Source organism: Anopheles cruzii, chromosome 3 (genome assembly GCF_943734635.1).
Source record: "Anopheles cruzii chromosome 3, idAnoCruzAS_RS32_06, whole genome shotgun sequence".
NCBI lineage: Eukaryota > Metazoa > Arthropoda > Insecta > Diptera > Culicidae > Anopheles > Anopheles cruzii.
In genome coordinates this window covers 51206721-51349719 of record NC_069145.1, presented here as the reverse complement: position 1 = coordinate 51349719, position 142999 = coordinate 51206721, and the positions used below count along the sequence as shown (strand labels likewise).

The window sequence follows — 142999 nt, the reverse complement described above, 5'->3', positions numbered from 1 at the left end:
AAGTTTACTTTGAGTTGAAGTGGAATGGATTAATAAATTAAATTCATATAAACCTAAATAAAAACATATTATAGAATTTGGATTTAATGAAGTAGAGTCAAAGTAAGTCAAATCAGATGCTTATTACAAAATCTTAAAATCTTAGTAGAATATCCCTCTGTAGGGAATTTCTAATTTTACCATAAAAATCTCTGATTCGACTTAAACTAGACCTTACTGGTATCGATCTCAATAGGCTAGTCTCTTTAAAAAAAAAATAGTTAAGATAATAAGTTTATTACATTTATTATCACTATATTATAAACCTATATAAACCTAAATTAAAACATATTAAATGATTTGGATTTGATGAAGTGGAGGCAGAGTAGGTCAAATCAGATATTTTTGTTTTGTTTTTAAATTCACCACAAAATATCTGATTCGTATTAAACTAGACCCCACTGGAATCGATCCAAATAGACTATTAAGATAGAAATAAGTTAGATAGATAGTAGTAGTTAGCCTAGTATATAAAAGAGATGAATGTTAGGCCATTACGGCTCAAAGTTTCTATAATTCATTAAACAAACAAACATTCAAAGCATGGTGTTAACAACACATGGCAATTTACATCATACACACATTGCGTACCTGGACACTGCTCTCCTGCAGGGTGCTGTCCGACACGTCACTTTCAGGTATGACGACCAATTCCGATTCAGTATCGTCTCCATCGAAACTGGCATCAGGATGTTTGCGCGGGCCTTTGGATCCTTTCATACGCGACGATCGGCTGCGCGAGGTATCATCGCCACCGTACAGGCCAAGAGTTGCGGGCTGCAGGGGACTGTGCGGAGGGCTGTCATTCAAGCGCCTGTCGTCGAGCTCCGAAGTGGCACCGAGGGATGGCTGACTTTGATTGCGCAACCGGGTCGCCGAATAGTCCATTATAATGGTTGTTGGTATACGGCGACACTTGTGGAACTGCGCGTCGAGCGAGTTAATAACAAGTCGAATCATGTTCTGCACTTGGTCCGTCATCGACGCCTGCTTGTATTGGTATTTGTACAGTATGACCAGCAGCGCCATCAACCAGTTCCGACGCACGTGAGGCTCCAGATACCATATGGAGAAGTTGTACGTCGCCACACTGTGGTGATTTTCGGTCCCGGGTCCCAGCTGCAGGAAAGCACTGTTCGCCTGATTCGGTGCGTACAGCAACAGCTGGATGACTGTCGGCAGGAGCATCCAGCCCATTTGATGGTTTTGGTCCAGCACCTGCGGCAGATTGGCCATAAATGCATTGAAAACAGACGAGCTGCGAAGCCGGTTCGGGGCACAGTGAAAGAACTTCTCCCCTTGATTGTAACCTAGCAGCAAATACAGGTGTCGGAGCACAATCGACTGAATTTTAAACAGTGGTTTCTCATCCGTAGGATAAGCCTACGGAACCATGGTGAACGGTCCAGAAGTACCCAGAAGGAAGAGCGTAGAATGAGAAACGGGTAAGTAAAGAGCGCAAAAAAGGGTACGAAATAATGTGAAAGGCTTGAGAAAAAGGACGATGTACGGTGGACGAGAGATGCGAACGCCGCCGCCGCTTACCAGATCCGGTCGCGACATGAACTGCATCAGAAGAAAGATGAGCAGGTGGATGGTTTCCCTGTCTGCCTCTTCCAAATCGATCACGCGGTACAGGCTACCCATATGAAAATCATCGTTTTGGCCACTGATCGAATGAACGTGTCCATCTACAACCAAAGTACGACGAGATATACGAAAATTGAGATGTAGAGAGCGATACATTGATACAAAGAGAGAGAGAGAGACAGAGAAAAGGAAAGATAGAAAGAGAGATCAAAGGAAACAGCACAGGAGACAGCATGAAAAAAGGGGAAAACACATTTCGTTTATCTCCACTTCCGGCATTAAAAAACAGAGCGACACACACACACGGTAAGCGGCAGGTTATGTGCCGTGTCTGCTCACTTACCCAAACCAAATCGAGAGCTCTTTCGCTTCAGTATCGGCGCAGACACTTGTCGATTGTAGACCTTTTCTTTCTCTGAAACAGAACACAAATTATATACATATAGACACTCATTACGTCGATCAGAAGCTTAACTATTGCGGAGCTTGCGGAAACTAGAGGAACGGAACAGACCGCAGGACGCTCACATGTTTCATAGGATACGTACCAACTTTCGACTCCTGGCGTGGTATGATTGTGGCTGGAGCAGACATTGTACGCTTGTATGGCCACTTTGCGCCGAAAGATGCGCTCAACGTCTTCGACATACTTCCGCTCGTGTCTGATTGGCTTAATGCTTCCCGGGCTTTGTTGATCTTAGTTGACAGGATCTCACTGCCGTTTTCACTATTACGCAGATCGCGTAGATAAGAAATGTCGCCGGCACGCTCCAGATTGATTTGGGCTTCGACAAACAGTGTGTCAAAGCGGTTGAGGAAAAAGTCCCAAGTCAGAACCTTACGATCAGAGAGTGAATTGTGTAGCTGATAGATTGACTGCAATACCACCGGTCGGTCGATGATGAATTTATCAAACTGGCTCTCCAGGCAGTAAAGAAGTGCCTGAATAGCATAGTCGTGGATCGTGCCAAGGTAAAGGGTAGCACGCTGCGCCACGTGCACATTTAAATCATCACAAGCCGCGACCAGATGGCAGAAGGCAGTTGCCAGCGATGTTTGAAGGCTCACTTCCGCCCGGAGCGGCGTGGTGTCCATGAAGCGCGTGATTACTGTACAAAACATCAACACGCAAAAAATTATTTATTATATTGAGTATATAGTCACTGCGGGAAACTCAAATTTTACGTACCCGTTACACGTTCTACAGCTTCGAACCGAACTCTCCAATCGGCATCTTGAAACGCTTCTTGCACTACTTTCCAAAACACATCAGATCCCAGGGGCAGTGTGCAGGCATGAAGCAGTATTGGTACTGTGGCCTGGCAAATGTGTGATTGCGCTGCGGTGCAAAGTTTCCATAAACTGCAAAATTACACAAAAAATAACACAATAACCCTTCAAATGACGTACACCAATTTTTCAATGAATAGCAGCTCATCCAGCGCTTCGCGGGCATTACATTCATTTTTACAAGCAACTTAAAAACAGACGCGGATTGGTGATAAATACAAAATCAAACAGCAATCTCTAAAAATCCAAATTTAAACATTTTTCCAATAAACTATAAAAAAGAACCAAAAGTCACTAAAAATTGTGTTTTCGAGACCCTTCTTAAACAGAAAAAAAATTTGCACTTACTTTTTGATAAGCATGTTTTCCTGACACCAGATGAAGAAACCACGGTTATCTCGAGCTGCCTTCACAAATGCATCGCCATGCAGAACCATGACATTCAAACACTGCAACACATAGTAAAGGATGTCTGCTTTGTCAATGTTGGGAATTTCTTTCAGTAGCTGATAGATAAATTGCAATGACTGGGGCAGTGTATCGATCGAAAACTTAAACTTTCCCACTGATGTGTGCCAAAACTCTTCATTGGCTTCGAACGGGTGAGAATTTTCGAAATTTTCCGAGTCCAATCCATCTGCTTCGGAACTGCTTTCGCCGATAACGGTCGGTTTTGCAATCTGAACAGTCGCGGTGGCTATTTAACAAATTAAAAAATATACGATGTATTCATAATGTATCAATCTTATGTAATGTTCTTAATCAATATAAAGTATTTTATTTAAAAAGAATTGTATTTAAAAATTGTACATCAAATGCATTGCATTGCGGAATTGTAACAACAAACAAATGCAAAACAGTGAACAGAAAAACCGTTACCCGGTAAATGAAAAAATGTTATGCTTTCGTCATTTCAATGCTAAACAAAACATGGTTTAATAAGTGTAATCGAAAATCACAGTTGAAAAGGAAGTGAAAATACTTACCAACATCCGCGTCTGATAACGTGACAGATCGTGCCACGGCCGGTACTACTCTCTCCGAAGGCATGATGGCAGCCAAATCCAGTTGCTCTGAAACAGTTTCCACTGTAGCAGTCATGATCTGTAATGATTGATTATTATGATATTACGATGTGCGGAATGTGATGCGAGAGTCAGCGTCTTTATTATGTGACTTTACATACTCAGCAAACATCAAGTAAGGACATATTGTGTTCAAAATAGGCACTTATTTATTTCCGTTCTAAGACGTAGTTCTTAGAATAGCGTTTAGACCGTTGTTTTAAAACAATGGTCCAATTCAATGAACTTCGTACATCAAAAAGTAATCCGTAACATTTATGATGTTAATGTGAGTTGGAAGGGTAAAACCAAATCAATTAGAATATTGAAACGTACAGTAAGTAAATTAAAGTAAATGTACAAAAACAAAAAATATAAAATAACGTAATATTAATAATATATAATAATAGAAAAATGACTGAATTTCTAAACAAAACGTATTATGCTCTAGTGGAAGAATTATAAATCAAATCTTAGTTGCAAAAAGAGTATTCATTCAATCCGTTTGTAGTAGATAATAAAACCATAATTTGATTGGCGACACTTAAACACACCAACATTAATTCAGATAGGAGCACGAATCAGCACACACGCGAGGACGAAGAAAAATCAGCTCACACACACAGTAATCAAATAGACAGTCAAGTACATAAAGAAAAATTTGCAAAAATCGATCAAAAACTAATCCGAACATAAAGGATTAAGGATTAGTATGTGAAATGTTTTTAAGTTTCCTCAAACTGGGAAAACTGAAAAAAGTAATATTTGCAAGTCGTTGGATGATATGCATACAAAAAGAATCTTTTCACAGAACAGAATAGAATCAGAAGTAGAAGAAGTCGTATACAATCACAACCAGAATCGTACTCATAGTTTAATATTTGTAAGACAGATTCGAAAGTAAGAAGTAAACTGCATAACTGAAAGAAAGAAAGTAAACTGCATACTGAAAATTTACCAAATTATTAATCAATCAATTAGGAAATAATCAATTATTCAAAATGTTTTCTACATTTGAATCATCCCTTTCCCTTTCAATACGAATCTTAGAGAAGGCTTTCAAACGTCTTTATATAGGACTGCGTAAGTTTTGTGTACAATACTCACGAATTGTTTTTCAAAGTTACTTGTGTTTCTTTTAACATTTACTTAGGTGTGTGTGTAGAACTTAAAAACCTCGCATTATGTAAGTAATAAAGGGTACCTAGGTTTGATGTGTCCTTAGGTTTGAAATACATTAAAAGGTAGAAAGACAATTAATATTATACATACAGAACAAACATGCGGCATATGTACACCAACTAATACACCACCAACCGAGTGAGGTTCCGGTTGTGGAACTGCTACCGGCACTGGACCTAAGGAAGAAAGTAGTAGTTATGCATGCATCACAAGAGTTATAATTTGGAATAATTGAGAAAGGTAAAGAGTAAGAGCAATGGAAAGCAGGAAGACAACAAACACAGAGAAAGAGAGAAAAATAAAGAAATAATGAGATTAATACAAACAGAGAGAAATAAAGAGGGATAGAGGAAGAAAAGGAGATAGAGAGAGAGAGAGAAAGAGAGAGATAGAGGAAGAAATAGAAAGAGAAAAAAAGAGAAAGAGAGAGAGAAAGAGAGAGAGAGAGAGAGAGAGAGAGAAAAAGAGAGAGAGAGAGAGAGAGAATAATATTAGAAGTGATCTTATTGAATGATTTTGTTTTCATGTCCTGCAAGAAATTGTGTGCGCGATAAGCAAATGTAGCAGAATTTCACTTTGATTAGCATTATAATGATAATAACGGATTCGTAGGCTGATTTACATGCATCTTTTGGTATATAACTACGGAAAAAACGTGGCAACAAAGTAACATTCATATTTTCATTCATGTTAATTGCGTCGCTCTTGGTTTGTGATAGGACGAAGAAAATAACAATTTTCAAATAATGAAAACGTACATACATTATGAATTAACGAGTTTGCCTCACTCATACCATTGATTTAAAATCTCCAACATAAAAAAAAACATATAATATAAATATAATAAACAATAAAAAAAAAAGATAATTATCCTTGCCATTGCCTATGGTTTATGGTTTAGTTGAAAGTGGATAGATTACACACATATCCACGATTGAAACGTACACCATATTCACGATACAATGTTCGATGATAAACTGAGTGAGTGTGCAACTTAGAGCTAAATGATGAAAATAATTTTAAAAAATCTGTATGATTTTGTATGACTCTTATGCAGAAATAATGCAATAATTGTTTAACGAACTAACGGTTCACAACTTCAATTACTACTCAAAATGCTCAACATTACAAAAAGCCTGAATTTACTGGGTTTACTGCTTCCTACATTCTTTAGATGAAATACAAATAAAATCATCTGTTAAACAAAATAATCACAAATCGCACTTGCACAATATTTATGATATAATTGTTGTAGATTCAAACACGCTCATTAAAACATTTTATTTTAGTGAAGCGTTAACATTTTAGTAAAACATATATAAAAGAAGTACAACCTTTTTTGACTTAACCTACATAAATAAAAATGCATACGTAAATGCTAGACGATAGAAAACATTCACCTGCCATGATTATGACTTTTCCGGCATCGTCAAGAATAGAAGGCATGACTTATATTTTTCGTTTTTTGTTTGTTTTTTTTTTGTATTGGTATTGAAGTATATTGTTCGGTTGAATGATTTTCCGTTTTTTTTGTTTTAATGTTCTCAGAGGGTGATGATTTGTTGTTTTTGTTTTTGTTTATTGGTATAAGGTATCGTATATTATTGTGTTACAGTTGTGCAGATGTATAATAAAATGAAAAGAGACACATATACACATACATTAGGAATGAGTGAACGATACGCGAATTATTTAATCTGAATGGAAAAACTCGAACACAAATCATCACGACGATCGTATGCCACCCTGTGTTTTGGCATAGTCTAGATTAGGAAACTTCAATAAAAGTCTTCTCTATGCTATGAAGCACAATGGATTTCAGGAAACGAGCAGAGCATGGAAACGTCGCCAAATGCTGAAAGCAGCAATTATCCTGCGAAAGTGTTTTGATGCTCAAGGTGCTTACTTTGAAGACTGTTAAAGTTTTCTACTGATAGCTCCTGTAATGCTTTTTGTGGATCTCGTTCCACTTCTTATGAGGCAAATCAGTTTTTCTCTTTTGCCGATGCACTTCCACTGTCAAGCAAGAGCAAAAGTGCAAAAGTTTCATTACAATAGTAACAAATAAGAACACTCCAACAAGTCTAACAAATAGAAATACAAGACATTTTATCATTTCGCGCGATAACAAAAATAATATGAACAAGTTTATATACTTTGACATCGTAATTGGAATGTTGTCATTATTTTTTTCATAAAATGTTTCAAAAGAAACGGCACCAGGGCAAATTTTGAAGATTCATGTGTTATCATGTTATCATGCGCAGAATTGTATTGTTACCTCATATCATATCGAGTGATTAATTGAAGTTAATCACTTCCCATGTCAACATTCTTACACCAACAGTCTGACTAGCTAGAAAACGCTAGCTCTTAGTTGTGAAAAAAAAAATATTACAATATAGCAACTGCAGATTGCGGAATACATTTCAATTCTACGCCAATGCTTTAAATTTCCCTTAATAAATCCCGTTAACACTTTCTTCATCAACTATCATTATCAATTGAACGGTTTGGACAATGTTATGCAATTAAAAAATCAAATCTTCGTTGGAGTAGAAATAAAGTATGAAGTCTTCGCTGAAAACCAAGAAAACCTATACTAAAAATGTAACGGTAAACGGAAAACAATCATCTTGGTTCGATGTGGTGCTTACCTAATGGTCCAAGCGGTATGTGTAGCGGTGCCATAGAAAGCGATATATCGCGCTCGTTAGGTTTCACTTCCTTCTCGAGCTCCGGCGGGCTTTTTCGAGTTTTCTCATCGTCCATGGTGGTTTGCAGTGGCGGCTAGATTTTGGTTACGAAAATTATCACTTTTATTCTGCATGGCAACTTTCGTGTTCTTGCTTACATCTGGTGGGTTCACAGGATAGATCGGAGCCAAATACTGCACTAACTTGGTTGACAGCTGGTGCCACATTACAGATGTTTCGCAATACGCACAATCCTGCCACGAAGAAATCAAAATAACTGCCCGGTAACCATACCTTCTCCGCCATCTCTTTTGCATACCATCTGTCGGCAATAATGGTTGCCCATTCCGACGTTGGCTGCTGTCACCATACACTTCAGAAGGCGGCACACATTCTCGGCGACGGTTGTGTAAATGCCCGAATGCATCTCTATTTCTTGTAGTTCCATCTGAGAAAGAATTAAGGGAAACGCATGGCTTATTAAACTTGAGCAAATTCCCGTGTTTTAGAGCCCTAGTCATTGCTCATGCCGACCACACATACCTGGCGTAATAGAATGTCTAACATAAGCACGCAACAGGTGAGATTGTGTTCAGCATCAGAGGAAAATTCCATGCACTTGCTGATCGGAACTTCGTCGTCTGACATGGCTGAAGTGTTGCCAGACTCATCCTCAACAACTGGTGCTAAGCCCGAGAACGTAATAGAGTGATATTTGTTAGGTCCAAAATTATGGTACTAGTGGACCGTCCGATTCTCGAACAAAACCAATACTTACATATGGAGCTCCTTCTTGGTGGTTGCAGATCTCGCTCCTTGGAAAGTTTCAACCCAGCGGTAAGAATTTCACTGTTAGCTCCCGTACCACCAGTACCAGTTCCTCCGTTCCCAACATTTAATCCCGATCGAGTGACATCTTTGGCTTTGTTGATTTCGGCCTGAACCCCGTGTTTCATGATTCGCACTCCGTCGCCGAACATTGCGAACAGTTGGGGAAGAGGAATGACGATTTCCAGCTTTGTCAAATTTTGTAACCAATAAAGCGCCTGTTGCTGCACTTTGGCAGTCGTTTTCTCGAAGCGTATTGCCACGAAGTTATACATCGATTTGGCGTCCAAACCGAGCGGCGACATTTCTGCGTCTAGAATTTTGTTCAGCACAATCTTCAACTCGGACAACTCTTTCTCGGGTACGTCGTTTGTAATGGCTTCCATCCAGTGGGGCATCACGGTGTCCCATATTTCTTGCGTAATAATTTCGTACGGTATCAAGCATATCAGGCGCTGCAGACCCTCCTTCAAGTGCGACGTGCGCGACGCCAACGAATCCCAGTGCCCACCAACGCGCGAATATTCGGGCGGATGCGGTAACAGACAATCAATGAACTCCTTGTAGTGGCTAATGCGGACTTCCTTCAGCCAGCTACAGATGTGATCCTGCTTCAATTTCTCCAACGTACTCTCGGTTTGCCCGTCGTACGAGTATGCGGTCACGTGAAACCAGTGGAACAGCATCGACAGCAACCGGCCCAGAATCTCGACAGGTGTGTCGACAGTTGGTGTGCACCGTCCGACCAGCAACCAGATGCCGTACCGCCCCAATAACTGTCGCTCTTCGAGTGTGAGTAAGTCCACCGACACTTCGCCGGCGTTGGTTACGTTTGATTTCGGGTCTTGAGGGGCCATATCCTTGCGAAAGTCCACATTCAAGGGCTTCGCTTCGCGAAGTAGACTGATTACTGATTCCACCAGATACGTTTGCATTTCAGCATCCATCATCATCATCGGCGGCAGGCTGCGATGTACGATGTGATCGATGCCACGGCGGCTGTTGTGACGGTTACCATGGCATTGCATGCAGTATCGTATCGGATGATTGCCGTTGTAACTGGCACATTCAGTCGAAAAGCATATAGAAACCGCCGACTTTTCGTGGGAACGACAGTTCTAGGGAAGAGGCAAGGTTGAATACGAGTGATATAACTGAAAACATGCATGCGGTGATGGCATCTCAGGCTATAACCGCTACAAGTGAGATTCGAAGATAAACCTGTTCCTATGAACAATAAACACTGCCCCATGAAACGTAACTATGAGGTCATTATTTGAACAATCAAGTTGTACAAATAAAGATGCGAATAGGAAACAAATTATGGTATGTCCTAATGAAAAAAAATTAACAGCAGCATTAACATTATAAAAATTAATGATAAATGAAGCAGTTTTCAATCACCATAGCCCAATCATCTCGTGAGTAAAGTTAATTGATTGATTAAAATGTTCATGGTTCCTTTCTCTTCCGAAGTAAAACCGGTGACAGTAGTTCCGGAAGGGGCCGGATGGAGAACCAAGTGAGGGGTTTAGTGGTTAGGACCTCGGCAGCGAGGGTGAGTCCCAAACGCGTGCATAAATGCATTCTCTTACTTGCAAAAATATATATAAAAAAAAAAAATTGTTCCTTTCAAATTTCTCAAATAATCAAATCGCGTCATAAACAAGGCCTGGTCCGTTCTTGTGAAATTTAAAAAAAACGTAGCGTAAGTTTGCGGAATCTGCGTATTACGTACCTTGTTCTCACAAACCATCGAAACCTGTTGCATAGGGTGCAGAATGTCGCCAAACATTAGATTTCGATGGTCGCGATGGATCTCGTTGGCGCACTCGATGCAAAGGTAGAGTGGAGGGGGTGCATCCGATGCATATAGTATGCTGATACAATGATCGTAACACACCTTCACTGCCTCCGCGTTTCCAGCATTCGGACATGATTCACGTTGGCATACGAACGGCACCAGATCATTGGTGAACTTACACAGCAAACCCTTGCGATCGAACAGGTTTGGATCGAAGGCTGGCCAGTAGTAGAACAGGAGTTTGGCGGCTGAGGCGCGCGACAACGAGGTGCCGTAGGAAATATTGCACAGCATGTCCTTAGCGACGTTGTGCTTCAGGCGCATCAGGCACTCCAACAGCTGGCAATGATGTGCCGGATTGGTCGAATACTGGAACACCAGCATAATGACGGCCGAGACTGACTGACACGCATGACATTCGTGATCGTCGTCACTTTGCCGTGCTTCACGTGGCCGGGAAGATGCAGAGAGAAAATAATAGATCTTTTATGATCTTTTCATATACAATACACAATAATATACTTGTATACAGCGGACTTAGTAGATTTCGATAGATGTGGCAACGGAAACATTAAACGCGTAACTAAATTCTAATCGATCAATAAGCAACTTATAAATTAAAAGCGAACGAAAAGCTTGTCGTTTATTCTATTGTACATGCGAATGTTTCCCAAAACATTTTGCTGCTCGTTGATGCACGACGAAACGAAATGAAATTGTTACAGCAAAACCTACATTTTACTATCGTCTTCCTATAAAACCCAAATGTACTTGTTTCAGTACCAGCCTTTACTTTTTTTGCAAAACACTTCCTTTGTTTTTGTTGTTTCAAGTTAACCTAGAGAATGGCCGAAAGTACCTCGCTTACCAACTTTTTCAGATTGTTCGTGTTTGTTTCAATTGTTGACTGTTTCCGCAGTGTGATAACAACCTAACAGTGACACTGCGCTCAGCGGAAACAACTTCCTTTTCTCAAGAATGTTCATACAAAAAACTTCTTACAACATGTCGCAAGTAAAAATGCTGACCAAACGACCCGGCAAGCTGGTAAAATAAATTACTTACATATGCATGTAAAAAAGCATTTAAAAATACGAACAAAACTAAGATAATAAAGCTTCTCGTATAAAACAAAAATGATAAAAAACGAAAAAGCTTGGAAACTGTTTCATTAAGAACTTCCGAAATACAAACAACAGGCGAGTGGCACACGAGTTACTTACTGATTGTGAACGGTAGAATATAATAGCAAAGATAGTTTATGATCTCCTGGTGAAGTGAAGCTGGTAGAACAGAAATACTTGATGCCGTCAAATAGGGTAAGTTGTCGATGAGATCACGGTCGAGAAAGGGTAGTATGCAACCTAAACATTGCAGAAACGCTTTGCCAAACAGATTAAGTCCGGACTGGATGTTGGACGCAACGTCGAGCAGCATCGTGAGTGCATTGTACAGATTTTGGTACTCAAGATTCGGATAGCTCGACATACGCACTTGATCCAGTGACGGATCTTTAATCATTTCTAATGGAGAACATGGCACGTCTTTCAGCAAAGCTAATATGAAAAATGAAACAATATCGCCAGTGGTGCCCAATTAGTTCACGTCGTTGTTAAACAATTCATTGATATATTGTTAGATCGATTTAATTGTAAATGTGCTTATACACTTGATACACGAAAGTTTCCAATGTTCGGATGGTGCTAGTTTTAATTGCCATTATTCCTGTCGCTGCTAAATAAATACATTATGCAAGTTGGAACGGATAACCACGAAAAACAAATTAGTAAACGTTTTACTATCGAACATCTTAACATGAAGACATTTAAGAAGTTTTAGGAAACGCTTTTAGAAATGTAACCTGGCACACAGTTATTACGATTGGCTTTTTTTTATTGTAGTCCATCTTATTTATTTTATTGTTTCTTTTCCTAGGTTAATGGATCACGAGTGAGAAAATGTTTCCTTAATTATCTTGAAAAAGTTTCAATTTCCGGACAAAAAAGTATTTTATGATAATTAAAAATTTATTTGAAGAACAAGTCAAGTGTTCAACACTGGCCATAGAGGGAAGAAATGTCTTATAATGTTTTGTAGTTTCTACACATAAAGTATTTAACTACTCCAAACAATCGAACATCGTAGAGACGCGATATTGAAATATTGCAAATAAAACAAGTATTCTCTTGGAATTCATTCAATGCAATTTATGTATTTTTTGAATATTGTAAAGTGTAAAAAATAGATGAATGTAACTAAACCTAAATACTTACTTAAAAGAGTTTGTGAAAAGTATTTTATAGTGTTGGCTACATCCGATCCAGTTGGAGCCGGTATTTGGTTGCTCAGAAGGCGCACGTGATACTCGTGTAGACAGCGCAGCTTAGCTTGAACTTGAATTTTGATAACAACAAGCAACGCCAAAACAAACGACATTAAACAGTAGCTATTATTTGCTGATGCACTCACTGGAAAGCTACTTTTCGGGCGGGTTTTCTCATAATTTTTTCTCCTTCACCCACACTCACGTTGTTTTCCAAAACTCTCATCCACCCACGCACACACACATTCACTCTCAAATTTTCTCATCCAGCTGAATTCGCATTCCCATACACCACCGATATACTAAACTGAGGCCAAGCGAAAGAGTAGAGACTTTCCAACATTTCCTCACTGTTCTTTCCGTATACTCACAAGCAGCTCCTCGTGTGCCCATATTGATTAGTTGAATTCTGAAACTGCCCGTCATTTAGATGAACTTTATGCGATTTTCACTGGAGTAGTTTTTTGGATCATGTGTACGTTATGCGCTAATCAGCATCAGCAGCAGCAACTTTGCAACAACATCACCACTTAACGTCGCATTAACGCCATAATCTAAAGTGAATTTTTCGTTCTATCATGAAGATTTGGATAGTAATACTCTACACTCAACTAAAAACACACATTTTCTCGTCTAAAAATAGCTAATACACCACTCTTCCTAAGACGTCTTCATGTTACGCAAGAGGAATCCGGTTTCCTTCTGGCTCCAATGAAATTGCTTTATTTTTTTCCGCTTTGATTTGTTTTTACACTATGCTCCCGACCTCGTTGGTAGTTGAAGATATACTGAACAAATCGTTACTTTAGCAACCAACATTCCATCTGTTGGTTGAGTACCCCTTCCAATCGGGCATGCGTAGTGCTTAGCACTGGAAGAGATCGGCTCGCAATCGACTACACTGAAATGCTCTCCACAGCACGGTCAACGCGGTGCAGTTTTCAATTATGTTATCAACTGGAAGAAGCGAGAAGGTTGTAGCGAGATGTAACAGGTTGTTGCATTCGGGAAATGATACTATGGATGTGGATTTATGTTTAATAATATATCACAATTGTAGAATCTCGTGCTGGTGAATAGTGACACTCCCCACACACGCCGGTAAACTGGCGAAAGAGGCGCTGCGGAGCCTGGCGAGCTGGAAGCGCTTCCCGCGGAAGTCTACAGCTTGATTCTTGCCGTTATCAGCAGTTCTATTATTTTTATAATTTAAAATAGCACGTAAAGGTGCACAGAAAATTTAAACAGAAACTGTTTATTCGTGCTGTAATGTGTTCGTTGTTTCATCGACTAATACGGTAATAACGGTATGGTAATGTTCCTGCCATCGATTTAAGACAGTAGAGCAGCAGACTATCTCTGAAAAAAAAAATCGACTAAATTTCGATGCATACAGATCATCTGTCGAAGTTTGAGCAGTCGATAAAAACATGTAATTGTTTAAAAATATAATTATTGCAAATTTAAACATTTAAGTGCTCCACCGATACTAAATCGTCTTTTTAATGATGGTGCATGGTCGCATGGTGACCATTTGATCAACGATAAACTTACCATCTGGGAATCGTTCCGGATAGTTAGCAACTATCTCACCAACGAATGGTATTAGTTGGTCTTGCAGAACGAGGAAGATCTTGTAGGGGGTTCTGCACCATTACATCGCTGTAGGTGCCACACACTAGCCCTTTTACTTTTGGGCACACTTTTTGTGTAAAGGGCGGATGATGCCGACATTCAAATCATAACGTTATTCGCTGTCCCATACTCTACTTATGAATTCCTATCGAATCACTGTGCCAAGCCGTCAATGAGAAAAAGAGAGAGAGAGAGAGAGAGATCTGGGACGATATTGCCCTTCTATAAGTTCTGGCATTGAAAAAAATCGTCCTCTCACGCAAATTTGGTCCGTTCAATCACCAGGTTCTCTACAGGTGCGAAATTGATCAAACCCCGTAAACCACGGATTGATCATCGTTTGTAAGACCCCCAAATTTATTTTTTGATCACATTTGAGGCAGCTCTCAAATTGTTGTTGTAGGATGGCATAGAAATGATCCTTTTCTTCTTCGGGTTTATTCACACTAGTGCCGAAACGTAGGCTTATCTTGGAGAATTTGTTCTTCTGATCGCGTACGCTTCATACACGAGTTTTTTTTTCCGGTTGAGCCTAGTTCCATAGTAATAATCGTGGTCCGTTTTCGTTGCTTAGGTCGCTGGTCGCTATTCCGGATGCCTTGATGTTCTCTACCACTTTCACTAACATGGCATAGTTGGGGAACCCGTATACCAAAGCTTGGATAGTCGAAAAATATGAAACCGCTCTGCAAGGCTTGAACGTGTTTAAGAGAAGATTGTAGCTGGTTGCATGAATCTTTTTTAGGTTATGCAAATGGGACACGTTGCAATAGCAAGAGGATCGTTTGACAACGGATGAAATATTAGTCTTGAGACTAATAGCAGGGAACCATTAGAGGATAGCCGGAGAAACATCAGACATATTTGTGACATTGAATGGATTGGAAACAGGATGACCACGAACTTTCAAATGGTTTGTTCCTGGAAAGGAGTCGGGGAAAAAATAGTACGAAAGGCTGGTGTGCAGAACGGCTTCATCATAATGTTTCTTATGTTGTGCGACATTAACATGATTGGAGCCTGGCCTAGAATTATTGGAATGACAAGCCTAGAGTACGAACAGACCCCGCAACCACTAGATACAAAACAAAGATGTCGGACGACAGGTGTTGGAGGGCTAGCAGCGAGGTTTGAAATAGTGCAACTAATCCAACACCACACCAATATGTCGTCGTAAAGAAGAAAAACATTTGGAACAATGGTAAAACAATATGTTTCATTTATCGGATTATGTTTTTACGTTTATTACTTTCAATAGGTTCTTAAAGTGCAATACAAGTAAGAATCAAATATCGCACAATCATATCCGTACGACTCACTTCTTCACATTTTAGTATAATGGTTTTCAAATTTCTCTGCGTTCATATACATTCTCCATACTAACTTACACTGTACAATTTCCGAAAAAAAAAAACTCAATTTTACTTACTATTTTGGCTTTTTTCTTGTGTTATTTACCTCTTATATACCTCTTATCATAAGTTTTTTTATAGATCTCTCGGCTTTCGGCAAAACACGATGCACACACAACATATAAAATACCTGTTGCCAAATATCTGCCCATTGCCGTTGTCGCCCAAAATGTTTGTTGATCAACAATAACATCAAAAGTATTGATGAAAATCAAGTTTGAGATATTTTTGCGATCTTGACACAGGCTCGTTTGTTTCTGCTGTAGCAGCATAGGTTCGTTTGCTGCTGTTTTAAATGTTCAATTTAACCAATGCATTTCTTAAAACAACCACATACATCCAACTTTTACTATAGCTACTTGTGTTTATGCATGTACATGTACCGAAACGGAGTTTATATAGTTTGTATAGGATATGTGTGAAAAGTCATTCACTCTATGTTATTATGCTCCCTTATACTAGTGTAATAAGCCTTAGAAAAACTGTCACTATTATAAATTTAATAATATTATCAAAAGTAACATTTATCATTGTTACATGTTTACAATAATGTTTACCAAAACGTTTTTTTCCATTCAGTCATTTCGTTCTCTCAGAATTATGTCTATCGTTAGATCGTTAGCTGGTTTTTTTATTTGTTATGATGATGACGAGTTATGATTCTAGTGGAATCAAGTAGTATTAATAGCATTGTGTCGACTCGTATGATTATTGCATGTGTAATATTAGTTTATTCTGTTAGATTTCTCCAAATGCAACTGACTTAGGGGATGCGGTCTTAAGTTTTGCTCAATTAATTTTTTTCTTATCATTTTCACGAAATTAGGAAATTTGGCTCACTCAGCTTAACGTCTTCTTGGTTCTCACGTTGAAGTGATGATATCCTGTTGCGAGTATCCTAATGTGCGAAAATTATCCTGTCTATGTGGCTCATTACGATCAGAATAAAAAATGGTTTCGCTTTGCATCCTAACGAAACTTGCTGCGCTAATGGAGTATCACATTTTTATCAACCAGATCACGCTTTCATCATTCGATAATATTTTTCTGATAATTTAGCTTAAAAAATATCAGTAATAGATAATTTTGGCTGACTGTTGAACTACAAAACCAGTTGAACAGACTGACTAACAGAAACCATTAGTATGATACATTCGGGCAAACAATTCGATTTCGTTTCAAAATGCGATAGATTTTAACAACATTGAAGTATTTTAGTGTGTGACAGAGTTTTCCTTTTCATTTTTAAGTCACCTCCACACCTTGCACTCCTTCAACAATTGTATACTTTATTCTTGTGTTAGGTAAGAGTTTAAAAATGTTGGCAATAAATTACTAAAAGTTTTGACAAGAGTCTAAGCCCATTCGTGTGACAAGTTTTGTTACATATATCCTTTTTTTACCTTAGAAGAACGGACTAAGCCGAACCTAAGTCGCAAAAGGATATAAGTCTACGATTTGTTGTATGAATTGAATGTTGAATTTATTGGCCTTCTGACGATGCTATTGTTCGATCTACGCTACATCGTAGTCTTCGCTGTATTGTAGAAATCAAGAAGCATTTTATGTATGTGATGATGTCATCTGAGCACGATGTTCTACCAATTAGACGATATGCTGGTTTTCTGATTCCACTGTAGTGTACGCCCGACAGTACCGCTCAAATGAATGCTATTCCAACCAGGTAAAACCATACACATTTTGAGCCATACCATATTTAGCAGGCTGTTCAAATAATTTGAACAAATCAGCATTTGATCGTACCGGCATCAGAAGTAAGACTAACCGAACAATAAGTTTATTCGAAACAGCTTCTACCTTATGGTGTTCTTTTTCTTGTACTGTGGTTTCGTCCTTATTTAACGTTCGCAGCACATAAGTTGTCAGTCGGGTAGCGTATGCTCTGCAGTATGCTTTGAAGCCTTTTTGACACGTTTCGCTATCTTTGCTTAAACATGTTGGCAAACGTGGAAAGATGGTGCATTTTGCAAACAAAACAAGCAATATGCTGATGCAATGTGTCAATAGCGTATCTACTTTGAGTTAGGGGACAGAGCAAAAAAAATGTGCTTCCCAGACACACTTCTGGTAATTTTGTATTGTAAATTAGAAATCATGAGTAATGAACAGATGAAGGTGCATGACGATCTGTAATACTACTGAAATGTTTACTTCAGTCATTTTCGAGCAAAAAGTTCTCAAAAGATACACAAAGATGCAGGTGCAGTAGACAGAGCGCAGATCTGTAGATATGTGTAGAAAGATACTTAAAAACAAGCCGGACTTTAAATGACACGAAATCATAAACTCATCGCATCAACCAACCATCGCCACAAAGCTTCATCATGAAGTCAACCGATTTCAACTAATCAGGAAGCAGCGTACAATCAAGCAAGTCACAGGTTTTTTGATTGGGGTTTGACCCAAACTTAGTGTATTCCTTTAAAATAAAGAGAGAGATGATGCTACAACGTATGACTACCACTTAAGGGTCGCACGTAACTGTGCAGACTTTATAAAAATAGTCCCCGTGCTCCGATGACAACGAAAGAGCTAATTGTCATGTATTTTGGTTTCGTCTATCGAGCTTTCTTGCTCAGACTAATTACACCAAATGTTGTTGGTAACTAGTGATTAAAATGCGTCCTTTGTTCACTACAATAAAACAACAGTTCTAGATATGTTTCCATTACATTTAAGCAGCTTGTAGTAGATGAATCCGAGCTGAGCCACCAACATTTTATTACTGCCATGAATAATTTTTGGCCGTTGAAGTTGAGGTGTTGTCGCGTGTTACCCTACGATGTGTGTAAGGTGTGTCTATAGTCTGGGTTTTATTGTATATCACGATCTCATTTGCATTGAACCTTTTTTTTTAATTATATGTCAGCGATTAGATGCAAACATCAGTTCGAAGTTAGCCTGCAAAATGCAAGGAAAAACACTCCTCCAAAAAAGTGGGTGAAAGAATGTGAAAAAATAGTTTATGCATTTTAAATTCAGAATGTATGCTGATTTTTTACGGTTGACATTTTCCATTAAAAAGATGGCTGGCAAAGCGTTTCAAATATTCGTGTACACCTAATATCTTATAATTGAATACACAATATTGCAGGAACAATCTACAAATACTGACACTGACAGTTTTCAGAATTGTATTTTGCGCTCCTTTTTTATATTGCATACAAACTTTAGGGCACATCACAAAATACTATACGGGAATGATGCTACACAAAGCAAATTTTATTTAAAATTTCAATTCCTGTTGTCATTCAGACATACGAAAATGCGGGGTAGTATTTTTATTAATTGGTAAGAGAATTTGAAATCGATTTAGCACAATTCTAATCAGATATAACAAGCTGCTCGTTTGATCATTTTTTTCTATTATCGGATGATTTTAATCAACTAATTAGCAAAATATACAAAACACCGCCGAACGTACGTGAATTGTTGTGGACTTTTTGCGTATTCGATGCAAAATAGAGTAACATAAGTATTCTAACAGTTTTTAAATATAAAATTGTATGGTAGTTCTCTATACGTTTATACATAACTCATATTACATGGCAAATCATGAGATGAGAATCGTCACCCATCCTACCAAAAGCGATATCCGATCCGATGCAAAAGCGAACCGCTGCTGTACATGTCGCGCATTTGTTGAAGAAAGGCCGAATAGCCATATCTGTTTGCAAATCTCTATCAAACGACCACAATAATGCAGTAGTTCGTTAAATAGTATCACTAAATAATAATAAATAACACCATTCGTAAAATGCATGGTGGCGTTACTGCTGATGAATTTGCAGCATTAAGTATTCTACTGGCCAGTATTATAATCTCTATTATGCACTCCTAGGTTCCGCTCAAACAGGAATCGAAAATCGAAAAATAAAGTTGCGATATGCTCGGTGGCAGGGTGCCCCAAACGGCAATATATCACCTATTCTAATAAAATGAAGAATTTCGAGGGCTGTTATAAAATAAAAAGAATCTAATTTAAACTGATAAATTGACCAACATAATTTACTGTGCTCCGACAAAAAGTCCGACAAAAGTTCCAAGAAGAGTAAGAAAAGATTGATGGATTGAGGTAAAGAAAATTTTCGCAACATTCAATCGCGCATGGTGTTCCAGCGTTATGGGAAAGCAAAGGTAAAATTTCACGCATATTAAAGGTATAAAAGAATATCTTGATATGGAAAATCAAGAGTTGATCGAAAACATTCACTATCTGAATAGTCGCAGCAGGCCATTTGGTTACGGGGGCATGGTGATCAAAGCTCCAGGGGGCATATGATCCCATCCTAAAGCATATTCAACTTAACTATAGCTCCCAACAGCAGCATCAAAGGAAGCCAAAACCAAAAACCTACAAATTAATGCTGTCACGGTACACCATTCTAACGACTACAGCTAAAAACGGAAAAGAAACGAGGACTCAAATGTGAGGGGGACTGCAAGGCCCCACGATCGAATGACTACCGGCCACAACAGGGGTATTCCACCGCGTTGGACACAGACGGCTCTCCACAGATAAAACTGATATTCGTTTATCAAATACCTCTTTCGCGCCACAGCTACCCACACCGGCTTGAAGTGGGCTTGAAACTGCACCCGAAGCACCTGCGCAGGACGCTGTGGTCGACAGCTTCGCTGCAACGGTGCCGCCGCCGGCTGCCGTGGAAGCATTCGACGATCCCTGCGACTGAGCAGCGAGTAGCATGCCGTGGTTACTGTGATGATGCTGCTGCAACAAGGAGGGATCCGTATTGAGCTGCTTCTGCGATTTGGCACGTTGTAAAGTAGGTAATGCCGACGCGATCAGCGATGGATCCTCGGCGCTCAAGTATAGCAATGTGCTACTGTTTGCTGCACCGCTTACGCCGGTCCCGACAAGGCAGCTGTCATCCATGGTATTGCTGAGAAGCAACGAAGGTGATCCAATACTGCCACCACCAACGCTACCAACGCTACCAACAACCGCTGTGTTGGTGGATGCGGGACCCGTCCCTAGCGACGAAACGGTGCTGGCGGCTGCGGAAGGCATATTGTTTATGCTCTTATCCCAAGTGTTTTTGATCATATGGTGCGAGCTGTCGAAGCTGGAAAGCGTGTTACTGCTGTTTCGCTTCTGACTTGCTGACACCGCATGCTGTGTCAAGTTATGGTTATGAAAAGATGTATACTGTTGCTGTTGCTGCTGCTGTTGTTGTTGCTGTTGCTGCTGTTGTGAGTGCTGCTGCTGTTGCTGTTGCTGATGGTGATGCGTTTGGTGGGATTGCGAAGGTGACTGCAGCGACTGCTGTTGCTGCTGCTGCAGCAACAAATGTTGCTGATGATGGTGGTGATGTGTGGTAGACATGTTGTGCGATGCATTCTGTTCGTTCTGTTTGCGTGCTTCCGCGTCATCCTTTTCCTGCTCGCGTTGTCGCTTACGCTTGAAGCAAATCACGAACGCAGTTGCAATAAACGCCGTCAGCGGTGTCGCGATGGAAAGCATGGCAATCATTATGATCTGACCGTTGCTCAACCCGTCCACGGTCCGGCTACCGCCTGCCACGATAGTGTCGCTGCCACGGCGCAGCTGCTGTAGTGAATGCTGATGATGATCATGCTGGACCAGCGTATCTGCCGGGCTGCTGCTGCCACTTAAACCGCTGACGGCTCGCTGTGCCGCACCACCGCTGGATGGTTCCGATTCGCACGTTGTGCCACGGAAACCACCAGCACAAACACACTGAAAATTGTTCACCCGGTTGATGCACGTGCCGCCATTTCGACACGGTGCCGAGCTACACTCATCCACATCGGCACTGCAATCTTTGCCCGCGAATCCGGGGCGACACTGGCATCGGTAGTCGTTGTTGAGATTCGTGCACATTCCTCCGTTGGCGCACGGTTTCGTAAGGCACAGATCAACTCGCTCTTCGCAGTGCGTCCCGATGAACCCCGGAACACACTGACACTTGAACTGATTGTCCGCATCGAGGCACGTGCCTCCGTTCAAACACGGATTGCCAACGCATTCGTCCACGTTCTCCTCACACCGATCGCCGACGAAACCATCTGGGCAGAGGCACATCAGCGACCTTCCACCACTGTCACTTCCACCACCATCATTCAACTCCAGCAGAATCGAGACTTGTGCCGGTGTTGACGCCAGGCCGGCCACGTGGCAGGTGCCTCCGTTCTCGCAGAAACTCGAATGGCACTCACCGGATTTAATCTCACAAGCTGTCCCACTGTAGCCCGACGGACAATCGCATCGAAAGCTGGTGGCGGCTCCAGCAGCAGCAGCGCTCCCTGCAGCGCTCCCCGTTGCCGGCGTTCCGAGTTCCGACGCGGTGTCGATGCAGGTTCCATGATGGCACGGCTTTTCAGCACATGTCACCGTTTCTCGTTCGCAGTGCGGTCCGCCCCAACCGGTCACACACATACAGCGATACTTTCGATCACTCGCGACGAAACCTACCGATCCACTTTCGTCGCTTGCCGCCGCCGGTAGGCAGGTGGCACCGTGCAGGCACGGCTGGTCGCTGCAGCTCGTCATGTTCGACTCGCAATCTGTGCCGGTGAATCCTGGGCGGCATTGGCACGTGTAGGAACCTTGACCGGTGTTGAAACAGGTGCCTCCGTTCTGGCACGGCCTGTGATTGGTGCAGAAGTTCAAGTCCTGGTTGCAGAACAGGCCGCCCCAACCTTCCTTGCAGATGCACTCCCAGGGTTTCTTGCACGTTCCGTACACACAGCCCGGATAGGGTTCGCACTCATCGCACAGCGGTCCCTTCCATCCGGATTGGCATCTGGCGGCAGGAGGAGCACGGGAAATGTGGAAAGGAAGAGAGAAAAAAAGCGAACGCACTATTAGAACATAGACCTCCGAAAACGCTAACACCGTGGAGCCAATGTACGGAGCAGTAAGCAGGGGTTAAAGCTACGCTAGGAGCAGCGTCGGAATACACGCGAGACGGGACATACACGTACATCGGCGCCTAAGGGGTAACTTAACCCATACATACATGCATTCGTTCGGTTTACTGCAATGCCCATGAAGACAGCCAGGAGTGCATCGTGCTACGAAGAGAAAGATCATTTCGTTTCATTAGCTGTGTAGTATTTTGAGGATTGAGTTATTTTCGCCAATTATTTGCTATGAAGTGCAAGCCGATATTTACTACAAATAAAATAATTTTTAAAATGAAAAATATATGTATATGCTTTCCATTAAAATGGTACTGATTTGTTCATTCCAACAAAGCCTTTAGTGCTGTTTAAGAGATTTAACGATATTGCTTTATTTAGAATATTTTTCGAAGACATTTGTTTTAAAATGATTTCAATAAACACAAGTTAAGACTTTATATTAATTTGACCGTTATCATTAAACATGTATTACGTTAAAGTGGCTAGTTGACCCACCACAAAAAGTGTTACCCACGTTATCTACGTATATAAGTATGTATACACACAGGTTAATAACTTACCAAAGGTACAGTATTCACCCTGCCAACCGGACAGGCACACACGCTCACCGTTCGGTGAGCAGGTGTAATGACCAAATTGATCGTCTCGCTTGCGGCACAAATTGGCACAGCCTGCACCGTAATAATTCGGATCGCAGGTCACCCGGAACGCGTACCGTATCATCGTGTGCGATGAATTGTAACTGTCTTCCATCCAGTCCGTCGAAACATCCAGTATCCGTTGAATGGAGAGCCGGGAAATAAGTGTGCCTGACGAATGAGAACATCATAATCAGTACCGAGTAGCGCGGAGAGCGTGGGCATAATTTTGCATAGTCAGAGTGAGCTAGAGGCACAGGAAAACGGTAGGAGGAGTGATTGCCAATTAATAGGATTCTATTAATTCTAAGTGATTTTTCACAAACTGGCGAGAGCGCGGATTACTTTAACTGTTTCATTTCTTATTCAGAAGTCGAACACTGGTACGCGTGGAACGTTGCTCTATTTAGTCACTAATCCAATTCACACTCACCGGGCGATCGGGTTGTGGTTTCGTTTGTGTCATGCCATGCTTCTATGATGAGTGTAAAATAGCCCTGTGAAAAAAAAGAATCAACAAACGCTTAATAAATGTGAAGTGCACGCAGAACGAATCGTTGTTAACATTGCAGCTTAATTCTGCACGAAATATACTCGCAAAAAACCGCAACACGGAGCATGTTTCTTTTTGTGGCTTGTTAGCATACTTGATTTTAAAGTCAGGTTGGTAAGTTTAGCTTCAGCTTACGAAACGAAAGCTTACGAAATTTGTCATCGCCAGTAAACGAAGTTCTGTAACAAACTTTGCTACAGCTACTTCCAAACTTGGGTGAGGTGGCTGGCTGCCTTTCTTTAAAAGTTGTGTGGCGAACGGGTGGATTCTTTCAGCATGTTTTTTAGCAAGCAATCAGCGGTACAACATGTACATGGTCTAATCTAGTATTGCTTTGCATTGCTTTTCTAGCTTGGTTTTTCATCATTGAGGTACGTTTCTTTGGAGGTGCACGCTTGGATTGTTTTAAACAATTCATCCTAAAAATAGATGCTATGTTTCGTTTTATTTTAAATGTTTCTGAATAGCAAACTAGCTACAACTTTTCTATCGTTATAAGCAAAAGCATTAGGTGGTAATTAAAATTACCCCCGTTTATAGAGTAGTCGATAACGCTCGTCGTTGTCACATAAATGGCCGTGGGTTCGATTCCCGAAAAGACCTCATTGTTACAGAAAGCAACAGAAGATTAAAGCCCCGTTTACACGTAGCGATATATCGCAGCAATGCCTTGTATCCATTATTCGTAGCGATATATCGCAGCCAAGGTGGAGCGTCTACACGCCACGATGTATTCGTTGCGATTTGCAATCGCAGATCTCAGTGTCATGGAAACAGCCATGGAAGAAACACTGTGTTTGTCTGCCTTTTGATTGTGTGTTTCGGTTACAAAGCAAAAAATAGAACGTACCAAGAGTACTAATCGGTCACGGTGGTCAAGGGAATGGCTTTTAAAGCGAAGCCATTATTCTCACGTTAAACTTTTGCTTTAAAAACATTCAAAACAACATGTCAAACCGCCATCAACACACGCACACATGTATATCCACCGTCAGCACACGCACACATGTATGGAGATTGGACCGAAATTGATGCTCGGCGCATTCAATTTTTTTGATCTGCCAATCTGGTCGTATACAAGCAATTTGTTCCTTTTTTGCTGTCTACACGTAGCGATATATCGTGGCAATTGGTTTCATACAAGGCATTGCTGCGATATATCGCTACGTGTAAACGGGGCTTAACATTCACTCTTAAGAAGTACATATAAATTATCACGGCAGAGCGCCACAGAAGAAGTAATTTTTATTAATAACTTCATTATGAATAATCATTTACAATACGAGGTAGTGAACTGTGTTTCAGAATTATATGTTCAGAATATGCTAGTTTTAACAATAATTTACCTATCGCCATCTTCACTCATTGCGTAAATTTGGTTGACACCTTTAACCGTCATCACTGTTTTTCGCCAATAGACGATTTTGTCATCCCAATGATGTATTTGCGAAGAATTCTGCTTCACTATTTAATTCTGGTTTGAACGACAGAACAAAACAGAATCGCTATGTTTCAGCAAATCCAAGCAAAAACGCTAATTAGGGCCCGACCATCCTCAAACTGAATATTTATGCATTTTTTCGGAGCAGCTGTTTATCCGTTACAAAGTACTGATCAAACATCAGTCGATCAGCGCACATTGATAATTGCAAATCATTGATACGTTTAGACTAAGCTAAGCGAAGGAATAGGCCACAGCAGTATATGACAAGATACCCAAATCTTGAAGGTGGTCAAATTTTGTAACCGACACTTTATTTACCGGACCTGCCGCCATCGGATTTCTTCCTTTTGGGGACCATGGCGTCTACCCTGACTAAGAGCCCCGAACATGAACCGATGCGAAATACCGAATCGAACTCTGTTGGTTAGGCTAAATCTAGCTCACAGCAATCCTAAAATGGTCTGAAAAATAAAAGCAAATAACTTCATACGATGCCAATTATAAATGGTCAAATTATTGAGTTTTGTACCTTTGAAAATAGTTTCAAGATGTAGTTTTATTTCGATCTCAAACATAAGAACGTTTGAGAAGCATAGAATGCGTGCAATACCGAGCAGCTGGTAGCAACAGCAGCAGAAAACCAAGAAAAAAAAGACAAATAGCATGATAACGGAACACCCGCTTTTTGGTTGAACAAATATTCAACCCTCCTCCGTCAAGCATGAACAGTTGAGAGGAACCAGCAGAAACCCTTGGAGAACATGAATCGAAGCACGCTGTGCATATTGGAAGGGATTGGAAAGGAAGGTAACAAAAAAAAATATCATCAAAATATCAAAACCATCACAGACATCATTCCTCTACGAATTGTTTGGGTAATATTGGGCAGCCTAAAAAGAAATCCATTATTTTTGCGTGTACTTCAAAACTTTTTTGAAGATACTTCCAAATGTACCATTTGCGTCAAATATGCGCCGTTTTGTAGGAAAATTTGTTCCCTTTTTAAAGGTAACTTAAGAACGCCTCTATCATAAAAGTGTTGGTCGTTAGTAGCCCAAAACTCCAGCATTTTTTGTTCACTATCCTTTCTTGATCTCACGTTTTCATCATTCAGGAAATTTTGTAATGCGCGAAAAACGTGTCAATCGCTTGGTGCAAGGACCGGACTTTACGGTGGATGCATCAAAACTTCTCAGCCAAGCTCCCGGACTTTCTGGCGAGTCACTATAGACGTTTGTGACATTTCGTTGTCCTGATGGAACACAACACCTCTTCCGTTTGTCGATTCTGGTCATTTCTGGTCTAGCTTCGACCGGTGCAGTTGTTGACAGTAGCGATCTGAATTTAGTGTTTGGCCACACGGAAGTGACTTATAATAAACGATTCTTTTCAAGTCCCACCATACACCCAGTAGAACCTTCCTGGCCGTTAGTCATTGTTTGGCCACCGTTTGAGCTGCTTTTTTGTTAAGATACTGTCATGTTCAAATTGGCGTCTAAACATCTGGCAAAAGATTTCAACATAAAACAAAACAAGTTTGGGTCTGTAACATACAGTGGATGGCGAAATTAACCTTAGTTCAAAAACACAAAAGATTTTTGGAAATACGACGATGACAAATTTGCTTTAGTCATTAAAAAACCAATCAAAAACATAAAATAAGATGTGTAAATGTTAGTTTTGGTGTATTTAGAGATGATTGATACAAGAGAAAAATTTTGGTCAAACATATTTGGAACAAGTCAAATTTCTCTTCGGCGAAAATAACCTTAGTATCCGCAATGCATACCATTCCGCCTAGACAATGTTGCGAAACATCCTCGTTTTGTTATGTGGCCTTTTGTACAGTCCTCAGGTATTATTTTGGTATAGATAGGTTTGATTAATTTAGCTAATTCTGTTAAATTGAGTGGGATTTTTACGTACACTCCAAAGTTAATGAATAACCACATGTTTTCAGTGGTTGATTGGTCTGGACAAAGATGTTAATACCCTAAAACTTTGATATTATCATCCACGAGATATTGCATTATTGCTTCTGGCTTGTAGATTGTGGTGCGGTGAAATCTTCACCAATAAGACATGTTCCTTCTTGACTGATTTATTTTTCGTCGAGTTTTGACCAGCTTTCGAGTCACCATGACCAGGAAAGGTCACCAACTTGTAGATTTCATGTAAATAATACATCCCTGCAACATAATGCCGTTGTAATTGGGGTGAAAAACTGAAAACTTCAGGCTTCCAACTTAAACTAAGGTTGTTTTCGCCGTGTTCAAATTGACCTATGGCCACAACTGGCCGCACCAGTCTGCTAGATTACATCTAAATGTAATTTTATCGCCCACATTTTAGTCTTAGAACCTCAATCTAATATTCAAAGTCTCAAAAGATATTCAAATAGAAGATGTACTCATATTTTCACATATTATTCAAATGTTTAGTAGCTAAACTTCTTTTCGCCATCCACCGTACGTTTGAGGAGGTTTGCACATATCGAGTTTTGTGTCTGAAAATGAGGACGTGCGGAGATTTTGTCGTGACGAACAAAGAGCGTAGAACACCTCCGAAAAAGTTCGAATCATATTTTTTATAAAAACTTTTGAAATACTACGTTCAAAAGTTACCTACCGGGAAAGATCGGGAAATGGGTTCCACATGAACTCAACGAAAGGCAGCAGGAAAACCGAAAAATCACATTTGAAATGCTCACCGCCAGGCACAAGTCTTGGATAAGTCCAAAAGAACCATCAACATTGGTTGCACGGCCAAATCGCAAAGGTTGGAAAACAATGCTCTGTGTTTCTTCTTCATTTTACCCGGCAACAACCGCCGAGCGGTCTTGGCCTACATCAAAGAACCCTTCCAACGCTCGCGGTCGGGCGCCTTCGTCCACCGCATTTCAAACGGGGCCTACCATGCCCTGTCTGTCCTTCTGGACGGCCTAAGAAGACTTTACGGGCTAGTTCTTCGTCCGCCATTCTCATGACATGACTTGCCCACCGGAGCCTGGCGAGGCGCACACTCTGCACGACAGTGAGGTCGACGTATATTGCGTACAACTCGCTGCTGTAGCGGGTTCTCAATTGTCCCTCCACACATACGGGCCCAAATATCAATCTGTTTCGTCAGTTTCAGGACTCTATCTAGTCCATGTCTCAGATGCGTATGTTAGTACCGGGATTATGCAGGTTCTGTACAACCCTAGTTTCGACCGTCGCAACACGACATGTGAGCGAAATAGTTTCCTCAGACTGTAGAATGACCTGTTGGCTGCTAGCACCCTAGCACGGATCTCCTCAGTTATGTCATTGTTGGTGCTAACCCTCGACCCTAGATATGTGAAGCTCGAGACGACTTTGAACTTTCGGTCATCTACCTGTGTCTGCGTTATTTCTTCTTGCTTTCTGTAACATATTTTTTTACCGGGCGGAGGGTTGGTGGCCCCGCGCCAAACCCCTGTTACGCTGAAGAACCATTGTGACGGTATTATTCAAGGTCCTTACACGACCCTTAGGAAACCACGTGGCCGGAGTCCCGCGATTCTTTTAAACTCAGCCACAATCACCATCCACCCGGAGTTGGAGGGTCCGTATACCCAAATATTCGGAAAATCGTGCCGGGATCGGGATCGTGCCCCATTACAGAACCCCATGATCCATTCTCTATGTTCGGCGGAATGGTAACAGCACCAACAGCATTTGATCTATTTCAAGAAAGCTTTGGAACGGCTACAATACCCCAAAATGCAACCCAAAGCGAACACCAAATTTTTTTTCAGTTACAATGAATAAAGTAAAGTTTACCATTCGAATGCAATCAACGAACTAACGTGTCTTTTTTAACATTCCAGTTTTATACCTATTCATCTGTACTTCAATAGATCTTAAAATAATAGAACGCATGAGAAAGTTGTTTTCGAAGAGGATTCTGCGACACAGTCGCGCGAAACAAACTTGTTGATGTAAAAATTGCATTGAAGATACATTGAATTAAAAATTATAATGAACTTGAATTCATATGTCAAATAACAGTGAAACGGTGCAGTGTTGCAAAATTGCACGACATTTGCTACATAATAATACTAACATTAAACACCATTTTATGCATTTAAAATATTTTGTAATATTCTTGAGAAACAGGCAAAGACCGATACCCGTCGATCTATACTATCCGACTCTCGCACTACGTCCTCGTGCGGTACAACACGAGAGACAGCTGTAGACTGACCCTGACCATGCGTCTCGTGTTTCGACCTATCGATTGACAGTGACGCGCGAAAACCTGAATAGCAGATGTTGCCCACAAAGTAAAAAGCAGATTGGTCTTCTGCAGTTGGCTTGTGGTTTGCTGCTGGCGGGTCGTTTTCGGCTTGGCGTTGTTTTTGGAACGGCGTTCTTTCTCCCTGTCTTTTGGTCCGCCTAAACCGACCGTTTTTTTTTTTTTGGTGGATGTAGCTTATGATTGTGAGTTTTAAGAGCGTTTATTTATACGCATGACCATTTACCATCCGACCGACATTGTGCTGCCCATATGCTAGCTTGTTTGGTTGAAGATTATTTCAGTGTTATAACTCTAATAGAGATTTATAAAGCACTATGCATGAAACATAGTACATGAAATGAAACACTTGGAAAAAATTGATTTTGACTGTCAGGACGCAGTACATATGAAACAAAACAGTTGGTACTTTATCTGCAGGCACTTGATTCTATCAATATGAAAATAACATAAAATAGTATAAATATGATAACAACAAATTATGTTTAACCCAATAACTTTCAAGGCATTTTCTGTTTAACAAAAAAGGTTACTTACCGGCCATCCAAACTCGAAGGGAAACCGTAATGGATTGGCGAAGCCGTCTGCCGTGCCGGTGATGGCTGAGAAGTTGAGGGAGGTTCCCTCGAGGACCGGGGTAATAACATCACCGAAGGTGCATGGCGAGGTCGTATCGATGGTCGCTTGGTAGTGTTTTAGGCAAGCTCGAAACCGTGTTTTGCATGTACCGATGCACCGTCCGGACACATCCGCTTTCCCGGAACAGCACTTTTCATTGTGATCGATGCTCTTCTCATTCTGAAAGTAGCGCAACTCCAGCTCGAATAGCCCCGAACCAGCAACCTGTGCGTAAAAAGAAGGTACAAAGAGAACGGTAAATGAAATGCATTAAAAGTCGACGTCGCAAAAAAGAACAACTTCAACATATTTCGTTCGCACAGTGCTTATAGCTGTTAGTCAGTTAGTAGTGCAGCCAAATAACGCAGCTCCTCACTGAAATTACTTCCAATGATATACGATCATATTACAATCTCGATATTTTTTCTGCGTTAGATGCGTAATAGCAAGAATAATGCCATCTATTGCAATAACGGGATGAATAAATGCAAAGTCCGAATACTATGGATGTTTTTTGGCAAGTTTTGCTCCACTTGTATGGCTTGATTGTTGATGATTGATCAAAAGATGATTCCTCCACAGGATAACACCAGAAAATGAAAATATGATGCATTTCCTCAATTTCGAGTGTTCATATGATACACAGGCCGTCCCAAATTCAATTGTAAAACCATTTGAGCGGATCAACTTGTCAACACGATTCCAAAGTTGGTGTTTCAAACTAAAAGCAAGCGTGTTTGTTTACACCCTGAAATGTTTATGTAGTTTATCAATGGTTCCAGACTCTTTTCTGTTTTTAGCATACGATATTCTAAAATTGTTGGACTGCAAATCTAAACGAAAATCAGACCCACATATTGAAGGCATATTAAGTGAATGTGAATTCTAGCTAGCGTTCGTGTAAAAGGCATTCGTATTACGCAGTAGTAACATTTGGGCATATTTGGATAAATTGATTATTTATGTTTCAAGTTTTCGCATCTTAAAACTAATTTGGCTTAACATGGCTTTAAAAAAGTTAATTCTTGATTGATTGGGTTTCCATCAGCAACACATTGTTTCATTTTAAGAAAAGCCGTTTCATCGTCCAGGATGTTTTTTTCTGGACGATGAAAACCATAGAGAAAACGGATGATGAATTCAATTCATGATGAACGAAAAGGAAATAATGATGAGGCAAATCATCAAAACAACCCTATTTAAGGAAATATTCCAATTTAAAATATTTTTCCGAACGGTTGAACATTTCAAAATTGAACGATTTGAATTTAGATAAAATTTGAACAATATTTTTTATATTTAAAAATACGTGAAATGGGTCCATTGCGCAAAGAACAGAGCATATTTAGCAAAATATTTACTTATTTTATGTGCCATCGCATTGAATGTGCTTTCGAAACCTGTCGCAGGAAAATGATTTCTTTTTCTATTCACCATACCACACACGCTCCAAAGGTTTCGAAAGATTAATGCGCAGATGGTGCAAAAATCACCACAATAAAAAATCATTAGCTTGAAAAAGTGTAAGATGAAACAAGTACCAACAGCAGCAGCATACAGCATCCGGTATAAAACAAACAACCGGAAAAGAGGGTGGAGTAAAAAACAGGAAGAAGGACATCAAATTGAGGAAACATAACACACAAAAAACAGAGAAGACCACACATGTAACGTTTGGCCTCATGGATACTACAATAGGATCGGAGGCTGCTAAAGGCCATTAGCCTTATATTAATTTTTCAAAATAAGATATTTAATATAATAAAGACGATATTTTTTACTCTGTTTACTCTTTACTACTACTTGAAAGGAACCATCTCCTTAGCATTTTATACCTATACTAGCGGTTTGTTATGCTTTTCCTTTATTATGTATATAATACACGAGCAATGCTGAGTAAACTATATTCAAGATCAAGTCTTATTCAATTAGAATTATATTATTTTCAATCAGGTAGATTCAAATACCGTTATGAAAACGTCGTAAACAAAATGTATATCAGAAAACAAAAACGTAAATTCATATTCAAATATTCATACTCAAAAGTAACCAAAAATCCTATTACAACAGTCATCTCTACTAATACGTAGATAATATTAAGCTAATTAAATTTTGTCAATCGAACACAGTGACAATGATTTAAAATGTCAAAGTTTAATGATTTAAAAAATGGCGTAATTATCTGAAGAAATTCGTCAAGTGATGGTTTTTACCATACACGATGCAAAATCGAAAAATTTGTGACAGTTTATGTTGTTGAGATTATTGAGAATTTGCATCGTTATCACGCAGCAGGCCATGGGTTCGATTCCCGATCCCGGCGTGACATGGGGATTGACCAACAACTCCGCCTGTAAAAACACACCGTTACAGAAAGCAACCGAGATTAACTTTGCCTCTGGTGAAGAAGACGAAGTACGACTAATGAATAAACAATAGATTTGACGGCCATAAAAACTATGTAGCGACCTCGTCATAAGGATATCAAATAGTCGAGCAGCACCATCGAGCAGCACGGTCGAGCAGCACGGTCGAGCAGCTTCGTCGAGCAGCGTTAAAAAATAATATCAAGTATTCATCGACCGTGCATTCTCCGTGCAATCGATGATTATTCAAAGGAGTTTATTGGTGACTCTCAACGAATCCGGACATACAATTTTTTATCTCCCGATCACAAATATAAATATTAGGAAATTACAAGATTTCTACAACTATATTGTTATCGCTCGCTATAGCATCGAGCGCTATACAGCAAAATGATAGAAGTGATTTTGACCAATCACGAGCCAAACAGACCGATTCGATCCCGGATTTGACCGGGATTTGAAGCACAATTTTCTTGTATTTCCCAAAACGCCTAAAAATGCAAGAAAATTGTTGATTTATTTCTCTCAGAACAGTCGAATATTGGCATTTTACGACAGGTTTAAGCGTCTTAACTACTACCGCACAATCGATTGATGGCGTAGTGTTTTCTTTGACTACATGACTGGGCGTTAAACGAATACGAAACGAATACACACCTGATTCATCCGGTTCGTTTTTTACTTTGGTCAAACCGCCACTCAATGATAAATTCGGCTTCATCCGTTCCTCTAAGATTGAAAAAGGAAATCACATACCCTTAGGGGATGCAGAAAATCACGAACAGCCGACCAAGGGTTCACTATTATAGCAGCCTTCACAGGACCTACAACGGATTCCTTTTCTGTGCAAATTTTCTTGGGCGATCGTCAGAGCAACACACGTGTGTTGAGGAATACGAACGTGTGTGTTGGAAAGCAAAGCTAACTGCACCTGACTATGAAAATGATATCTAGTTTCTCATAGGCACGTTGCATTGCTCGTGACGGAATCTGCAAGTCACACATGCAACTTCCATTCACCAACCTCCAGAAGTCTCTCATTTACATAGACGATCAAACAACATCGTTAATGAAGTTCCATCCATGCCACCTAGGAACAATGCGTGTGTACTCTATAGATTCAGTACATAAAATAACCAGAAAAAATAGTTTATTTAAAAATCAATAGAAGCGCTCTATCTGAATACCCAGGGCAGAGATTCGAGTGCTAGAATCCGTCACAAGATTAACGATCAAGAAGCTTTTGTTGAAATTTACTCATCCCCCCTCATCACGGACACACATGGATAATGTAGATGCATCCCGCGATTAGCGTTGTAAAAATCACACACCACATAGAGGCGGATATATAATGCTTAGGTAAACAAGTTGTCTGATGGGTTAAGGTTCAGCGTGATGAACTTGCTAGCTTCGTTTGAGTCCAGCAGCAGCAGAAAGGAAGAAGAATTGGAAAAGATTGCTTCTTCAGTAGCTAAAAGGTGGCCGGCGTTTCATCCCTCCAGAGCCCTGGGATCTTTGTTCAGCATTTTAATCACCTCTCGCTAGAAGTGTAAATACACCAAATGGGATAAAAACAGGAACAACAATAATATCATCACAGGACGGGACGGAAAAAGGCCGAAACAAGAATACAAAAAATTACAACTAACCGTTGATTCTCTTCGACTTCCTCTGAGCGTTTCGCGCCCGGCGTACCTCAGAACTACGAAAACCCACCCACGAATCGATCATCTCTTTCGTTTCTCTTCCCATTCGCTCCCTCTCCCACGTTTCCAGGCATTGGCATTGATTTTAGTTTGATGAATTTACCGATCAAATTTACCGGTGCAACGTAGGTTAGTTAACAAATCTCTTCATTGAAATGGTACGTAGACGGCGTCGCTGGAGGTTGGGGGGTGCGAGCCGCGGTGCGCAATGATGGGAATTCCATGTCCAACCAAAAGCATCACACCTTCCGCGCTCTTTACCCATCATCATCATCTCTCTCTTACACACACACACACATACTCTCACACACTCGCAGAGCATGGCCTCATGGCCATGCTGCGTGGAAGAGAACGCGGCGACGAAACCCTTGCTTCAGTGTTTTCCTTTTTATTTTGAATACAATTTTGAACGCTTGTTTCACGCTTTTTGCTGTAGCAAAGGCAGCGTGAACAACGACGACCAAACGGAGTCAAAGTGGCCAGCAGAACTTTTCACATGTCCAGTCCAGTCCTCCCGCGAATCCCGCGGTCGATGGCGAACAACCTCAGAGGAAATGCCGAAGTCTGTACATTCTCCCCTGACGCGCGCTGCTGCTCCACTCCTATTTGATGCGGCTGATCATAGGCTGATGGGGGCCACACCAACACAAACACTGTATTGTGATTGATCTTTTGTTTGATTATGTTCTCCTTCATCACGCACTGCCTACCGGCTGACCAGATGACCACTGTCTGTAAGGTACGGGAGAGAACGAGAGGGGCAGGAAGATACCATCTCTTTCAATACAATCAATTTTGACGATCGTAATCGCCATCAACGATTAACAGCGGGTCTCTTCGCACACGTTTGGTCTAAAAGAAGCAAACCATCTTAATAGAAATCTTGTTCGATCCGAGAAGAAAAGGATCAATAGAATATTTCAACGAACAAAACCAAAAGCAATTATCGACAAACAAACGACGCTTAAGCCGATAAGTATCAATCCTGGATGTTGTCAATACCGATCGATGACACCAGCTGAAGACGAAGAATTGAATAACCTAATAACTATTTTGCGACTTTGAATTTACTTTTAAAATTGATAGGACCCCGATTAATCTTTGCATCAGATTTATTGAACATTGCATCTCCGCATAATCATATCGCAATCAGTGGATCGAATGCTTCATCGAATGTTTATCTGTCAAGATGTCAAAATCACATCTAAGAGTTTCGTTTATAAAAAGAGCTCAGTGCTTTTTCCAAAAATCCGGACCTATCGACTATCTATCTGGCGTCGTTATTGCCTTATTGCATTCAACGACAATGTCTGTACCTTGCAACGGTTTTCAGTGCGTAAGCACAATGTACTCAGTTACAGTTTTGTACTCAAGTTTCCAGAGCAGTCAGTGCAATTTGGGTTCGAACTAACGTATCTCGCATTTCTATTACCGAATTAATCGGGGCAGCGCAGATGGATGTTTCTCGGACGAGCCACCGAAAAGAGTTATGATAATACTGAATGTTCCTTGAATCCAGTCTCTGCTCAACCGCACAATCGACGCACCCGCTTTCTGCGAATTAAAACGTTGTTGGTCACAAACTTAGTCGTAGGTAATTTATTTTGCTGTTTATTTTGCTCTTTAAAAAAAAACACAAACACAACATAAAGACATGTATACCACGGCTCAAAACTTTAAATGTTTTTACCTAATTCGTATGGCACATATTTCTTGAACATCGTAATTCCGTTCCACCGACGAATGTTACATTTTTCACCACAACCCTTTGCAACTCTTTCGCATACAAACCGATTAATCAGTGCAACATCGGTAACAGGCCGCGGCACAGGTTCACGACATTGTGCTACGTTATTGATCGTCCAAAGAACCATTCATCAGAAAAATCCAACTTTTTTCATACATTGATTCCTTTTCAGGGAGAATGAATAGATTTAATCCGTTTTCTTATAGAATTGAGTCGACCCGTGTGCTAAATGAACCAATTGATTGAGCAAAAACTAAGGAAACTGGAAAGGATATATTTGGAACGGAAAGAGAAATTTAATTTTAAAAAATCTCAGCTTTCTTCCTTAAACCTTGTATGAGGCATTTAAAATCTAGACATAGAAATCCCAATGCTAAGGTGAAGACATACACAGTATGTCTCTTACCAGGCTTTTCAATAAATGTAGAGCGTCAATAAAAGAGGGCTAAACTTTAATTTTTGTTAAATTGATACACTCTTCATATGAACGCATGAGAAGTTTCATTTAATCTCTTACTTCATTCTTTGTTTACAAGCCATTTAGTATCGACATGTCGCAGTATTTTGGAACAATTAAGTTTTTATTTTTAGAAGATTCAAAAGCAAAAGAAATTTTTGACCAAATGTTGAAAGAACGAATATACACACATCATCTTCAATTAATGCAGTGAAAAGATGGGTTGCTGAATTTAAAAGCCGGTTGTGCCACGTCAAGGACATCCAAAAACAGTAGCAACACCTGAAATCGAAGGAAAATCACAGGATATCGTATAGGAAAATCATCGAGTGGCCGAAAAAGATTTAATATAAGTCCTAGGCATCTCATTGGGCAGTGTAAACAATTGATTAATGGATTTCAGAAAGCTGTGTGCACAATAATGGGTGACGCTAACAGTGGAACAAAAACACATTCGAATGCAACTTTCTCGAAAACATTTAGAGCGTTTTAGAAAGGATAAAATGGACTTTGTGCGTCGACTCATCACTATGGATGAGACTTGGACCTATCACCATGATCTTGAGTCAAAGCAAGAGGCTAAAGATTGCTGTGAACCTGGTTCTTTGGCTCCGAATGGCCAGAAATCGACCAAGAAGGTGAGAAGCATCAGTTATACGGGATGCGAAAGGAATTTTGTTTGCGGATTGCTTCCAAACTAACAAAACAGTAAGTTCTGATTATTATTGTGACCGTTTGGACAAACTAAAGGACAAAATTCGTGAAAATAGACCCAGCTTGCAGAAGAAAAAATCTCTTTTCTTCAGGACAATGCAGCGTGTCACAAGAACATTTTGCCAATGACAAACATCAATGAATTAAGTTCGAATTGTTGGAGCATCCAACGTGGATCACCAGTTTTGGCCTCTGGCGACTTCCATTTGTTTTTAAGCGTCAGACTTTCAGAAAAACCATGTGTGGAAAGCGTTTTCCATCAAATGATGAGGTCATAACAGCTGTGGAAGCGTATTTTGCAGCCCTTTCAGATTCTCGCTTCAGGGATGGAATTCTAAAATTGGAATCTCATTGGAACAAGTGATGTTCAGGAAGACCAGTGTAATAAAGTGTATTGCAAATCATAAAATTGTGTTTTTCTTATCTAAGCTAAAAACTTATTGAAAAACCCAGGAGATAACGAGCCGCATAACATAAATGCGCATAGCTTTGTAATCTGTCATCCAATTTGCATGAAATGGAATGTATTTGAAAGAGGAATAACGTACCTATGTTACTAATTAATGGATATGGTTGTATTTAATATTTTTTAAATAATAAATACGGCGTTATTCAAAAGATATCATTATCCAAAGTCATTACTCAAATACCCAGCGTGTCCGCTGTATTTCATGAGTCATTCAAGCGGAAGTAAGAGTTCTGTTTGATTGGAAACTGAATCGGTCAATCCTATTTCATTTTCCTATAATTCTAATACTGTTTTCTTGTTTCATTTGCTTTATTCTTATTATTCTGGCGGCGGCTCGTTATCGTCCTAGTAAGAAACGGAACAGGACAAACCCTTTTTTTTGTTTAATTGGTTAGTAACTGGCCATGGATGACATTAAACATCCCCATCGACGGAAATTCCATCGACACCTTTCCCCGTTTGGCCGGTACGGACAGTAATAGTATTCACACACCTCCCCCTGCTACAACGTGCCATCTGCGCTATTATTTACCATTTCACTCATCCACACGCACCCAACCACCCCCACAGGCGATTTTACGTTTCATCCACCTCTTGCCGTTCCGTCCCGTCCTGCTGTTCTCCTCCAATTCGTGGTTGCTCAATGCCGCCGCCGTCCTTCCAAATTGTTTTAACGCTTTTTTCGTCGCTCGAAACTTGTCCATGATGCGCTTATTCGCTCATTTTCTCTCCAGGTTCTTTTATATATTTTAATAATAAAATCATTCCCTCCCTTTTCCGTTTCGCTGGGCGTTGTGGTATCACCATCCCGCTTGCAAGCGACGTGTTCCGCCGTAGAGCTGTTATTCTTGCGTTGCTTCTTCTCAGCCGGCGTGCTTGGGTCAGTTTCCTGGTTTGATCGTTCGTTCGTTCATTCTGTTCAGTAGGTCTCTTCTTCGGCCGTATATTCGAACCGTGGGAAACAACTCATCCACTTCGTCTACGCTATCCAATTCCACGCCGGCCGAGGAGCTAACACACAAACTCACACAGCAATAAATCCCCCGGTCCGTCCGTCCGTCCGTCCGTCCGCGGTATCTTCTTATTTGCGTTTCCTTTCCGCCATACATATAACAGAATCAACCGGTCTCTCTGTCTCGCCTTCCTGAACTCGCTCTCTACCTCTCTTTACATATTTTTCTTCGTTACACACTGTAGACTCACATTCGCCTCGCTTCTGCATTCGTATGCTCCCGCGTTCGACATCCCTTTCTGCCTTCGCACGCAAGCCATGCTCGTGTTTTGCACACATATTCAAGTTGCCATTCTACCTGTTGGGGCACCAACACACACTGTACGTGTCCACCCATCGTTGCTGTGCAACATTTTTTCGATGACTAAAAGGAACAAAAAAAAAGGTTATTCCAACGCGATCGATCTCCATTGCAACACATGTCGTCTACACTTTTCTCCTCTATTCTCCTTTTTCTGTAGTCAGTGCAGTTGTGCTTCTGTCAGTATTTTCTTAATTTGCGAATATTGGTGTGTGTTTGATACAATTTATACTGCCGCACGATAAAAAGGGTTTCTTTCAGCTTATTTTACTTAGCGGATTTACGGAGCATCGGAATTATTTTGTGTGTTTCACTTTCCTACGGTACTGCAAATCCGCTGCCCACAGAACACTAAACAGTCAACTAATAAGACAACAAAACCGGCAACATTTTCGTAACGTAGACGAAGCAACGAGCACGGTGCAGCACGATCTCTGACTCACTTCTGACAACAAAATACATCCTACTGACCTTCGATGGGCAGAAAAAAAAATTGACTAATTTGCAGTGCAAGTGTGTTATGGAGCATCTCCCATACACACGGTAAAGGCTTGACAAATGTCAAAATCTGCTGCACTTAGTAAACAAACGTTAAGCTTTGTGTTAATGTGCCGAGAGGGTCAATTTTGTAACCTTTACTTCTGGCTTTCTCCTACTTCTAAACATTTTATTCTGTCTTGTATTCCACCACCTAATGTTTAAAAGCACTTAGCCCAGCATTTCTTATCATTCGCCTTTTTTTTTTTTTGTTAATACAGAGTATACTAGGCTGTTCAATAAGTTTTGTGCCTCGACACCAGAGAGCGCTGCTACGAGTCTAATTTTTTTTGCCATATTGGTACACTCTTCAAATGAACGTATGTAAAGTTTCATTTCAATCGGACACTTACTTTTTTTTACACGCCATTTAGTATCGACGTGTCACATTACTTTTTTACAGCTGTTATGACGTCATCATTTGATGAAAAACCCTTTCCGCGCACGATTTTTTTTTGGTTTGAAAACAGATGGAAGTCGTTAGGAGCCAAATCTAGTGAATACGGTGGATACTCCAACAATTCGGACTTTAATTCATGGATTTTTACCATTTTCAAAATGCTCTTGTGACAGGGTGCATTGCCCTAATGAAAGAGGATGTTTTTCTTCTGCCAACCGGGTTATTTTTCACGAATTTTCTCTTCCAGTTGGTCTAAAATCTTACAAAAATAATAAAAAATTTTTGTTTTATCAATTTGCAAGTAATTCGCTAACAAAATTCCATTCGAATCGCACAAAACTGATTCTAACATCTTTTTAGGCAATTTCTTGACGAACTCGTTTCGGAACTGAAGAAAAAGGTTCACACCACTCCTTAACCTCTTGTTTTGATTCAGGATCATAGTGATAGACCCAAGTCTCATCCACAGTGATGATTCAATGCACTAAATCCATTTTATCCTATCGAAAACGCTTTAAATGTTGTCAAGAAAGATGCATTCGAATGCGTTTGTTGCAAATGCGGCACCCATTTTGCAAACAGCTTTCTCAAACTCAAAACTTCAGTCAAAATATTGGTTATACTGTTCAATGAGTTGGCTAGGTCTTGTACTTTATTTCTATCAGTGATTGGACGATTTTCGAAAACGATATCCTGTATTTGTTCTACGATTTCCGATGTTGTGTCTGTTTTTTGACGTTTTTGACATGGATCGTCTTGAAGGCTACTACGACCATGTTTAAACTCAGAAACCCCCTCTTAACCCCCTAATTAAAGGTGAAGAGTCCTTATACACTTTCAACATTCGTTCATAATTTTCCTTTGCCTTTAAACCTTTCAAAAATAAAAATTAAATCACTGCACGATACTTGATTTTTTCCATTGAAAAAAATACTGTGACACGTCGATACTAAATGGCTTGTAAAAAAAGAAGTAAGTCACCGATTGAAATGAAACTTCACATACGTTCATTTGAAGAGTTTGTTTGTTTGTTTGTTTATTGGTGAGCCAAGAGTGTACCAAAATAACAAAAAAAAATTAGACTTGTAGCAGCGCCCTCTGGTATCGAAGCGCAAAACTTATTGAACAGCCTAGTATGTGCAGCATAAGTTCCAGCATACGAAAAAACTGTGAAGACAATGCTGCACCGACAAAAGGGCACCATATGCACCAGGAAAAGACCGGCTTGCTGCAGTCATTAACTAGGCACATGGCAAAGGTGGACCAAACCAAATGTAAAATATACGTTCTAAGCAGTCTTACGACAGCCGGTGAAAAGCTGTACATACGAAACAACATTAATTCGTCCTCGTTCTGTTCTTTTCCTTCTCCGCTGTTCCGCGGAGGGAGCGAGAGAGTGCGAAAACACAAACGCAATCGCACCAGATCGGTTAATTAAAAGTTAAAAAACGTCCAGCCATTTACTTATCAGACTAAATAGCAAGCGGCGAACCTATGGCCCAGAGTTGGTTTCAATCCTGGCGGATGCAGCAGCAGCTCGTGCAGCACACATTCGCACGTACACACACATTTGCCGCTAAGGAGCTAAGGGTGAAATCACATTGAACGAGCTTCAACGAAACATCGAATCGGCTTGACATGCGGTGGTGTGCGTGTGCGTGTTTGACTTTCGAAAAGGTACACAGGAAGGTATGGAACGCGCGCGCTCTCTTAGTGCACACAGAAGGTTCGTCTCGAACAAGGAATAAAGCAAAAACCGAATTGCGGACGAGGGAAAGAAAAATAAAATGAAAAGCATTCGGTTATAACGAAAAAAAAAACACGTTTACCAGCGAATGTGCCATCAACCTACACGCACACTCTGAACCCGGCGCCGCGTACGGTACGCACGCACACTGAAGCACCAAAGACCAGGTGGCTTCGTCCAGTCGTTTGCCGCAAATGGGAACGCAGCGAAAAGCACTTTACTTTAGCTCTATACAGAAGAATGCTTGGAATAATAAAAAAGACAAAGTGAAACCTCGATGGTAAAGACCGAAATAAAGGCAAATATTTTTATATGTCCAAATGTTTGTACATAGAAAAGAGCCAAAAAAATGTGTCAACTTATTTAAGTTAATATCTGCACCGTTCTTTCGAAACTTCCACGGGCAAACGCATTATCAAATTTGATTAACCTATGCGCGGGAGAGAGGATAACTTACCTTTAGCAACAGAAAGTTCGACGACAGGTATACGTAGGCTAAGATATGAATCCAAATCATTGTCTGATGTGAATTCAACGGCAGCAAATCTCGAATTTAAAATTTCGGTCCAACGTCAACCTTGTTGCAGCTCCTTCAGTAGGCCGGTTTAGAAGATAGTCAGCAAGCAAGCCGAAGCTGAATCAAGGCAAAATAGTGTCAGCCGGACTGCCGGATATTGCCTCCCTTCTTCGTTAGCGCCGCTCCATGAGCATGGGACCCTTTCGCACGTGCACGTTTAGCGGTCTTTCTTCGGCAAGTCTTGTTGAGATCCAAGCAAGGGGTTGAGCGGGTATTCCTCCGAAAAATGCCCCCTTCTCGGTTCGGGCGGGCTGGGAAGAGCCGTTTTCTTCCGTACCGTCACACTCCAACACGCCAATCGACGAAAGATTATTTGTGTCGTTTGCTTTAATGCTTCTTCGCAGTTTTCTACACTACCACATTTGTGCACCTCCATACGCCACAAATACCGAAATGAATGTAAAAAATGAGCACGTTTTTCTGCGGCCGCACTTGCTTTTTCTTTCCTTTCCACTTTTCCCTATGGTTGAGCGCTTCTGCTTCGGTTGCCACGCATCATTTCGGGTAGCCGCCGCCGCCTGCCGTTTTCTTTCGCCTTTGCGCTCCGTTTTCGGTGAAACAACACACACAATATAATACAATGGGCCGCCGCGCACACGCTGGTAAGTTTCACCGCAAAATTTCTCACAAAAATTTCATGATTTTGCCACGGCCGGAAACACGGAGGACGTCGGGAGGCGAGGAGGAGCGGGTGTGCGCCAGCGACTCAAGATGCGCCCGATGCGATGCGAGGTAAAAGGGGTGGCCCGAAGCAGTTATCCTGTTGAGCTGATAGAACCGAACCATGAACCATGTGATCGCGAGAAAGGTAGCATTTGCCGTTCCCTTCTCTTTGGCACACCGCGGAACACCGTTTACAGCAATTATCATGTGAACGCATATATGCACTTACGAAAGCCCCGCGAAGAGGCACCGGGATCACTCACTCGCTCTATCTCTATCACTCATTCGCCGCACGAGATCACCAAGCAACAGCGTTCACTCACTATACAATGACACAGGCAAGGCACCAATGATTTTCTTTTTTATCCGTCGAGATGCATCTCGTTAGCAGGGGTCGTTGCCGAAAAGAGCCTACGAAAGTGCGTTACTTGTTGGTGTATGTGTGTGTGCAAGCGGAGCTCTTTACCTGCGGTGGACGGCGCAGACAACGCCAACTACCATCATTCCGGAGCGCTGATGTTTAAAACGCTTATTCGGCGCTTGGCCGATGCAGTAATTACGGCAGGGAGAGCGAGTACACTAAGATAGTAGTTTGCCATGGGAAGTAGCTACACAGTACCACGACGTACACTATACAATCCCCATGGAAACCTTCGTGAGGAATGCGGCAACGTGCACTTTGTCATCGAAGCGTAGAGGTGACGCGAACGATTCGAATTACCGATGGGTAAATTGCAGAATTAGGACTTTTCTTGGCTCCACTGAACCTTGATGATCAGCCGGTCCGCACGAGTTGTTTTTGGCCGCGCAAATCTCCGGTGCACATGATATTCACCAATCGGGTTTTGTACTTTACACAAGTTGATGAACCGTTGTTTCCATGTCGTTATTTAATTTTTGACTTTTGGGTCACATCCCGCGTACTTGACTGGCCACAAAAGGAAGCGCGATGTATTTTCCACGCACGCAGCGAAAATACGCGTCCTCTCGTTATAAAATTAGTTATACACGAACCCGAGATCATTCACTTTACAAGGACCTTGCACAGTTTGGCGGGTTTAGGAAGGACAAATTCACTTCACAACCCTACCGGAGCAATACGGAATCCCAGGGCCTGCAAAAAAAACCGCGAACTTTTCGGAACTTTTCCGCGACTTTCCTTGACGATTTTTTTAAAAATAATAATCATATTTTTCTCGGTACTTTCTGACCAGCTTCATTTTTACTGAAAACCTGACTTTGGAACCTTACCTTTCTTAACCGAAACTGACCAACTTGTCTCTTTTCTCTCTGTATTTCTCTATTCTCTTATTTTTCTGCGCGCTCTCTGGTTTTTCGACCCGAAATCTTAACGTGACTTACGAACGGGAAAGAGATAGCTGACGCTAGAGCGAGATAGTCGATGTTTTCTCTTTTTGTCTCTCTCGGTTCTCTGTGCTCTCTCTGTTTTTTCTATGTAACTTACGAACGGAAAAGGGATAGCAGCGGGCAGCTGTCTCGCTTTCTCCGCGATTTTCGAACGAAACTTTGGTGAGTTTCTATAATCGTGGAGTGGTGAATGTGGTGAATTTTGTGAAACCACAAATATTAAAAATTCAAAAGAATCATCGCAAAAGAAGTGTGAAGTCATGATGAAATCAATTCAGGATTACAATGTCATTTGTTAAATATTAAATAGTAAATATTAAACATCTTCTAACTAACGCTGCGAATTTCTTTAGAGTTACAAATGTCGAAATTCGAATTCGAAATCAAAATCAAAATCACTGTTTTGAATTGACGGTTTCATCATCATCTATACGACGATGAAAAATTACTTTATTCAATCAAAAATCCACAACACAATGATTAAAAATTAAAAAGAATTTTAAAAAAATAACACAAAAATTCAGTAACTGTTCAGTAACTAAACTTCTTTTTGCCGCTTATCATTATTATTATTTATTATTAGAAATTCAATTGGATAGTTGGTGGCTTCATTTTCATTTTTACACAGTCAATAGATTTGAATAAATGCATTGTTCCAATGATCTTATTCTGAATTTATTTGTTTAGGTAATCTTAGCCGCCAAAATTGCTCGCTCACTGAATCATTAATTATGTTTTAAGTTGGAAATGATGTTTGGAAATATTTTGTTGATAAGTTCGTCTTTCGATGAGACAAAGTTACAAAAATTCTGAGGAAATGAAATCAGTCCGCTTGATTCGTCGACAGGTACTCCACCATTACCGATAATCAGCAATTGCCCAGAGAAATCTTCAGATTAAGCAGCAGATTAAACAATGCAATTCTAATGTTTGTTGTCAGCTGAAGTTAATTCACATAGCGCCATAGATTCGATTGTTTGAGGCAAGTGATCACGATAATGTGTAGGGTTGTTTTCAACCAATTAGGAAGCAAAATTATGTGATAAGTAGGAATCTACGCCTACTAAAAGGTTTAAAAAACCCTTTCTCCACTATTTTGAAAATATATTATGATTGACAATTAACTTCTTACTCAAAATCATTCTACCAATAATAACAACAAAACCAACGTACCAAACGGTCTAAATTTGAACTTAAGTATGAACTACAAGTTAGAACTGTTTCGGCTCGGCCGGGCTCGGTTGCTCTGTGGAAATTCAAACGTTCAAACGCCTGCAATGCCGCAATGCGCACAACACCATTTCCAAATTGCAAAAAATTTCAGATTGCGAATTTGATTTCCAAATTGCAACAACATTCATTTTTTTTAATTTTGATCGGATTTTTTAAAGGTGTTTCAAAAGCCAGATTCATTCAGAATTCATATTAATTATGAAATTAATATTAATAACTAGCTGATCCCGGCGCGCGTTGCCACGCCTAATTTCGTCCTCATTTCTCGATTATCCGACGTTCCAAAGGAATTCCTGGTGACGTATTTGTTCAGTTTCCCTTTCCGCCTCCCGTTACTCTGTTCCAAATGATAGGGCTTCCCGGTGATGTATCCGATTGGCTTTCCTTCCCGTTTCCCGTTGGATACATGGCGAAACTCGCACCAGCTAAATTTGACTCAAATTGTTTGAACACTTTTCGAATTTTGCTGCAATTTACCCTCATTTTGTATGGGAGCCACCATTTGGAAAGTGGCGAGGGGTTCAACAAGAAGAGAATAAGTTCATTTCGTCAGTAGCCCCTTGATCTTGGAATTACTGGCAGTGTTTGGCGGAAATTTCCAGACAGTAAAATCATTGCGCCTCCAAAACATCTGGCAACATGCACGAGAGGGACAATTGCTTGCTGTTGGGCGCTCTGATTGTCTCGTCTTAGTATATGAAGAAAAAACATTGTGACGCGATCGGATTATAAAAAGTATCCTTTGTTACCCCCTTGGATCTAAGCTACCTCCGCACCAATTTTCAGCCAAATCGGTTCAGCCGTTCTTGAGTTATCAATAATGAGAAAATAACGCGGTACTCTTTTATATATATAGATTATTATTAATTAATGAATATGAATAATATGTAATAATAAGTAGAAATTTATATGTGATTTCAAACTTCGTTTTCTGGACAACGTTTGCTGCGGAAACGTTTGCTGCGGAATGCTCTCGGAGCTCAGGTTGGTGTGTTGGAGCTCGCGTGACGATGAACAGAACTGGCCAATATCAGATGTCCGGCGCTCAGATCGAAGCTATCGAGAAAACTTCACGAGAGATTGTAGCTTTGTTTTGAATTGTTCAAGCTTAAAATTCGTGTCAAACTCCTTAGTTATTGCCTCGTGAAGTATGTCGATGGCATCGTTGTATTTAGATAAGAGGATGTTCTTTGATTTGGTTTTTTTCTCCCACACACAAGAATGAAGGAATGTTTTCGAAAATAGGCAGTAGACAACCGAACGGAACATCTGGTCGCCGGTTTGCTTCAAACGATACGCCTTCCGAACTTTCTTATTTGTGCTTTCGTGCAAATACAGTCGAATTCGGCGTATCGTTTGAGCTTTGTTGGTTTTGGCAAGATCGTCCAACAACATCAGTTGATCGAGGTTTGGTACCGGCAACACGAGTTCCTCGGTTGCCTGAGGAATTTCGGATGCGTTGTAGGAGTGGAGTGGAGAAGCAGGGCAGGAGGAGGAGGAGGAGGAGGGCAGGAGTGGAGGAGTGGAGGGCAGAATTTTCAATAATTGTTCCGAAAGCGTCCGGACTTGCTCTTCCAGTTTTGCAAGCCGAGCTTTCGGAACACAAATCATTTCTGCCTCGGGATGGGAATGGGTTCCAACCCCTACTTCTTCTCCTTCCGTAACCTGAGGGGGAGAATACGAGGTAGGATGGGAATGGGTTCCAACCCCTTCTTCTCCCTCCGTCACCTGAGGGGGAGAATAAGGGGTAGGATGGGAATGGGTTCCAACCCCTACTTCTTCTCCCTCCGTCACCTGAGGGGAAGAATAAGGGGTAGCGTGGGAGGTTCCATTCTCTTCTACTAAATACTCCTTCACGCAATACTCTCCTTCTTTCAAAAGAGGGGTGTCCATGTCGTCGTCTGATGCTGCCGTGTTATGTTGCGTCTTGGAAAATTAAATATAATTAATATTATTAAGTATATTAATATTAAAAATAAAACAATAAAATCAGAAAATTAATATCTACCTGGGGCGGCAAACGGTTGGGCCAGTTTGAAAATCGTGAGAAAGCAGCACTGTACGGTGCGTAGCGGTGCTCTTTGAGGCTGCGCATAGTCTAATTGAAAGAGATAATAATTAATAAAATTTCAATCGTCCTCAATCAATTACCTTACCTTCGTTCTTTTAGTTAAATTTGTTCTGTGCCTATTTTCTGCACGGACTCTGGCAAACTGCTCTCTTGTCTTTTTCCTTTTCTCCCTTAAGGGGACCGACGGATTTTGGCATTTCGGAGCATAATTCTTATAAAAATCTTCAAAAGATTTTTGGCTTCTGATAAATTCCGGGACTATTCTTAATGTATGTAAAATCCGTCTACATGAAAGAACACTCTTCTTCATTCCTTCAGATATTCGCTGCCAAGCTTCCTTCCAAGCATTGTATTCTTCGTCTTCATTTTTACCTTTACCCTTACCCTGCATATTTAGTAGAGCTGCTTCATTTGCAAACAGCAACTTCAGATATTCGGTTCGATCCTTCGTTCGGTTACCAAGCCGATTCACTTCCATTTTTACCAAAGTTTTACCAAAGTTTTACCAAAGTTTTACCAAAGCCGTTTCCAAAGCGCTTCCAAACACAATGTTGACGTTTCACAATGTTGACACAAAATTTCTCTATAATCAATCGACATATCGACAATCGACATGTCGACAATCGACCCAAAAGGTTTGAATCGACAATCGATCGTTGACAATCGACCCAAAAGGTTTGAAGGTTTTGGCAAGGAAATTACAGGAGACTATACCGAAAAAAAAACAGTATTTCAAACCATAAAATCGTATTTTCCAAAACATGTTGAACAACCCACTAATAGAATGACGAAATCCGTCGTACTATAGGGAAATCTCATGTTATTTGTCGACTTGAGTTACTATAGGGAAATCGAACGCCAAGCCGGAATCTAGAGAACAGACAACATTAATTTTCAAGTTTCAGCCGAATCCCGGAACGGTACGCGCTGCCATCGCAAAAGCTACGGTCACCGACGATGAGAGCGCTCGAAATTGGCAACGGCGTACGGCGCAATCCTCTGGTCTCATTCCGCTGGTTTCGCGGATCATAGAAAACCCGATCCAACGGCCGGGCACCGGGGAACTGATTGGCTATAATCTGAACACGGGTATCGTGCAGCCGAATGACCGTGGAAAGCAGGCCGCTCGTCTTATCGTGATCCGGAGGCGTAAAATGCGCAAACATAAGCTAAAAAAGCTCCGCAAGCGAATGAAGTTCGAGTGGCTGAAGGTAAGCACTGATCGAAACGGACTAAGCTAAGGCGCTTTAAATTCCCCGTAGGTTCGTCAAAGACGGGAACTAAGGAAGGAGAAACTGTTCCAGGCGGAACTGATCAACCAAATAAAGGAGGCAGAAAAGTTTTCGGCCGAAGCGTACGTGACCGAGAAGCTGCGCCGTGACGTTTCTGTAAAGGAAGGCGACTGCCAGAGTCGCCTCCTCGATATAAAGGATATCGGATATCGAATGTCAAACACGTCAGAAAAACTCTCGTCGGACGCTTCTTTCGGTGCATAGTGTCCTCTGCAACCGGCCGAATCGAGCGAGCTGATCGTGAAGCACGGTACGTGAAAGTTAATGATGGTGCGATCGAAAAATTGGCCGATCGAGTTATCCAGGGCATCCGGGAGAAGGAGATCAGCGTGGACAATTTTTACCAGCATCAGCCACCCGACAGCGAAGGATCCGAAAGCTGTCGATTGGATGTTCCTGATCGATACGCTCAATTTTTGCTTCTGGACCCCGGGCGAATGCGAAACGGGCTACTTTGCGCTCTGTGCCGCCATCAATCGGGCCATGCGCGAAATACATGTCGAAATACGGGGCGCATTAGCGTTTACTACTAGAAAAAAACAATGTGGCCACAGCGTTAAATCTCGAAAGTGTCTCTCTGTCGAAAGTCAATAAAACTGTCTAACTGGAAGTACTTAAAACGATTTCTTTCATTTCTACTCTACAAGAATACAAAACGATTAGAAATTCTTTGCTTCGCTTTTTTTATGTGATCTGCTGCATTACACAAAACTTCTACTATTTTCTTGGCGATCTCTCACCAATATCAACAAATACGACCAAATCAACGTCCGCGAACAAAGGACGATCGAGCAACTGTCTGGTTTTTGTCGGCTTCACGCACACTCGGGATTTTCACCGGAAACCGACACATGTACCAATTAGTTCACGCCAGTCGCATTTTGGATTACAGTGGATTGGGTTGGATTTGGATGATTGTTATATTTTGGTGAAAATCCTAGAAACTAGAAACTCGTTTAGCAGAACTGCTCGTTTAGCAGAAACTAGACATTGAAACGCATACGCATAAGTTAATAGTGTTGTCGAAGAAATCCGTTCCGAAGAAAGGTAAGAATAATGGTTGAGACAACCCCACCAGAAGTTTAACGCGACGCAACATTCAGTAGTATGGAGAAGTGACCAACCGAAGCGTTCTCGGCCGTTGCCCAAAGTACAATTTGGAATTTATACTATAACTGTGATGATGAATAATGGAAATTTAAAGTACCTAGCATGTGAGGTTGAATTTTTTTAGAAATAAATTGAAAAACGGCTGTCGCCATTGTGAGAAAGGTCTGTACAATAGTTCATGTGAAAAACCGCAACCCGGTTTATTCCCGGATAGAGTCGCGATGGTTGTGATCGTTATTAAATAAGTTTCCCATCGCGGTGGTAAAGCGAATGATTAGAGGTCTTAGGTTCGAAATGATCTAATGGTGGTGCTCCGCTTCGCTTATTCGTGGCCGGTTATAACGATCTTCAGAAAAGACGATCTGGCAAAAAATGGGGTCTTCGCCGAAGCAGAGTAAACGCAGGACTCCTGGAGTATGAGAAAACATAAAAAACCCCGTGAGGCGGATAAGAAGAAAGATCTTAGCCGGTAGCATGTTTTAAGTGCGGCCAGAATGGCCATTATAAAAACCAGTGCACCAGTCGCAGCGAGCAAAGAGACAAAGCCCTGCCAGAATTCCCGGAAGCCAGAACAGCGATAGCGTTCAAGGCTAGAGTTGGGGAGAGCAAGACAATATAATGGCACCTGGATAGCGGCGCGTCGCGGCACATGACTTCCGAGCTGCAAAGCAGCTGAGATAAAGCGCAGGATTGCAGACCGGCGGTATGTAGGCTTGAAAAGCCTAACGCAAAGCGCGCATCATCAGCTGATGGTTTATTCGAAGTGACGGGCAGAAAATCGGAGCAAAGCAACGTTGCTCTGAAGCCAGATGTCAACAAACGTATATTAAAGGAGCGTGGTTCTCCGAATTTAGCCGAAGCAGTGGAGAAGATTTTGGCCAAGCGCTTCAGATCCGTGATCGAGCTAAACGATTATTTGGGGAAGCAAATAGTGACAGGACGAAGCATCAAGGCTCATTGAAATCGACGGATAGTTCCTCGAAGGAAGATATGAGCGAGGTCAAGGAAGAGGTCATCGATCAGTCGGACGGTCTGGAAGGTATTAACCAGGAACCATTTGTACAGATTGGTACAAGCGACAACCTTACGAAGAAGGATCGAAGGAAGGATGAATCTTGATCATCGGCACGCAGGCGCAGACAACGGAAGTGGCGCGATCGTGAGAAGCTTCGAGCGTCGATTGCGCTGCTAGCGACGGAGGATGTCGCGCGTGTGTGTGTTGTGTGCGTGTGTTGATAAATTACCATACATCTGCATGCAAACAATTATACAATTCGCATAAAAGACGGGTGGGACGGCAGCGTTGGGGGTGAGCCTCGCGCGCTCCCTCCGATGTTATGTACTAAGAAAGCTCCGTGTGCTTCGCAATTTGAATGACATTACCCAGCGAAGTCATTAGTTAGAAGGCTGCTGAAACTTTCTCATTAAACGATAGCTAGTTGAATTATTGAAAACGGCACTATTTTCAGTACATTAAGAGCTACTCTAGCTTAATTGAGTTAGTTATTGTGCGTTTCCCAGCTGTGTTTACAGACTTCTTTTTTCCTTCTTTTTTCCAAACACACAATTAAAACGTTACATCATCATCTTTATTATAAACATAAATATAACATTGAAATCCTAACTAATTGGATTAACCTTTAGATGCAAATGGGAACATAGGCTCGCCGAACAAGAGGCTTGAGTGAGGCACGGGCTTTGATCTATTTTTATGATATAGTAGTAAGCTGTAGTACCTCGGTGTGGAGAAGAGGAAAGAAAGCTATAGTAGGGAAGGTATGTTGGATTGCGGAAGGGAATCGGGATAGGGATTTAGATGGTAACCTTATTGCAACCAAATGTCAATGGATGGCGTTTGAAATAAATCGACGACGTCGCAAGACCTGAAGCAAGTGTGGACCAAGAGCAAGGGGGGGGTGAAGCAGGAAAAAACGGAGTGGAATGAGGAAAAGTCGCGCGACTTTGCCCGCTGGGATAAAATCTTTTAATGCACAATCTAAGCGCGTTTAAAGCAGATAACAGCTTAAGCTTTAGCCTTAGTTAGTTTTGTAGTGCCTTTCTAGTAATTTCCTTTTGGGTTGCTTTCCTTTTGGGTTGTAATTGTTTTACCTTACCTAGTATGTCATCCAACACCAACAAGCGGCGCGCGACTCAGAACGATGGCCAACAGCCGGGACCGTCCAAGCGGCGCGCGACTCCGAACGATGGCCAACAACCGGGACCGTCCAAGCCACGAGCGACCGTGCTAGAAAGTCCGTGGGATATCACGCCCATCGATGTCCCTGGCCTTTCTCAGCCGGCGGCCATATGGCAGCGTAATGTCGGTAAGTACGCCTCTAAAATTTTATTATCATCCCAGCGAATATTATTTCATTATTATCACATATTATATTTTAAATATACTAGGTCTATACGTTGAGAAGTGAACTGTTTTTAACACACAAAAAATGTTTATAAAATTTGTATGCGATTTTCTATTTTATTCAAAGTATGTGCCATTGCTAGCTATACATTCCTCCTATCTCTCTGCTAAATCATGGATTTCCAGAGGAAAGAATTCTTCGACTTTTTAAGTAAACTAATTAGTCATCCCATTTCGACTTCCTCGTAGAAAAACGAAGGGCTGCTCAGCCAATACGTGTCCCATCGATGAAAATGAATGATATTCGGAAAGAGCCAAGTCTGGTGAATAACGCGGGGAGAAATAGCAGCTCCCATCCAAGTGATTTGAAAGTATCCTGAAACATTTTTGCTTTTTTAGGCACCTGGTGCTTGATTCCACGGCCTACTAGGCGCCTCCATTGTTGATAACAAATTGGCTTTTTGGTCGTTTTTCGATCAATGCATGGTTCAAATTGATCATTTGTTGTCAGTAGCGATCGGAATTAACGTTTCCACTAGGTTTTAGGAGCTTGTGACACACCACACCTTTCTGTCCCATCAGAAAGTCCGTTTTTTGGAGTCCTTGGACGCTTTTTTTTGTAAAGTCAAAATCGCCATTTTAGAATTTTTTAAACCTCCTTAAGCACTGCGATCTTCCAAACACAAGTCCCGACAAGCATTTCGTGCAATTCCGAAGCAGTTTTCTTCAAGAGGAGCTGAAAATTTATAATCCCCGCAAACCGTCATTTTCAGGCACAAAAGTTGACATAGTTTAACCCTTTCAATGATGGGTTGCAAACTGAAATATTTTTTTTTCAACCTGAAATCATTTACCTGATGTCAACACAAGGTAATGATGAATGAACAGCAAAACTGGGAAGTCTCAATCGGCAGGTACAGCCATCTTTTGAACAGTTCACATCTCAACGTATAGACCTAGTACATTATTATTATTAATAGATATTTATATTAATATATATCAATATATTATAACGTAACACCATCACATTACAGAAGACGCAATTCGCAATTACGTTACAGACGCTACAGGTCCAATTCAATTGGACATCTTTATCGATGGGGTACCGTTCAAATGCATGCGCAATCCGAAACTACAATCGTGGGTGGTAATGGGGCGAGTTCGCGAAGCCACCAAACCACCGAGCGAACGTTTCGTTCTTACGGTGTTTGGTGGCAGCGAACCCCCAAACCCGCACGTGCTACTCGGCCCGCTCTGCGAGCAGTTGCGCGACATGCCCAACGTGACTGTCAGAGCGGTGCTTGGAGATGCTGAGGCACGTTTTCGCATGAATGGTAGGTTTCTTGGCGGGGTAATTCATTTAAATTTTAACTTATTTATTGTTTTTCAACAGAGACGGTCTCGCAATGGGGAATGTTTGGGTGCCCCAAGTGCCTCAACCCGGGCACAATAATTGACGGCGTTGTTTCTTTCCACAGCGACACACCATGGCCCGCACGAACGCACGCTGATTTCGAGGGCCGTGTGTACGATGCAACATATCGTACATATGGTGATCCTACGCAGATGACCCCTTTGGTCTATCTGCGCAATATAGACATCATTAGGGATGTACTTGTCAGTGACGACCGCCATTTGCTGCACTTAGGTGCAGCGCAAACTTTTTTTAAGGCATTTACGGCAAAAGATCGTATGTCAAATGTCAATTTTGACAAACTTCAAGATCTTTTGCGCCAGGTCAACTTTCCGGATGAACGGGAAGGCGGGCAGTTCGATACGAACATTGGACTCTGGACCCTTTCAATGTGGGGGTACTTCTTGGATGTGGTAGGCTACGTGGTTTTTAAGCAGGTGCTGTCCCCACGCGATTTTGAACTCTATTGTAAGTTACATTGGGCGGTTGCCATTTGCAACTCCACTTGCGATGAGACGTTGTTGGACTATGCACGAAAAATACTTGAACTGTACGTTGCAGACTACTACACAATAGTCGGGTCTGTACTGTGCAACGTCCACTGCCTCCTCCATGTAGTGGACGAAGTCATAGACTTTGGGCCTTTGCCGGCCACTCGACTAATGAGTTTGAGGCCGATCTAATCGGCCTCAAACCCAAAGTAAATAGTGTACAGTGATACAGTAATAGTGAGCGGGACCACATTAGAGTGGTCCAAATAGTATTAAAGGCCCTGTTGCTTCTGGAGGCAGCGCGTCGTCACCTCCCCTTAACACCCTACCCAACGTTTGCGAACGGTAGGGTTGAAATAAGGGAGAAGTTCTCGTAGACACATGAGACCGACTCAACAACCGATGCCAATGCCTGGTTTTTGGTTCACAAAAACGATGATTTCGAAGTTGTGAAATATCAAAAGGCATTGGCATCGGGACAGGTCGTCTTAGGACGACCTTTGGCAACGGCGGCGGAGATGACGTTCTCCCATCCAGTCGAAGTGCCTGATACGTTGAACGTGTTCGTCGCAAAAGACATAAAAAATTTGAAGGAAGCACAAAGGTATCAAGTCAGCGATATAGTTTGTAAGCTTTGCGTAGTGACTCTGCCTACCTACACAATGTTTGTGCCTCTGTTTGAATCTTTCGCACACAACTCCTAGAGGGCGAAGAATGATTCAAACAGAGGCACAAACCGCTCCTTTGTGCTTCCTTCGTAATGTCATCTCGTCGCCCGAGCCGTGCCATTTTTTTAATTCAGCGTTGCTGTGGTGTGGTGGTTGTTGGTGTGCTGTGGTGGTTTACTCGCCCTGGAACGAAATGTGCGCGGGCCCCCAAGGTAAGAATATCAAAAAATAAACCAAATGAGTTGGATATGATTACTTATTGTTTTTTGATTGCCATTGTAGATTGCTGTAGCTGTTTTGGATGTGCAGAATTCTCATCTGCTTGATGATGGTCGTTTTCCCGGACTCGCCGGCCCCCAGCAGCAGTATCTTGATGGGATCGCGGATCAATGGCCGCACCTGCTCAAGCTGCTTCGAGGACTGCTTCTTCCTTGTCGTCGCGAGTGGTGTGATTATAATTAAGGTAAGGTTCCGATCAGAAGGATAATGTTTACAAACATGTATAATTTACGTTTTCGCTTCGTTTTGTTTTGTTTGCCTTTTCTCGGTACACTTTTCGGTATCCTTCAATATTCCCACGTTTTCTTTTGTTTTTACAGAGCCATCCAAAATCAAAGCCCAGCCAATGGATCCTATCGGCTAAAGATTGGCACCTCGATACTTGTGACCATCATCACTGTAATCAATATTTTAGTGGCATCTCTGGTAATAACCAACAAGTAGTCTTGGCTTATACGTGGCCGTTACACGTAAACGAACCATGACTATAAAAAACTCCATGCAACACAAAATCACTGCGGCAACCCAAAGCTAAGTTTGTTGTAGCAGTCAGTGATTACTTGCAACTGAGCTTCAAGCTCTTGCAGCCTCGCAGCTGATGCCACGAATAGCGTTAACTTCGACTTTAGAATTAAGGTCACTTCCGGACCGATAAGTGGAAGCCATTTGCTACTAACGCAAGGTACTAAGACCGCACTAACCGCGGTTCGGCTCACACGGTCAGCGATTCGCGATTTCATTCAACTTCAAGTCCGCAAGCAGCGCATCATGATCACGAACGCTTACAGAATACGCGATAGGAACGGTAATCTTTACACTGGCCAGCTGGAGACGAGAAGTTCGGGAGGCAACGGAGCACCATCGGATGAGCCATCGGAGTTACAGCGGCTACGACTTCGAAAGTGTCGTCGAGATAGCGCTCACCATTTCGTTCCTGGCGGCCAATTCCAACCAGCTGCGTAAAAATGGTAAAATCCTGAAACTCAAATGGTAAATCAATTGTTTAGTTTAAACTGTTTTCATTATTATATTTATTCAACTGCATATATTTTTGCAACGATACAAATACAACATAAGTGTATACAGAGCGAGCGTCTGGCTAAGTTTACTTGGTACTTTGAAGGGCGAAGTTTCGAATCCGATAGCAAGCATTTTTATGAGTTGTGTTTCAAGTGATTAAGGAGTCGTGAGCACAAAATGGGCTGCACATACGTAATCGATCAGTGCTAACGATCTCAATTTCATCTGATTGATTGATCTAAACATGTGACATGCTCATTAGTTGTGACTTATCAATTTGCTCGACATTCATGGTCTAACTAGCAAGGACATTTTTACCGAATATAGCTTACTAGCTTCCTTAACTACCATTATCAAATTAAACATTATCATAGTAACACTCAAACATAAGCCGATATACGTTTCCATCGTTGGCGTTTATCGACTAATACACTCGGCCGTTTTGTATTGCAACAGAAATGCAAATCATACCGTGAAGTTATATACCGTATTTTACCTCCTATAGATCGCATGATGTTTCATTTATGATGAAATTACTATTTAATTATTCGACCACTTGCTTTGTGTGGAAATTTCTTGCTTTTGAAACTACATTCTGTCATCGAACTGTTAAGAGTTAATTATAATCGGAGAGAAACATGCAAGGTGTTATATGTGATTTTGTGTGTAGAGTTGTGAGAAAAACTGTATCCGATGTCCGCTTCTTCAATAGGTCCAAATCTAGGTCCAGCTGGTGAACTTACATTGCGATTCTTTCATTTGTCCAACGGAAGGGTATTGTTATAACTTTTTTTGTGTATTATCTTTAATTTGTCGTCTGCCATATTCTTCGCTTTCTAGAAAAAGTAAAAGCTTTTAGCAAAAGTGAAAGTGCGAGACGGATGTTGTACGCATGACTAAACTTCAATAAGTTGTATCCTTCTGCAAATACAACTTCATACTAGACAAATCTGTATAAACCACGCTACGGTTTTCTTCTTAGAGCGTAAATAAGGATGGCTCAATTTCAGCCCGTGTTCAGCTTTCCCTATCGAAACGGAAACGTAAACGTAAGTACTTTATAAAGTGGACCAATAACTTCAAATTCTTGGCATTGTTTTGCTATTATTCTATAGTTTATTCAAACCTCACGAATCGAATACGTTTGATTTGAAAAAGTTGCAACTTTCATTTCTCAACGTTTCAGCGATTAGCGACGCTTACCTTTCGTGGATCTGTTACAACCTTTCAGTAGGTTTGTGAGGGTCACTCGTTGGGTCGATAATCGCCGGTGTGCTAGAAACGCCTGCCGTCGACGAGGACGAGGACGAACGAAGCAATGGCCCACAGTCGTCTGCAGGGTCGATATCCACAGGAACGTAAAGCGGGTCGATGGTGCTGGTGGAGGCAGCCGAACGCTCATGTTCATGACATTCACACTGACAATCCTCCGGATTAACGTACGTGTAAATTTGTCCATCGGAGTCGATCTCCTGTCTGTGTAGCGAGGTTTCCGGTTGGCGCGAACTTGTTGACGATTGGTGGTCGTGATGCTGTTTCTGCTGTTGCTGCTGCTGCTGCTGCTGCTGGTGCGGCTTTTGGGGTATTGCTGTGATGCGTTTGGGAGCTTTCCGCACTTCCGGTAGCGCTTCCACGTCGATCCATTTGTGCCCGGGTGGTGTGACTGTCACACCGGTCGCTTTTCGCGGTGGCAGTGGTGGCGGCGATGGCGTGTCTTCTGTAGGCGCGCGACATCGGATCATTCGGATCTGTTTAGCCATTGCTCCTCCGGCACTAGCACTCCTCGCTGTGCCCGCGCTCACAGCTGCTGTTACTGACGGCGTCGACAGTGTGATAGCACCAAGCGATGAGCGGTGTTCAAGAATCCGCTTCGCACTGGAACCACTAGAAGCTCCAGTGTTTTCGCCTGGCTTTTTAGCAGGTAAGCTGATACGTAGCTTTTCGGTACCTCCTCCGGGCACGCCGAAGGCTCCTCGCTCTCCGAGAGCCTGAGAAGCTGCAGATGCATCGCCAAGACCGGCAATGGTTGAACGGTCGCAGTAAGCATCCAGTGACGCCAACGGATGTATGGGGGTCGTCGACCTTGGTCGTTCGAGTGGATGGTATGTTTTGAGGTCGATCTGAGCACGCTCCTTGACCGGCATCAGCTTGATACCGATAGGTTTCTCTTCCGGCAGCGTAGTCGGTATATACGGTAACTCATCGTCGAACGACTCCTGAAACACCAGGCCAGCACTTTCGTGGTCCTCGATTGTAAGCATATTGGGACGGACTGCGTGGCGACCAGTGGTCGACACGGAATCAATCTCGGAGTCTTTTTCGCTTTCCGACGACACATCTGCGGGAACGGCCCCAATCGGAACGTCCTCGTTTGTTGAAGCAGGATCCTGGTGCTTGTGGCGTTGTTTTTGGCGATGATTACGCGGCTGGCTATAATGGTGCTGCTGATGGTGGTAGTGGTAGTTCTTGTACTCGCTACTAGCGTATTCGATTGGGCTACTACTGCTACGACGGGATACAGTGGCATCGGCCGCTGCATAATCTCCATTCGGCGATGTTGTGACTGTTGCTTCCGTATTACTTGCTGTAACATACTGGTGTTGCTGCTGGCTTTGTTGCCGATGCTCAGGTGGTGGCTCCTTCACCCCATTTTTTTCCCTTTCCGACATCGGGACCTGTTGAGGTGAAGATGATGATGTTACACTAACGGCTCGTTCGTCTGGATGTTCACTACAATTACCGGCAAACGGTTTCCCAGACGGTCCGTCGCCTACGATTCCGCCGGGTGGCCAACCGACTGGTTCTGGGTCGTTTTCATTACTCGACCTTTGTAGCGTGGCCACTGAGGAGCTCTGGCTTACGTTGGAGCTGTTCCTGTGTAGTTCCTTTGAGTAATCGTTCAGAGTGGTGCTGAATAATTGCTCCTCGCTCCCGGAGCCCATACGCAGCTTGAAAAAGGACTGCTGCTGCTGCTGCTGTCGCTGGCGCATCATTACTGCCGCTGCTGCTGCTTGCTGCGGTAGTGTTCCATGAGTTTCGGCGGCCATCACTAACTTCCGGCCGGTCGAACTTGCCGCTATCGGAACGGGTTTTGCACATGAGGTTGACGGAAGGGATGGTGATGTAGAAAAGGGAGGAGGTGGTGGTGGTGGAGGAGGAATTGGTAGAGACTCTGCTGTTAGTATATGTTGGGAACCCTGCTTCTTTGAGTGAGATGCTGATTCAACATCATTACACAAGAGCGAAGCTGGTCGGTGGTTCGTTGGGGCGCTGTTACTTTTACTACCACTGCCCGCGGCAGCTGGAACGGGCACTCCGTCCCGGCAGTCACCAGCTTGCATCTCGATGCGCTGCGACAGTTCGCCAATCACATTCTCCCATTGATGGGAGTCTGCGGTTTTCTCTTCGATAGGCGACTTTAATGGTATGATAATACTACCGTCCGGATTGTCAATTCGATAGCATTTGAGCGGAGGCATCGGCTTCGGCCGATCGTGTATCGTAACGGTCATGTTGGCAATGCGTTGCTGTTTTGGTGTGGTGTTCTGTTTTGAGTGCTTCAAAATGCTTTGGCTGGTTGTAGCCGATGCTAACACGGGTCCGTGATTATCTGCGACCGGTATGTGGGATGAGGTCTTGTGACCGCTCGTCGTACTGCGGAACGAACCGCCGGCTAGCGACCGCTCCTCCGGAGGCGTGTGTAGTGGAATGTGTATACTTTGGCCGTCAAGAGGTGCGTCGTAGTACCGCAAGCCGGTTGTGCCCGGCGAGCGTTCAACGCTCATATTGCTTGTTGCGTAGTGATCACCTCCACTACCACCACCAGTGAACGGTTGTCCGATGGCATCAGCTGTAGAACCCATCGGAGACGGCGATTTCGACTTCGGATCGCGCTTTGATTTAAACATCTTGAGCACCAGCTTCTGCTTGGAAGGTGTCGAGTTTGTTGACATGTCGCCACCGATCATCCCCGATTCGTTCGATGCCGTGGAGCTGCGCTTTTTACGCGTCAGTTGTTGTGAGTGCTGCTGGAGGTTTTGAGATTTGTCATTTGAGCCGACATCTCTAAACTTAAAAAGCGAACAGAACGAATTCTTGCGCGAAACACTCACGTTTGCCGGCGATGGTGATCTTGTAGTGCTGGTGTTGTGATGCGGCTCGAGCCTATCGGAAGCTCGAGTGTGATCGTGGGAAACGGACAACTCGTGTCCACCGTTTTCTTTTGTCTTCTCCACGATACGTTCGTTATCGGCGATTCCGTTATCGCTGTAGCAGTGGTCGGGCTTCAACTTGATCCGGATGTACTCCGTGCCACTGGGCATAGTGCCGATGATGGAGTTCTTCAAATCCCTAGGCGGGATGTGACGTTTGTTACCGACGCTGCGGCTCGTTTGAGTAACCTTGAGTTGTTGCATCATATCCAGCTCCACAGTAGCGGTGCCACAGTCGGATTTGCGACGAACATGCCTGCCACCATTCTCTTCGCTAGGATTTTCTCGAACGACTCCTACACCTGGCGGGGGCTGCTGATGAAAGCAGCTGCTACGACCGCTACGCATTTCGTTCGACGTGAAACTTGAGGTTGTGACATGGATGTTTACACCTTCCGCTAGCACAGCTTCCGTGGGATCTTTCTTGCGGGACAATATTACCTGCTCCAGTACCTTCTCCGTCGATGCTTCAAGACTCGAGCCGACAATAGCACCCTCGGCGAACGTTTGCAGCGGCTTTGCTCCGCAAAAGGAAGTTTCAAGAAGCATCTTGTGAGGCGAGGGTGAACGAGAAATTGCAGACAAAGCGGATGTGGCCGACAGCTTACTATTGGCCGATCCTTGGCTACCAACACTTGAAAGACGACTTGTCCGACCAGAGATCGATAGGAATGCAACCACCTCGGAACTGGCTGAGTCTTTGCGATTATGTAGTTGCTGTTGTGTTTGCTGTTGCTGTGAATGATGCTGTTGAGTCAACAACGTGGATTGGTCATCTAATTTCCAAATAATGGGCGAGTATCGTTGCGAGAGCGATGAACTATATATTATCTGGGGTTGAAATAGAAAACGAGATAAACATTTAACTCCGTCACAACGAGCAATGGTTTTCCAGGCTCACCTGCGTATTTGGTTTCTCTTTTTCATGAGTACCTTTTTGCGGTTCCATGAACTGTAGTTCCTCGGTGGAATTCCGCAAGTCCAGTGTGTCTTCTTCTCGAAATCCAAGCACACCAGAGTCTTGAAGTGTCCCTGTTCCAACCTGTGCCGTGCCGAATGCATGTAGCCCATGAAAATATACAATTCACAAATTTATTCTCGTAATCTAAAGAATATGTTCTGTACATTTAATGCTTGTAGAAAAAGAGCCAAACTTAAGAGGAGCTACCTGGTCAAAGACATTTTCTGGGCTGCTATCTCGACTATCATGATGAGATGAATGCGAAGATGCCCTGCTGATGTCTATTCGAGGTGTCGCTGGCGTAAGTGCCGATGGACAATCAAAGGATTTAGTCGGTGAACCACGGTTAGAATCGGTCGACGGCTTGTCGTTAAGCCAGCGATGTGATTGGTAATTGTTCTGATGATCCATCTGTAATAAACATTGTGTTTGGTTATAGTTAATTCATTGTACAAGGAACTCCAGCTGTAGACAGTTCGACAAAATACGGTAACGTACAGAAACAAACTTTTTGGTTTTTTTTTCATATTTTATTACAAAAATGCAAGCAAATCATACACAGTTATTGAAAAATTTACTTTGGTTCGCAGTGACTATCCTTTGACTTGACTAAGTAGTTCGAATATTTCACATCTAATCCGTTTCTTTAATGCTGGCAGATTTGTCGTTATGTACAAAATGTTTACATGACCAGAGCTACAGGGTGGTCAAATAAGCGTTCTCTTTTTCATTTGGTTATAAAACAAAAACGGCTTAATATTTTTCGATGCTTGAACATTTATTTGAAAGGTTGATCATCAAATTTATGTGTGAAAAACAATTTCGCTCAAATGTCCCCCTCGGCTGGCTTCGCAGTAGCCCAATTGGTCGACCCAATTTTTGGGCACTTTTTCGACTGTCTGTGGTCCTATCTTGGCAATGGCAATTTAAATTTCAGTCTTGATGTTGTCAATAGTTGCTGGTTTGTTGTCTTTCACCGATCCCCAACAGATAACAGTCCAATCGTGTAAAATCGCAACACTTTGGAGGTCAATTCACAACACCATTTGTACTGATTATTCGCTGTCCAAAGACGCGGTGCAACCAATCGATCGTGGCTGTCGCTGTATGGCAGATAGCCCCGTTCTGTTTTAACAAAATGTCATCCAAGTTCTCAGCTTCAATTTCACCAAAGAACCAATCAGCCAACATGGCTCTGTAGCGTACGCCTTCGACGGTTACGGCGGCTCCTTCTTCATTCATTCATACGGCGGCCGATGATGCCGTCGGACCGAAATCCGCACCTAAAAGTCACTTGTTTTTCATGCATTGGCTTCTCTTGCACGACGTATGGGTTTTCGGAACCCCAAGAACGACAATTCTGCTTAATAACATAGCCACCGAGGTGGATATGAGCTTCAACGAAATGAGCTTTTCAAATATCGTACCGTTTGAGATAAGACCTACCACTTTGGAAGTAAGTTTTTAATATTTCCCAGCATTGTTCAAGCGTTTAGCGACCCATTTCGTAAATTTTTAAGTGTTTACTAAATGTCTACTACTTCCAGAATCAAGTTTGACGTTTTAAACGTGAAATAATGGGTAGTTCAAAAAGAGAACGCTTATTTGACCACCCTGTACAAGGAGACTTTCAAGACATAAAGACATTTCAAGACGGCCAGTCAAGAAATAGCATTGAGTTTGACACTACGACACTTATCATACGAATTTATGCTAAGAGTACATCTGCAGCCACTGCTATCTGAATTACTCTTACTATTACGCTTTCAACGGGTATTATTACGGGTAATGAGTTTATCATTACCCTTTGCATTTGGTTTTCATTAGGAAAACATATTTCGTTAGTTCGTGAAGTGTTAAACTGAGATTTTTATCTCATCAGAGAACACAATGAACAATGAGAACATTGTGGTTATACCGTTATAACTACTTTGTTGCTGCAAACTGGATCAGCAGAACACACGAACACGTGGACCGTCCCAGGTGCTTTCGGGACATCATTTTTTCTGAGAGAGTGCTTTGGGCCGCAGAGCCAGCGAAACACGTCATGTTCTACTACCGCGGTTTCAGTGTTCCAAAGGGAACATTTGCAACAGCTATCGGAAGGAACTACTTTCTTATCAATGCGTACTTTTTTTATGCTGAGGTGAGATTTTGAAACTGGCAACTTTGAACCTTTTTCGGCATCTTTCGGTTAGATATTTTCAGTTCTTTGCTTTGCATTTGATATTTATTTTAGTTATTTGCGTTTAATTCGTTACAACAAGGATTTGTTGCAGTTTTCTTAGGTCTATTTTCAAGGAGTTTGGCGATACTGAACTGTTCAGTTTTTCGTTTTTTCTGTTTTTGTTTGTTCAGTTTCAACATAACGTTTTGTGAACAATGTTATCAAAAACGTTATAAACCACGTTTAAAATATTAATTTAATAACCCGATAAAACATGGCCAAAACATTGAATGCTTATAATGTAAAAATGGCAAGAACAATTATTGGAAATGAATTGTTATTTTCTGCACGTTTCATCGCTAAATTCGTAAATTTAAACAAAGTACAACAGAGGAATAATATATACGCACGATTAGAATATTTACACACGATTTGCTGCAGGGAATTTGAACATAAACATATAACGAACATTTTATAAAATAGATACATGAACTAAAAAAAGAGCAATGGGTCAGAATATGTAACTCGACGACTTCTGTGCTGGTTCACTTTGCTTTTGCTCGAACATAGGTTTATTATAACAAAACCATAGGTTTATTGATTCCATCATTTGCTACAGGACAATAAAGGACGGAGAGCGCATTTGTAATTTGGAATAAAACATGGTCACACAAGAGTGACGTAATACATTCCGGATTCAAGACCGTGGCCAAACCAATTGATATCACTATGTTGCACCTACCTGTGCCTTCTCATCCGCAGCAGTCTCTTCCATTGAAGCAATCGGTGCAGGACCAAGGCGTTTCTGTTTTCGAGATGATGGAGGTGACGGTGCTCCTACATTCATTGCGTATTGAAGTCGCTCACGTGTTTATTATGGTGGGATAAATTAGGAAAATGTTTTTAATAACATAAGGAATCAAGGTAAGCAGAAACTGGGAAAACTGAGTGAAACCAGTGAAAAAAGTAAGAACATGAGGATTAGTAGAAAAATAGGGGCTGAGTGAGGAAAAGTAAAGGGCCTTGTTTCAAGGGGCAAACGGAAACGGTCTTACCTCTTTTATTAATCACCTATTAATGCACCAGTCCTGTCATGACGACTAGCCATCGAGACAATGAAGGTGTGATGCAATGCATGTATTGATTCCTTTATCAAACTCCGATAATTTCGCTGTTGCTGAAACTGAGGCGGCTACAATTCAAATGTCGGAAGTCTGTGTCGAGGTTGGTTGCCGTAATTAGCTTGGTCGCGTTGGCGCATCACTAGATTTCGTTAATTAGAGCAGGTACATATTAAGCAGGACTCAATAGTGATGCAAAGAAGGACGTCGAAAACTGATACATATATACGAGCGCACATAAGATTTTTCAATAAACACACACATACAGAGCACCACGCGGTGCACTTTTGCAGGATGGTTTTCAATTCACTAGGCCTTTTTCGTACCTTGGAAAATAATGGCCATCAGAACGAAACGTTGTACGAATTGAAACCTAGTGGCGGAGAAATTAACTCGATCATTTTATTCGTGCTAAAATGGCATAGCGACTGTAACACACTGAGACATTTTTATGCATTCACACCGGGGCTCTTTCTGACACAGTTCTTGTTTCTGTGTTTCCGTGCTCTCAATATTCGTTATTGAACTACTGAACAAGGAAAACCGACGAATTGGATCATGTGGCACGCACCTTTCGTTAATATTTTTTCGCTGCAAATCAGCCTTATCATCCTTATCGTATGGCATGCATACTTTTTCGCCAGCGAGTTAAAAGGCTGTTAATTTACTATTGCTCCATGTTTAACCGGAAGATTGTATTTGGTCGAACAGGTACAAACAGCTTTATGGAAGAACAACCAAAAACACGAAAACGATTTGGCAAATAGTGACAAATAAGGCGCATGTTGCTACTTCTGCTAATATAAATATTCACTCTACAGCACTATAGGACTAAGATAGCTTTGCAAAAGTGATTCTAATGCTGACCAAGATTGCGGCTATCGATTCACTGGCCATGAGTTTATTCCAAAACTTCAATAGTCCGAATGATTTTCTCAAAGCTCGGGTATTGGAGCATATGTGGTAGTGTATTTGTGGGTGTAGCGCATGTGCACTATCATGACAGAACGAATTGTCGGGCCAACGATTTTACCGTTTTTAGCGCTTCTATAAAATATAAAAACGACCGAATTGCTTGATTGCCGCTCGTCTCACGGTTATACGAATGGTTTAATGGCAAACGGCAACTTTCGATACGTACGCAAGCCGGCAGATCATGTTAACCTAAAAGTATCCTAACAATATCGGCAGTTTCTAGATCCTGATAGTTAGCACCAAATATATTAATCCGAAGGCCTAGTTTAGCTAGGAAGGTTTATTAAACACAATTTAACAAGTATAATGCAATACGTACCGGACGCTTTAAATGAATGAATGATGAAGGAAAAATTATTTTACAATGATCTGTATATTTATTCATTAGACCACCACATACATTATTCATACTTAATTTAATCTTCACTTTATTTTGCACACCGATTTTAACATAATTTTACAGATTTGATTTTTTACAAATAAATGCCGATCAACTTCGATGGCTGTTTTGCGGTGGTAGTAAGAAACGACCGTACGCAAGTTGGTTGCTTCAGATGCTTGTCCACGAGCTTCTGAATTTTTTCGACGTTGCTTTCCAGATTGTAGCCTTCACATTGTGACATTAAGTGCTGAACTTCTGCTATGCAGTACTCTCGCATCAGCTCGTTTTCGCCATATATGTTCACCTCATTTTTGTCGAAAACTTTAAACTAAAAAAATCAATGAAATCATTCAACATGACCCTCCACACTATATGGGTGGCGGCAAACTTACGTCCGTTAGTTCATCAATATTTACAGTGTCATCTTCCCTTTCCTGTTCTTTCACGAACAGTATTGCAACGATGGTAGCCACCATTTGGTTCAAGGGGAATTTGTGAAATAACATCGTTTTTGTGAGTAACCTTAAATACGCGCTTTGTGCGTACGTTGCCACCAGCGGCTCTGTGAATAAAGATATCGTAATGTTAAAAGTATGCAAGCGTTGCCATAATTCACGTACTTTGTTTAATTTTTTCTACCACTTGATGCAATTGACTAACAACTTGTGACATTTTATTACGGATGGCGGATTCATCATCATTGAGCAAATCCAGTACGGCACAACTAAAGCTGATGTACTGGTTGATTAGTTTTCCTTCAAAAATGCGCCTTCCCACAGTATGTAAGCACTCCACTGCCGTCAATCTATGGAGAATAAAAAATAGAAGAGTGGAACAGATTAATAGATATTACTAAATTCAATAACTCAAGACCATCAGTTGTTGTTTCCTTACCGGGTGGATTTTGATTGATATGCAGCTGCTAGCGTCGGCAAAAAATCTACACTTAATGAAAAATCTCCTGATACTTTTACTTCGCTCTGCAGTACCCGTTTCAAACACCGGAATATGGCACTACGCAATTGATGCGGTTGACTGTTAGCCGTTCGGTACAACTTTTGCAGAGCCTCTCGGCCACACTTGCCCTCAAGAAGTACATTGGTTACGGCGATTGCACTGTAGCTCAAGACAAGGTATGCTTTGACCTGGATCGTGTACGGTTGCCGCTGAGATGCATCGCTATCACAATCGATAAGCCTGCGTAAACTAGCATGGAATGCCGGAGAACGAAGTAGTTCTGTTCTTAGCCAGCGTAATCGCTCCGGTTTCAATCCGCAAATGTTACGAAAGTAGAACACTTCGGCGGGAGTGATATCATATTCCTCACAGTGTTTTCCTATATGTTCAATATCCAATACCAGCAATGCGTTGGTGAGCATAGCTTCTATATACTCCCTCGATGGCTTTGTCTCTCCTTCACGTTCACATCTTAGCAAAAAACACTCAGCATTTCTGGCCGTTGAATTATCTTCACTATACAGATACATAAATGTTTTCAAAAGTACAATTTTTTGCTGTACTAACGGTTCGCCATAAAACAAACGATGGTTAGCCAAGTTAAAAAGATAATCCAAGATGTTGCTGAGGTCGTCTATGAACTGTTCATCTTCTGCCATTATGATTTGTTGACATCTGTATGATAGAATAAAACCAGAAAAGTTTTAGTTATAAGTGGAAATGGCAAAACCAGTGACAACTATAGTTATAATGTGTACCGTGACAGTATTTCCAGCAGTATATCTAATATAGTACTGTAGATGACATAGTTAGGCTTCACTTCGAACAAGTAGTTCGAAATAGCCGTATAGAGTTCGATCCAGTTGTTGAGCTGTCCGCTGGAAGTAGCTGCAGTCACCAAAGCGGGGTTTTTAGTTTTCACGAGATACAATATTTGTAAAAGTGCACCGTGCAAAGAATTTGGGTTGATGTTCCGATTATTCGAACGATTGAGACTCTCCAAGAGTAAACATATCCTATCGAACACGAGATCCGGTGAGACAATTATGGAAATTATCTTGGCAGCCAAATATCTTGTTTGCAGTTCTGCACAACCAGAGCATGTTGATACGAGGGGGACGAAACGGGAGAGCTAAAAATATAAAATAAATAACTCTCAAATGTTAAATGCATAATTAAGTTACGCTACACGGACTCAGTCGGGTCCCTATCGGGGTCCCTGGCTGAGACGTCAATGTACAATTGGTAAATAGAAAACGCTGAATGCTGAATAATTGAATACATTAATTGTAAAGTAGAAATAATTCAAAGATGTACTACCTTTAAATTCGATTCACTTCCTTCGAGAGCCGAGGGATAGAGGCGACTGAGCAACAATAGCAAAGGGTGTAATTTTTTACTTCTTCTCCCGTTGATGATAGTTTTGCTAGCTTTTTCTAGTTCCAAGACGAAGTAATCGTAAAGCAGGGGATATCTTCAAAAGGAATAGAATTAGTATGCATTTCAAATAGTTTGTTGTTGCGACTCAGAGTAATTTAGATCTCAAGTCACAAGGTTAAACCAATTTCGATACAGTACCTTAGGAAAAATATTCTTCCAGTCATCTTGTTACGAATGTTCAGATTTTCTGGATCCTTGCTTCTTTGGACTCCAAACACGCGAACCATTAGCGCAGAAAAAAGCAGTGTTGAAGAGTTTCGTTCCTTCAAAATGGCATGTTCGAAATGTTAATAGCAAAACCTATGGCAAACTAAATTAATGCTATGCAAGCACTTACCGACCACGACTCTGCTTCGTATCCGTTAATAGCACACATTATGCCATCTGATATAAATTCGCCCACCGTTTCGCCGAGGTCTGTCGAACGGAACAGTGAGCGGAGAATATTCAGTGAGTGTGTTCTCTTTTGACTACTGGCCGTGTTGGAGTGACACAATTCTAGCAGCGCCTTCATGCAAAATTGTAGACCTGTAGTAGTGCTGACTTGTAGCTCCGAGGTGATCAACGCTTGTATGATATATGGAATGCCTGCACTTCGCCGTGTAATGCATAGTTCTTCGATGTTAATTTCACCGATTTCTGCAGTAATTTCATCAGCTTTCCACGGCCCTCCAACACCAGTGATTACATTGATGAGCTGTCTTATCCATCGCATGGGTAGCTGGTGTAACTCGGCATGAGGTGAACCCCATAGACGGAGACAGATTTTTGAAAAACCAACATAAGCTTGCTCGAACGCTCCACGATGCTTGGTTTCCGACAGGAGTTCAATGAATTGATTTCCGATGCTCAGAATCTGTTGGCATGATACCAAACCAACACTACCTCCTGTGTCGACATCACTTTGGATGGGAGAACGTGAAGCAATGTCCCCTAATATAAGCGAAACTTCTTTAATCGTACGCCATGAACAAAGCAATAGCATTTGCGACGTTGTTCCTGATTTGGCGTCATTTCCTGGTGCCTTAGTAACCGTTGCCGACTCACGTTCGTTCACCTCATCAGCGTCACTCATTTCAACGTCGGCACAGTTGTCTTCGCTCCCCATTGCTTCGAACTCTTCCAAGTATGTTCCCTCAGGCGTAGACTTGTTGGTTACTACCGACACAACTTTTGTTATGCTGTCGCAAGTCTTTATAAGACGCGAGATAGACGTCCGCCAGCATTCTTCGTAGGAGATTTCTTTGAGGTCCAGCTTGCTAAGCAGATGGCGAATACAGATTAACGCACCAAACATAGGATTTTCGCGTGAAGCTCGTAAGAGTGAATTGTTAGCTATGCTCAGGCCTTGCATTAGAATATCCTCACACCAGAGAAAACAACGAAACAGCTTCGTCGGATTGTTGTTGATAGCATCTGGCGATTCCACACTTAATCGGGGACCTTCTATCGTACTGTTCACGAAGCACAAATACTCAAGATAATATGCGGCTGACAACGAATCGTTGGGACGTGGGCTGACCATCAGCTTTTTGGTAACATCAAAATTAAGTTCTACGTTGAGCCGTTCGATATATTGCTTCGGACAAAAGGCCAATACTTTAAGCGAATGGTGTTTGTTGGATTCATAACTATCGTTCAATGCTGACAGCAGCAAGCGTACCTGTCTCTCATTCCACATGCTCGTGTTTTCATCGTCGTAAAAAATGTAGGACGAAATTTGTAAAAGTTGCAGCAAAATCTGAAATGAGATGGCACGCCGGCTGAAATTGGCCCCCAGAAACTGGCTCTCGATGCAGAACTCATGGAGACGTTTTACGAAATCATAATAATAGTGGCTTTTCCCGTCAATGTCCGACTTTTTGATGATGCTCAAAAATCCTGATCGCAACCGATTTAGTGCACTTTTCATGCATGACGTAATCTTTTGTCGTAACGATGCAGCCTGCACGTTAATATTAATTTCCAGAAAAAATAGAATACATTCGAGATCTTGACGTGTGAAGATTTCAGTGCTTTTATGGCATTCCGTGATCAGGTACAGTGCAGACATACGCGTCGAATCGTCCGCCGAAATCATGGCCTGTCTGATGTCGGAATAGGAGAGAAGATTTTTCCACATTTCTTCCGAAGACTGTACCGCATCGAAAAGACCACTCTTCCGAGCAATGCCTAGCGAGGATAGTATTAGCCCGAAACTTATGCCGATTTTACTGTCAATCATGCGTATCGCTATATCCGGATATGCACGGATCGCTTTGCGAATTAGATCGTGCAGGGTATCTTTTACATCGTTCGTACTGCCACCGCTGTTACCGACGCTCTCACATGTGGGATCATCCAGTAAACTGTTCATCGTTGCTGTTGCTGCCGATCCGATGTGAATGGGACCTTCATGGGTGCCATCTTTGCCTATCATAATCTCCTTCAGTATTGGATTGATCCATCGTGTAAACCATTCCTGTTTATTGTCTTCGTATGCATAAGACATCATCAACGCTTCGTAGCAATTGTTGATATGAAGATTTGTGTTGGCGTGATCATTACGGGTAAGCGACCGTAGCAAAAACTCTGGAACATGTGGAATGGCACGAAGCACTTCTTTTGCTTTAAGTATCGAAGATATGGCTCCAATTAGGACACACTTGGTGTTTATGTTGATTGAACCATTGCGGATGTAGTCATAAATAATGCCGTTCAAAGTATCGTCCAAGCGCGTACCCAACTGAATCGTACATTTCAAGAGGTCTCGCGAAATGTGTCGTATGCTGTCGACGTAATGATCAAGATGCGAGAGCGAATAACGTAAATTGACGGCAAGAATGTCTACTAGCTCCTTGCGCTCCACAGTGTTGTAGCCATCTAGCTTCAAAACAAGCAATTTTTTCGTCAACTGGAAAAAGCCACGCGTCGTTCCTAGCACGATGCTTATTTCCACCGAATTTTCTTCGGATATTTCCTTGAGTATCGTGGCAGCTTGGTGAAGAATTTCAATGCCCTTCCATTCGGGACCGGTAAAATGTTCAGCTTCGATCGTGCAAATAATACCATTAACCAAACACATCTGCTTCGCTGAGCTGTCTTCCGCGAACACACGCTGTGCAAGTCGCAAAAATCGGTGCTCAAGATTTGCATTCATCGCTATTAGTATGCCGCAGTTTGTTTTGGTATCCATGGGGATCTCCGGGTTTTCCAGCAGGTCCCAGCATATTAGCACAATTTTTTCAATGTTCTTTTCACCTTCGTAAGTTGTTTTGAGCTGATCGGGGAACTGTTGAAAGCATGAAATGACAGTCCGTATTGCTGAATGTACAAACAGGCACAGCTCACTTTTATCAGAAGGTGATATCTGATTGCTAAAATGAATTACAAAAATTATCACGTTTTTCCTACCTAGGACGATTATTAAAACAATATTCTTACCCCATTCTTTCCAAGTACACTATGATGGATTTGTTGAGAAACTGTAGCAATTGTTGTAAGCTTAGCCGTATTGCTTCGCACCCTACTTTGAAGTTCTCAAAGCAGCTTCCTATGTTGCAAATGGTGGAGTTACGTCGTGCCGGTTCTGTACTGCTACACGAATCCTGCTCTATTCGCGCTTTAATGCTATTGGCAATGCAGGTTGCAACTAGTTCCCGGCTTACGGTGAGATTGCTCAGCGATCTGGCGATGGCATTGCGGACTGCGTGCTTCAGCGGTGTTTCCATCAACAAGTTAGCCAGTGTCTGGACATGATTTTTTAACGATTCTTCTAACCCAGCAACAAACGAGGAATACTGCAAGCACAATTCAACGCACAGCAGCGTTCTTGAAATATTCAATATAAAAACAATGATCACTTCAAAGAACAAACCTCTTTCAGCGCTTTAATCTGGTCTTCAATAGTTTCTGACGTGTTTACTTGCTCTAAAAAGGAGTTATCTGCAAAACAGTACAAAACTTGAGAGACTTGCGCAAATACATATAATGTACGTTTTACCAGTTTTCAAATATGCAGAAGGCACTTGGAAGAGATCCATGCGAGTTTCGGAATTCTTCTTTACGTTCTCGCTAGCCCTCACATTCGAGATACGGAGCGATAATCCATTCATGTTGACAATACTTTCTGGAGGAAACCGACCAAGGCTTCCAAAAGCACGCTGTTTTGCCTGCTTTATTGTTTGTCGTAATACGCAGGCTTATCTGTAAAAAGTGGTTGATTCCAGGCTACGCCTCTGCACAGTACACCTGGCATTCCAGCCTAAGCATGAAAATCTCGTAGTTTTCCCTACGCACACGTTCCTATCACGTAAAAATAACACAAGCCACGAAACAAACTCTGTAGTTTGTTGATTATGTAGTTTTCCGATTGGAAACATTTTCCAACTGGCTCGAGAGTGAGTGAGACAGCCTGAAACGTCACAGACGTCAAACGGGTGCGTGAAGTGAGCCCCCTGGTGGTTTCTATAATTGTTGCTATAATCGTGGATAAGTTTCTATAAAATCGTTGCTATAATTCCGAAACTCTCCACATTCCGAAAACTCTCCACATTCCGAAAAAAAAGAAAAGAAAGTTGAAAATTACGGTTGCTTTTTATTAAATATTACGACCTGATTTTTCCGATATAGTGAGTCAAAGCTCAAAGAAAATGATAATGTTGAGCATGTTTCTTTTCGCCGGTTTTGGCACTACGGGTACGATTAACTGAACGAAGACAGAAGATACGTTTTCCGGGGTGGACTTCTTTGCGCATGTTCTGTTATTGGTTGACGCGGGTTCGGTATGCTTCGGACCATCTCTTGAAAAGGTTGGATCCAGTAATCGGTCGTGGCTTTACCAGGGAAACAGTAGAAAATTATTGGTACTGAACAGTGTCGTTTCATATTGGCATTAGTCTAAACTAATATATTCACTTAGAGTTCGGGCTTTTTGTGGTGTTTCAGTAACAAACTCAAAACTAGTCATTTAATGAGATAGTCTAACCGGTCAGCAAGTCATAAAATCTCCTATATTTACTACTTTGCAGGATGTGTTGTGTTAACAACCACGTAGGGCAAGAAATTCATTTAATGTGAGCTATCTAAAAGCGTGTGTGGGACACTTAAGAATTGATAGGACACAACCCTCGTTTTAGTTCGCTTTGTCCCCATTCGCTCTTTATTTTCTAAACCTTTTGTATATGAAGCTACTGAAACCGACGATGAAGCTACAAAACAATCGAGCATCTTCTAACATGTTTCACTACTTGTATTGTTAAGTTTCTCAAGCTGGTCCCAATATATTGTGTGTGTTTATGGTGTTGAAGGAGTCGGGTTGTCTAGTGTTTATTATCGTACCTAGCTGTTCTAGTCTACTCCTGGTGACAATATATAATGGAACAACAACCAGCAGCAGCGTATTCGCGAACCAGTGGGGTTGGTGTTGATGGTCCGAATGGATTACTATTCCGATCAAGCCAAGCTACTCCTCCAGAAATTCCAGTACGTGCCGGGGCAGCTAGTGTGAAAGCGCCGGAAGTACCACCGAAAAATCTGATCAAGCGGCCTACCACCATCGGGGCAGTAAATAGGGATGATACTAAAATCAACTCTATGCCATCGATTGTACCACAACATGTCGCTCCTGTGCCGACAAAAGTTCCACCAGTACCGAAGAAAACTGGAAATCATTTACAGAACGTAGCTTGTGCTTTTCCACATCCGGCGCCGATTTGTACTGTGCCCAGTACAACCACATCGGAAGTGAATACTTCAGGGCCAACGAAACCTCAGTCGGACCTAATGAAATCCGCACCAAAGCAGGCCAAACTAGAAGACTATGGCTCCGAGGACGCTCTGCGGGGTATAGAAAGCGGACTCCGAAACGTTGAACGTGCGATCAAGGAACAAATGAGTCTACGGTCTTCTATCGACGTTGAGGAATCGTCTAAATTATCACATGGGATGAAATTTGGAAGGATAGATTTGATAAACCAACATCCGACCAATTTGGGATCGACTACATCTCTCGAGAATTCGTTTGATACACCAACATCCACATCCTCTGGTATGGTACAAGGATTTAAGTTTGATCGGTTCGATCAGAATCAACGGCCGATCGGATTAGAGCGTGGTGTTAGTATGGAAAAGCTTCGTTTCGATACAGGAACAACAGGAAGTATGAACGGCACAGAACATATGTACCAACGTCCGATGGAGAACCAGTTCCGTTCATTGGATCGCCATTTGCCGCTTGAGCTGCAATATAGTAGCAGTCAGCGCCAACGTTCCCAAGAGATGGAATTCATCAAACAACAGCTACTTCCAGTCATCGCTCGGAACAAGGAAACGAATAGTTTGAACCGCCAAATGGGACTTTCCAAGGACGATCTTCGTTCAAGAAGACGTTCGTCGCATGATGAAAGTCTTTTCTCCATGAACAATGCAGGTAAGCCGTTATCACGAAGCATCTATGTATCCCACCTATCATTTGTGGCAAATCATTAGGAACTAAATTAAAGTGGGTTAAACACTCTATAAATATTCAAAGATAGTGCTGTAGTACTTCAAAAATGTCTATCAAAAACCCAACTATCTAGAACTAAGAACTAGAAACTTTTAAGCTTCCGAGGTGAGATTTTTTTAAATAAATGATAATGCTTTCCAAAAGCCACCCGCATGAAGGAACATTGGGAAGATTCAACGCAATCGGTAGTGCAAAGAAAAACCCAACTAACGGCAATGCTCGGGGATTCCCAAAGGTAGGAAAACATTTTCTATGTTTCGTTTTCCTAATACTTAAAAAATTTTCAATGCTTTCCTGTTGGCCAGATATGAGGCCAAAAGGTTGGAAATAGATGGTTGGCTATGCAGGATGGAGACAATAACAGAACGCATGGGACCAGTGGCAATGACGGCAGATGTTTTGGAGATTCAACAAAAAGAGCAAAAGGTATTTTGAATAACGAGCAACAATTGGAACGAATACTTCCTTGTGATAGCATTAATCACCAATTCGATCGCTCTTATCACTTCGTTTTAGTCTTTCCATGCGGAGCTACATAAATTTCATAAGCAAATTGAGATATTCAATCAGTTGACCCAAAAACTGATATCGGTTTACCAATGCGACGACACATCTAGAATTAAACGAATGACAGAATCTATTAACCTAAGGTTCGTAGAACTGTGTTTGGAGATTATCGAAGAAATCTCGTTTAAAGAAATTGATTTGTTACTGTTATCCATTCTGTGACAGATACAATAACTTGAATAACTCGATTATTTTACGTGGCAAGCAACTACATGCCGCGATGCATTCATTACAAACTTTCGATCGAACCTTCGAACAGGTGAGTCAAACTTATGTTTATTCTGTACTCAAGATATACATTTTCAAATCGAATATTTTATTGTAGTTTCTCGGCTGGCTAAGTGAAGTAGAATCGTTGTGTGAAAATACCGAGTCCGAGGTTGAACGGAATCCCCATTGTTTGAAGGTGAGTGTAACAAAAGGAACGTTATTTTACTACTGTACGACTTGTTTTCACCGTAACACCGTATCTACTATTGTGTATATTGGAGTATCTATTGTAAATTGTTTAAATTTGACTTCAAACCACATTTACGAATTGGGTGACTTAACTATTATGAAATAAAAGCCCGATTTCTTACTCTCCCGATTCTTCTCTAAAAATTGAGCGAAGGACCAGACAGTTCCATTTTAGTTCGTGATTAGGTTGTCGTTCAGACATGATCGAAACAATTGACGCACAATCGACTAGGATTTTTCATTTTGGAATTGTGTCGGAGTTGTGTGGGAAAACAGGAAAATGTTCACGTTGTTATAAGTTGTTATTGCATACTTTAGATTAAATCATGTTCACTTCATTCAGATCGATTATGTTTTAACGAGGTAGCACTGTAAAGAGAAGGCATAGTTGGAGCATTTTAAAGAGAAAGCATAGCATTTTCCTTATAGCAATTCGAGTTGTGACTTGCAGCTGTCATACAGGTTCTATTTTTAGAATAGTGGAAAAGGGCGATCAAAAAGTCTTCGAACGAACGATTACTTTACAAGGTTTGTCAACAAACCGAATTATTAACAACGAAAAGGGAATCTTTTGGACAAGCTCATGGTATTTAGATAGAACTGGCTTAGCGTTTTGTAGTCTTCTCAAACGACAGAGTTGTGCGCGGCTGGTAAAATACTAACAAAGTGCAACTAAGTGGGGTGTGGGTGTGGAATTCGGCCGAAAAAGGTTAAGATAAAGCCACTTTCATGTCCTCACTGCTGCTGGTAAAGAACATTGTTACAGAAATGGTGTTTGCCGTTTGAAACTGATCATCCTGTTTCATTTGCGGAACCTATTTCCGTCGTATACGATAGATGTAGTGTGGTTTTGCGCAGACATTGGTTGCCTGTTCGCGCAGCTTATTTCTGACTGTTTGTCTGACTGCGAATGCGTGTAGGTGTGTGGAATATGGTGAGTCTAGAATTTCGTCTGTTCAAGGATTTCAGCGTCTTTTTCTTTAGGAGCGTCCGTATGCTTCCCGTTTCTAACATTCTTTAATGTTAAAGGATTTGCAAACAGAAATCGATTCAAATCGCAAGGTGTATGAAGGCCTGGACAGTACTGGACGAAAGTTATTGCGCTCGTTAACGTCCCAGGAAGATGCTGTCATGCTACAGCGTAAGCTGGACGAAATGAATCAACGTTGGAATCATCTGAACTCACGCAGCGCTGCTATCCGCAATCGTTTGGAATCCAATTCCGAACATTGGAATGCGTTGTTGTTATCCTCGCGCGAGCTCACCGAATGGGTTATAAGAAAAAACACCGAACTATCTTCGATTGGATTCGGATCGATCAACGGAGATTCTAATAGCTTGCAAAAGCAGTTGGTATGTGGTACAAATGTTCTAATAACAGGATTTTTTGTCAAACAGCAACATTACCGGGTTGTGTTTCTTACTTCTTGTGTCACGCTCCGTTGTTAATTGCAGGACGAGCATAAAGCTTTTCGGCGACAGTTGGATGATAAGAAATCAATCATTGAGAACAATTTGATGAATGGAAGGCAATACATATCGAATGAGTCACCGCTCTCGGATACTAGTGATTCAGAAGGTAATAAACTTGCTTAGATTCATGTCGAATGGCCAATTCAACGCAAACTCAAGAAAAGACATCAAATCAAATGCAGGAAAAAGTAAATGATGAACAATCCCTTTTCTCGAACAGCTATCGACGAGACTATGTACATCTCTGCCGAACAGCAGAATCGAATTCTTAGCCGCAGTATACGTAGAGAAGTGAACAAGCTATCTGAACAGTGGGCAATACTTATTGAACGTTGCGACAAGTGGAAGCACCGATTGGATGAGAACATTACGGTTAGTTGATCACACGAAGTAACTGGTGATGTGTAATAATGCAATGTGCCTATACATGTTATAGAAAATGCGGCAATTTCAAAAAGTTCTCGAAGATCTTAGTTCGCGCGTAGCCTCGGCTGAAACTATTACGCACTCCTGGACGACGCCAGTTGCTGCAGGAAACACAACAGAAGAGGCACAGCATCTGCAGCGGCTCAGAGATAAATTAACTACGGCCAACGCACTACTGGACGATTGTAATGAGCAACAGAATTTTTTCTCTTCATGTCATGTCATCGTACCAAGCCCATATCTTGCTAAGCTAGAAGATATCAATACACGGTAAAATAAGACACATGTTTTGTTAACAGATCATTTGATAGCATCAAATGACACCATCAAAATCATCAATAATCATCAGATTGTTGATCAGATCAATTGACCTTGCTAATCACATGAAAGCAGTTAGATTTTATTTTAGAATCAATCTGTCCAATATTTACCAGCATAACAATGTAGTTTTTATTTCTTACAATTGTTTAGCATGAAGTTACTGCACATTGCAGTTGAGGAGCGGTTTAAAGTATTACAGCTGAGTACCGATATGCATAGTGGTGGTGATGGTGTAGATAGCACGGTTGCTGGTGGTCATTTGGGAGAAGGTGGAAAGTTCTCTAAACCCCTTCATATAGTTGCGATTGGTTCAACTGTCCCAGATTTGGAAAAGAGCGTTCAAATACCATGGGAACGTGCGGTCACGCCAGCAAATGTGCCTTACTATATAAAGTGAGTATCTGTATGTGAAACGTTGAATATCGTGAACTGTTCTAATCTATCTATCTTGTTCTATATCTATCTTCTTATCTCCTACAGTCACGAACACGAAAGCACGCATTGGGATCACCCGGAGATGATAGAGTTAATGAAATCACTGGCTGATTTGAATGAAGTTCGTTTTTCTGCTTATCGAACTGCTTTAAAGCTTCGGACAGTTCAAAAACGACTCGGTAAGAGTAGAATAGACATTTGATACATACAAGGATTATGTTTTTAATTTCAAATGTCTCCGACAGTATTCGACCGTCTGAATATGAGCGTGGCGATTGAGGTATTCGATCGCTATGGTCTGAGGGCCCAAAACGATAAGCTTATTGATATACCTGATATGACAACGATCTTGAATTCGTTGTATACTACTCTCGAACCAACTGATCGGGCGATAATGCTTGATTTGGCTATCAACTGGATACTGAATGTGTACGATTCTCAACGAACTGGACAAATTAGAGTGCTGAGTTTTAAGGTAAGGGCCGAAATGTACTCCTTTATGCTGATACAATAATTAGAACCGTATGTTCACCGAATGATGATTTTTTGTTTCTTCTCCCGCTAAGGCTGATGTATTTTTAGATATATTTTCTTTTTTTTCGATTGTATCTATTATCGTAATTGTACTATACCAAATTTAGACTTATTTATCCATTCAAACGAAATTATAAAGTCCAATTTGTGACAATATTTTATTGAATATTTTGAGACAGTGCATTAAAAGACAATATATTCAATGATAAATAAATGTTTCCATCGTTGCAGGTGGGATTGATCCTTTTGTGCCGTGGGCATCTAGAAGAAAAATATCGTTACCTATTTCGGTTAATAGCAGACTTGGAAAAAAAAGTTGATCAGCGCAAAATGGGACTGTTATTGCATGACTGTATCCAAGTACCTCGTCAACTAGGAGAGGTGGCTGCGTTTGGTGGATCTAATATTGAACCGTCGGTTCGATCATGCTTTGAGTTGGCTGGTGGCGTTAGTCAAAATGGCGAACTACTAGAAACAGCGATAGAGGCACAACACTTCTTAAGCTGGCTGCAGCATGAACCGCAAAGTTTAGTATGGCTTCCCGTATTGCACCGATTGGTGGCAGCGGAATCGGCAAAACATCAAGCCAAATGTAACATTTGTAAGGAATACCCCATCGAGGGGTTCCGATACCGCTGCCTAAAATGCTTCAATTTTGATATGTGCCAAAAATGTTTCTTCACCGGTCGCAGCACTAAGAATCATAAGTTAAGCCATCCAATGCACGAGTACTGTACAACGGTATGTATTATACACATCTTTAATCTTATATACCACCTCCACCACTTATTTATTACCAAGAGAACGTTTGTCGATGTATGTAGTTTGGGATTGAAAGTGGTTAGTTAATTTAAGAGAGAATTATGTGTACGACCAAAATCCTCAGAGGCAGGTAATGTTCCAGTTCACAATACTGATTGTATTATTAAAGAAGGGAGTTTTGTTTATTTTTGTGGAATCTGTCCAAAATGGTCATTCATAAAGAACTGTTTAAACCCAATGAAATCAGCCCATGGAGAACATTCACAACTCATGACGAAACATCTTTAGTTGGCATTTAGTTGGCACCATGTGAATAAGGCAGTTAATTCGAACTATCGGGAGTGCGTGCATGTCTACCGGGGTCAATACGGTCATTCCGGATTCGCCAACATGAGTGATCGTTGTCTGTGTTTCAATAGTCCGGTTATTGTTGCGTCGGGTTGAACGATTTTATATGCGATGCACCCAATTTTGCTATCGCTGGTCTTACTGTTAGGAACGAGTGCAAGGCGTCGCTACTGTTTCGCAATGTGCAATTCTACTGTCTACTTATTCTGTTTTGTCCTACTTATTCTTATTCTTGTCTACTTATTCTGTCTGTGTTGTGTACTGTCTTGTAGCACTACTGTTCTACTTATTTCAGGTGGAGCATCCTTCTCATGATTATATGTTTATTTTTCCCCAGGCCACTTCAACTGAAGATGTTCGTGATTTCACCAGAGCTTTGCGAAACAAGTTTAAGAGTAGAAAGTATTTCAAAAAACATCCTCGGGTAGGTTACCTACCAGTGCAGAGTGTTCTCGAAGGCGATGCGCTTGAAAGTCCGATACCAAGTCCTCAACACGCTGGCACGCATACACTGCAAAATGATATGCATTCGCGCTTGGAAATGTATGCATCACGGTTAGCGCAAGTTGAATGTGGAACTCGCACAAACTCTACACCCGACAGTGACGATGAGCATCAGCTAATTGCCCAGTACTGTCAGTCGCTACCAGGTGTAACGTCTGGAACAGCCAATCCAGGTAGTGGTGCTCCAAAGTCTCCCGTTCAAGTGATGGTAGCCATGGAAGCAGAGCAGCGTGAAGAACTAGAAACCATGATACAAGAATTGGAAGAGGAAAATGCAAATTTGCAGGCAGAATACGAAAAGTTGAAAGCAAAGAAAATAACTACACCTATTACGACGCCGGATGAAGGTTACAAAACACCGACTTCGGCCACAAATGTCACAGCAGCGCTATCGTCGACAGGCACTACTAATGGCTCGGTAAATCATGTTCTAATTTAAAACTTTAACAACGCCTTTACATACTACTCTTATTCATCCTAGGACATGATGACCGAAGCAAAGCTGTTACGCCAGCACAAGGGACGTCTGGAAGCAAGAATGCAAATATTGGAAGATCACAACAAACAACTGGAGGCGCAGCTGCAACGGCTTCGTCAATTATTGCATGAGGTAAATTTATAGGAATTTTGCAGCAAAGCATTTTACTTACATGATTGATAGAATGTTAACCTTGTCAGTTAGTTACTTGTAAATGCTGCTGAACTTATAGCGAATACTAAGCTAACTCTAATTTGAACCTTTAGCTTAGACCAAACATTGGGTTGGGGAAAAAGTAATCCATTATTTTCTCGGTAGATGGTTTTGGTGATCGATATCTCGTGAAGTATTGATCGTACAGTTTCAAGTTTAGGCTCGTTTCAAAACTGAAATTTCACACGCCTCAGAGCCTCAGAGGCAATAAGTAAGCAGATTTGGGATTTTATCTAGTTCATTTTTTTATTAGGCAAAACAAGAAAATTAAGTATTTTATCAATTCTTTAATAGGTTTTTTCCGACTGTTTTACGTTTTGGGTTCAGTTAAGCACATTGTGATTAAATTAAATTTGGACATTAACTGTTTTGTTTCATTATCAGGCGCAAGAACAAACAACGCAGTTGGTCTTTCGACCCGTGAACATGCCACATATAATTGAGTATGGGAAAAACATTGATGTTCCAAATTCAGACCACAAACTTTCAAGCATGGGCCTTATGATTTGATATTGGTCATAGCGAATGCAAAACGGATCGGAATCTGAAGTCTTGTAAACTCAAACGGCATATCGATTTGGATTATAGGGATCCTCGGAATGAGAACCTCCTCATGTTAGAATTTTCCTTTGTGTATCGTCGCGTAAATCACATTGTTCATTAATTTTCTTACCAGCAAACGCGTATCGTTGCATAGTTTTGCTGGGTTTATGTTTCGAAGCATGATTACTACGCAGCCATCCTTTAGGCGTAAATTGAGCGGTGGTAAGCCAGACCCATCCAAGGAGGATGTGTAAAACATTCAATTGAATAGTTGGTGGCTTCATCTTCATTTTTACAGAGTCAATAGATTTGAATTAATGCATTGTTCCAATGATCTTATTCTGAATTTATTTGTTTAGGTCATCTACATCTGTATTCTTAGCCGCCAAAATTGCTCGCTCACTGAATCATTAATTATGTTTTAAGTTGGAAATGATGTTTGGAAATATTTTGTTGATAAGTTCGTTTTTCGATGAGACAAAATTACAAAAATTTTGAGGAAATGAAATCAATCCGCTTGATTACCTCCACCATTACCGATAGTCAGCAATTGCTCAGAAAAATCTTCAGCAGATGTATCGTTAAGCAATGTAGTTCTCATGTCTGTTGTCAGCTGAAGTTTCTTCACATAGCGCCATAGATTCGATGATTTGAGGCAAGCGTTCATTTCGCCGGCAGCCATTGAGCTTGGAATTACAGGCAGTGTTTGGCGGAAATCGCTAGGCTGACTTTGTTTCGCTAGCAACTGTAGCTTACAAGTTGCACGCGGAAAATAATCTTAATATTGTGTTGAGTAATTGCAATCTTACAAGCTGCAGAGCGTCGTGTGATTGAAAGATATTGGCCATCGTGTCCAAAACCTTAGAGAATTGATTGGAAAAATTATTGCCGATGAAGATTTCACGCAGGACCCGACGACTTCGAATTATCCATTTTTTCCGTAAGAGAGACCTTGCTGTGTTTTTGTAATCTACTATTTCTTGTAACAACTACTTTGGCTTAAATGTATCAACTAACTTATTGCTGCTTAACACATGCAACATGCAAAATGCTCGATACAGTGGTGTTTTCTTCACTGCTGGACATTCCAAACAATGTAGTTGTTTTTATAATACACAGTTTTGATTTAAATATTATTTTTGCATTTGTACAGCCAACGCCATTGAAACCACAAACGCTACAAACGCGATCCGTGACAGCATCGCAATTAAATACGGATTCGCCAGCAAAATTTCCACATAATGGACATTATGAACAAAAGATTTGTAAGTACATTATGTTTTGTCACTTCAGATTTTTTTTACCTCTTGTTGATGGTTTCTTATAGCATCTGAATTAAATCAGAAGACAAATTCCTTTTACGGTTCGGTCGGTGCTGGCAGCATCAACGGGTACTTATCCATGGCTGGTGATGAAGGCAGGCAGCGGGAACAATATAGCATAGACAATTATGATAAACCACCGGGAGCTGGGCCATCAGGGGTGACTGCAGTATCTGCTGTTGCATTGGGAGCTAATAAGTCACATGTGGGAACAGATTACACGGTGGACGAGCGACCACCTCCTCCACCTCATTCTAATTTGCTTCATATGGCAGGTCAGTGTACCCAATGTTTGGGAGTTTGCGTGCCCGAGCTCGTTTTAAAATAGCATATAACACCAAAACAATGTGATTGCAAGCCAGCTAACTCCTCGTCATGCTCAATATGCTATGCTTCTCTTTTCCATGCTGTGTTTCATAAATGTCGCACCAATTGAAACCGCTTACTGTAAAATGATGTAAGCTCTGACCACTCAACACTACGACACCATATACAGGAAGGAAACAGTAATTATAATTGCATATTTTAATTCAATATTTAATTAATCGTTATCATTCATAAATTATGGTTAGGTGTTATTATTATTTGAAACATATGATGAGATTTTTTATTATATTTTTAACCTTTTTCCAGACGACCTCAATAAAGCAGTGGAAGAACTAGTCCATATAATGACAACCGAAACGAAAGATGAGCAACGAAACGAAGACACAAAGCAAGCAGCACAAAAATAGATGCTGATCATCGTCGCATATCATCACCGAAATATGTGAATGAAACAATAACCAGTAATCAATTGATCTTACATATACATGAATTTTTTTTATTTTATGCATGAAAATCATAAAATAAGAAGACACTTACAATTACATAGGAATGAAGTTTTAGGTAGCAGTGCTTTTTTTCGAAATAAGCACATTCATTTGATTATAAGAGTAACATTTATGAGTTAGTATTGCCTACGAAAACTAATTATATATATCAACACATTTACCAATATACATATCGTCATTACGAATAACAACCTGGCATTATAACAAACTTATCATATCAAACTTATCATTAATAAATAATCATTCAGTATGAAACGTTAAAAGGAACACAAAAATGAACTATCCAATTCAGAACCAATTGAGCTATAGCTACGCTGACAGTGCAAAACGTTGATCCAGTTAGTAAGAGCGATTGGTAAGCGATTGGAAAGACGATTAGAGTAGATAAATATTCTATTGAGCTAACAGATTGTTTTATTGATGATTACGTTACGTACCAAAATTGAAAAAAAGCATTTTAATGTTCATCTCATGATGTGTCGAAACTTTCTTTTTTAGACATAAGACTAAATTGTGTTTGTTCCAAACTCTTCACCGGTACCTTTCAATATCATCAAATACATAAATTACAGGTTGCAGGAAATCTTAAATCTGCCAATTCATCTCATTTGATAAAACCAAAATCCTTTGTAAGACTAAGTCCGTTTATCAAATTAGATTACAAACAAATATTTTAACACGTTACGCTCTTTAATTGAATCGTTGAGTTAAATATACATATCAAACATAGTGAAAAACGTGTAGTTTAGAGATGCTGTATGGGAACATTTCATTGCATAAAAGTAAACACTGCTTAAACCATTGCTGGCTTGATACAGTGCTAGTAAAGTCTGTTGCCTTATCGCCACATCTCGCTTACTTAAAGTCCGAGTGATAGCTGTTCAGGCATGCTGATACCCATCGCCCAGGCGGTTGTCTAGATTCGTAAGTACTGTTTAACGACTTCAGCAGCCGCGAACAGATATCCTCGGACTGGTGAAACGAGGGGGTGCTAGTAGGCAACTGATTTTAACGTGCCAGAGGTAAAATCGTAACTACATACGTTGCCTATTATCTATGAATGCTATTAAAAGGGTCATAAGATCATGAATATTACACACAATTACTATCGCGACACTGGTGGCGGCAGATTAAATGCAAACAAGGCATTCGGCGATTTCATGACTGTTTTTTGGAAGAGGTAGGGTAGTGAATACTACGTCCAATATTAGACAAGCTCGTCAGGTTGAAGTGGCAACGTTAATCGAATCTTTATTACCCGCTGTGTGAAACGAACACTGGCATTAAGGGCACCACAGAGCGAAATGTAGTAGAAACAGGTACAGGTTGTACTTCAAGCTATGTTGTTTCTGTTCATCAAATAATCAAAGCATAATGTACTCGTAATGTTCTCTTTCTTTCTATTTTCAAAAATATGCTTTTAATTTGTTTGTTTGTATTTTTTTCCTTGTTCAAAAACCATTTACTTCTTCACATTAATTTACTTTTTCGATAAAAATGTTCGCCGGGTCTAATAAGCTCTGAAGAAGATATTTGAGATTGTTTACCCTTCTATGTTAAGAAATATTAACAAAAGACAGTAATTATTCGTCAACGTTGATAAGAAACACGCACGATCTTGGCACATGAGTGGGGAAATATTCTGGAACTATGTTTCGGTTTTGAAACATTATATTAGAAATTTAGCTTTTAAGTTCAACCACTGATTCAATCGCACATTATGTGCTAAAAATGTACCAAACATAAACGTGAAATGTGCAAAATAAAACCAGTAATGTATTGAAGTATAAAATGTGTACGAATACGAATGTGGAACGTACGAATACGAGTACGAATACGAGTGGTTTGTAAGTAATGGGCCTAATTTGAATTATGCTGAATAGCAGAAAACAAAGTCTCAACCGGTAGTGTAACATATGGCGTCATCCTGGACTGAAAGTCAAAATAAGTAGTGTCACAGGCAGGGGTTTTACTATGAGATAATAATTACAAATCGTTGCAGACTGATACAGGAGAAAGTACACATTCAATGTTACAATGTTACATGTTCAATGTTACAGTCAGCAACAGTTGTTACCATTGTTTCTGTTGCAGGCCAAGACCGCTCGATGGTTGTAATTACCGAATAAGAAGATTGACATTTGCAGCGATTTTTCTTTCCATGAAACAAGAAATACTACAAAGCCACTCCACTGACACAAGATACCGATACAGATATATTTTGCTCGTTGTTGCATTGCATGTTTCTTATACGTATTGATTGTGTTTTGTCATCTCTGACGACGGATCGACACGAAGTAATGTCTCGCAACGTTGTTGCTATACCCCGTTTCACTGATATGGCTTTTGTGTAATTTTTGTTGGGGATGATTTGTAATTTTGTATACTTTTTTTACTGCTCTGGTTTTGAAGTATATTGGTTCTCTATCCAATATACTTCGAACAGTTTCGATTTTCGACGTTGAATACATTTTAACACACTTCCCTTTTAGGTGGTAGCTAGGTTCTTCTGTTATCGTGGATTCTTTGTCAAATTAATTGGATTTTCATGCTGATCGATTTGGTGGTATACATATGAATGATTTGGACTTTGCCGGAGTGAAAAATAAATATCCTATATTTGATAATTTTTGTAAAAATGGTAATGGGATTTCAGTTTACGAACATAATATATTATTATTTGATTGAAGTGCACAAATTATATTATCTGCATTTCTTCATGTATCGTTTTTCATACTCATGCATCATAATTTTTACGATATGTGTTTTAGTTTCATTCCATCATAGGTTTTTGATATGTCTTGATTTCCGTGTGCAGTAACTTCTCTTCGCTTCTTTGTGGTAAGGATGTAAGCACATTAAAGGACTGTAATGGCCTCTTTTGGCTTGTATAAATAGTGTATAAGCACTGACTCTATAAATATCATGATATGCTTTTGTAGATTTTGTCATGCATCTATTGACATTATAATCACCACCAAACTTGCAGTTAACGTTATCCTGCTTTTCCTGTATCGTCGCCTCACAACACGTTCGATACTAATATTTCGAATGCTGGGTACATAAACTTTTAAAATACATTACCAACATAAAACAATTGTGAAACGACTAAACTTAATTCATGGTCGCAATTTTTAATTTAATAAGTCGCTTTCAGTTAAGTTTTTAAAACTTCGTTATTCAGAGCATTATGTTAATGGATGATTTTCGTTCCCTTGACGCATCTTATTCTTCCGTTTTTCTAATTTCGTTTTGGATTATCGTCGAGTTCTTGTCCTTCTCTTACTTCTAAATTTACTGATTTAAAATTCAACAATCAAATAACGATTCCATTATTCACGAAGAAATTCTGCTTCAATAAAGCATATACAAATGTTTCGTAGAGGCTTAAGCTGCGATGAAACTTACGGTGTAATGTTTGTGTCAGGATTGGCAATTTTATGCCACGTATTTTATCAGTTCGCACACAATGCCATTCATGATTTTGAAAGTCTGATTGGAAACGTGCCCGAACAGTGCAATCGCCCATGTCCATCGTAACCATAGGCTCTACCTTTGGATCGAAGAATCATCCATTAGCGTTACGTGAACTACGGGAAGCTATAAAAAGAGGCGCAAACAGGCGATTGTCCAGTATTTTCCCCTTCTGTGTCTGTGTTTTTGTATCTTTCCAGATTTTGTAAATGCGTAAAAATTGTGTATGTGTGCACGTAGAACCACACATGACTGTGCTTTTTAGTTTGAAGAACATATGGTTTTTTGAATTAGTAAGTGAAACCATCCGGTGAGCCTAAAAAGGAATAAATCTGCGGTGTAAGTGGCACAAAATAATACAAACTGTTGCTGTACGGCAGATCAGATAAAACTCAGTCCAAGAAGCCGGTATTGACGAGTTTTTCGAGGAAAAATTTAACATCTCCCAACTCTGAATCTTTTATACCGATGGATTTCAGCATGCCCAAATCTCCATTTTCGACGGCCATGAAAACGGATCGTAAGTGCTCAAGATCAGACCTATTTGGAAACAAATATAAAATGAAATAAAATGATTTAATTTTTACTTATAACAAAGTTTATCAACATTTGCATTGTTATTGATAAAGTTAGAAGCCGACGGTAGAGCGTGACAAGTACTTGTCGTCTAGACTTATGCATGTCCGTATTACAATAATTGCATTTATGGATTGATTATGTCGTTGGGTTATATTAAAGCAAGCAAATAGAACAAATGTATAACGCCATGTTGTACATACCTCATTAGATGCAATGCCGCACCGAAGTCTTCGATGGTTTGCGATTCACTTAAAGCGATGGCCACTTTCTCAACGCCTCCGAGAGGAGCCAACGCGTCGCGAGCCTTGCTGCCAAATAATTTCTCAAGATAATTTGGCCCGTGCGAGGCTAGCAAACTTTGCAGAAAAGATGCCGTTTCCTCTACAGGTGGGCGCTTAGCTATCAAGTAAGAAAAGCAAAGGTTTTTTATCGCATTACAAGTGCGTAACAAAGTCGCTATCTTTACCTGCTGTACAAAGTCGCATATCTTCGTCGTACCCGTCCGAGCAATCTGGTGCGCCATCGCAGAGATACTGAATCGAAATACAGTTTCCATCACCAGGGCATTTGAAAGGCTCATATGGATGGCAAGCCTCTAAGATTAGAAGAATAAAAAAAGTTATGTAAAACTTAATAATAAAATTAAGACCAGATGAAAGCGCTTTTTTGATAAGAAAACCCTTTCCTTTCCTTAGCACCACTCACCGTTGCGTTTCGAAACAGCTGGTAAGTGACCGTAGAGCCTGCTCAAATCGATTCCTAATATTGCCAAAGGAAACGACACGAACAGCACATTTCCAAACCAAGTTTTTGTTGCCATTTTATTAAACTTAGAGATTTTTCGGGCCAGGAGGTTTGTAGGATCCTTAGCTTTGTAAAAAAGAAGTTGGGGTTTGGGCCTGGGGCAAAGGATTTCAATTATACTCTTTTCACTATTCTAGAGAATATAGTAACTTTTTTCACACTAGGATAAGCACTTGGTTTGAATATTCGAGAAAGTTAGTACACGTGTGACTTCCGTAGTAACTAATTCTGAATCATCAAATCATCTTTAGAACGAGGACCGTAGGCAAAAGTACTGCAGTGCCTTAAAATGATCATTTGAAACGGATTGACGGTTCGTTTTAGACTAATGGTCTAGTATCGGGAGTGATAAAAACCTACGTTTGTTTAAAGTGATATTATAAAAAGTGTCAGAGGAAAAATTCCACGACTACCGAATGAACGAGCGAACAGAAGACGCCGACGCGTAGTTTCGCGAAAACGAAATGAAACGCCCTCACGATCTGCAATAGTCCTCACGGTTGGTCCTTAGGCCCGGATGGCCTTGTTTGGAACTTGGAACCCGTTTCGTTTAACACTGACCGGCGTCCTTTTCTCAAACAATCCTTTGTCGTTTTTCTGCTTTTCTTAGCTTTGCTTTGAAACATTCGATTAATCAAACAAATATACTTTTTTCTGATCACGCTCCATCGATAGCAATTGGACCACTGTCTCCAGCAAATTCTCGCTGGTAGCAATGTTGGTGAGTGGTCTTTAAAGCTTACGAGCGAGAATAATAGAAAAATGACCCAGTATTTCCCCGACTAAAGTGGATATTTGTTGTACTTCGATGAGTACCTAGCAAAACGGATGTAGGCAGCGCGCTTGCGCACTATTGTACTATGATACAATTTCGTTTTGACGTCAACAGAATGTGTGACGTGCCAACAGAATATGTGAGTTCCGTTCGCACAGTGAACCAGTTTTCATAAACCAAGTTTTAAAAGTGAGGGTTTTAGTTATATTTTCCTAAAATAGGTAAGTTATCTATGACCAATCCGAATTTTTGCCTTCTGCATTGCGTAGATTCTGAGAAATCATCTGTCAAAGACGAAATAGTGATCAAAATTACTCTTTAAAACCAACTTTTATCAGCTACTTGAACGCGGTCGTCGGCACAGTTATGCAACGATAATGTACCTATATTATACATCACTAGCTGTTCCCGGCGTGCGTCGCCACGCCTCGTTTCATCCTCATTTCTCGATTATCCGGCGTTCCAAAGGACTTCCTGGTGACGTAACCGATCAGTTTCCCTTCCCACCTTACGTTACTCCTCCGTTTCTCGGTGACGTATCCGATCGGCTTCCTTTCCCGCTTCCCGTTGGATACATGGCAAAACTCGCACCAGCTGAATTCGGTTCAAATTGTTTGAAAACTTTCCGAGTTTTGCTGAAATTTACCCAGATTTTGTATGGGAGCCCCCCCCCCGTCTGGTCTCTATGTAGTCTATGAAATGACTAACAAAATATACCTTCATGAACTTTATGTAAAATTTGTAGCTTGTATTCGAACAACCGTACATTCGATTGAAGTATTAACGTGTTTCAGAATATACGTTTGTATAGAATTCTACCTTGTGCAATTTTTATGCCATTTCGATGTGCAGTATGTGTTTCTTCTATGGCATAAGCATTTTAAGGTAGCCATCCAAATTGTATTTCCGGACCTTCTGTTCTTAATGTAGATAAAGATTTGATAGAAAGGCTTAGGAATATCCTAATAATCATTAGCTGTCAGAAAGAAATGAACGCCGCAAAATTAGACACATATTGTAAAGATACATATCAAAAACATTTGCTGGCTTTTAATTGTTTAAAAGTACCTTTAACGGTACATATAATACTGGCTCATGCTTCGGATATAACACACCACAGACCCTTATACCACTAGCTTTGTCTGGAAAAAGAAGCTTTGGAAGCACGGCATAAATGGTTTAGATAAGACAGGGCAGCACGCGCAAGACAATTTCCCAGAGAGAACAAATAAGAAGACACTTTGCATACGGACAATACATAGCATTGATCCTGAAATTAGTTCTACTATATATTATTGGGTTATAGGCAGCAAAGAAAACATAAACTTAGTTTGGTTCATATAGTTAAAGATTTGCTTATCATGGAGGAAAACATTGATGAAAATATCGAGATTGATCATGTATTTAATCAAGTAGTTAATATCGATTTAAGTTTAGATGAAGGAATAAACTAATAAGTATTCTATCAAACGTTTAAATAATAGTTCATGGGTTCAGAAATATCCGATGGTAATAATTACTTACCTAAATTCCCACAAACGCAATGGGTAAAACGCCTCAATTCATATCCTTTTTTACGTTTACTTTTTTATCAGAAATTCGATATTTGCAGACGATTATGCATTAACACATTTTGGTGTCATGCAGATTGCATGGCTAAGGCGTTTAAAACATTAAAATACCGAAAAGCGCTTATTTGTTATACTTGAACGCTTGTATTACCCAAAAAATGTTGAATTTAATCAAAACACATGCCAAGAAAACAAAAAAGTCGAAAAAAGTCCTTACATTTTTCCAAAAACAAAATATGGCCTCCTATTTCAAAAAATTACCCATAGTTCAGAAAAATTCCAGCCATAAAGCTCACAGTGAGCTTTTATTGCATCAGTGAAAGTCAGTCGCCTACTAGCACCGTCGCATCTTGCCTACATAAACTCCACTTCTAAGAAGTTCGCATGAAGAAGCCACTAGTTGTTATTATTATTATTTGAAAGAGCTTGACCATGAAGCGTTTATCATCTCTTTCTAGCACAGACCGAGAAACGAATAATAGTACGATTTGTATTACTTTGGGTACGTTAAACGTTTTTTTATTATAAACTTATTGACGGGTAGGATGGATGGGTAAATATCTTCTTCAAATTAGGAAGATCGTAGATTTAATATGAATGTAAAGAAATTATACTTCAAATGGTAACGGAATTCTCTTTTTAATGATATTGCAGGAAGTCTTCTATGTTTCTATTCGATTAAATCTTTTTTTATTCTGGAAATTACGACCGTGCAGAATTCTTAATTCAGTTCTCAGCAAAAAAAAACACGATAACACTTCAGACAAAGTAAAAATACGTTTATTGAACACACTATGTGCACCATAACTGAAAAGCATAGACTATTATGTAGGGCAAAGTAGCTAGTACTATTTCTTACTAACTCCCTGCTGCTGTTTAGGGTTGTTGGAACGACTGCGTGCATTCGGCGCCCTAAGGAATCGTTCATTTATTATCTGATCTTGTGATGTGCACCTAGAAAGTTTCTCTTAGTAGACCTTTGGAACGTCGCGATTCAGAGTACGACTGTTGGCATGACTTAGCATGCAGTTTGGCTCTATCGCGCTTGGGAAACTCGAAGGAACCTCGTTGACTATTTCGTTTAGAGCTAGATTCACCTAGAACAAAACGGAGAACCATAACAGAACAGGAACAATCAGTTGGAGAAGTCTTACATAGATCATGTATGAATGGGAGAGTGTGTGTATCCGACAGCTTTTACCATTGGAAAAACAAGTTATTAGGTAAAGCGTCAACTATGATAAAGAACTTAGTATACATCGCGCTTCCGTATCGTAGCACTGGATTATGCCGAATAAGTTGCAAGTTACGGACAAATGATTGATTAGTTTACGTGTTAGATATCATGTGGTTATGCTCGCCTGTACAGTACCATTTAACATCGGAATCAGTTAGTTTCGCGCCCTCCTTATCAGCTGGAGCGCTTTCCACAAGCAGATTCAGCGGTGGTGTGTTAGTGTGATGGTTAGCGAAGGATGTCGAATGGTTACCAGCTACTTCCCCAGTGGAGGGTTGCGGGGATTTACGCGTATTTGCAATAATCGAGCGCGATTTGGCGTTATCCGTTGCATCGGTCAAGACTATGATGTCATGATCACAAGCAACGCTGTTTGACTGGTTCGGCGTTTGGTTAGAAGAAGGGTCTGAGCGGGTCTCGTCAGTAGCAGCCACAACATCGGTTGTCGTGGCATTAGCCGCGTTGTTGATAGACGAGCTAGTCACCGATTTTGGTAGGTTAACGAGGTTAAAGTTACCCGAGGTATCCATATAGTCATAGGACGGATCTTCACTGTTCGGACCACTGTTAATGTTACAGTGGCTGTTGTTTGTGATAATCGACTCTCTACTGTTCGACGTACCCCACATGAGAACTGTCTGGCGTTGCGGCTCACAACGTGTCGGCGAGGAGGCCGTTGGAGACTTGGTAGACAGTTTAATTTCTTCCGATGTCTCGTGCCGATCACCAGTGTTGTCCAGATGTTGATTGGCGAAATGTTGTAACTGCTGATGATGATGATGATGATGATGCTGTTGCTGGTGGTGATCATGGGGAGATTGCTGATGCTGTTGCTGCGTGTAGCTATGCTGGTGGGGGACGTGGTGTGTGATCGATTCTTTGGTAACGTGTAGGGTAGCTGTTGTAGCGGCGGCAGCGGCGGCGGCCTGTGTTGCACTTTCTGAAGAACAGCATGGATCGACCAGTTCCTCCGATGAATGCGCAGGAGAAGCATTTTTGCCCTGATGTGCATGGCATGAGGCCTTGGAGGCATGAGGAGAACTGGAATTGGCAGCAAAACCACCAACAAGGAATGGTTCTGGGACCGCGTTAGCAAGCTCTTGTTGGCCCGTCTCGGCACCGGCAACCGAGACAATCGATTCGCTGCCAGTACCATAGCTCTTCGTTCCCTCATGCCACCGCATGGTGTCCTCTTTAGTGATTCCATAACTGTCGTACGGAATAAGCCCGTTAGTAGGAACAAACGTTGATGCACTAGTGTTGGTATGATACTCTGGATAGTAGCCACTTACACCTTGCAGCCGATACTGGTGAAAAAGATTATCGGGCATCGGATAAAAGTTCGGTGAATGCACTGGGCCTGCCATGTAGACATTATCCGGTCCGCCACCAGCAAAATGCGTCGCCGGGGAGTACACACTATTGATAGAGTTGGAATAGGCAGCTGCTGCAACGACTGCAGCAGCTGCTGCCGTTCCCGGTGCCCCACCGGGTATGTAATCGACCACCGAAACACTTGGTTGCACCTGTAAATGAATCAGACATTGAAAACTATCTTCTTAGTTTTTCAACTATCTTCTAGATTTGGTGAACTTAGTTTTTTGATTTACTATTTAACCTAATTGATCGTTTCTTAATATTTTTTCATGATTGACCGAAAGAGTGTGGTCCACATCAAATTATAATTGTAAAAAGTTACATATTTTATGTTAAACCAATAATGTCATGCCGGGGGGCCAGACGAAGCGTAAAAACTCGATTGGGCATTAATCTGTTATATCAAATCGTCTATGAGTCCGCGGACTCATAAGAGCAAACGATTTGACATTATAGATTAATGTCAAATAGAATTTTTATGCTAGCCTCATATACATTTTGTTCAACTAAAAATAGGAATCGTAGTGAAAATATATTTGAAAAGAAACAATCTTGCAGACAATTACTGTGCAGTTTTATCATGATGGTTAATCTGCTAAGCCTTGATAGCTTTACCTGTTGTTCGGTGCACTGACTGGGCAGTTTACGTTTGTGGCGACATGTTGAAAGAAAGTCCCTCAACTGTGTTTTGTACCGTCGGTTGGCACGCTGTTGGGACGTCGTCGGAGAGCCCGGCGAGCTGGCATTGTTCGAACTGATGATCAGCTGGTCGGGCTCAAAATAAGTCGATGAAATGCCGGCATCAAGGTAACTAACCTGTAATTTGAAACCAAACCAGAGAAAGAAGATATTTTGTCGCCAAAGGCCACGCAGATTGTTTGTGTTCGTACTTTAAAGTCCATGGTGCGTTTTCCTAGTAGATCCCGCCCTTCTTCCTCCATCAGCTGCCGATGTGTGCAGATGACAAAGTCTGGTTTCGAATTTTTGTACACGAGCCTTGAGCTAGTTTGCAACCACTGCCAAGCCCCGTCCTTCTTCTGATAACGATAAGCAATCATTCCGGATGCACCGGTCTTCAACACTACAAATAAAAAAGAATCACCGAAACATCACTTAACTCATTTTGGATAACTGAGCAAGACAAACGTTCCTCTACTTACGTTCCTGGTGCGCGCTAGCCACGTATGCCAAATCATCATAGTGCACAAGATCATACCCTCCCATATTGGCCAGCTCGGAGTCGGAGTAACCCAGGGTGTTTTTTCCTCTAGAATACCCAATAAAAACGAGAACATCACTAAAGACAATAAATAATAAAGTTGGGCTTTAGTCATTTTCACTTACTTATGATCCATCGAAACCAACGAAAAGTCGAGCTTATGTTTCGACTTGAACATGTTCTCTTTCGGCGGAATTTCCAACAAGCTGGGAGGACCGAACGGAGTACAGAAAGCGAACAAGGCAAGCGGTGGTTCTTCGTTTTTCTTGTTCTGACCATGAAGGATTTTAACCCTACCACGGATGTCCAATCGCTAGTATGCGCGAGAAAAATAAGTGACATTTTTTCATATTTTTATGTTCACTACTGTGGTGGTTCGCAATAGTGGTTGCTGATAAAATGATCTTACCAGAAACCCTGATGTGTTATCGAGCAAACAACGAAATCTCACGGTAAAGCTACGCTCTAGCAGCTTGTCTTTCTCGGGTACGAGAGCTTCACTTAGCTGAATACCAGATAGATCCGCTGGTAAAAAGGAATTCCAAAGCAGTTGTTTCTGCAGCTCTTCTCGATCTTCCGAATGCACTAGTTCGTACACCGATTGATGAATAATGTCGGACTAAGAAAACCAATACTCAAAAATTAAACATCCCTCGGAGACCATGTAATATGTTTTCATTTGAATTACCTGATGAAATCCCAAGTAGCTCTCTATCGTGTGTGTCGCAAAAAAAACTTCTCCCTCGCATGTCAATATCATTATGAAACCATTCAATGCCTAAATAAGAATTTAAATTATTTTACTAGCAGCATTTTGGGTATGCACTATGTAGCTTATTAAGTTATCTTTCGGTTTATTTATTTATTTAATTATAGAACAGACAGAGCCGTATAAAAAACCAATTTAAATGAAATGAAATGAAACTTTGATGGGCGTACAGTTTTGCGTTTTAGTGATGTCAATTGGCCACCAAGATCATGCGATTTTACACCGTAGTACTTTTTCTTGTGGGAGTACGCAAAATATCGTGTTTATGGTAACAAACTTGCAACTTTGGAGTATTTGAAAAAAAACATTCGCTAAGTTATGGCCGAAGTACAACCCAAAAGTTGCATTGAAAATTATTTTTTCAGAATCGACTGTTTCCATAGGTTCCGATGCGGCCATCTGAACGATATTGTGTGTCACGAATAATGGCATAGAACAAACATTATGATACAAACAAAACTATTGAGAACGGAATTTTTTATGTGTTTCTTAAGTTTGTTTTTCAAACTACGAAATGGATAACTGATAATTAATTGGAACGAAATGGATAATGGATAATGCTCGGTAAACAAAGCATTTATAAAAAATATGTTAATCAAAAAAATCATTGCTGCCAGCAAAGAACGATGTATTTAGGTTGTTTGAAATTATGGTTAAATTTATATTTTATACACCTATGGGAAACAGTTGAGTAAAACAAAGAATAAGACCAAAACATAACAGATATTAGTGAGATGAAGAACTGATCATCTTCGATGCCCTTGGTAGTTTAGCTTCTGGCGGATATACATTCCGATCTACCATGCTATTAAATAGCGATTACTAACAATAAATAGCACCGAGCACCGAAGACAGGCTTTTTTCTCATGGGCCGGGCTTGCCATTTGACATGCTTCTTTACTTTTCCATTTGATATTTCTTTAGGATGATATTTCTTTAATTACAGTATTGACCCATCTCGTCTCTCCTAAACGCAGTGCAGGAAACGGGTTGGCAACGTTTGTGGGTAGCATAATTATTTTGACAGAATATCTCGTCAAGAAACGCCTGCTGATGAAAGGTACCGTTATAACTTGCGTTCCGGTCAGCGTATCGATAAGAAGAGAATTTAAAGTATTGTCACCACAGCGCCAACATTCAATTGCACATGCCTCTTCGATCGCGGTAGCTGATCACGATATAGAAATGAAAATATATAGTAAAGAATACATTATACCCCCGTTTTGGAAGAGTATTCGGAAAAGCTCGTCGTTGTCACGCAGCTAGCCTCGGTTCGATTCCCTAGACCGGCGTGACAGGAGGGTTTTCGCTAGGCCAACAACCCCGGCCGTAACAATTACATTGATACAGAAAGCAACAGAAGATTAACATTGTCTCTGTTGCAGGTTAAGACCACGTAGATTCCTTTACGAAACTCAATGATCTTGTCAAGGACACATGGTGAAAATATATAGCGGACAAAGCCATATCATCAGCCACTTAAACCTTTGCGACTTTGATCACATTGATCTTCAACTGATCGAAGATTAAATAAAATAAATATATTACAGTTTACGATTCTGTTGTAAAATATTAACAATACCTGTAAAAACATGTCACTGTCTACGACGAAACTGTGATCATAAGAAGTAAAATCTCGTGCACGATAGTTATCTTCGGAAACTGCGTGTGGCAGCATCCCATTTTCGCTTTTTTCCTTGTGCATAACAACTACATGAAATGAAAAAAGAAACAATTGGTTGCACAATTTAGCAAAACAGCGCATAGCAAACATAGCGAATTTCGCCACCAAAAGTTTATTCTACTGTTACTTACCTTGGAAGTAACTTTTTATTCTTAGATAGCTGACAGACAGCCGCAATATGCTTAAACGGTCCAATTTGCTTAGAATGTTTTGCTCGAATGGCAACAAAGAAGCCAACAAGTCCAATTCTGCGTTCAGTCGTTCTCTGTGCCGCTTGGAGGGATTGCTCTTGGTGATTCCTTCTTTCGGAGTTGTCTTGATGCTATTGGAATATACAAACAGAAACAAATTCACATTAATGTATGCTGGATGCTGGATGCTAAGGTGCATTGCTTAAGATTTGAAAAAGATTCTGTTTGGCAAATTAAGATCATTACTTAAAAAATCGAATCATGGCAAAAACGGGTGAACAATTCATTTAGTGTTTATATTTTATAATAAGTAAATATAATTTAAAAGAAATGTATTGAAGGTTTAATTTTTCCTGTCGTTGTACCAGATGCAGCGTAAATTGTAGCCGAGGTAGGTGTGAAGGTTTTAAATCCTTCCAATAAATTAAGAGGCTCACGTATTCAGTCTTGTCTCCAGAAAGGAGCCAATTTTCGCGAAATGCGCAAAGGTGATTCAGTAACACGCCACTGGTCACCGTCTACATATGTGGTGTCACCTCATGTAGAACAAATGTATGGGAGTAATTATCTGCTGAAAGAGCATCCGAAAGGTTAATGGTATCGTTCGTTTGAATACAAAATGTGTACGGATGCCAAAGTCAAACTCAAAGAAATTCACAGTGAGACAAATTCGCGTTTAACGGGGTCAAATTATTACACATGTAGTTCTGCTGAGCCAAATAAAAACTTGTTTTCTGTTAGGCTACATCGATTGCCGAAAATTTCTTGGGTTTATTCTGATTTATTGTATATTTGGAGTGTACTGTATGCTTTCAGTCAAAGTTACAAATAATCGAATTTAGTTTGCAAATTTCGTTCGCAAAAGCCAAACAATGAAATGGTAGCCAATTTCTACATCAATAAAGGTTCGCGGTAGAAAAGTAATCGTACGAATATCGAATAAAAAATAAAATAAAACACCAGAAAACTTCATCTTTCATTAAGACTAATGGCAAACCACAATTCTGAATCAATTCTCTACAGTAGCGACAGAAAGACTTCCAGGGTGAACCAACTTAACGCACGTCTATCCGTGTAAACCAGTACCGGTGAGGACATTGCACGGGGGATATCCAGGAACAGCAAGGAAATGGATAAGTGCAATCGTTCTTCACGCGACCACGGATAGAACGGTGGAATGGTGAATCAAATGAAAATTAAGCCAACCGATTTCTGCCACACTTCCAACGTTGTCCATCGTGTAATTCAAAGGAAGACATTCAGACTGCGTTCCAGTTGAAGGTGTTGAATTAATCATAAGCTAAACAGCATCCGAACCAAAGAGATAACAGATCGTGTGGAATGGTTTATTTAAATTTAATTGCCAAAAATGGTTCGCTTATATTATTCTGAGCACCTAGGTTCACTGGATACTCTGTAAAACTGCAAACACATTCATCGTTATAACTTCTCTTCGCATCTGTGGTCACACTTGCCCTACCATAATGGCAACAAATCGGAAGAAGTTTCACAAATTTGTAATCAATATAGACATTGTTAGATTATTCGTAAATGTCGTTATAATCGATTCAGTTATTGAAAAGTAGAACTAAAGTTTCATATGTTCATTGTTGTTTAAACTTTATGAGTTTCGATTTGATAACCGATATTATTTGATATTATTGTTATTTCTCCGAATGGGAGTCACTGGTGCAGGCTGACACTTCTATTCTTAGCCAAGGAGAAGCTGCAAAATGAAAATGATTTTTTTTTCATATTTTATCATAAAGTTTTCATACTATTCAAATAGAGCCCGCAAAAGCCTAGGCCTACGGCAGTATAATAGCCACAGTAAAGCTCCTTCATATTTCATTAATATTAACGGATCGGTATGCTCATGTGCTTGGAAAAAAAGGAAATGTTTTATTCATAAACTAAGTGCATCAACGCAATGATCTAAAGACATGCGGCAGGAACGTATACTTGCAATGGGCTCACTGGCGAAAGTGAGACGCAAAAGTTATGCTTTCATACTAATGCTCACCAGTTTTGCGAAAGCATTTCTCCCCTTCTCTGTATGTAGAAAAGATCATGAATGATAAAATGTCCTGTTGGGTGCCGAACGAATTCGACCCCATTAAAATACAACCAAGATGCCTTGAAACTTAAACACCTGCATTTCATTAGAAGCGATTACTGTATTCTCAAAATTGCATATTTCTGCAACAGCTGAAATGTGTTTAAGACTTATTTTAACCGGCATATCTTGCTTCATATCTCCATTATGTTTTGAAATTACTGAAGGTGTATTGTAAAAATTATATTATAAATTTTTGATTGAAACATGAAAATTGAGAATATTTTACATAAATTAGAACATAAATGGCTTTAAATTACGTTATATTCACATTTTGTGGAGGATTTCATATTCTGCGTTCAATTCTATATCATACGGTAGATTAACTAAATCAACTTGTACCAGGAAAGGTGTAATGAGGTCAAATAGTCCATACAAACTGGAAGTAGCAATCATCTCGTTTCCTTTCTTTCTATACTTTGAGGCTCTTAACTGCTCCGAACAGTTGCAGCTTGAAACAACATGTGCAGCATGTGGAGGCCTTAGGTCTTGTGTGTAAACGTTCGATGAATCAACCAACAACCAACCATTGCTTACTCACACGCACACCATTCTTTTCGCAAATGTTCATTGAAATGAAACGATGCATGTTCACAAGCCACCACCTTTGCGCATCGCCAAGCTACGACTTGTCTATAGCACAAATGCTCAAAATTGTAATTATTAAAGGTTTACTACAACTCTTGCAGCTTGCAGCTGCTGCAGCACATCTTGACGTGCCGTGCCGTGAGCATGAGGCCCTTCGGACCTTTAATAGGGACCCTAAATATTGCTACAGCGACAGATATTGCGTAAATTGTATTGCTGTTTTTTTCATCTTCTTAGCAACTTTTTCAACGAATATCAAGCTACGTGAAATAGTCTTTAAAGGTTATTGCATGAACAGTTTCAGTTTGAAGTCTCACCTTACTGTCAAATTTGGCATATTCATTGCCCTGCAAAGGTAAATTTATAATCGATGTTGTGAAGTAAATACCCTGAAGCTAATAAGTTATTATTTCGTACACAGTACTAGAAGTAGAACATTTGATAAGTACATATTCGTGATCGGATCATAATGGATGGCGGAAATGGAAGGATGGCATCTTCTATGAAAGTTTTGAGATTAGTCGACTCAGTAATGTTTGATCAAGGGTCAAAAAGAACTGCCAACGAAGAGCAAAGTAACGTATTTTACACGCCTTACAAAACAGCGACAATGCAATCCAGGTGTTTGAAAGCAACAATTTAAAGTTTCTCGTGTAATCGACCAGAAGATATCAGCAGGTCTTTAAAAACAGTACCCTGTATTTAGCCAATTTGAAAACCTTACAGTACTTTTTTCACTGAAGGCTTTGTTTAGTGTATTTTCAATAGAACTTTCGATTTTATCACTTTCATCCTTATTATTTGCCAAGAATTGTACTGTATATAACGTAAAATGGTAAAGTAAAAGGTACATAATAAGAAATAAAATATAAGAAATTCTAATCATACTCCCAACAATTCTGGACATACATTATCAACCGAATCTGAACGAATTCTGCCTTTATACAGTTTAATTGATTCTCTACAAGAATCCCAATTACGATTAAAGCGGTAGGAATGTGGTATGTAACAGATGATTCTGTGCCAATTTATCCAACTTTGATCCAAATACTTTGTAGTACAAGGTTAATCTTCATCTTGTACCAAGCAGTGTTCATTGTGGCTTGTCTCGTAGTGAAAGTTGAACATCAAATTTACCGGTTTTTCGGGCACAACAAAAAATTTACAAATTACTCATTAAGTTTGTTTTCAACACTTGCCGAAATCAAAAAGGTTTACCTAAAATTTCTTGAGTTGCAGTCGTTTTTAATAATAAACAGGGTTTACATCCACGAAGTACGTGGCGATGAAGAATATAAATGAAAATTATGCGCCCTTCAACGTTGGCACGTGAATGAAACAACTCAACGACAGTTAAATCTTGCAATATGGAATGTCCTTGAACTGCAACCCGCCAACGAAGCGTAAGCTGAGCCTTATTCGGTTTTCTGTAGTAAGCTTGTTTCTCTGCGAAACGATCAATACTTTAATAAATAACGAGCACGAACAACAAGCACCATTCTAATGGGCGATTATCACACAACAGACAACAATTAGCCTCGTCAGTAAAACCAATAAACCGATCACAGCTTCGAAATCGTGTGCCGGGGTCGACGACGGTGGTTCGGGAAAAGAAAAACGATACGCCTTCCCGTGTCAGAACCTTGTATTGACGGCCACTTCGAAACAATTAATAACGAAAGGTTCTTCAGCGCGATCGCTTGGATTTGCATTCGCCTTCGGCTATTTGTTTAGCAATGCAACTCAACACCGCAAGGTGCTGCCAGCAGCCACTCACACACACGCTACACACGGAATAAAATATCCGCGAAGAGGCATCTCCAAGCAAATATAAATATTTAAGCAGCATACCGGGTGACCGACGGCTCGTTATAAGGTTAATTCATAGTGATACTGTAATTAGACGTGCCCTACACTAATGCACTCTGTGCAGCGACCAATTATAGAGATTAGAATAGAGAATTCCAAGTTTGTGCTTTCCTTTGTTCATTCTTGGGTGCCAAAACCACGGGGTTACTGACCCCAAAACGGTGTCCTTGCCGTTGAACTTACCATTCGCTTTCCGTCGGAAATCCAGCAAAAATTCTAATGACGACCGGGCGCACGTTGCCGGGATAGCACACCTTTTTCGGCGTTCAACCTGAATTCCCTTTCGACAAACGCCAGTCTGAGACAGACGTCCAGGACTGGTCGAAGGATAACAACACTGCGCTCGTGTTTTTATTGCCCCCCGAAACCACCGGTAGAGAAAACAATGCCGAGACGCCGTTGAACGGGCAGGTTATTCTGTATTTCATTTAGGGTCTACTGATACACACGCGCCCTTTATCATTTTCGGTGTGGCCCTTCCGTTTCCCGACGGACTGCGCCCGGATTGCCGGATTGACAAGGTGGGTGGGTACCGTAGTGTACCGTTCGTGAGCTCAAAGGGGCCCTAATGGAATAACAGTTACAGAAGAGGTCATTCGGTGGGGCCAGGCTACAGCCAGGAACCGATCCAAACCGAGGTCGCTAGAAACAAAGGCTATGAGTCACGCGTTTTTAATAACCCACCCTCGCTGACAGTGACGGCCACGGGCATTTAAAATCTTATTTCTGAAGCGAAAAAAGAACAGCAGGAGGAAGCATATGTTGTTGGGTTGGCTTAATTCACATCGGGAGAATAACTGTTGTCCGTGTGCTATGGTTTTTTCCTTCTTTACCGTTCCACCCGTCTGTTGGCGCGGGTGTCTTCGTCCATATGTTTTCTGGACCTCCGCTTTCGGTTTGTCAGTCCCTCTGGAGTTGATTACCGGCCACCACCTTTTCATTATTCGGCCTGCTATTTCGAAGGGGGATGCTATCAGCGGTGCAGGTAACACAGTGGGGAAATGACCCTTTCCTGACCAACCGGAACAGCAGTCTATATCCTTGATGGACGCTGCGCGACTGGTATCACTTGAAGCAGACGGGAACATTCGTAACCGGATGGGATCAGGTCAAAATGTGGTCGGCTAGTTCATGGCGAACGCAACACAAAAGATACTTCTGGACTGTTCCCAGAGTATCAGTTGCCAAAATCGAGTGGATAAATGAAATCCATTACCGGTAAATATACGGAGTCAAGCCCAGCACCCAGTTCATAGTTGAACTTTGCGGTCAGCCGTGTAATATGTTGACAATATCAATGAGCGGTCATTGATGATGAAATAATCGGAAAGCCATTCCCCGGTTGACGATTGCCATTTCCCACCGGGATTTCGAATCACGTGTCTGTGTTTAAAACAGGAAACATTAACAACTATTGGGCGATATATTCTACGCTGGCTGAGAGTTTCTCTCGATTGACTCAATCGAATAAAGTGCAGTGTTTTCGTTATCATGCTTTGGTGGTACAACATTTGATATTATTTGAGATACAACGTGTTTTCGCCATTTTTACATAATTATCCTACTTCGTTTGCTCTAAAACACTCTCAGCCATTGCTCGTGGGCAAACTAATAATGCATCGGCGTACTGTTATAAAATCAAATATCAACAAAACCGCACAACTTTCTTCCAAGTTCCAGAAGTTGGAAAGATAAATATCATTATTAAGTAGTGGTGGATCCACCAGGTGATACAATGGACCTAGACCTAGTCAACCTGCGCAAGTGACATTGTTGATCATTATTAATGAAGCGACTTCACGCTCTCCTCATATTGCAAAAGTATTTCATGCGGCCACCAATTTCAAGGAAACGAAGAAACAGGCACATTGAAATCGCATGTAACAAACCAACCTGCAAATGAGGCATACTTCCCAGGTGAACATACTCGTCATTATACAGCTGCCCTTTCGCGCAGTTGTCTGCGAAAAATAATGAAAAGTCTGCACAGTAACAACTAGCGGTTACTGTTTCACTGGCTTCGGATTTCGTATGGAAACCGTTTTAATAGTTCATTGGATGAGGAATGCGTGAAACGGTGTTAAATGGTAACAGTTACAGTACACCCAAATACACATTCATCCGTTGCTTGCGTTTTGTTATGTTTTACTAACTAGAATTAATCGATTAAAAATAATATTGAAACAGGCGAACGAACGTCCCAATTGGGCAAACATTTTGAGCCACGAAATGTGAAACAGGCTAATAATAGCGTTGGAGTGTAATGATACATGCACTAATTATTCACAATAAAGTTCCTTTAAAGTACAAGTTTTCTTCCTTTTAATTAGTTCCATAGTTTTACAGTACCCAAATACACATTTATCCGTTGCTTGCGTTTTGTGATGTTTTACTAACTAGAATTAATCGATTAAAAATAATATTGAAACAGGCGAACGAACATCCCAATTGGGCAAACATTTTGAGCCACGAAATGCGAAACAGGTTAAAAAAAGCGTTGGTGTGTAATGATACACGCACTAATTATTCACAATGAAGTTCCTTTAAAGTACAAGTTTTCTTCCTTTTAATTAGTTCCATACTTTAGCCAATGAGTCAATTCCAATGTAGTAAATCGTAGTCATTCCGTTCGTGTATTTGGTTGCCGGGCCATTTCGTTCATAAATGATTAACGTCAAACTTCAGAACGAACACTTTCAACGTTAGCAAAAGAGAATCATTAAATAAACTTCTCAATTCAGAAAAAGTGTAGCATTCCTTCTTGCGCCGTGGGGTGCATGCTGGTGTCTGCACAGTAGTAGTTTAATTTATGTTAACGAAACAATCAAAACGCCCAAACAGGAAGATTCTTCGTACCTTGTGGATACGTTGGAACTTTGAAAAGGTAGCCTGAACCAAAACCCCAAAAACAAATAAACAAATTATAAAGATTCTTCGACCTAGGCAATCAGAGTATCTGGAAGCGGTAATGAAGGTATGCTCCTGGAGCTCCTTGGTTCTCCTGGAGAACCAAGCAAACAAGAAGCGTGCGGACAAGAACCCCAAAGACCCAATAAGCGCGGAAGTAAGGAAATAAGAGGAGTGTAAAGAGAATTAAACAAACAACATCCCTTTTGCACCATGATATCCCGGTGTTCATGACAAACGGGTTTGCGTTTAGTAACATTTTGTTCCAGTAGTACGAATGGCAATTTGAGCTGAGAAGCATTTTCGTTGAAGAAAACAGCACGGGGCATCATGTTGGGCATGTCATGGGCCCCCAATATATTGGTGTTTTTTGCATCTCTACGTGGAAGCATCCGAAAGGCAAATTTAAATTTGTTTCGCTACCACTGGCGCGAACTTTCCTTCCATGTTAGGTTAATATGGCAATGCAGTGTATGCGCGATGTGGTAGAAACTAATATCGAATATTTATAGAAAGAAAACAAAGAATAGTAAAAGAAATCAAACCTGAGCGAAATCGAAATGACCGTAAATACACCACTTGATACGGTGGCTGCGCAGGACTTACCCTTCATCAACAAGGGCAAGAATAAGGTAAGAGCGTCCAGACACTGGAGCTGGTATTAAGAGTTAAACAACAAATTGTTACAACGCTTAACATGCAGTCCAGCTCACCGGAGTCAGTTTGTTTATGTTTTATACCGAATAATAAAAAACATCAATCAAGTGATCGATTTCGAACTAGGAACTATGATCAAAGAATGTTTGAATTGAGATAAAGTATAAATGACACTTTGTATGACATTTTACACGCACTTATAAATATTGCGTCTAAGAACGAACTAAGTGTATCTTAGAAAGTTGACTTGGATTTTTAGATGCAATATGCTTATTGGGTTTTGACACTTAAAAGTACGAATTATTATGGGCAATAAAATAAATAAATATGTTTTATCCTCCTATTCAAGCAAGTTAGCGGGTCAAAGCGGGTCTTGATATACGTACGTCCTCCATTGTATCGAGGCACAGGTGAAAACTAAAAGCTTAACAGTGTAAATTTGAAATTTTCACAACCAATTCACCGATCATTTTTATTATATAATTAGTTACCATTCATAAATTCGTCATTGACATCATATTGCTATGGCAGATATTTTTAGCCTTGTATTCAGCATTTTTCAAGCACGCACATTTTTTTAAAACACTAACTGTCCCCGCAAATTTCGTCCCGTCAATAGTTGATTTGTAGAAAAAAACAAACAAAACAAAAATTAGTTTAATCTTAGAAAAACAAACAAATGTTCATCAGAAACATCCGAATCAACATGTTCAATGTTTATCACATACGAAAAACACCGAAAGAAAGGACGAACATCGTCGATCAACTGAAAACCAATGACAATAATTCAATATTTAAAAGACAAATTAAGTAAATCTGGCGTGTTCACTCAGACGCAATTTGCCTTTAATATTTAAAACAAAAAGATTTAGTGTTTAGTTCGATTCTATATTATTCCACGTAAATATAAACGATCTATCCTTAACAATGACATTCTGTTTGCAGTTAGAATCGTTATTTATGTCCATACGTTTTATATTGTTGGCTAACCCAGTGTTTTTGTGATATTTTGACGTCCAAATATTAAAACGATCAACAGTTAGTCTGAAAACTAAACAGTAGTATGAAACTATTTGTTCGTAATGAAGCTTTGGTTTGGGGTTTTCAACCTATTGGTATAGAACACAATTAACGTTACTCATTTAAGCTGAAAGTAAACTACTGATATTCTCTTAGTTCATGTGTAATTGTTATTCTATTCTATTTTCTTTTTTATTCTTTTTGAAATTGTATGTTATTTTGAAAAACATATTACACATAAATATGAAAAATATTTCAGAAAGAAACTTCCTTTTTCCACATTGTAAATAATCAATCATTATGGCGAAGGCGAATTCAAGCCACGCAAACGTTTGATGTTGTAAGATAATTTTCGAAAATATAAGAAGAAAACAGTTTTGCTAATTGTCTATGGCATTGTAAAAATGTTACATACAAAGCACGGAAGGACATAATACCGTGGTCCTGTTTAATAACCAAGTAAACCAAACACAATAAACATTAAACATCATGCTACTCAGGTTATTGCTCATCAGGTTATTATTTACACGATCACATTGGTTCACAAAACAAAGTTTAAGTTCTCAGGACAAAGGATGTTATCAAATACGAGAAAGACATATTATGATTATTATAATTATTATTATTAATTAATAGACCGGCAGACAGATCGACGCACGGATTACATTAGAAGACATAAGCAGACATAAGACATAAAGATTTATTACACACAAAATGTGCTCGCTGCACAACAAAGTTTATTAGCCGCATTTACTATTGCTGACCAGACCAAGCCAGATGTTGACCAATAAGTTTTTTCCTTTGTGTTTGAAGTTTTGCGAAATGATGAAGTTTTCCGCTTCTGTCACCAAGTCTTGTTAAGCTTTCGAGTAAACAGTCAAGCCTAGGTTACTAACTTGCCAGTTTCACGTCAAAAATGTATTGCCAGTCTATAATGCCTTTGTCATTTGCTTCTTAGAAAAGTTTGAGTCTTCTTAAGTTAATTGATTGAGACGGTACTCTGGACTTATCAGTACAAGGTACTGTCTTTAGAATGAAAGAGGTCTTGCTCTGCTAATGTAAAACCTGGTTTTAAAATTAACCTGACTTAGGCGCGGAAACTTTTTGAAATTATGGTCAGAATTGCGTAGTAGGGACCGTTTTATGTATTACCGTTACATAAAATTATTATTTGATGGGTATTTTTCCACTAATAAACAAAGGTGTTAAAATGTTTCTTACAACTTTATCTATTTGTTCTGATTGGAACGATCAGAACTTCGTGTTGATTTTTTACGCCTCGTAGTTTTGATATGATGATAATGATCTTCTTTTTCATGTACTTTCATTATTTTGTCATTTTTGCCGAAAAGTTCAGCAGTCTTCTGCTTACAATTTTTCTAACCAACCGATATTTTGCGAGTTCCTCACCCCGCGTTTCTTATCTTCTATTTATTTTATTTCTTATTATCATTCTTAGAAGAACAGGCTGGGATCTTACCCTGTATTGTAAATTTGAGAAATGACTAAATGTTGAAAAAAAAGTTGAATGGTTGAAATATCGAGCGAAAACAAATAAATTGAATACGAAATCAATTAAAACTTGAAAACAAAAGTGAAATAAACATGATTACTTAAATAACAAATAAATTTAACTTTGTACCTCCCAAATGTACCTATGGTTGAAAATGGGTATGCCACGGAGCTAAATTAAAATGTCATTTGAGTTTGTTCTTAGAACCTTAAATAAATACGTGAGACATCATAGCACACATATTTTTATAATCTCTTCAAAAGTTCAGATGTTACTTTGTTTTGTAAGTCATTGTTCCACGATCGCTTTGATTAAGTCATCGAAGCTTCAAAATGCCGTAGCTATCAACAATAATGAAAAATGCGCCGATTAAAATGTTAACATTATTCTATGGATACCATATTATCAATTGGGTTTTCAATTTGGTGTTTACTTTACCAACACCTTCCGTTTTGCCAGGAGGACATTACTTGATCATAACATTTTAGCAATATATCTGAATCAGGGAATTGGTAAAACATGCACAGAAGAGGAAATAATGAACAAAAAACCAATAAAAAATTGCATCTTACTGACCGTGATGCAACAAAAAACAGCATAACCGGTTACCGATCAATCGATTGGGGCCCTGGAGGTAGAAGAAGGATCTGAAAAAGACCGACGTGCACACACTGCGCTTTACTCCGCAATGCGGTTCATAAAACAGACGGAATCTAACGGATATCGTCTAGGTCACTGGTTGGTCCATCGAATATTAGCGTAAAAATGATGTGAGTTATAGTAAAAATTGAGTTTTAAAATCTGAATAGTAACAATTGAAATTTATTTGGTTTGATAACTGAACATTTTGTACAGCAATCTTCTCCAAGTATTAGTTATCTCCTAATTGCTTGTAAATATCTTTAGCGTAGTCGGTTGCAAAATTACACCGAGTTACAAATGTCAGATTATCATTATTTTTATAATCTGTTATTGTAAGATGCAACATGGATACAATGTTTTTACAATTTGTCTTGTAGCTGTGAGATACAATACAATAATTTGAAAGAAAACATTGGCAGCTAGTTTTATGTATTTCTGATTTTAGTAAATATAAATATCTATAGTGGTGGTTATTTCAATTTATGGCACGTCTTCAATTCTTGTAAGGAGCCAATGAAAATATGAACAGCAGGAAAAGGTAAGTGATTAAATAGATAATGTGGGAAAGCTGGTGCAGTATTTTGTGTAGAAAACAAAAGCCGCCAACGCTGACACCAACCGATCTCCTTTCCTTTACACTGGCCGTTCTCGAGCTACCGATATCAATGATCTGCGTAAATGAAACTTGCTTTGCGTTTTTTTTTTTCGTTTGATGAACCTCATGGACACTCGTCTCGTTTCTTTATACTAAGACGCTAAAGATTACACGCGCTTGTGATTTATCAACTGTTATTAATCGCGTGACCTTAGTGAGGGCAAGTTGCTCCGGAGGGAATTTGCCAAACAAATAGTATGATACGAAGGAAATGGTCAAACATTGCTCTCGAATGGTTCACGAACAAGAAATAAAAAGCATAACTTAGTTTTCAGAAGATAGCAATACACTAATGTATAAGGGTGCTGCTTTAAAAAATTACCTAGTTGTGTAAAGAGTTGGCATGTTGATTACAAGTCTGCTGCACTGCGAAAGCGCTGTACGAGTGGGGTAATTAGAGTTCTACACTCCCAAAAGCCCAAAAACACTCTATATCAGAAACAGATACAACATACAGCGATGCCGAATTATCTCAATGCAAACTCTTAAGTTCGTTTTGATTTTCGAGATGCCATTCCCCCGAGATACGGTTCCCTGAGTTGAAAATCATGAAAAACAGTAACAATGCTTCTATCGAAGCTTTCGAAACACAAGAACCCAGTAATTCTCCGGAAAGCCAGTAGCCAAAATGGTAGATTGTGAAAATTTGCATAAATGTTTATCAATTTCGATGCACCGAAATTGTTACCGAAAATAGTGCAAACATTAGAAGACCCAATAATTGATGGTGTTGTTGAGCTGAAATAATGTGGTCAGGACATCTGCACTTTAACTAAACCTGTAGAACAGCAATTCAGTCCTGATAAATGGCAACTCGGCGAACGTGTAGTTTTTTGTATTGTGGGTTTCAGAAATTGAAACCTTTTTTCATAACCCATTCAATAATGTGGTGTGTAATATGCTAATTCATCCTTGGAAATGAGTATTTGTGGAAATTCTAGTTATTATGAAAATGTACTATAAACTTACCTTTTACCATTCCGACGCCGACGTTTGGTCGCATAAACAGTTCCGAGCTGGCTCATTTTCATTCCTAACCACGTTATGATATTGAAACGACGTACAAGATTAGTTAAAACAATTTGCAATGGTACGCCATAGTGCAGATAAATACCGACTTATCACCTTTATCTTAATGTCGACTTATCACCTTAGTTCATAATGACACTTTTAAAACGTTTTCGCAGTATGCGCTGTATGCCACTTTTTATTCACTTAAATTCACTGTATTCAGACAAGGGATCGAACAATTGTGAGAAAACTTCTTTCACTTCGGCACTTTATGGTTTAGGTAAAATATGGAAAAATATCATGCTTGCTCATGTTATACTGTTAATGTTGTGTTATATTACGTTATTTAAGGTATATTATATTATAGATAGGTGAAAAATGTTTAAAGGTAATTAAGGTAATGTTTGCCAACATCTTCGAAACGCATATGGAATGAAGTAACTAAAAAATAAAAGGGCGAAACAATCAAAGTGTTCAGTTTTGAAAGCCAAATTGGCATCATGCTATATCCCCACCAGTGGATGTTATAGAACCAGCGGTTAATGGGAAGTCACGCGATTTGTTCTTGATTATTGACGTGAGTATGATACACGCAACAAAAAATACAGACGAATCTACAACGAATTCTCTGCCTACGGCTTTATATTTTGCACAAGGGACGAAATGGACCAAACTCTTGGCGCTACTTCCATTAGAGGTTGCGACCAAACGAAAGGTGGGTGGGTTTGGGGGGTGGTGGTGGGTTGGTGGGTACAAATGCCGCATATTACATTTATATAGAAACACAGAGGATGGAAATATATTAACTCTTATATATAATAGTGTTTCCAACCGGGTCGTCACGCAATGCAACAAACCACTTCGCCGACACGCAGTCTTCGTTGGACGAGGACGATAGCGTTTTTTTTGCTAATGGATGAGAGAGTTGAAATTTTCCTCCGTTTCGATTTCCACGTTCCCCACCAATCGGCGTTGCTTTGTTTTCTTCGCCGGTTATTTTCTTCTATCGCTCCACCGCATAGATTAGGGTTTTAGGGTTAGGGTTTTCAGGGTTTGCCAAACGTAACCGCGCCACTATTACCATATCAATGATTTAAAACACTGTTCACATATAATGTTCTAACATTGGCACAAATTGCTTTATCTAAAGACACTGAAAGAAGACGTTTTTAAACGTTTGTCGTTTGCCGTTGCTACGGAACTGTTGTCACTGAACGTGGAAAATCACTTCACAAAAGCACTTACTATTGATCGCACTTTTTCCGCAATTCGCAGATCAACCAACCAACTAGATCAACAACTTTTAAATAAATGAAAACAGTTATATATTTTTGTCGAGGAAAGAGTTAAAAATGTTCGGTTTTCCGAAGCAAACCCGAACATTTGTTGCGTGTATTGGTGGTATCGTTTTCGAGTGTATACAAATGTATAATAAGTATATAATACGCTTGGAAACGCCTACTTTTGCCGAACGCGCAAAACCAAACCAATACATACGCATAAGTTACGTAGAAATTCATTTTTTGGTTGGTCGAAAATTTGTGCAAAATCCGCATTATTTTTACCATGAATACTCAAATTAATAACTAATTTACGTTATTAATTAGTTAACTTGGGATATTTAAAGGGTTCTACCACATTTCAAGCTGAGAAACAACATAATGTCTTGTGAATTCTTCACCATGCGTTTCTCAGCTTTAATTCTGCATTTTGCATATTAAAACAAGTAAAGTATAATGTTATTATTGTTCATAAATTAAAAATAATGTACTCTAGATGCTTTATTACTGAGCAAAATGAAGGCAATTGGTTTGAAAAACTGAAAACTACAAGCTTCCAACTTAAACTAAGGTTGTTTTCGCCGTTCTCAAATTGACCTATGGCCACAAACGGCTGCACCAGTCTACTAGATTACATCTTAAAGTCATTTTATCGCCCACATTTTACCTCAATCTAATATTCCACGTTATTAAAGAGCCATTCAAAACAAAGATGTACTCATATTGTCACATATTATTCAAATGTTCAGTAGGTAAGGTTCTTTTCCACTGTATTTTAGGAAAATATAACTGAAATCGTGAATCGTCATCATATAACCGCCTTTTTTCCATAGTGCAACCACTAAACGTAATTTCCAAACGCAATGTTTATTATTAGGTGCGCAAATTAATTAGTTCGGTTTTACAAAAGATGGCATTACTAACTAAATATAACAAATTTTTTTTTTATAAAATATGTGTTTGATGACTGCTGTCCTTACGCATCTAACGAAGTATAGTTTTTTTTGTTAAAGTGTAAACAACACCTATTATAAACATTTGAATATGTCAAGTTTTGTTTGTGATTCTGTTTGTTTTTTCTCTAGACACGGATTCAATGATCTATGCCAAAGGGAAACCATTGCTCTGTAGGTATTTTATCAAAAAGTTCGATACTTAATTCGACGCATGCGCTTTTGCTGTGCTCAATACCACTTTAGCGTGGGTGTACGTACAGCCGAATACCGATATGTGTTTTACCCTTTCAATGTGACCACGGATCGCGTGCAATGGTTTTTTGCAAGCCTATTTATACGAGCATGTGGTAGAAAACACGTTAAATATATTCACATGTAAGCACGTTAGTCTCGACCTAATAATTCTGACCGATACAAGAGGCTCGCCCATATGTTGACATTGTAGCCAGATTTTAACCCAGCCAGGAACGTCAACAAGCGATCCGACTTCCTCTTTTGCGTAACAACGAATAAAATAATTTTACCGCTGGTGTCAATCAATAAATGTAGCTCCTCAAATTATGGTTTGAAATATTTGATGCAATTATAAAGAATTATCATGATAGCCCCTTTCTACGGAGAAGATTGCTGTTCCTGTCAATCATCCGATTCAAATGTTCGGTTTCTTGTCTGCTGCTCGCTTGATTCTCTGAAAACTCGCCTTTGCCTAGCCGGAACGGTTGAGAATTTCTATCATTTTTTCTGAAAACTGTAGTAGTTATTGCCTGTTCTCTGTTTCCACATCAATTTCATCCAATTTTATCCATCTAACCAATTTAAGTTGTCATTGACTGACGTGTTTATATAATTGACCGGTAGAATTCCTCCACATGTTCAATGTTTAGTATTAGTACAAAAATTTTACAATACAGCACCAGCAAAGAGTTGTTTACCCTTGATCAATTAAACGTTTCCAAGGCCTGGCATCTAAGTTGGTGAAGTTGGTGGATAAAATAAATAAAACATAATAAAACCATTTATAGTTTTCATTGCTTAAATTTCCATCATTTAATCCAAATTTTATTATTTAACCTTAGTCCAAATCACACGGTAAAAAAGGCTAGTCTACGAAATGATTGAAATCTACAACATCATACATTCAGTCATTTTTACAAATTTTCGTTACAATCGGAATAATCTTGTTTCTGTGTGGTTGGTTTTGTAATAAACGATGATCTGATAATGAAAAATTGACCCCACTTGTATTCTAAAAATCAATTGAAATAATAGTCTATCGACCTGCTCTTCTTATCCGGCTTCTGTCGTTGATCTTCTTTGGCTTTCACATGTGGCATGCTGCTACAAAAGTACTGATGTTCGGAAGAACTACAAATTGAATAATTGATCTTCACCGATCCTGAACGGGAATTTGACACTATTGTGAGTTTCAATTATTTTTATTCTGCGGAAGTGATAAAAAGTAAAAGCACAATAGTTTTATATGGGCTCTCTACATAGTTACTCTTGGGGTTATTTTATTTAAATAAATGTCTTGGCTTATATTGAAACAATCGTGCATATATGTATAAAATCTGTGAAAATCTGTAAAAAAGTAATAGTAATACATATCACAGGTCGTATTTCTTATTATCGTAAATTATTGACATTAGCGTTTGTTTTGCATGGGTACAACAAGCATCGTGTGATGCGATCGTGTGGATTTATTTTACGTGTGCGAAAAATTAGTTTTGGGACCCGGGACTGGATGGCCAGCTGCGATACGTTAGATTCCCGATACCGGTGTGACATTGGGGGTTGACGCGGGGCCAACAACTCCCCCCGCAAAAACACACCGTTACAGAAAGCAACAGAGATTACCATTGTCTCTGGTGCAGGCCAGGACCGCTCCGTATGTAGCATGGATCGTTTTTGGTGAAATTATACAGGGTGCCTTATCATGACCTATACTATTTAAATTTGTCAGTTACTTTTTGTCAGTCGATCGAGCGGGCTGAAATTGTAGCGCCCTAAAATGAAAATAATCGTTCAACTGTCAAAACTGTGCATGCTTATGTTGTCGAATTTCTTCTGACTTCTTTCTGCGGGGCTATTTGAAGAGTAAAACGTATGCCAGTCAACCGAAGACCATTGAAGATCTGAAGACTAACATCACAGCGGAAATTGCAGCTAGTGCGCCCGAAATGTTGTCAAATACAATAAAAAAAACGGCCAAAAAGTCCGCGTTTTGAGTGTCTAATTGTATTCTGAGATAATTGTCAATAAACGGCATTTTATATCTTAAATAAATCTTGTTCATATGTCAAAATCGACTGAAAAATGGCGGAGTTATTTAACATTTCAATTTCAATATCATGGGTCATGATTAGTCACAACCTGTACACTTAGGTCACTTATAGTCGCTCGCGTCTTATAAAAGTGGGAAGAACATCCTGGCAACCTTGGTTGCAGCAGGTTGCTGTTGCACACTCAGCAGGTGACCATCGAATCCGCTTACTTAAAGTTTCTTCCAAAGTGAGCGATATCTCGGTGTGATGATAACCTACGAATTGACTTTAGTCGTACCAAAGTCGATTCTGCAGCTTCGAGAGCTTTGCATGACGCATGCTCGCGAGTGTTGGAGACAGATGTTTTCCAGGACCTTAAATGTGTCGCCAATATGGTAGTTTGAGCCTGCATGGCAAACGAAACGACACATCTCTGCTCAGGATGCACGAAACATTAGCGTTCTCAGCAGATTCTCCTAGGAGGTTTTAATTTTATACCGTAAGCCGAAGTACCTAAGCACGTTTCCAGAGCGTCTTGACGTCGAATAAAATGAAAAGAATTTGGTTCTCACTGCGCGGTGTATTTGCATCCGATTCTCCCTTTTGTGTAGTGCTGTCAAGGGAAGGTTCGGTGGACAATTTCTGATACGTGCGACATAATCCATGATAAGTAGAATCACACCCCTGGACAGAAACTCGGCTAAAGTCGGATGATACCACGGTACTTGCGTAAGAATTACTCCAGTTGGTAAAGTATTCTGAAATGCTCGTCGTTGTCACGTTGTTGGATTCGATTTTCGAGACCTGCGTGACAAAGGGGTCAACAACCCCGCCGAAAAAACACTACGTTACAGTAAGCAATAGAGACAGTCATTGTATCTGTTGTAGGTCAAGACCACTCGATGGTTGTAATTGCCGGATAAGGCAAAGAATGTACCCATAAAACAATACCAAGTTTAAAAAGTCTCGCAGTTAGGAAGCTATTCAGAATTCTATCGAAGGGAACTTTTTATTTTATTTTTTACTATTAGAAGTGACAGAGCCGTATTAAGGACCAACTCAGAGTTTGAACTGCAGTTTTTCGCTAGGAAACCGATGAGTCGGTTGATGAGCCCAAACGAACCTCCGGAGCTTAAAGATTTGTGTGAATCAATATTTCGAACCGGTGTTTTGCGATGTTTTGTGCGGTGGTGAAGCACGGCCAGGGTGCCGCGAGAAACTTTGTTACTTTGGCCCAATTAACATTTTTAGCAGTTTGATCTTAATTGTAATCGCTTAGAATTATGTTTTGTTTTGCATAACAATACAAGAATTAAACAAACATAAAAACCGAAGAAACTATGAACATTCACCAGAAAACAATAATAAGATACTACAGATCTTTTAGGCGATCGCAGAACACTTAAAAGCCCTTGAAAGGGATCGCAGGACATTGATCTCAAAGAGAGCCGTAGAATAAAAAAGGTTTCGAAAAATTAAAAGGAATTCAGTCAGAATAGTGATTGTAGAATGATTTCTTGTGCAATCATGCTGATGAGAGTTGATGTAGCTTTAGAAAAGGGCTCTCTATAATCAGCAAATCGCCTTTTTTGCACAAGTGGCTTGACTCATCTATGCATAAGACAAATTGAGTCCACATTACAATTGTACTTCAAATCATTCATCATAGTGTTTCGAAATTGAGCCTCACTTACACAGCTTATTTCGGATTAACTTAAATGCTGCGTGCGAATTCAAGTAGTATTAAGATATAAGGTTGAGGATGTTGATAAATCTTTAATTGAAAATTATTAATTGAACAGTATGCGTTTTGTTTTATTATCAAAAAACGATGTTTTTGTGTCCCATCCCATTCTCAGTTCAACTCTATGTTTATATGATAAATATAATTTGCCGTCCCTTTCCCTACGTTTGCGTTCACTTCGACCTTAAGTGATTGGATCTTTTCAAATACGACAATCATTCGAAACGTATGCATTAGACATTGGACGATACAAGACACCTCAGCAGGGCGTATAACCTGCGTAACCACACCTAGAGCATGGGAGCACCTTTTCTTTATATTACTACCGTTTACTTGTTAAGCGTTAGGCTTCTGAATAAGTTATATTTAGTTCATGTTTCTTTGAAGTAAAGCACGGAAACTTTTATTTTTGATCCGATTAGCCTTGCAATTTGAAAGAAATGCGAGGCAGACGCTAGTAATATATAAACAGAACGAATATTTGGCAAGAATACAGCCAACGAAGTAAACAAAGAATAGTAGTGAACATGTTAACAGAGTTCGAGTTGCAGGATTCTAATCAAAGCATAACCCCCCCATATGAGGGGGATAAATCAAAATGCCTTCGCAATGGATTCACAAAATCAATTAAGATCGCCTCAAAAGGGAAGATGTTTTTTTTTTCAACGGTCCAATGATTTTTAAGTCACAAAATAAAGAATAAGTCCACATTTATATCATGATTTTAAGTTGTACTGTACTTGCAAATATTCACTTTCGGAGATGGAAATTGGATGGATCTTACAACAAGCTTCCAGTGTATACTGCACCTAGATTCAACGTTCTTGTCAGAACTGCGATCAACACTGAATCATTTGCTATTACTATTGATCATTCCCGCGCAAATAACATCAAAAACTGTAGTGAGTCATTTAGCTGGTTAAGCAATAAAATATATCTGGTCTCCACCTTCCAATTATTTGTGCACACGCTTGTTGTGATCTTCATTCTCTTCTTTGCTGTTGCCGCTCTTCTGCCGTTTGTTATCGTCCGCAAGCACTTTCGATTGTTTCACCAAATCCAATGCCTGCCAGGAAGGAACATAAACGATTCGATCACGTGATTTGACCAATTAGTGTTGTTTTAGTTGATGGTGTACTGTTATTAATGGTGGCATTTGTCCCGTTACTGCTTATTTGCGTACCTCTTTTTTGCTCCGAAGAGCACAATCTTCCAATGTATCGGCAGCCTCATACTTGCCCTGCCGTCTGTAGAGAGCTCCGAGATTTTTCAGTGTTGTTGTGACAGTTGGTGAATCAACCTTAGCCGCTTTATGCCATCCACCGTACTCCCCATACGGAGTGTTTTCGCGGTTCTTTAGCTTATTCTCCTCGCGCTCCTCTGCCACTTGCCAGATCGGTTTATTCTCACCGTTGATCGCACCAAACTCTCGTTCGTGAGCCCTCGTTAGCACCTCTTTGTACAGCATTTCGGCCTCCTTGTACTTGCCTTGTTTCAAATAACAACTAGCCAAGTTGTTTAACGTTTTCGCAACATTAGGGTCGTCCCCGCCAAGCTTCATTTCGTAGATTTCCAATGCACGCTTGTAGTACATTTCCACCTCCTCGTATTTTGCCTTAAACAACGTTCGATAGCTTTATAAGCATACAATGAATGCATGATAAGGACAAACCTACCTGGTTTTGACAAAGAAGAGCCAAATTATTTAGTTGCTTAGCGACATCCGGATGAGACTTGCCGAGCACATTTTCCCGTATTTCCAAGGCACGCTTACAGAGCGGTTCAGCATCCTTATACTTGCCACGCTTACCATATAAGACGGCCAGGTTGTTGAGCGTGGCTGCGACTGCGGGATGGTTTTCCCCGAGAGTTTTTTCGCGAATCGTCAGGGCATCATTTAGAAGGTTGGCTGCTTCTTTGTATTTATTCTGCACAATGAGAAATGTTGATTGTTCAAGGCCAGCTACTCTTAAGAACGAAAACAAACTACGTTACCTGATCTCGGTACACTAACGCAAGAATGTTCAGCATTGTAGCAACGTCCGGGTGGTCATGCCCGCTGGTTTTTTCTAAATCCTCCAACGCCTGCTTGCACAGTGGTACTGCCACTTCATAGCGACCTTGAGACGCATACTGAATGACTAGATTGTGCAGAGTTCTCAAGCGAGCCGGAATTTCGTAACCAGCATTAGCATGGCTCGCAAATTGGTTCGGTGGAGTCGGCGACATGTTGTTTCGTTCTTCCGTTTCATCTTCAGGGAACAGCTCCACCACAGGGTCGGTGCGCGATTTTTCCAAGTTATCCTCATTCTCTTGTATTTCATCGTACTTCTTCACCGATGCCATGAACTCTAGATGCTTTTTCTCTTCCTCCAGCTGTGCCACACTTTGTTCCGAAGCCTGTAGTTTCTGTTGCGTTATCGCTAGTTCATCACGCAACCAAACATTTTCCTGACACAGCCGTTTCACTTGCGTTCGCAGTTTCTGCTTTTCTGCCTCAATGTTTTGTAAATGAGCAAAGAGCATCACAATGACCTGCATCCCGCGAATAGGAGGAAAGTGGAGTGTAAGCAGCTAGTTGGTCATTTATAACTTTCAACACTACTTACCTGAGCTTCACTCAACCCCAGTTCAATGTTTTCCATATTCTTTTTAACTATCTCCATCTTATCCGGGTCATTTTTGCTGCACTCCGCCAAATTATTCATTAGGGTAATGTGTTCTACGCGGAGTGCCTCCAGACCCTGCATTACCGTTTTGGTGTTTGACACGATCTCTTCTTGAGCCATTTGTGTCATTTTCAGTGTGTTTTTATTGTTTGTGTTCTGAAAGATACGAAGAAAGATGCAGAAACCGTTCAATGCATACACAAACCTTAAACTTATGAGTATGTTTGATTTGTTGAAATGATATTTTTTGTTACACGTACGATTGTACGATTATTGTCTTTTTTTTCAACATTCGTTGAAGCTAAACCATTTTAAACGAAAAACGACGCATTGTAATGACGTCATCAAATTGGTGGAGTTGAAGTAGTTCATCGCTATAGCTACTAATCAATAGAAACAAAAGCAAAAGAAAAAATGCTTTCAACCAACATTGCTGCAGCTACAACCGTCTTCCAGTGCACAACTACGACTGCAAACCGACGGTGAGTAAACTCGTATACCATTACACAAACGAAGCGCGATAGACCGAACGAAAAACCTTCGAGAAACGGCATGACAAAAACTTTCACCACAGTAGGATTTTCTTTGGCAGGAAACTGCAAAAATAAAGTTTGCACCGACTTCTACTCCGACTAACTTCGACTGTAACAAATACTACCATTTATGATGCCAAATATTGTTTGTCGCAGGTCTACGTTATATTATAATTTAGTTTATTCAAGGTTATTTATTACCTTACGAAAGCTGAACGTCAGAATAGTTTTCAAAATACCGTTCTTTCAGTGGAAACTTTTACCCACAACCAATCCTATTGCCTTTAACTGTTCACGAGTGAAATCAATAAACACAATACGGTTTCTTCAGTTCGCAGCACTGTACCAACAACCGACACACTCATGCACTCCCACGTACATGCATAAACACAGCCACAGATAGTCGATTCCGAACAAGAATGATTTTTCTTTTAGTGTTTTCTTAAATGCCATTCATGGATTTTGGAATCCGATCAAACTGATTCACCAACAAATATTACAAGCACATATTAACGGCATTCGTTAGGAAAATAGTTTAGGTAGCAGATGAGTAGAACTCCTAAACTAAAAAACCATCTTTGATGAATGCTTCACAATGTACCAGAGCTAGTAATGGAAAACGATATTGATTCTTGTCAAGATTAGTTGATGCCAGGTCATAGTGACCCCGTCAAGGAGATACGCGAAAAGATTTTCTTCTTGTTTTAGTTTATGGCGCAACTATTCGTTGTATTTTCAGTGCTGTAGTTGAAGTATGTTTTTTCATAAGGAGCGGACCGTTTTTAAGTATCTACAAAGCATGTAAAAATTGTTTATGAAGTTAACTCGTTTCTATTTACTTAATAAAGTTAGAACGTTTGTACGTTTTAAACTATTGATCGCTGAGATCTATGATATTACCGTCCAAATGTGTCGAAAACTCCGAAAGTGTTGCAAGTACAAAGTAATAAAGTAAAAGAATACTTTACATAACTTTACAATCTACGAATTTTTGGGAAATTAGGCTGAACTGAGGTATGTTTTTCGTGAAATGACAGCTGGAATATTTTGACAGCATCATTTTTGAACGCAAATTCAATCTTCTGGATTGTTTTTCATTTGACAGCATTTTCAATAATGCAAAGTGACATTGATGCATACCTTTGTAGCAAAATTATAGCAACCTAAAAGGAAGTTTGATCACTTTGCTTTCTGGCTTTGCCACTAATAATTATATAATTTCGTATCATTCACTGTACAGAAATAAATTTAGAAAAAAACATTAAAATAGAGCAACGCGATGTTTTGACTCTGTTAGAAACGGTAGATGAGCAATTCCCCTCACAATAGCCACTGAACATTGTCTGACAGTTACCCATATTCTGGCAATTGGAAAACGTCAAAGTCAACTTCCGCCGAACGAAGCTTCCGAGAGTTCTTTTTGTTACTGTTTGCGATAATAATGGTACGCTCGCGCAAGGTTAGTTGAAATTTTCGTTAAATATGGAATAGTGTGCCGATGTGAAAGCAGGAATTCGTAATACGAGTCATATTTGTTTCATTTCGCACCATTATTTCAATATGAATTACGAATTGTATGTCTAAATTACCATCTTTTCTCTGGTCGTCTCACTGCAGCCTATTTTGATCGACGGACGTGGTCACTTGCTTGGCAGACTGGCCTCGGTCGTTGCCAAGCAAATCTTGACTGGTCGCTCGGTGGTGGTCGTGCGCTGTGAGGATTTGCAGCTATCAGGCCACTTTTTCCGCAACAAGATAAAGTTTTTGGCCTATTTGCGGAAACGTTGCAATGTCAACCCGGCACGCGGTCCATTCCATTTCCGTGCCCCAAGCCGAATGCTGTGGAAGGCTATTCGTGGTAAGTAGCTTTGTGTCTGTTCCATAGGAACGGAGAGCAGCTTCTGCTGGTTTCCTGTTTGCTACTGAAAGAGGCAGCTAACACATGAGTGCATTTATTTTAGGAATGGTTCCCCACAAAACTAAGCGCGGCCAGAATGCGCTGCGTCACCTGAAAGTGTACGAAGGTATACCTCCGCCATTCGATACGCAGAAGCGGCTAGTGGTTCCGATCGCCCTCCGTCAACTTTGTCTGCGCCCGGATAGGAAGGTAAGAAGCACATTTGTGTTGCATGCATTTTTAATTGAAATACATGCTCTTAGATGGTTCTTATTACGAGTGCTTCGCATGCGCGAACTATGTTACCATCCAACAATTTTGCTTTATATTTACACTATTTTTACAGTATTGTAGTGTTGATCGTGTTGCGCACGAAGTTGGATGGAAGTACCGCGACGTTGTGAACAACCTAGAAGCAAAACGCAAGATCAAGGCACGCTTGTCCTATCTTCATAAGAAGAAGCTGAAGGTAAGACATCATCAAGACACAATAGAATGGTATAATTGCACATTTTATTTCTTTTCCACTTTACCAAAGAAAATCACATGGAAAGCTCGTGCTGCTGTTGCAGAAAAAACCAAACCACATAATGAGGTTCTGCAGCAATACGGCTACCTTACGTCCGAGTTCGAGAAGAAGTACACGCGCCCAGTGGTGAATGTTCCCCAAAGGCCTGGAAAGAAAGAGCGCAAGGATTTGTATCTTGCCGCTAAAGCTCAGCGCAAGGCTGCCAGACTGGAGGCGAAAAAATTGGGAAAGGTTGTCAAGAAAACCAAGTCTAAGCCGAAGGCAAAGTAAACAGCAAAATCGGCATTTCTCTTAAGATCAATGCCACTTCAGCAGACGCAGCAGTGAAAATCTTGGAATTGTGATGCAGTACCATTCTCGTGTCGCGTATCAGATTTTTCATTGAACGATGTGTCAAGAAATCTAAGCAAACAATGAACAGAAAATACAAACATCAGTGTTTTGCTCGCGTACAACAAGTGAAGTTTATCAATCGATTAAACCCAACATGGCTATCCGAAAATAAATGTTTTTAACAACCAGGTCCTATTTTTATAATGTTTATATTGTTGCACGCTAATCCAGTATGGATTACAAGTTGTTCTGGTTTTCAATGTTTTTTCAAAATAATCTCAGTTTGCTGAGAGAAATTGTTGAATGGTGTAATTAGTGTTAAGTGAATAAGTGATTTTACATGAGAAAAAATGAGCAATACGAGCCATTATAAGTTGTACACCATGTAAAAATTACAAAAATCATGTGCGATTCATGTAGAACAACCAGATAAAACACTCAGAAAAAGAAGTCGGTGTTGAAATGTCTTCGTCCCCTACCATCAAAGGTCACTATGACAACCGGCTTAACCGGCATTTAGTACTCATCTCTACGATCTGTGAAACAGTTGACGATTGCTTGACAAGGTTAGAGTTCACGATGGAGGATTTCTGGAAAAATGTTGACGAGAAGATTTCGTCTTTGGTAAATAACTTCATGCAACTTTATGCAAATGATATTGAGTACACTTCGCTTCTCTTCTCTTAGGATGCTGAAACTAGCGCGCTATGGACTGTTCTAGAAACTAGTGCTGAAAAGTTGGCGGCATGCAAAAACAATTCATCAATCGACAAAGATATAATAGTGATAGGTAAAAGTTTTGGGTGTAGTTTTATAATTTGTACTTCTCACTAATTAATTGAATTGTGAATTTGGCGTACCAGAGCACAGCGCAATGCTGGAATCAACAACGGCGGATATGATTAGCAAGCAAAGCAACACGAACAGACAGCAATATGAAAGGGATGAATTGAATTCTATAAAAAATGTCAAACAGCAAATGCGGGATAATTCTGCAAAAATCGAAAACATTCAACGTTTGTTGGTAAGTTATCGGATTACGATCTGTTTCATTTTGTACGAACTTCAATGTTTTGATAAACAATTTTCAGGGTGACATCGGAAATATGACGAAAAATACTCAATCGAGCGTACATATTCATCGAACTGACAAGAATATGAAGCTTGACGAGCTTAAACAACGCAAAGAAAATCTTGATCGGATCAAGTTGGACGGTATTGATATGATTAATAATTTCAACAATATATTAGATAATGCAAGGTTTGTTCTCATCTTTTTATAATGAATACTTGTGAATAATTTGTTCTTTTAACATCTTTTTGTGTTCTACTTCCAGCCTGTTGCGGAACCTTTCCGATTCGTAATGTGAATCAACGGATAAACAATAGATTTGCAGTTATACAAAAAGCACTAGTTGTTGAAAGATTAAATTCATTATTTGTTAAAATAATGAATGAGAGAAGATTACGTAAAAAATAAACATACAAATACTCAGCGATATGCGGAAATAAAAAAAACTAGCCTAAGCTAGGAAACTTTTTTCATTCCATTGTTGATTTTCGAAAGAAACAAACGTCCGCTAATGATCGTCATCGAGGCCGCCCGAATTGACTTCCATCTCGGGTGGTGTTTCTATCTAGTGCTCGTCGCAGGTATCTCGATGTTTATAATGGTTTCCGTATAAGCAATAACTAAAATTCACATTTTAATCCGACTTGGCAGGAGTTTTATGCTTTGCGATAGGCTTGGTTATTTCTATTATTGACCTCGTATGGCCACATCGCTTCTCGACCATTCTAGAGGTAGGGAACTTTTGAGAATTGTCGGATAGAATGCGACAAATTAAATCGTTCTTTGTTACGTCTGTAGGTATACTACGACACACCGTACGATTGGCACGTAATCCTCGAAGAATCCCACGACGTTCGGTATCGCAAGCGAAACAGCAAAGGGCTAGAAGAGCCACCGGGTCTCGGATCGCGCATTCTGCGGTTAGTAGTTTTTACTTCGACTCGACCCTCCGGAAAACGGCGTACTTATGATCTTTTCTTCCCAGCCGCCTGTCGTCGAAGACACGTGACCAGAACACCGACAAAATGGGCATCGAAAATCGAGGCTTCCAGCACGACATTCCCAAATCACCGTGGCCCTATCCCTTCCGACGTGCGCAACAGACTCCGCCGCAGGCCATTCAGCGGACGATCTCACAAGACTCGACCTCCAGCATTGCATCGGCTGCTGCCATGTCCCCATCACTGCACAAAGTTGCCCTCTCGCGAATGCTTCCGTAATGCGCACAACTTGCACTACCAGCTTGGTCTGCACTTACTCAACGGACATACCGTATCTTTTCCTTTTCGTGTTCTTTCTCTTCCCACAGAAAACCGCCACTGGAACGCACTCGTGAAATTTCCAACTGGTAAAACCAGGCCATGGTACAGTCTTAGCAGTCGACCGTAGTGCAAGATGCCACACTACCACAGGCTTCCTGTTTGCGTGATGATCTTATGTGATCTTATGTGATACTTAAGAGTTTAACTGCAAAACGCTGACCACTGGCCGTGCATTTTATTATTCTTTCATTTAAAAGGTACGTTGACCATCTCCGTCAAGGACAAGAAAACAGGTGGCCATCGTTGAAGTTTTATAGTGCACTGTCCGTCGCTAAAGGCCGTGCTAACTAATCCATTTCCGGCCAGGTACGGTTAAAACGTGTTTTAGTAAAGGCTCCGTAGCAGGGTATTTTATTGTTAGGAAACACTTTTGGCGCTCAGCAGTTTAAGTAGTAAAATGCAGTAAAATCAACCAAGAAGCTACGGCAATTTACTCTTTAATAAGGGCGAGCGAAAAGCTGAACAACTGATCTGCTTGTAACGGCTACTACCGCCAAACACTTCGTCTTGTCACTGCTGAAATTCAACGAAACTTAGTCCCAAGAGTTGTTACGATCAGATGAAATACAAGAATTACATTACATTACATTACATTACATTACATGTTTCTGCAGAACCTTGTGCTTTCCGCTGTTCAATCTCTTCGAAACGGTGTCTGAGATATTCTACGATAGCCCAACCATCCCGTTCCACTGTTTGTGTAAATGTATCAACCAGAGGTCTTTTAGAAACGATCGCGTCGGTCGAACAAAAACCACTCGTCGTTGGCTAATATGTAACGAAAAGTCAGGCGGAAGTTCGATAGACCATATTTGGCGTTATTATGTATTAAGATTCTCCTACTTGATCCTCATTCGTTTTTTCGAAGCTGGCCATACTAAACCATGTGCATTCGAAAGCGGCAAAAATAAGGAAACCACCACAACATATAAAATAGTACTCTACGTTTGAAATTTTATTTGCGTTTTGTCTATTCTTATAAAATTAAGATCATATTTGTTTGTTTGTTTGAATATTCGATGTTCGTTTCGATCGATAAATAATTTTATGTTCAACTGTCATTCGGGCATAATTTGCTTTTTCTAAGGTCTGTATCAGGAAGTCGAGTCATTTGTAGCGGGGGCCAAATTCGGATGCTTTCTGGAGATCCATCAGAGAAGTTTCTTGGATACTTCGTTCACTTGTTGAGCAGTCAATTTAGCATTGAAACCCAAAGTTCCGTCCTTCCACGGTAAAAGCCGTTTCATAATTCCTAAGTCAATCAAATGGAGCCTATCACATTTTCCATTCTATCAAAGTTGGGTATTTCTGGCAACGGCGTTGCAAATTTGCAGTGGTCGACGTATTCTCCTTGACGGAATTTGGCATCTGTTCTTCTTACGCCTTCCACAGTAAGAAACACTGTTGTGTTGGCTTCACAGAAACCTACAGCCTCGTATTTTAAACATCCTTGTTTGGAGTTGAAATTCGCGAAATTCAATTCACACCTATAATAATTATAATACATATAATTATAATTTTGTTTTCTGTATTCTTTATTACATTACCCTTTGTGAAGGCTCGTACTGGTGAATCACAAATGAAAGCGAGAACTGAGACACCTGGGATGTGAAGTGACGAATGTTAGGCTATTGCAGCTCAAAGTCTCTATCATATAGGGTGAGCAAATTAGTTTGCATTTTTTCATTTGGTTATAAAACAAAAACGGCTTATATTTTTCGATATTTGAACTTTTATTTGAAAAATCGTTGACGTTCGAAGTTCATGACGAAACAATCAACCATTAACAATGCAACAATACAATGTGTTCAGCCGACAGCAACAAAGTGACCTCTAAGTTACAGGTAACATAAAATAAATAGGAGATTAAGAGTTTTCGTTACTCAATCGGAAGATGAAAGTGTTCGATGTTACATGGTGTTACAGTTGCATGGTGTTAAGGCTACGATTGAAAATCGGAAGCGGATGTAAACGGGTAGCGAAGTGTTGATCACCAGAGTAGTAAGTCGTGTACTATTGATTAGCAGGCTTATGGCACAACGAAGACATCAATACAACTACGGCAGCCAATATGAGCCAATTGTATCGTACTAAGATACACATATGAATGTGTTGAGCGGAGTGATAGTTGAAGATCAAAACGTATTACAAAATATGCAATACTTTCTAAATATTCGAGCTATACTGTTTAACAAACACTACCAGTGCCTAACAATATGGCTAGGCTAAAATGCAAATAGTATTTAGAATCAAACTTTTTATAATCTATACTCGTTCGAGACCATAGTGGCTAGTCAACATTCGGAATGCGTACGCGCAATTTATTTAGTTTTTCACACAAAATTTGATGTAAATTCTTTGCCATCCATTTTTTGGAGTAGACAAAAATCGACAATGAGCTAAAACATGCTGTCAAAAATTGACTGATAACTCAAAATGGCGGAACTAGTCACCATAAGTGAGAAGCAACGTAACGCCACAAAAAATAGAAAATCGAATATACGTAGCCCGCGGAAATTCAAATGTTGCGATACTGTTTATACAAACCACGTATGTTTAGATATTTTAAATGTTTAAGTACAGGGTGGTCAACTTTATGCAAAGAGCTCGTTCCCTAAAAGCGTGATAATGGCGCTCTCACAAAGCTAGAAATTTGATTGGCAACACCAAGCAAGTGATATGTTTATTAACCTGATTTATAAGGCAACCAAACACACTTATTGATTTTGATATTTTGAGACAGCGATGAGTAAGTAATCGCGCGAGCTGGAGGCTGCAGAAGAACTGCCTTATCTATTGGATGACCCGGTGCGTGCAACCTTTCTCGTTTTGCCTGATCACTCTTCTTTCAACCAACGATACGATCTGTTGGGAAACGCTACCTGCTGTACCATCTGTACTCAGGGCATCGGTCTGTGATCATTGTGCTTGATTAACGATATCGTCGCTGTCCGACCTTTTGGGGCACATGCTGATGTACCGTTCGTACTCAGATCATCAGTTTGATATGACTCAAAGTCTCTATGGTACAGAAGAAAAAAAAAGTTTGATATGTGTATGTGGCATATAACTATAGTTTCTCATGCACTAGTTTCGAACCGCAAGGTTTTATAGGTCGATTTTGATTATCTAAGATTCAATTTATTTATTCAACTTTTGATTAGACTTTTTGAAAAGTCTCTAAGCTTATGCATATAAGTTCGTCCGTTATCAAACGTCCGTCTTTTCGAGGTCGCATGTGCACAAAGCAGCTGCTTCCGATTAAGTGAGGATTGTAGTAATTATTCTTATATAATTAGTAATTATAATATTAGGTCTAGGTGTTAATTCGTGCGGTTTTTATTCAATATTTATAACCTAATTACAACAACATAACGTATAACTAACTTATTGAAAGTATTGCCCGTCGTTAGCGACGACTTTCTCCCATCTTTCGGGTAATTCCTCGATTCTGTGTCGATAGAAATTCTTATCCTTATCAGCGATCCAGTCAGAGACCCATTTTTCTATACCTTCATAAGAGAAGAACCGCTGTGCTGCCAAATCGTTACTCATGTAACGGAACAAATACTAGTCAGAAAAAGCAACATCTGGTGAATAGCGCGGGGGAGTTAATAGTTCCCATCCGACATTTTCGAGATAGGTTTTGACCGGTTTTGCGATGTGGGATCGAGTTTTGCCTTTTTAAAAATCAGCTTATCATGTCTTTTATCCCATTTCCGTCGTTTCATGGCCAAAGCTTTACTTCAAATGGATTAATTGTGGTTTATGGGATTGTCCTTCAACAATTTAATAAGGTTTTAAAAGCTCAAAGTATACCACACCTTTCATATCCCACCATATGCACAGCATAATCTTTGCGCAAGGAATATTTTGCTTTAGTTGCGGTGGCCCTGGTTCACCAAGCTGTATGCAGGGTTTTTTGCGTTTAGGGTTCTTGTAATAACTCCCCTTTTCATAACCAGTGACGATTCGGTACAAGAACCCATTTTGCTGCCGTGCAAGCAGTAATGAAAAAGTACTCCCCGCAAAACTACTCTACAAGGAACAAAACTTGACATGTTCAAATGCTTATAAAAGGTGTTGATTGCACTTTAGCAAAAAAACATATACTGCGTTAGATGCGTAATGACAGTAGCTGTCAAACACATATTTCATTTCAAAAATATTCGTTATACTTAGTGAGCAGTGCCATGTATTGTAAAACCGCACGAATTAACACCTAGACCTAATAATTACTTCCACTTTCGAATGTTGTGTGTTCTTTATAGTCACTACAGATGTTTATTCAGCTATCGTTTTTAATGTTTCGTGTGTAAAGTTTTTTACGCATACTAAAAGTATCAAACAGTGATAAATAATTCTGATAAATAACACAACTCATATCGCCTTATGGCGCATCTTTATTTGTAGAGTCCTAGTGATTTCCATGCTAAGAGTTGTGTAGAACATTTATGCATCATGTCTGCTGTTAAAAGATAAATCTCCTTTAAAAATGGTTTTGAAAAATATAAAAAACTATCCTTGTTGTGTTTGATAAACCTTATCTTTGTCTTTAAATAAACAACTGTTGCTTTCTTTATTGAATAATTTGATGACTTGTGCTGTACACGGATATTTTTACTTGGTAATTATACCATTAATTTTGTGAGTTATTTTGGTGTATTGTACGTCGTGGAATGAATTACATTTGTAGCTAGTAACACTAAACAATGGCTGATAGATTGTCAGAGTATTAGAATCATGTCTGCACCTGACATCACCATTTAGGACTTTTCTTCTTTTGATTAAGCGAGTCAAAGATAGAAGAATCTTCTTACATTATTTTTACATATTCAAATACGCAGCTTCACACAATACATGTATCATAACACTAGTTGACTTTGTTTTTAATTAATCTAACAGGTATATTAGGGAGAAAATCCAACGTTGGATGTCTTTTCTATTGCGTCTGTTTTGGCCATAGCCGGTTTTCCAGGATCATCCGATGGTCTGGAGGTCTGCTCGATAGTTTTCGAGTGTTCAATAGAAGGATCGCTCCTTTTAAATATGAGTTTTTCTTCTTTTCTTGCAAAGAAGGTATCTTTACGGTCCCAATCATGAACTTGGTGGTGATCGTGATGGTCGTGATGGTCTGGTGACGGGAACCACTCGGATATCCACACGGGCTTCCAGATTTTTTTCCACGCAGGGAGCCATATTTCTTTATAATCAGGGACCCAAATTTGTTTCCATGCTTCTTTCCATTCAAGTTTTTTGTCTGGGACCCACGCTAGTTTTTTACTCGGTTTCCAAATTTGTACCCAAGCGGCCTTCCATTCCAGTTTTTTGTCTGGCACCCATATCTGTTTCTTTTCCGTTCTCCAAATTTGTTTCCAAGCTTCTTTCCACGCAAGCTTTTTATCTTCTATCCATATTTGTTTTTTGGCCGAATGCCAAATTTGCTTCCATGCGGCTTTCCATTCGAGCTTTTTGTCTGTGCGCCAAATTTGCTTTTGTTCGGTTTTCCAGATTTTTTTCCATCCCGCTTTCCATACAAGTTTCTTTTTCCACAAATCGTGGCTCGTGTACTCCCAACCGTGTTCGTCCTTTCCGAGATACTTTTCGCCCGGTATGCCTATTGTAGTGTAGAACAGAATAAAAAAAATGTGTTAATGTTAAGTTACGATACGATACGATACGTTCAATAAAGTCAGTCTATAACCAGCCACCACAGTGTCAAGATATAATAGTGGCGACGAGGATAAAGTCAAAAAGTCGAAGTCAAGTCAGCTTCGTCAAGTCAAGTCAAGGAAAGTTAAAGGTTGCGATACAGGAGTGAGTTAGGCAGAAGTCATAGAGTCATCGTGTAACGGGCGCGCATTGGAGTTTGAGATTGATTGCGGTGCCTGCGTGAGTGTGATTAGCGTCAAAACGTATAAGGATATATTTAAAACCAATCTGCTGTTACCATTACAGCCTCGAGACATACTGTGAATCGGATAGGTCGGATAGCTGTAAACTTGGAAAACCGAGTAAACGGAAGAAAAAATAAACTATGGTTGGTCGTCATACCAACCGAGAGGGAGTCTCACCGCTAATGGGAAGAGACTAGTTAGATGGGAGTGTTAGTACCAACGCGATTATCAAAATGGGCAAGCCCCATAGTCGTAGTGCAGAGAAAAGACGGAAGATTACGTTTGTATCTAGATGGTAAAGCGCTACTAAACAAATGTTTATCGATGGAGCACTACCCGTTACCGTTAATCGAGGATATTTTCACAAAAATTTCGAACTGGCGCGTATTTTGTACAATATACTTAACGGTTGCATATTTGCAAGTGTCGCGAGAAATTTGTACCATAAATACACACAAGGGGTTTTATCAATACACGCGTATGCCGTTTGGCATACAATAAGTGCCGGCAAGTTCTGTATGAGGCACTCAAACCTTTGGTGTTGCAAGTGGATGCCATTATCAACACTGCCGGTGGTACAGCAAAATTATGCTCAAGTGCATAGAGGAGCGATAGCAGTCATATTTGTAATTAAAAAATTTCAAAAGTATCTATATGGAAGGAGATTTAAGTTAATGACGGATAACAGCGGAGTTAAAGAAATGTTTAATCCATCGAAAGGAACATCGTCAATTGCAGCGGCGAGACTTTGGGCGCAACGCTGGGCGCTATTTTTGTCAAACTATAATTATGAAATTGAACACAGGGCAGGCAAGTTCATGAATAATGTGGATGCAATGTCGCAATCGCCGTTGCCAGAAGAGTCAGATGAAGAAAATATCAGTCTAGTGATAAATGTGCTACACGAATGTTTGGAAGTTGATGTTTCACTCATAAAAAGCCATCAACGAAAGGACACCATACAGCACCAAATGCACCAAATACCATACAGTTCGAAAATGAGCATATTAGAAATGTTCCATAGCAACCACGAGCATGTCGTAAAAATCAAAATTAATGCTAGGAGATTTATTTGGTGGAAAGGGTTCGACAAAGAGGTAGCGAACTATGTGAATGCGTGTCAAGTTTGTCAGGTGCGTCAACCCGTCCCAAGGGAGATCGTCACCACAAAGTGGCCGTCATGTGATGAACCTTTTGAGCGGATACACCTAGATCTGTTTCATTGGGAGGCCCGAACTGATCATAGTAGACGCATATACTAAGTTTATAGATGTTTGCTTGCTGAATTTAGCAAGAGCTAATGACATCATAGAACAAATAGAGTCTTTTTTAGCGAACTTTGGGTTGCCGAAAGAAATAGTAACGGATAATGTTCCACCTTTTAATTCGGCAGCATTTGTTAATTTTGTGATGGAGAGTGGGATAGAGTTGAAGAAAACACCACCGTACCATCCGCAGTCCAATGGGCTAGCGGAACGAGGAGTGCGGGCTGTGAAGGATGTGCTTAAACAGTTCATGTTGGACGCGAGGTACCAGACATTGTCATTGAATAGGAAGGTAAACAAGTTCTTGCTCCAGTATAGAAATTCACCGTCCGCCGTGACTAAGGAGCCACCCAGTCATAGAATTTTCAAGTTTACTCCCCGTACGGTGTTAAGTAAACTTAAACCGTTGAATCATCCGGATAAAAACAATTTGCAAACAGTAAACGCTCAATTTAGGCAGGGAGACCGGGTGATGTACAGAAATCACTTCAAAGAGGTAGTACGCTGGATTCCGGCTAGTATATTGAAAAGAGTCAGTCCGACTTTATATCTAATTCTGATACAAGGGAATGCCCAACTAGTCCACCAGAAACAGTTGCGTCAAGTCGAGGTTCATTCCCATTTTCCAAGCCAGGGTCATAGCTGTCCGTGTGGAGTGTCTAGTCTCCCATCGGGCGCCTCCCCAGGTGGCGGATAGGCGAAAGCCTCCCAAACTGGGTGGTACTGATGAAATGAAATAGTCAGGGCGGACCAAAACCTAGATTGGGCGGCAGGCTAACCTTCCCCCGTAAAACAACCACCGTTCAGGAACTTATATCAAAGCTTCGAATAGAACGGACTCAACGATCACGACCATGGAAACGCCTACCGAACGCCTCTTTAGGAACATGAAATGCAAAATCACTGAATAAAGCAGGAGCAGTGAAAGAACTGCTACACCACCTGGTTAAGTATAGAATTAATATACTAACCATCCAGGAGACATATTGGATTGAACAAGGAGTTGAAGATAGATCTGATTATACGTACTTCAAAAGCGGGAAACCTGCTGGGGTTAAAGAATTTGGAGTCGCATTTGATATATAGAAATGCCCAAGAATATCTGTTACATCATTTCGACCAGTAAACGAACGGATCTACATGATCCGCTTAAAAAGTAAGCACTATAATCTGTAAAAGTAAGTACGCACATGCCCCACAGAGGAAAAAGATGATAACACTAAGGAGGAATGCTACTCCTTATTAATCAACGCATACGACTCACTACCCGTCGGGGATGTCTAGATCATGATGGGTATTTTTAATGCTAAGGTAGGCAGAGAACTATTACATAGAGAAATAACAGGGGGGGGGGGGACAGTTTGCACGAAAATTCAATGGGCTACGTTTGATAGGCTTAGCAGCCAGTAGAAACATGATCATCAAATCTACTCAATTTCCCAGAAAAGATATACACAAGCAAACATGGGCGTCAACAGACGGAAGAACATTTAACCAGATCGATAATATTATAGTAGATAAGAGAATATCCAACAACATACTGAACGTGAAAAGCAGCAGAGGGGCAATTATCTCAGATCATTACTTGGTGAGATCACAATTTCGTTGCCAAATAGCATGAAACTATTATTATTCAAAAATAATCGGAGAGAGACACAAATCGAAAAACAAAGATTGGTTCGATCAGGAGTGCATAATAGCAGTTGACGTGAAAACAGCTGCATACACAAACTACCTACAGATACCAACTAGAGCTAAGATGGAAGCATATGGTAATATGCGAAGAACTGCCGACAGAGAGTTTCACACCTCGTACAATAATGTGTAAGGACGCAGAGGGAAATATCAGAGGAGATATGGCAAACATAAAAGAAAGATGGGTTGATTATTTCTCAGAATCACTAAACCCCAACTCCAAAACCGACATAACCCATCGGGAAACTACCATAAATAGGGACGAAAACTACGCAATCCCAACAGAAATAGAGGTAGGAACGGTCATAGCCCAACTCAAAAATAATAAAGCTGCTGGTATGGATGAGATATCCGGGGATTTACTCAAACACGGCGGTAACAATTTAGCCATCACGATGCACAAACTAATACTGAAAATCTGGACCACGGAATGCATACCCGAAGAATGGCGAAAGAGTATTATAACACCAGTATACCAGAAAGGAGACCGCCTGGACTGTACTAACTACAGAGGGATAGCTCTATTATGTGCGGCATACAAGGTGTGGGCCAAGGTGTTCGAGACCAATAGCGGAGACCATTATAGGTGACTTCAGACCGGGAAGATCAACAGCTGATCAAATATTTTGTGTCAAAAACATTCTCCAGAAATGCTGGGAAATGCTCTCCTATATTGTTCAATCTTGCCCTGGAACGAGTGATCCGCATAATTCCAGAGGACACAAAGGGGACACTCTGCACTAAATTGACACAGATAGTTGCATATGTGGATGACATTAATATTATGTCTCGATCACAAGCCACAGAGATCTTTCTGTTGAAAAGTGAGCCATTTCACCTCTGCTTGTGACAACCTTGGCACCTGTCAAATGCGATGATACAAATAAAGACACAACGGCTGTCTTGAGTCAGTCGGCTAACACCACTCGTCAAGTAAATTTTTAAAACTTTCTGCCACTGGACAGAGCTGCAGAACAGTCAGGTCTCAAAATAAACGAGGATAAAACAAAGGTCATATCGCAGTCCCGCAGACAGCGTCCTCAAACAAAAACAACACAACTGCCGATCACAATCTTGGGAATGTCGGAAATTTCGTGTACCTAGGGACCAACCTGGCGAGTCAAAAGACAGTGCCAACCGGAGACAGTGCACAGACAGGGCAAACTAAGACTGTACAAAACCATAATCCGCCCTGTCTTGTGCTATGGATCGGAGAACTGGGTCCTGACTCAGTCCCAAGAAAACAGATTAAATGCCTTCCAGAGAAAGATCCCCAGAAGAATACTAGGTCCAATGAACGATGGAGAGTACTGGAGGATTAGGCATAATAGAGAAATCTATGAAGTGTTTGATGAACCAGAGGTCTCCACCATGATGAAGAAACAAAAATTGCGATTGGCGGGCCATATTATACGGATGAATGAGGCAAAGATACCAAAAAAAAAACGCTATTGGGAACGATGCACGGCAGGATACCAAGAGCCCGATGGGAAGGCAACGGCCGTAAGGCCAGCAAGGACCTGCTCGGTTTAGGCGACTGGAGAGGCAGGGCAGCGTGCCGAGACAGCTGGAGAGGCACGATACAAGCGGCCATCGGGCCGAATCCGGCGTTCGCGCCAGCCATAGGGTCATAAGAAACGTACAAGAAGTGAGTCGCACTTACCCCGCCGTTCGAAGGTCGGACAGGTTGAAGGGCCAACCTGGTCGGTTAAGCCGGGAGAATGTAGTGTAGTACAGGATATAATAGTTGTGTTAGTGTTAAGTTACAATACGATACGATACGTTCAATAAAGTCAGTCTATAACCAGCCACCTATAGTCAGTCTATAACAGTGAACAGATATAATACCTATCTTCACCCATTCGGGATACCAATACTGTTTCCAAGCGGGGACCTGCACATTTTTAAAATCTGCAACTTGAATTTCCTTCCAAACGGGTTTCCAAATTTGTTTCCACGCAGCCACTTGAATATCCTTCCATGCGGGAACCTTGATAGGGACCCATATCGGTTTCCAAATTTTCTTCCAGTCAGCCACCTGAATTTCTTTCCATGCCGGGACTTGAATTTCCTTCCAAACGGGTTTCCAAATCTGTTTCCACGCAGGGACTTGAATATCCTTCCAAATAGGTATTTCCGTTGATACCCAAATCGGTTTCCAAATTTTTTTGAAGTCCGATTTCCATATTTGCTTTTTGCCAGGCTTCCAAATCTTTTTCCAGCCCTCTTTCCATATTAATTTTTTTTTCCAATAGCCCGGATCATGCTGATCTTCAAGGTGATGATGATGATGATGTGACTCGTCAAAGTTTTGGTGCAGATTGTCATCGTATTGACCGATGTGTGCTTCATGTTGAAGCAGCGGAATCGACTCTGGAACCTTATGTTCGTGATCGTCGAATGCTATGGGATCTGCAGGTGCTGGGTAGTCATATCCTATGCGCTTGTGAGCTGGTGTCGGATCGTTAGTGTTTTGTGTTTCTTTGGCTTTCTGATCGATGATGGCTTTCGGTGTTACCACAGGTGTATACAATATTACTATCAATGTGATAGTTAGCTGCAAGAGAGAATAAGAAACAGATGCCATGGAAAACCGTCACGTGGAAACATAATTGCTACGATTTAATTGTAAGTAGATGTATGAAATTGCCAGCATTGTTCATGACGAAACAATTAACCATTGACAATGCAACAATGCAATGTGTGCAACTGACAGCAACAAAGTGACCTCTAAGTTACAGGTAACATAAAATAAATAAGAGATTGAGAGTTTTCGTTACTCAATCGGAAGATGAAAGTGTTCGATGTTCACATGATGTTACAGTTGCATGGTGTTAAGGCTACGATTGAAAATCGGAAGCGGATGTAAACGGGTAGCGAAGTGTTGATCACCAGAGTAGTAAGTCGTGTACTATTGATTAGCAGGCTTATGGCACAACGAAGACATCAATACAACTACGGCATGAAGAGCCAATATGAGCCAATTGTATCGTACTAAGATGCACATATGAATGTGTTGAGCGGAGTGATTATCCTAACAGTGATAGTTGAAGATCAAAACGTATTACAAAATATGCAATACTTTCTAAATATTCGAACTATACTGTTTAACAAACACTGTCAGTGCTTAACAATATGACTAGGCTAAAATATAACTTGTTTCATTCGCCGAATTATGTAAGCAAGTACCATCGAGCGAACAGTGATGTGCTTGCTCAGAAGAAATCCTGTATATCGCCGAGCGTTAAGCAAACCGTGTGGGTGGTTATGAGCTACTTTTTGGATGACTGATTGAGTAACACACTGACTAGAAAGAAATGCAGCACTCACATTTAGTTTCGAGCAAATTATTGTAAATATCACACTTCTCTAAAACCTAACCTTGGTTCTGTGTTTGCATTTGCCCCTTTAGTAGTCGTCCGTATAGTAATACATCAAGAGTGACTAAGCCTGGTGGTATCGATTCACTTTCCTTGGCATAAGTCGTATATGCTTAGACATGTTTCAAGTTTAAGTATAACGGATCTACGTGACTTTTGTTTAAGACTGTGTTAATGAACCATGAATCAACTTAGCCACTTTCAACTTCAGACGCTCTCACAAAGCTAGAAATTTGATTGACAACAGCAAGCAAGACAGCTCTTCAAGCAAGCAACAAAGAAAAGTTAAATAGTAGTTTCTCATACACTCGTTTCTTCGTTGAATTCGAACCGCAAGGTTTTAAAAGTCGATTTTGATTGTATAAGATTTAATTTATTTTTAGAAAAGAAACAGGAACTATCACACTGCTGTTTTGGGCTCCTTTTTTAAGTTTTATACTGTTTTCAGTTTTTGTTTGAATCAACTAGAGAACCTTATTTGTTGCAACATTCAACTATGGAACTTTAGTTTTGTTCATCTAAGACTTTATACAATTTGGTAGGAGTTTTTGAACTTTAGAAAAGTCTCAAGACGAATTATATCAGCTGATTAGTTCAAAAGTCCGTCTTTTCGATTTCGCATGTGCACAAAGAATCTGCTTCCGGTTAAGTGAGGATAATATGAATTAACTATTTCCACTTTCCAAATGCTGTTCCATAAGGATTGTTGTGTACTTTTTATGGTCACTACAGATGTTCATTCTGTTGTTTTTTGTTCAATTACGCATCCACAGTTTAGTTTACTTAACGATTTACGATTAAACAACGATTGTACTAACGATACTAAGAAACAAACCACTTAGGCATTTCAAGATGTCTATCGATTGTTTCAAAACAACACTCTGATTGAACACTCATACAGCAGTTAGTTCTAAATTGTAAATAGTTGTATGTCACTAACCACGCGGTTCCATCGGGTTTTCATCCTTCCCGAAGAAGACGAGATGAACAGTGAAACTACTCGGAGCAGAGGTCTTCTTTTAGTTGCTGTTTCAAATTGACTGACAATTGTTTACATCCGTTCGCCGTATAATATATATAAACAATCGGTCACCCCTCCGAAAACGAGTCACGCGGAGAAATGAGAAAAAGCAGAACTACTTGCACTTTTACTCGTGCCGGTGACGATGCCTCCGATCGTCGGTGGGGGTTAATCTTTTGGCACGCATTCACCAAAGCTGAGGGGGGAGATGGTGATGGTAATGCTTTCTTTCCCTCGACTGCACGCATACCATTGACGATTTGGAATAGCTTTGGCAACAGCTTTGCCAACGAGATCTGCCTTCAAGAAAGCTTCCTCTTCAAAATACTTTTTCTACCGACAGCAGAGTGTAGCATTAGTGTGCATTACTCCAAATTTCTGCTCTTTAACTAGAACGGATAACTTCATTGTGCACAGCACTTTTCCACTTAACACTCAATGTAGAGTGCTGCATAATGTTTGTTCGAAAACAATTAGTAAAGCAGATTTAAAACAGCATTTGGTGAGCTTTACGAGCGATCAACGTTCAACGGATTTTAAGTAGGCTTAAAATGAAGTAATGGCATGTGTACTTTTTGGCTAGACGACGCCGTTGATTTGAACGTAATGAAAGGGAAGATTAGGTCTCAGATAAAAGCTGAAGGGTATTTTTTTTTTCTTCTGGTTTGTTGATTCTGGTTCTTAAATTCTAAAGTTTACTTTGGGTATAATACGGCTCTCCGTTGTAAGATTTAAAATACAAAAAAAATCTTTTGAAGAATAGAAACCAATGAGTATGTACACTTCAAAGATCATGAATGGAAGTTCCGCATTAATAAATGAGCAAAAGTAATTTCAAGTTCCGGGTCCGGTATGGTCAGATAGGTTCCGGTATGTTGGTCTTGTTATAAGAATATAGCGGACAGGCCCTTGAAATAGGACCTTGATCGCCATTCTTAGGGGTTACCATTATAACGAACGCACCCAATCGCGAACGGTGGCGGGATTCTCATTTTTCCCTAACATAAAGTCTGTGGAATGTTGGAACTGGCCATAGATCACTCACCATGAGAGAGCACTTCAAAAGGTGTTGGCTGGTTGTTTCCAAAATTACAATTTCTCTGTGTAAATCGAGCGAACAGTAGAACTACCAGCCGATAGATCATGGATTGCTGAAGGCCTTCGCTTCATTGAACTTGAAACAGGCTCTCCGTCGGGTCATGGCACTATGGCTGGCATTTTCCGGAAGTCCAGAAGGTCAACCCTGATCTGAAAACGATATGCGATGACAAGCCTTCGATGGCAATGGACGTGAACGCGATATTATTATTCCAATTACCATGATGATTGAGGATGTGACGATGTGACGATTGAAAGCTGAAACTAGGTCGGTCATATAGTGCGGATGTTGTGTAATTGGACCAATGTATTCAGAAAAGTAAATAGGTGTGTCGCCGATATCTTCACATGACTACGCGTGCAGTACAAACGGGAAGTTCAGAGAACTCGCGGAGACACAAGAAATAATAAAAAGAAAGGTGTTTAAGTAGGACAAGTTACGCAGTGAATCGACAGCCCACGCATACCTCAAGATCCACTACAGACAGGGGTTGGAGCGTTGGCACGAACTTGTACCAGAGACTTTCTTTCAATCCTATCACGTCACTACATGCTATATAAATCATGATTTTATTATTGTACTGTCTGCCACATCTTATGTGTAAAGCATCAATCAGTTTATTTATTCATATCTTAAGTTTTATTTATACAGTACTACATTGAAAACGACATTTAGGCATTTATATCGAATAAGTTTTTGTCACAATTTTGAAGTTGTTTCGGTTGTAAAAAGTAATACACTTAAGGTAATGGCAGTTGGATGAACGGAACACACGGCAAAACGTAGTTCCGAGTGGAAGGGAACACTTACGCCCTGGGACAAACGGCTGATGTAACATCGCAATAAATGGGAGACTAAAACGGATGAAAGGAAAAAGCGTGACTTCAGTCGTATGACATAACAGCTCAGTTGAGAGTAACTGGTTACGGGAAACCAGGACTCGTATCCGATCGCAAAGCGTAGATGTGAACTCTCGCAACTGATTCGCTTCTGGAGCACACATCCGTACCCTATTGCATCTAATGCTGGAGTACATTTAGGGAAACAAGAAACGAAGTTTGAGCGAAGCTTTGAAGAGGAAGAAGATTGAAAATCCTACACTATAAGCTGTGCGGTTTGTTGGCCTTTCACCGTTGGTCGTGCAACTATTTCGTATTCCGCTTGCTTATTTTCTGGAAAGGACATAGGTAGCAACAGTGAAAGAGCGTCAAGTAGTTATCAGATTGTTCTCACAAAAAAAATGGCCAAATAGGATATTATTATCAATCAGGTATACCATCCATAAATGTCAAAATAAATTAAACCACGGTTCGGTAATTCGGTTTCCTCTGTTCACATTTGGAAAATATGCTTAGTTACTTATCCGGCTACAATCGCCGGTCTTGGCTTGCAACAACAACATATTGAGAAAACATCGGGTTAAGACAATAAATTTCTCAGTAGTATTTCATGAGATCGCCCACATCAACAGTTATGCGCGATAGACATTCGCAGAAGATTAAATACGTTCATACAACACTTCCACTTCATGTTACTTTGTTATGCGAACAGCGGCGAACGGTAAAGCATTTATCTAACAAAGCAGAACTAAAGCGTGCACGGTGCACCAAACACATTGCATTCTGCTATTAACACATCCATGGATTACGTTTGGATGATTTATGGATCTATACATTAAATAAATATTGAAGAAATACTTCGCGTGCCTAAGTCTGTAAGTAAACTTCTACAATCTACACTATTCGGCGACCAACAGTGCTACACTGGACATTGTATATCGCCAAATCAACTTTATTTCGAATAAATGGTAAGAAAATTAGAATAATATGAGTACAAGCTGAGAGAATATTTGGTGTGAGTCCATGCGTAAATAGGAGTTTGGGTTACTTTCCCCGAAGGTGCCCTTCCCGTTTTAAACCCCTTACCTTGACTTCTTATTCCAGCAGCCTTTATTTCTAGCTTTGGTTGCTCCTCGTTGCCCGCTGTTGCTGTAATCTTCTAAGCTCTCCGGTCAGCTGTTAAAAATCTTGAAAAAATAAACATCATCATAATTATTCCGTATCCGTATTCCGTTCTTGGAGGTTGTTAAAAATATATCGTTTTTCATACATTTTTCGAGCATAGAGTTGTGGTTGAAATAGCTGTGTGTCCGCTAGGCTTGTTTTAAAAACACTCCTATGCATCAGGAGGCGCCTTGTCTCTATGAAATGACTATCCAAAATATATATACTTTATGTAAAATTTTTATCTTGTATTCGAGCAACCGTACATTCGATTGAGGTAGTGTTTCAGAATATACGTTTGTATAGAATTCTACCTTGTGCAATTTTCATACCTTTCGATGTGCAGTATGGGTAACTGAATATGTGTTTCTTCTATGGTATAAGCATTTTAAGGTAGTCATTCAAATTGTATTTCCAGTACTGTAAAGATTTGATAGAAAGGCTTAGGAATATCTTAATAATCATTAGCTGTCAGAAAGAAATGAACGCCGCAAAATTAGACACATATTGTAAAGATAAATATCCAAAACATTTGCTGGCTTTTAATTGTTTAAAAGTACCTTTTACGGTACATAAAGTACTGGCTCATGCTGCGGATATAACATAAAGTACTGGCTCGGGCTGCGGTTGTCTGGAAAAAGAAGCTTTAAAGAAGATAGAAGAAGAAAAAGAAGAAGAGGAAGTTAAGTTGAGGGTCCGGATGACCCATCAGAGAAGCAACAACACTCTGGCAATCGACGATGTTTTTGAATCCGTCGAAATAGATTAGTTTGATGGTGGTATCACAAGCGGTTTGCGTTCCGTTGGTACATTCAGCTCGTTGATTTCGCGCTCTTCGGGCAGTTTCCCAGTGTCCAGTTCCGTACTGTATTCGTTGAGACTCGAAAATACTGTTCCCACGTTCACGACGTTTTCCTTCAACTTTGATTTTCCGTGCACTGGCGGACGTTGCTTACGATTTTCCTCCATTCAAAGAGTCCGTTCCGCGTAGTCCTAGTAGCTGAGCTGCGCATAGCTCTAATCGCGCTATTGTATGTTTAGTGGTTAAATGCGTGACGTCACCGACCGCTGCTATTAATCGCTGTCGCCATCGTCATAAGACGTCTGTGAAGTCCTGTTGTATCGTAGGACCGAC

General features: G+C 40.4%; 11 protein-coding genes and 1 pseudogene across 11 annotated transcripts; 4 read left to right on the top strand and 8 right to left on the bottom strand.

The window, feature by feature from the left end:
* Window positions 1-13242, bottom strand: part of LOC128270554 (protein unc-79 homolog) — a 20609-nt pseudogene extending 7367 nt beyond the window's left edge.
* Window positions 13243-20307: 7065 nt separating this feature from the next.
* Window positions 20308-42304, bottom strand: LOC128275557 (neurogenic locus protein delta). The gene is made up of 6 exons (XM_053014101.1): window positions 42238-42304; window positions 30244-30549; window positions 23865-23928; window positions 23354-23602; window positions 22889-22943; window positions 20308-22672 (listed from the first exon to the last, which is right to left on the bottom strand). The coding sequence occupies exons 1-6, from the start codon at window positions 42295-42297 to the stop codon at window positions 20308-20310; spliced, it is 3099 nt and encodes a 1032-aa protein (XP_052870061.1). The 5' UTR covers window positions 42298-42304.
* A 15233-nt stretch (window positions 42305-57537) lies between these two features.
* Window positions 57538-64514, bottom strand: LOC128270553 (uncharacterized). The gene is made up of 4 exons (XM_053007965.1): window positions 64410-64514; window positions 61708-61911; window positions 61441-61581; window positions 57538-61370 (listed from the first exon to the last, which is right to left on the bottom strand). Exons 1-4 carry the CDS (start codon window positions 64512-64514, stop codon window positions 57546-57548), a joined length of 4275 nt encoding a protein of 1424 aa, XP_052863925.1. The 3' UTR covers window positions 57538-57545.
* A 1658-nt stretch (window positions 64515-66172) lies between these two features.
* LOC128272214 (thyroid adenoma-associated protein homolog) lies at window positions 66173-72636 on the bottom strand. Its single transcript, XM_053009979.1, has 11 exons — window positions 72525-72636; window positions 72399-72466; window positions 71966-72321; window positions 68880-71898; window positions 68681-68805; window positions 68423-68576; window positions 67861-68234; window positions 67040-67777; window positions 66766-66950; window positions 66538-66707; window positions 66173-66473 (listed from the first exon to the last, which is right to left on the bottom strand). Exons 1-11 carry the CDS (start codon window positions 72634-72636, stop codon window positions 66237-66239), a joined length of 5538 nt encoding a protein of 1845 aa, XP_052865939.1. The 3' UTR covers window positions 66173-66236.
* A 1261-nt stretch (window positions 72637-73897) lies between these two features.
* On the top strand, window positions 73898-85707 carry LOC128274903 (dystrophin). The gene is made up of 19 exons (XM_053013244.1): window positions 73898-74951; window positions 75174-75264; window positions 75335-75455; window positions 75546-75679; window positions 75762-75855; window positions 75922-76002; window positions 77085-77408; window positions 77511-77634; window positions 77749-77900; window positions 77965-78224; window positions 78426-78668; window positions 78756-78889; window positions 78956-79185; window positions 79476-79985; window positions 80692-81276; window positions 81340-81468; window positions 83246-83357; window positions 83420-83689; window positions 84048-85707. The coding sequence occupies exons 1-19, from the start codon at window positions 73898-73900 to the stop codon at window positions 84146-84148; spliced, it is 4749 nt and encodes a 1582-aa protein (XP_052869204.1). The 3' UTR covers window positions 84149-85707.
* Window positions 85708-87948: 2241 nt separating this feature from the next.
* On the bottom strand, window positions 87949-89802 carry LOC128275583 (IDLSRF-like peptide). Its single transcript, XM_053014134.1, has 4 exons — window positions 89006-89802; window positions 88767-88895; window positions 88501-88699; window positions 87949-88261 (listed from the first exon to the last, which is right to left on the bottom strand). Exons 1-4 carry the CDS (start codon window positions 89118-89120, stop codon window positions 88114-88116), a joined length of 591 nt encoding a protein of 196 aa, XP_052870094.1. The 5' UTR covers window positions 89121-89802; the 3' UTR covers window positions 87949-88113.
* A 2468-nt stretch (window positions 89803-92270) lies between these two features.
* LOC128271290 (uncharacterized) lies at window positions 92271-112178 on the bottom strand. Its single transcript, XM_053008748.1, has 11 exons — window positions 112151-112178; window positions 110864-110927; window positions 97868-98058; window positions 97635-97762; window positions 95972-96061; window positions 95693-95902; window positions 95409-95596; window positions 95225-95331; window positions 94955-95145; window positions 94680-94880; window positions 92271-94213 (listed from the first exon to the last, which is right to left on the bottom strand). The coding sequence occupies exons 2-11, from the start codon at window positions 110923-110925 to the stop codon at window positions 92780-92782; spliced, it is 2802 nt and encodes a 933-aa protein (XP_052864708.1). The 5' UTR covers window positions 110926-110927; window positions 112151-112178; the 3' UTR covers window positions 92271-92779.
* A 5015-nt stretch (window positions 112179-117193) lies between these two features.
* On the bottom strand, window positions 117194-120932 carry LOC128271291 (kinesin light chain). The gene is made up of 6 exons (XM_053008749.1): window positions 120553-120932; window positions 119759-119974; window positions 119145-119684; window positions 118826-119077; window positions 118333-118764; window positions 117194-118215 (listed from the first exon to the last, which is right to left on the bottom strand). Exons 2-6 carry the CDS (start codon window positions 119945-119947, stop codon window positions 118105-118107), a joined length of 1524 nt encoding a protein of 507 aa, XP_052864709.1. The 5' UTR covers window positions 119948-119974; window positions 120553-120932; the 3' UTR covers window positions 117194-118104.
* An 807-nt stretch (window positions 120933-121739) lies between these two features.
* On the top strand, window positions 121740-123265 carry LOC128271294 (60S ribosomal protein L13a). Its single transcript, XM_053008752.1, has 5 exons — window positions 121740-121810; window positions 121969-122209; window positions 122313-122458; window positions 122595-122717; window positions 122787-123265. Exons 1-5 carry the CDS (start codon window positions 121793-121795, stop codon window positions 123045-123047), a joined length of 789 nt encoding a protein of 262 aa, XP_052864712.1. The 5' UTR covers window positions 121740-121792; the 3' UTR covers window positions 123048-123265.
* A 307-nt stretch (window positions 123266-123572) lies between these two features.
* LOC128270552 (uncharacterized) lies at window positions 123573-124521 on the top strand. Its single transcript, XM_053007964.1, has 5 exons — window positions 123573-123734; window positions 123798-123900; window positions 123974-124134; window positions 124202-124371; window positions 124448-124521. The coding sequence occupies exons 1-5, from the start codon at window positions 123573-123575 to the stop codon at window positions 124473-124475; spliced, it is 624 nt and encodes a 207-aa protein (XP_052863924.1). The 3' UTR covers window positions 124476-124521.
* A 43-nt stretch (window positions 124522-124564) lies between these two features.
* LOC128270551 (uncharacterized) lies at window positions 124565-125973 on the top strand. The gene is made up of 6 exons (XM_053007961.1): window positions 124565-124579; window positions 124643-124763; window positions 124834-124913; window positions 124981-125102; window positions 125168-125398; window positions 125492-125973. Exons 1-6 carry the CDS (start codon window positions 124565-124567, stop codon window positions 125532-125534), a joined length of 612 nt encoding a protein of 203 aa, XP_052863921.1. The 3' UTR covers window positions 125535-125973.
* Window positions 125974-130414: 4441 nt separating this feature from the next.
* Window positions 130415-138705, bottom strand: LOC128270550 (uncharacterized). The gene is made up of 3 exons (XM_053007960.1): window positions 138682-138705; window positions 136210-136918; window positions 130415-131121 (listed from the first exon to the last, which is right to left on the bottom strand). The coding sequence occupies exons 1-3, from the start codon at window positions 138703-138705 to the stop codon at window positions 130415-130417; spliced, it is 1440 nt and encodes a 479-aa protein (XP_052863920.1).
* Between the last annotated feature and the right edge of the window lie 4294 nt (window positions 138706-142999).

Bases quoted from the DNA above. Each gene is read 5' to 3' on its own strand.
- LOC128270553 (XM_053007965.1), bottom strand. From the start codon at position 64,514: ATGAATGTAGGAGCACCGTCACCTCCATCATCTCGAAAACAGAAACGC. The intron at 61,582-61,707 runs GTAGCTCCTCTT...GGCACGGCACAG, and splicing joins CAGAAAATGTCTTTGACCAG to GTTGGAACAGGGACACTTCA. The intron at 61,371-61,440 runs GTGAGCCTGGAA...TTTCAACCCCAG, and splicing joins AAGAGAAACCAAATACGCAG to ATAATATATAGTTCATCGCT.
- LOC128272214 (XM_053009979.1), bottom strand. From the start codon at position 72,636: ATGAATGGATTATCGCTCCGTATCTCGAATGTGAGGGCTAGCGAGAAC. The intron at 67,778-67,860 runs GTACACATTATA...TCTATCATACAG, and splicing joins CTGCTGGAAATACTGTCACG to ATGTCAACAAATCATAATGG. The intron at 66,708-66,765 runs GTACGTGAATTA...CTTTATTCACAG, and splicing joins GGTAGAAAAAATTAAACAAA to AGCCGCTGGTGGCAACGTAC.
- LOC128270552 (XM_053007964.1), top strand. From the start codon at position 123,573: ATGTCTTCGTCCCCTACCATCAAAGGTCACTATGACAACCGGCTTAAC. The intron at 123,735-123,797 runs GTAAATAACTTC...CTCTTCTCTTAG, and splicing joins ACGAGAAGATTTCGTCTTTG to GATGCTGAAACTAGCGCGCT. The intron at 123,901-123,973 runs GTAAAAGTTTTG...TTGGCGTACCAG, and splicing joins CAAAGATATAATAGTGATAG to AGCACAGCGCAATGCTGGAA.
- LOC128271290 (XM_053008748.1), bottom strand. From the start codon at position 110,925: ATGAAAATGAGCCAGCTCGGAACTGTTTATGCGACCAAACGTCGGCGT. The intron at 98,059-110,863 runs GTAAGTTTATAG...ATATTCCAATAG, and splicing joins CGGCGTCGGAATGGTAAAAG to CATCAAGACAACTCCGAAAG. The intron at 97,763-97,867 runs GTAAGTAACAGT...CATTTCATGTAG, and splicing joins AATAAAAAGTTACTTCCAAG to TTGTTATGCACAAGGAAAAA.
- LOC128270551 (XM_053007961.1), top strand. The intron at 124,764-124,833 runs GTATCTCGATGT...CCGACTTGGCAG, and splicing joins CTATCTAGTGCTCGTCGCAG to GAGTTTTATGCTTTGCGATA. The intron at 125,399-125,491 runs GTAATGCGCACA...CTCTTCCCACAG, and splicing joins GCCCTCTCGCGAATGCTTCC to AAAACCGCCACTGGAACGCA.
- LOC128271294 (XM_053008752.1), top strand. The intron at 122,459-122,594 runs GTAAGAAGCACA...CTATTTTTACAG, and splicing joins GTCTGCGCCCGGATAGGAAG to TATTGTAGTGTTGATCGTGT. The intron at 122,718-122,786 runs GTAAGACATCAT...ACTTTACCAAAG, and splicing joins TTCATAAGAAGAAGCTGAAG to AAAATCACATGGAAAGCTCG.
- LOC128271291 (XM_053008749.1), bottom strand. From the start codon at position 119,947: ATGACACAAATGGCTCAAGAAGAGATCGTGTCAAACACCAAAACGGTA. The intron at 119,078-119,144 runs GTAACGTAGTTT...CTCATTGTGCAG, and splicing joins CGTTAGTGTACCGAGATCAG to AATAAATACAAAGAAGCAGC. The intron at 118,216-118,332 runs GTACGCAAATAA...CCTTCCTGGCAG, and splicing joins CTCTTCGGAGCAAAAAAGAG to GCATTGGATTTGGTGAAACA.
- LOC128270550 (XM_053007960.1), bottom strand. From the start codon at position 138,705: ATGAAAACCCGATGGAACCGCGTG. The intron at 136,919-138,681 runs GTTAGTGACATA...TCTCTCTTGCAG, and splicing joins AAACCCGATGGAACCGCGTG to CTAACTATCACATTGATAGT. The intron at 131,122-136,209 runs GTATTATATCTG...ACACTACAATAG, and splicing joins TCCCGAATGGGTGAAGATAG to GCATACCGGGCGAAAAGTAT.
- LOC128274903 (XM_053013244.1), top strand. From the start codon at position 73,898: ATGGAACAACAACCAGCAGCAGCGTATTCGCGAACCAGTGGGGTTGGT. The intron at 75,680-75,761 runs GTTCGTAGAACT...ATTCTGTGACAG, and splicing joins ACAGAATCTATTAACCTAAG to ATACAATAACTTGAATAACT. The intron at 79,186-79,475 runs GTAAGGGCCGAA...CCATCGTTGCAG, and splicing joins TTAGAGTGCTGAGTTTTAAG to GTGGGATTGATCCTTTTGTG.
- LOC128275557 (XM_053014101.1), bottom strand. From the start codon at position 42,297: ATGATTTGGATTCATATCTTAGCCTACGTATACCTGTCGTCGAACTTT. The intron at 30,550-42,237 runs GTAAGTTATCCT...TTTTACGCACAG, and splicing joins CGAACTTTCTGTTGCTAAAG to GTTGCTGGTTCGGGGCTATT. The intron at 22,944-23,353 runs GTAAGTTATTAA...TTCTCTTCGTAG, and splicing joins GGGTGAATACTGTACCTTTG to CACGATGCACTCCTGGCTGT.
- LOC128275583 (XM_053014134.1), bottom strand. From the start codon at position 89,120: ATGGCAACAAAAACTTGGTTTGGAAATGTGCTGTTCGTGTCGTTTCCT. The intron at 88,896-89,005 runs GTGAGTGGTGCT...TTCTAATCTTAG, and splicing joins AGCTGTTTCGAAACGCAACG to AGGCTTGCCATCCATATGAG. The intron at 88,700-88,766 runs GTAAAGATAGCG...CTTACTTGATAG, and splicing joins TATGCGACTTTGTACAGCAG to CTAAGCGCCCACCTGTAGAG.